Source organism: Balearica regulorum, chromosome 1, assembly GCF_011004875.1.
Source record: "Balearica regulorum gibbericeps isolate bBalReg1 chromosome 1, bBalReg1.pri, whole genome shotgun sequence".
Lineage (NCBI taxonomy): Eukaryota > Metazoa > Chordata > Aves > Gruiformes > Gruidae > Balearica > Balearica regulorum.
Window position 1 is genome coordinate 28369735 of NC_046184.1, and position 144179 is coordinate 28513913.

The 144179-nt window shown below is 38.3% G+C and overlaps 1 protein-coding gene across 2 annotated transcripts; it reads left to right on the plus strand.

Annotated features, from left to right (window-relative positions):
- Positions 1-15794: 15794 nt before the first annotated feature.
- TFEC (transcription factor EC) lies at positions 15795-87168 on the plus strand. Of its 2 annotated transcripts, none has more exons than XM_075743896.1 (8): positions 15795-15865; positions 46982-47233; positions 49392-49487; positions 67839-67953; positions 68821-68877; positions 72986-73061; positions 81169-81316; positions 82226-87168. In XM_075743896.1, exons 2-8 carry the CDS (start codon positions 47153-47155, stop codon positions 82604-82606), a joined length of 954 nt encoding a protein of 317 aa, XP_075600011.1. In that variant the 5' UTR covers positions 15795-15865; positions 46982-47152; the 3' UTR covers positions 82607-87168. The 2 variants fall into 2 exon arrangements, with proteins under 2 accessions (XP_075600011.1, XP_075600021.1); XM_075743906.1 differs by having other exon boundaries at positions 68824-68877.
- Positions 87169-144179: the final 57011 nt, after the last annotated feature.

Consider the following 144179-nt stretch of genomic DNA (forward strand, 5'->3'; position numbering starts at 1 on the left):
CTTGTTCAAAGGTCAAAGAAATTAAAAGATAAATGGCCATCGACTTGGTGGCTTTGGAAATAATTTTTACCCCCTGTTTAAAGAATATTTGGAAAACCAGTTAACAAAAAATATCTGCAAGTTTTATTTTCTCTATTATTCTGATTTTTTTTTTTTTTTTTCATTGGGAATTACAGACTCTTGCTTTAATCATGCCCATAGTGCATATTCACCATTATGTCCTTGGGACTACTACAATCCGTGATTTGAGATCAAACTGGGTAGACACCACAACACAGGAATTGTTCCAGCAGCGTAGTAGCAGCAACTATATTTCTCAGAATTGTATCTTGCTGAAATATCACATATACTGGAAAATAAAAAAGGTGCCTGAGAGGAAGAAAAATGATAAGAAGTGATGCTGGAAGTAAGAGTAAACAAGCAAAGAGATCAAAACGTAGAAAAGAAGCACAGAAGAAATGAAAAATTAGGCCAAGAGAAAAACATTGATACCAGCAGAACAAAAAGGACACAGCTGGAAATATTGTATCATCTCCACCATTCACTTTACATTAGATGTGATAAAATGTGATAATTGTTGCTTATTTTTTTATTGAAATCGCTGTCCTTCTCATGAACATTGCAGATAGTCTAAACAAGTCATTTAGTCAAAATGTAGCAAAATAACTAGCAATGATAGCAAAGCTGGTTCCAGAGTGAGATATTTCATCCTAAATGCTTGTTCTGTGCACTGTGATTTCAGACCAATGTACAGATAATCAAAGCTTTGTCTATTTATACACCATTTTTCCCACTATTATTTTAGGTTAATTTCCTGCAGAGTTTGTTAGATTGCAGGATCTTGCAAGGTTGGACCAAAACTGAGGTGCATTGCAGGCCTAGTAACTTTGTGAGGTGCGTTAATACCACTGTAGTCATAGACAATTTGTGATGCGGAACAGATCTCAATTGCTTTCTAAAGCAAATGGGAAGGTTTGGGTTTGGGGAGCTTTTTTGACAAAAGATTATGAAACTAAAACTGAATTGGAACCACATGATAAATATAAGCTTGCAACTTTCATTAGTGCTGTTACGAATCATGGACATATTTCTAAAGAAGAACAGACTCCACATTTTCTTCATAGCTAAACCATAAATAATTGACCTGTGTCCTGCCTTCTTAATATCGAAAGAGGCAGATTACAGTTACAGGCCAAAGGATGTGAATAATTAAAAATAAGTTGCATTAGATCTTGAGATAAGCTATCATATCTGACACATAGAGAATGAAAAAAATATTGAACATTGTTACAACAACCTCCAACTGATTTAGTGAGAATTTTATCTTGAAAAATGCCTTGGAAATTTTGCCTTGAAGAATTCAGTGGGACTGAATACAAATAAGCAATGTCATTCACTTTGTGCTACTGAAAATGTGGATTTTGTGGCTTAAGTGATAATAGTAATAGTTAAAAGACGTTTCATACAGAGTGGTTGAAGTATCATCCAGTTTATTCAAACTCCAAACTTAGTTCTTTCTCTAGATTTTTCCTTTAGCTAGTAAAAACGCCAACATTAGAATACAAACATTCAGTTCACACCTTTTGGGGGTTGGGGCTCATTGCCTCCAGCATCCTTCTCTATCTATTTATGTTAAGCAATTTTCTGGCCCCCACTGACATTTTGACAACATCACATCAATTTTGAAGGTTCATCCCCCATAGTCTCACTGTAAGGAAGGTGTCGCATTTTGCAGGTGAAAATTTAAGATGCAGTGACACAAATTCAGCTCCTCATAGTGTAAGGCTTAGCTTCCACTGATACCTAAATGGTCGCAGCTTTTCAGTCATGTAAATAACAGCTGTCTAATTAAAGTTAGTTGCCCAAGTGTCCCTCTGTGATGAATGGTAAAAGATAGGCACCTCCAGAGGAATTAAAAAAAAAAAAACAACAGAAAAACCCTGCCTTTATATAAAGTCTCTCAGAGGTATCTGAAAGTGATTCACTTTCTGGAGGTCCTTTCTCTTGCTATTGTCCAAAGGACAGACATTTTCTTAACTTAGACTAGAAAACTATCTCTTAGAGAGGAATGTCACTTGTGATGAATGCTTAAAATTATCCAGGGACCCATGTTCAGGTAGGAAATTGCACCAGCCTCTTTAAAGTCTTTGTGTAGCAGGTAACCACTGAGCCATTCTTCTTGCAACCCAGATGATCTTCCTCCAGAGACTCAGTCTACTTCTCTTACATCCAAGTGAAGCACGAAGTCTTTTCTCCCCTTCAAGTCAGTAATATGTACTTCATTCTTTCACAGCAGGATCAGCACCTATTACAACAAGTACTGCTCCACAATGGCTGTGGGATGCTAAAGCTCACATTTTAGGATAGTGATATGGACAACTTTATGACCTGCCTGACAGTATGCTTGTCTTACAGCCTTCTGCTCCTCTGATGCTGACCACTGGTAGAAGTAGGACAAGATGAACTGATAAATGATGTCTTCCAATATGTAACACAAAGTATTTCATGTGAGATGCTGTGTGTTAATTATCTGGAGTATTCACAAGGTAAAAAAGTTTTCTACAGTAGTTCTGCGATAAGACAAATGTAGCTTCTCTGCAGGCTGGCTAAGGATTGCCATCTGCACACTAAAAGACCCAGGACCAATTCCAAAGCCCACTGAAAACAATTTGACTTTATTGAGCTTTACTTTGAGTATACAAAAGCAGCATTTTTAGGGTTACAAGAAGAATCATTCTGTGTTCAAAAAGAAAAATAACTCTGAAAACATTTTGAAAGAATTCCAGCCAGTGATACTTCCAAGAGAGTTGGTCTGATCAGACATTCACCTGATTTGTATCTAAATCATTATTAAAAAAACATGCTATGGAAGGTATTATTTTTGATCATTGGTAATAAAAATTAAGACAAATCCAGCTCTTTAAAGCCTTGTGTCTGTGTGAATAAAATTGAACACACATAAAAGGAAAGAAACCCAAACAAATCTACAAAACTTTTCTGTACTCTTATTTGAAATATTTATACCAAGTCAGGCCTCCATGTGTACAGGCCTATTTAAAGCACACTTTCTACCAAAAAAAGTGCTGATGACATTTCAGAAGTGATTCCCTCACTGCTGTGCTACAGATAATGGACCACTCTTGTGATAACAGCAGTATTGCTTCTAAAATGTGATGATCCTCTGTAGATAGAATCCTCTTTCTCTGCATTATGCCCATTGATTCAAAAAACAATACTGAACCACTTCTCTGTGGAACATGGATTTATAAGAAATGAGGCTTAACTGGACTTTATTCTCAAAAATGGCAAAAGAATAAAAAGAGAATCTATTAGAAGGGGTAGGCTCTTGCCAATCATTTTTTTCTCCTTATAATTCAGTATTACCAAATATATAAATATACATATCACTCCCTCCACGCATACATCTGCTTAAAATATCTTCTATATGTATGTGTGAATGTGTGGAAGCGTATAAAAAAGTCAAAAGCTGTGAGGAGTGGCCCATTGTCACTCCATTGTGTAAGATGCCATAAATATGCATATAAGCAGTCAGTTAGGGCCCCAAATGTCTGCTGCCTAAAAGCCTCATCTCTGGCTGTTCCTAATGGATCAACAACAGTTTCTATTATGGAAATAAGGATTCCCTTACACATAGCACCTGGTAGTCAAACAAGTAACTTATGATTGCTCTTAAGGTGGTTGCGATACAGTATTTACTACATCAGCACTTTTATTTAAAAAGAGAAAACAAGTGGATAGAATTCACCCACTGGTTATTGTTGCAGAACATAGACATTCAAAATTAAACTCCTAGATCAGATGTGCCTAGATCAGATGCTTAGATGAGGCACATTAACCTGAGGTTCTCAAAAATGCCTACATGACTTAGAAATGCAGTCTCCATGACTTCAGTTAATTGATGAGTGCAAATTATGCAGCAAACAGGTGCATATATAATTTTCTTCATTCAACAGTAATATCTAAATCTCTGTGATGTGTCAACAACATTTATGCAGTTAATCAGAACTACACTACCAATTATTTTTTGTGACACATTTCTTTCACAGTTGGAAGATGAAAGTGGATTTTCTTTATGGCTTTATGAAGTTCCTCTAAATATAAGCATACTCTTAGTCTCTTCTGCAGTTTCCTCGCTGCCATTGTTGGTCGTACGCAGCCATTCGGTTCACTGGCTTTCTTTGCAGCTCTTAAGTTCTTCATGCATGTTAGTTCTTTCAGAAAGTATTTCTGAAATACTCACTGAAAAGGGAATTTTCCCAGGTGAAGTATTAAATGGTCATTATAATTTCAATTATTAGATGTTAGCAACTAGAACACACAGCACACTGACGGTACGTTTGAACAAATCCTAACACTTCAGAAAGTTAATAGTTAGAAAGATTTGAGCTTCCGTTCACCAGCTTGAAAATCCAGTTTAGTGTAGATTGATTCATAGATGATTTGCAAGCTTAGGGGATTTTTTGGGGGTTTTGCTTGTTTGTTTGTTTGTTTGGTGGTTTGTTTTTTTTTTCCCTCCAGTATATTTAATATCAGTGTCTTACTGTATCAGATTTGTGGGTTTGAATCAGATCTGTTCAGATTTATCCTTTTTTTCCCCCCTCTTTTTTCTCCTATACAAGCCCCTTGCCAAAAACTTTTGCTACCTTTTCTGACTGCTATTTGCTACATATTAAAACCACTGAAGTTACATTCTCAATCATATCTATACTTACCTTTCAGTTAATATTAAGATTAGATAGTTGTTTCACAAGAATTCTTCACATTATGAGAAAATGAAATGTTTTTTCAAAATAATAATATTTGCTTAAAGAGTATTATTACTTCTGTATTGTCTCATGTTTATATCATTGTAGGTATGTGGTCTTGTAGCTTGTAGCTTTTCTGGGATTCAAAGGATACCATGGTGACTTTGTAACTCTGAAATCAGTTGAGTTTTGTATTTTTGGTAACCCCTCCTAAAATTTCTATAAAATCAGATTCAATAAATATATTTGATTTTCATTTCTGTAAGAAAGTATACTATAGAACTCCAGTTTTTCCTGTGTTATGTCTCATAGGGATAAAGTCTGTGGTGCTTCTTCAGGTTGTGTTATATTGAATAAATAAGAAACTTTAGAACATGCTTCATAACGAAGCAGTGTTCCAGGAGGCTCAGTGTCAAAGTGGCATCCATCACTTTCCCAAGGTAGCAATATTTGATCATTTTTAGCATAGCTTCCTAAAGAAACGAGGCATTTTTTGATGGCAGTTGCCATCTGTTTGCTCATCGTCAACCTTTCTTTCCTTCCACGTCAATAGTTCTTGAACCTGCAGGCCAATTTCAACAGAAGTGCCTTGAGGTGTCATGGAAATCCACAGGTGGGTAGGGAAAAAAGCAAAATTTGTACCATAGGAAGGAAAACTCTTAATGACTCCGCAGCATCATGAGCAAGGGTGTGTGTGGGCTCTCGGGCTCACGTGGGACTCTGGCTGAGGAGCCCATGTGCTGCAAGCTCCCTTCCCAGGCAGCAAATGTCATTGACCCTTGGAAAGTGCAGTGTAGTGATCATGAGAAACAATCCAAAATAGGGTTACTGGGAGTCCTGGGAAAGAAAGCTTTAAGTGAAATATAACAAATCCAAAGAAAACAGCGCTGTATCAGTTTCACTATTCATGGACTAGCTCGTTAATATGCAACATTCAAATTATATTGTGTATATGTAACATTGTCATGAGATGACGGACGACCGCTGCATTATATTTATCATATTTCTTCAGCTCACACTCATTTTGAGGCTGATCGTCTGTGTCTATTTTTGTACTGCAGGCTGTTAAGGTAGTGTAACAAATCCATGCTTTTGACTAGTGTGTTGAATTCTGGACTGGGTTCTGTATTTAGTTGCTATGCTTACAATGTTCCACATGTGAAAAAAGACATCCTTTTCCTCTGAAAACTTGAGGTGCCTCATTTACTTCATCAGAGTCTTGTGCAGTGCCGAAAGTTAATGGAAAATAATAATAACAATAATAATAACAACAACAATAACAATAATAATATAATAATTATTATTATTGCCATTATTATTCAGGCAAAGTTCCTGAATAATAATGGCAATAATTTAAAAGCAGAATGTAGGCTTTTGCCACTGTTTGAATAAGATATACTGCTTATTAGCTCAGAGAGAGGATCTAAAAATAAGAAAATTGCCAGGAAAAAGCTCAATTTCTGAATTGCTTTACTGAAAGAAGAAAGATGCATTAATGTGACTAGTTTCAGAATCGTATAATATTCTTGCTGTATTTAGCAGACAGCTAACTTTGGACTGCAGAATTTTAAATGAATTTAAGAAGGTTGATATAATCCTTAATATATCTTATTGTATTACTGAGAAGATATTTAATTTGTTGCCACTTTGAAAAAAACAGGTGGTTTTAGCCTAATGATACTCAGTTCGTTCAAGGTTCAGATACTCAGGCTTAAGTCCACCAGTGCATAATTTACATACAGTTAAGAATCTAGTTGAGAATAACTTTGACTTTTTCTCTGAGCAATTTTGTTTGCGCTTTTCTTCAAGTTCAAAGCAATTGGTCTTGAAGGGAATCAACCCCTATTTCTGTTCTCTGCTGTACTCCATATCTAGTGCAAGTTCAGCTTATGCCGTGGCTCTTGGAGGCCCTTTATTAAAGTGTTCTGATTTATGAGTTAAATATTAAGCTGTAGGCTGTAATAAGCCTATTCACATATGAATTTCTGTTCTTCCTGATTACTCAGGGAGGAAATAATTTACATTTCATACTGCCTTATTTATAGAGAAAGGAGTCTTCCAAACTTAGCTACCACACATGAGATGGTACTTCTGAAAGACCTCTGCACTGGGCTGCTCCTGTGGAAGTTGTGAGGAATTGCTGTTGACCTCAGCAACGGAGCACTTTCAGGAGCCTCAGCCATGACTGAAAGAGTTCATAGTCAGAAATTATTGGATAATTCTGGTTTCTTCAACCAGATCAGTGCCCCAGTGTGCAAAGCATTATACAGACATAGCGAACCACTTCCTTAAGGGCCTTACAGCTAAAAAGGACTTTATAGACAGAAAGCACATCTTAAACTTCTAAAGTCTCAATGTCAAATCCAGCAATGCAGAAAAAAGTGGAGAGGGTAGCAGTAATCATTCAATGCAGATACTTAAGCTGGATGTTTGTTTAAGTGCTTTTGGCAGCATCTTACTTTTCTACATTAAAAAAGCAGTTGGAGCTATATCCAAAATAAAAAACTGTTCTCTGAAATAAAGAGCTGTTCTCGGCTCTGGGGCTCAGTTCAAAGCTGGGGGTTCTGGAAAGTCCTGAAATATTTATGCAACAATGAAATCTTCCTTAAAAACTAGGACTCTGTGCAAAGTATTTTTAATTGGATTCTTCAGTGTAGAAAAGCAATATTTAGAAATTTAGAAAACTGATTTATAGAAATTATCTGGTGCACAGAGTCTGGAAATTCTTCACTGTCTTGCCCCAGAGTGAGCTTTTTCACCCCTGCTTTAAATGCTGTGATGTGGTTCAGGAGAGTGGGATGTCAACCTGTGTAGTCAGATGTCCCCACAGCTCAGCGTTGTGTGATAACGCCTTAATTTAGCAGCAATGTAAGTAGTCACGCCAGCTGCATTTTTCAAGTGAGAGAGAAGAAACTAGTGGGAGAAAGCAGCCACATGTTGAGCTGTGGATAGTCTTCTGTGAGCACCTCTCTGGGGTTAGATGTCAGAGGACCAGAGCTCCTCTTAGCCTCCTCCACTCGGAGGTGTTCCTCAGCACAGCTGCTACTAACACAACATATGGTGACTCCCCGTCTTATGTGATATATTCAGCATTACCAAGAGATTCAGAAATTGGAGGCTAGATTTTCTAAAAAAATTTGAGCATTTGGGATAAATCTCTAGCTCTTTTAAGGAATAATTCCTTGGCAATATTTTAGACTTCTGAATTTTTAACTTTATAGTATCACAAGCCCAGCTCTGCACCATTGAATCAAGGTTCTCTTCTGCTTCAGAGTTAGATAACATTCTCCTATTTCTAGAAACTATCTTCATTTTTAGGTATTAAAACATTACTGTGCTTTGAAGAAAAATGACTTGATATCTTGTTTGCCTGAATTACATTTTAATGAGACAGAAACCTTATGTTTGGTCTATTTAATAAGGAAAAAGTCAAGTCATGGAGTGTGAATGATCCATATTTTATGCATGGACAAAACTATGTAAAAATAAATTACTTCACAGAACTCTTTTTTTTTTTTTTTTTTTTTTTTTTTTTTTAGTTTTGATGATAAAGTATCTTATGAAACCAAGTTTGAACTGGAACACTTAATAAGTATGCATTCATGGATGATGAGTTGTGCATTAGTCCAGCCAACAGGTCAGTCTAAGAAGTGAGGTTACAGACAGTGTTTTGTTTAGACTAAAACAGACATGTTTTGCACACCATTCACCTGGAGATGGAGCTTGAGTGGTTCTGAGTATATATGCAAAGTATAACTCGTTTCACAGAACTGTGATTAATAACTTTCTGTTTGGACTTTGTATAGGGAAAGAAGCACCACCTTAAGCTTATTTAGATTCTCGTGGCAGAAAAAATGAAATCTATAAACAAACTTTCTTTCTTTACTCTTCCTCAACTACTCTATGCTCCTGGGTGTTTTACAGATTCTTATATAAGACTCCTGTAATTATTGAGCTGTTCTTTTGACCTGGTTGCTTGAAGGATATTGGATTTCTGTTATCTGCAAGTGGAGATTAGCAGTCAGAACACCTGAAGTGCTAAAACATTGCTAATTTTTTTAAACAGATTTATTACAATTTTATTTTTTTCCCCTACCTTGGACTTCCATATTTCATATTTAACTCATTGTAACATCTGTTCAATGTAACATCCCATTCCCTGGGTTAAATTTTGCTAAGCACTTTTATGTCTGCAGTAAAATGTTATAAAGTAGCTGGTAGCTCTGAAAAACAATAATTATATAGTTGGATAATTCCTTAGGTACTCAATATTATGATTTAAAATAATAAGAGCATGTTCTCTGTGGCAGCAGGTTTCAGTTTGTTTCAGTGACCACTTTCTTAAAGGACATCTTGTTTGTGTACACTGAATCTCAGAGTACTCTCTGAGGACCCAGTTTTACCTCTTTTCTTTAGCTTCCAGCTTTTCAGGTAGAGCCATTGATTTCACAGTTCCCAGCCACACAACAGTGACGATGAGGACCTAAAATTACTGACATTGGCTGCAGTGGAACTACTTAAAAAGTAGGGTATATCTGATTGTGAATAGGCTTGGTCCTAATTGTGCCACTTCTGATTTGTGCCCCCAAACTGTTGTCCCAGATTCCTAATTTTCTAGGGTCATAGGAGCAGGAATGTGGGTATCTGTGGCAGCAGAATAATGAACATGGAATTGCTGGCCAAACCCAGGAAACAGACATCGTCTTTCCCATTTCGGGAGTCCTAAGTGTGCGTTTTCTGGAATTTGAAGCCCATGAACAGTTACTGAGTTTGTGAATGGGTGCCTCAGCTTTGACCTCTACAAAAGTTTGACAGAACAAAAAGGTTTTATTTCCCTTTTTTGTATTCTCTGAATTACAATTTATTCCTTTTTTGTTATGAAATTATGGATATGGAAGTATTCCTAGCGCTAATATCAACAAAGAAACATGACATATTCCTTTTGTTTACTACAAACTATTCCTAGAAATTGTCTCTTGAGATATAAAGCGACATCTACCTCTCAATTCAACAAAGATTCTTTCTGACAAAAATGAAGAGTTGGGAGGGTCGGGGAGAGGAAAAATTAGATACTCTAATTCTCATTTCTACATATGCAATAAAAGTACTAGACACTATGCTTGTAAATAGACAAGAATGTAAGGAGGAAAACAGGGTCACTAAGACCAGTGACCTCCACAAAGAACGAAGAAGACAATTGTAAAACTTTATCTATCCAGTTCATAAATCTTCTTCAGCCTCTGTTGTACAAGCCTGAGTGAAAACATTTTAGGCAAAGCTTTAAAAGAACCTGGAGGACTGTACAAAAATGCCAAGAATTGGATTAATTGGCATAATACAAGGTGGCTGGGCACAGTTGGGGAAAGTGTCAGTGTAGGGAGAATCCCCACCAAGTAAGACTGTCTGTGCAATTAGCTATCTGAACTCTAACCCTTCCAGAATAATTAATGAATAACAGAGGGGATCAAGACAAAGACACAAAGTGATTTGGTGGGTGCTAGCAAGTAATACATCAAAGAATGCTGGTAATTGGCCCTGTGGCTTTCATTCTTTGCCCTATTTCTTTCAATTCATTGACTCAAAATAATGGGTTCAGGTTCATTATCAACAGGTTTTAGCTGCAAGAGCACAACACTTCAACAAAGCTATGATTGTAGCGGTGCTGGTGGTTAAGTAAAAAGTTGTAGACTGTAGCACACTCCCTTGAAAGGGAAAGTAGCAGCATAGTCATAGGCTTTGTCTTACATGAAACAGTTGGTATTCACGAATTTGCTCTGAGTTTTCTAAGACTTGGTGTTCACTGAGGTTACAATGCTGGAATACAGTTGGTATGGGCAGGTATGTATAACTCGACTTCAAACCCTATTATAGCAGCAGCATCTATATTCTGTTCCTTCAGCTGTAAGAAATGAAATAGAATTCTTGACATCATGTGTCACATGTACATGACATTATTTGCATACTAATGGAGACAGTTTAGAGGCTTTTTTCCCCCGTTTTGGAGGCATTGCCGTAAAAGGGAAGTTAATTATTTTTAATCCATAGAAATATCTTTCCAATCTGCAAAATTTTACTAGAGGGTTTGAGATGGGTTTGGTTTGTTTTTTCAAAATCAGAAATGGAATCTCCACTGTTGTTTTGTTTCTAGTATAAATGCTGTCGTAAGATGTTGATTTAGCTGATTAAGATGTATTTAATTAATTAGAATAGCTTTTCATAAAGAATAGAAGAAGTAGCAGAATATTAGAGCAGTCATCTTCAATGAGTGAATGATGTGTATTTTTACTCTGCTATTTCACTTTGCCACCATTGTTCCTCCCTATTTATGGGCTGTAACATTTGTTTATTATTTTATTATGATCATATTAAATACAATTGGATTTATACTTAAAAACTATATGGTGCTATGTTTAAAATCTGCCCTTTTGGTTTAGTATTTGAGAAGCATTAGAAGCAATTTAAAATTTAGAAACATGCTTATGAGCATAAATGGATGTAAAATTATTTCTCTTTTAAGGTAAGAGATACTTTGAATTTGGGTTCATAGCAAATATGCAAAACACCATAAATCACCAAATTGTGCTCCATATTCTTATGGACAATGATCTAAAAACTTCCCATTACCTCTGACAAGTCTGTTGTGAGGTAGCTGCTGCTGTAACTATTGGCTGCCTAAGTGCTACAGGACAGATTCTGATCTCCATTACAAAACAAAATTTATGCAGAATTTCATTTCAAGAGGACTGTATTTTGTAATTGTGAAATCATAAATTAGAATCTTGAATAATAATAAAGTTAGATAAAAAGTTTCTGATACAAATTGTGTTGTTCCATTTTGATCTTAGTCACATTTCTGAGAATAACAATTATGTACAAAATATTCAAATAAAGGTATGATTTACCAGTGTATAAATACAGCTATAAATATGACGCCTGACCAGCAGCCTCCCCTTCTTTAAACTGTTTAAAATAATGTAGTGACCAATCTGTGTGTAGTAGTTCTTTGTTGTTATCTTCTATCATGCATTACAATATATACCTTGTCCATAACTTTGTTCGTGTATTGGACAAAAGTATTCCTGTTTGGAAAAGCTTTATTAGCATATATTGAATAGTTGGCTTTGATAAATTTTAGGTAATGCTTCTTAGAATTTTTTTAAATTTTTAAATATTTGTAGTAGGACACTGCTTAGCACTTGGGAACAATGCTACAAGACCAGTGTGACAAAGCTGTTAATCATAAAGTTTGCTTTCCACCCTCCCTGATTCCATCTGGTTTTAGTAGAAGTTGCTTGTGTAAATCTCAGCATGACTCAGATGATACATGAAACGCTTTGAGACAATTTCAGGATTGTTGTTCTCTTAAGTTTAAGTTCTACTTCTTCTGGAGGCTTTTCATAGCACCGCAGAAGTCTTTTCCATCTGTGCACATTGGGGCATGGATGCCACAAATGTATCATCATCTTTGCAATAATCAATGTTAAAGGTGGCAGACAAACACTTAGTAAACTGCTATTTATTTCAGTCTTGCCTCTGTTATATGTTGTTAAAATAAATATTTAAAAAATATTTATGTCGTGAAGAGCCATACTCTCAGTGCCTTCTGTCAGACATATAATTCAAGATCCTGAGTTGACAAAATACTGGTTGATCTTGTCCCAGAGGTTCTCATACTTTTTCAGAAAGTTGCTCCTCTTTTTGTATAATTTTACCTTCAAGTGCATAACAAGACTTTGGGAGTGAAGGAAAATCATTATTAAAAATACACACAGGCTTGATCAAAATAACTTTGATGGCTAGAATGATGAGAACAGTCGTTCTCTTCCTTTGACAGGTATTTTTTGGTCTGAGATTTGAGGGCACTGATATTGATTTAGAAAGCTCTCTGGCTCAATTTTAAATTAAATGTAAAACTTTTCCATTTTCTTACCTATCAGCCTCCGTAAAAGAGTAGCTGCTTCTTGCAGGGAAAAGCGCTATTCTCACTTTGGGTATCACAACACATTTATGATGTGGGGCTTATCTAAACAGCTCCCCTTTACGTGGCAAGCAAGCCTATCTTTATTTAGGGTAGGAGTTCTGATTGTAGCAGCTGGATACAAGTCTGGATCCAAGGCTGGGATGTGGGATCTGGACCCCCTTGAGGACATCCTTCCAGCAGGTACCCCCTGCTCTTCCTCTCTCTCCTGGAAGTGACAATGGCAGACGGCTATTCCCCGCTCCTCATCCATCCTCTCCTGCGAGCAGCTGCACCCCTGGCCCTGACACCCACTCCTTCTCCTTTCCAGAGAAACAGCAGCAACCTGAATGTGCCGGGGCAATTGCTGGGAGCCTTGTTATCCCACAGAAAGTTTCCCAGAAACGCACTGGGAGTTCATACTTTCTACTCTGATGATGAAAATGACTCCTATACACTGAAAATGGAGTAGGTTTGGTAGCAGAACTAACCATATATGGGGAAGGCAGAGGAAGAGGAGCTGAGGGACAGGCCCGTCTCTCGAACACATTCAGTTCCTGTCTTTTAGTGAGAACAGGAACAACTCCAGGCTTTTAAGGACGTTTAGCAGATGAAAATTAGAATATATCCCGTTGTGTTGCTTTCTAATCTGAAAGGAGAGGGGAGTCTTGGTTGCAGAAGGTCAGTTGCTGTTTCAAAGGCTGACCTCATTTGAAAAGAGGTCTCTCTGCCCGGTGTTCCCATAGGAAGGGACCCAGCGGCTGGATCCACGCTGGCTTGTGGTCAGGGAAATGCTGAGCTTCCGTTCAAGTCAGAGTTCCCTGAAAAAAAAGGCATTTCAGCATACCCTTAGGTGTCTTTGACTAAAAACTGGATGCTTTCTAAAGTAGGGTCTTCATTTGGCTGGTATTATGTGCTTGAATATCTCAAAGGCTGTAAACTTAGCAAAATCCAGACTCTTTTTAGACGTGATTTTTTAATCTTCATTTGCTGTTGTTTCATTTGGTGTGTTATCCACTGCGCAGTGTCTTACTGGGACTATTAGTAAAATATGGGCTAAATGGATCTGGGAGAAAAAATAATATTTTTTCAAATTTTTAGGCACCAGAAAAAAAGGGAAAAAAAAGAAAGGGAAAAGCATAGGATGTCAGTAATTAGACTCAGGGAATGCAATCTCTGTTTCTGAGTTTTATTCCCAAACTGTGTCATATGCCCAATTTATTAACAAGTCTCTCAAAGATGACAATATTTACAAGGAGAAAGCCTTTTGAGATTCTTAGGTGAACGGTTTATGTGCCAGGGAAATATTACAATAATTGCATTTTAATTTAATTATTTCTCTAACAGTGAAAAAAGGAAGTGTCCACAGCTTGGGGAAGGGAGGGAGCTGACCTCTGTTATCAATAATATTTGTACTTTCTCACAAAGTGCATTCCTTAAACAAAAGAATAAGGAATCACCTCTGCATCTCAGGGAAAAGGGTGTCAGGATGCTGGAGGGTGCAAGGATGCTGAAAAATCTCATGGAAATCAGTGAGGTGGAAACCAGAAACAGCAGGGAACACAGTAGGAGAAGTATTAGAGATTGTATCTGCTAATGTGTCATTGGCCAACCAAGAAGAAAGTGACTAGTCCATCTCTCCTCTCTCCCCTAAGGCCAGGCTTTCCATTTCTGTCCCCTTTGCCACCCTGATCTCCTCCAAGATGGTTTTTATATCACCTGCCAGAATTTTCTATGGTTGGAGATCCAAACAAGTTTTCTCATGAAAAAAATCCCAAACTTCTGTGAAGGTTGTCTTGTTTGTGGAGCTTTGAATCCGTCTCAGCTTCTCAAGCACCCCGTGGGGAGCTGGCTGTCCCTGCCTAGAGCAGAGCTCAGGTGAAGGCAGGCACAGGTCCCAGGATTTTTTTTTTTTTTTTTAAGTTTTGCAATGCTGTGAGAATAGCAATGGCATCTTCAGCAGCTTTAAGAGAAAGCAGCTCTATTTCAGTGTCTGAGTTGGACAGTGTCTGATTGTTGTATCTGTCTGACAGTTTTGTCCCTGTATAACTTTTTGCCTTACTGGACCTCTTTCTTCCTTGGTGAGATCAGAGACACCATTAACTTCTTTCAGTATTATTACTAAAAATTGTGAGCTGCTGTTTGAACCTCAACCCCCTTGCTTTTGATTTTGTGCAGTGCACCAAAAACTTGATTGTGAGACCTTTCAAAGCGTTTTGACACAGGAAAATACTGTGCTACTTGTAGCTTATCTATCGTTGCTTGTGTTTCCCAATTCTTGCTTCTCATGAAGGGTTAGATGAATCCTTTACTCTAACGTTACACAGAGAATAATACAGTGTGAGAGAAAATGGGTGTTTCCTGAATAGGACTTGGGGATGTAACTCCCACCTTTCAAAGTATTTGAATCTGAAGATTCAAATATGCCCATAGCAGTTACAGCAGTTATAAAAAACTGGGCTTAAAAGAGACAAAATCGCCTCTCTTAAGGCTTTAGAATATAGGCACTACTTTAAGGAAAAAAAAGAAAGCAAGCAAAGCTTAGGGGATTTAGCGTGATTTCAAGTTATTCATAATTTGGAGGAAATCCTTGCATTACACCAGCCCATCCTGATTACAGAACTTTTTAACCTCAGTCCAAGATAAACATGTCTTCAACACCACATACACCTGAATTGCCCTTTTAAATACCCAAAACCTTGATCCATATTTAGGGCTTTTTTTCTTGAGTCTCTCTGCTGTGATGAAAGAGTCATCTCATCTAGTATTAATTTTGTCTCGGTACATGGAATATTATTACGCTATAGCTTTTGAGGCAGGTTTTCTCATCTATTTCTGAAAATTTAAAAAATGTTAAAGTAATAGCTAAAATTTCCACCTCACTTCCAAAAAAACATGTTTTGTTTGTAAGAGGAAGGTGGTGTTACGCAAACTTTGCCGTAGGCAATTGTCTTTAACAGCCATCGAAAGTCAAAGATAGAACCAAATTTCTAGCAGTTCCTTAAGAGGCGAACCTTGTCCCCACCCTCCGTGGGAAGGGAAGCAGGACCTGTGAAACCCCCGGGTGCTTGCTTCCCTCTGCATTATGGACCTCCAGCCGGCCGGTCACGTCTGCCACCCGCCGTGTGGGTAAGGAGCTAGGGTGAGTGCGGGGACAGGCAAGTACCTGCCTCCAGGCATCGTTCTGCTTCTCGGTGGCAGGGACAACCAGCTGGCAGGGTCCAGCCTGGCTTCAGAGACCACGGGAGTGGGTGCAGGGCCTGGCAGTGGTGGTGGCAGCCCTGGGGAGAGCCCGAGCGCCCACCCCAGCCTGGCAGGCAGCATCCCGCTTCCCGGCGGGGCTGTGCGAGAGCAGCGACTGCACAACAGGGCTTAATTGTGTCTTCATTAATAATCGATTTTAATGCTTGTATTTTAACTGCCATTGAACTTGCAGTGTATTTTTGTGGCAGGAACTGGTTGGTTAAAAAGATATTTTCAATGCCATCTGGATTTGGACTGCATTACAATTAAACTATTGTACTTCTATAGCCATAGCATTGCACCATAACTAACCGGGTTTAAGTTAGGCCAATTACTTAATAAACTGCTTTCTGAGGAGATGAGAAGATTTCATTTCCCTGTTGTATAAAATTAAATTTGTTGTACTATATAAAACAGTACATGCTCTTTACTGCTCATTTACACAAAGCTTCTGTTGAATTCAGTGGAAGTTTTGCTGACAAATTCAGAGAAAGACTGTATTCAAATATTATTTACATCACCCTGCACTTTTCCATGATGCAGTTTACCCCTTTCCCTCATCCTTTCTATATTTAATTATGAAATAATTTTTAGAACTATGGGGACTTTAACAATCATGTATATACAGATGTTAAGTCCATGTATATGGATGTATAGACAGCTATATTCATTCATAATTAAACTCTCCACCATAAAAACTTGATTCTAAATATAGACAATTTGTCCCTAAGGGAAAGGAAAATAAAAACCACTGATCTAAGGAAAAAAACCCAATAACTCCCCTCTGTCCCCCAAACCTATAATTACTATTTGGTATCTAAGGAATTTAATTATACTTGGTCTTTTTGCCTACACGGTCATGGACAAATCTCTCAAATTTGGATGTCCAAAATGTAGATGAATTTTCAAAGCCTGAAAGTGATTTAAGAGCATGGTCTACAATAAGATCAGTGGGGACTGGCATTCTTGAGTCACTTTTGTGGTTCTCACAAGAATATCCTGAATGTCTAATTTCACATCAAAGTCAATATGCTCCCTGCAGTGCCGAGGGGAGCAATTGACTTTTGGAGAGCTATACACAAAGGTATTCTGGTGCTACTGTGGCAACTGACAGGACCGAGTACTAATTTAGATGCCTAATTTTAAATCAAGGTAAATTAAAAAAATCCAGATTTATTTATCCCAAGTGACATTATAAAGCTGCTCCTAGTTAGCTCATCTTATCTGTGTCATTCTAAAAGTTTGACATCTGGGCTAAGCCAGTTGTCATTGTGGAGAAGCAACATGTTACACAGAGCAATCAACTCACCTGCTTTAGACATAATCAGGACACAACTCCCTAATTTAATCCAAAACTTGTATTATGGAACTGACATGCATTTGTATGGAAGAAACATAGCAAAAAAAAAAAAAAAAAAAGTAACAAGGTTAGATTTTAAGTCGTTCTTTTCTCTTCATATTGACCCGCTGCATGCTCCCCAGCCTCAAGAATTCCCAACACCTTTGCTGAGTGGGAGAAGACAAATGTGACCGAGAGTCTTGGGGAATAACACCTGCTTACTAGAAATGCACTTATGTACTCTGCTCCAGGTTGTGTTGGATGAATGCGGGTGTGAGGGTGTACACAACTGTAAATGTAAATGTATTTAAGAAAACGAAGGTGAAATTTAAACGTTTCTAAACCTGGTCGGTGAAAGACAAGGTTGCCCTTGAAGCTGTGCTTTGCCTTGGTGTGTTGTGTTTTAATCTCTCACTAAGTTGCTTCATCTTTATAGAGCTGTATTGCCAGTGCACAGGACTGTAAATTTTCCCTGGCAGTTGTTTTCCCTGCACCAAAAGAGAAAGGGACCACCTCTGTGAGGATCCTTTTGCACAAAGGCATAGGAGGGTTGTGTTACCAGCGTGCTGCAAAGCCACCGTGAAGCGGTTAACTGGTGAGCAAGTGAGCAGAGGCCCTCGATTTGTTTCATGGTCATTCTGTTACTTTTGGAGACTTCTTGGGACTGTACCAGTATGTTGCCCATCTCGATGACAGGTATCTGGGCTGGGCAATGTGGTGGTCACATCTGCCTGTAACTGGCCTTGTTCTAATGGGACAGATTCTGCTGAGTCGTGAAAGCAGGGGAAGTAGCACAGGGCTGCAGGCTGTTGTCAGCATAAAGCTGGGAACTGAACAAACTCTTTCCTGCAAGTGATAATTATACCACGGTTCAGTAACGGAGCACTTGCAAAACCAGGCACAGCCAAGCACAAAATAACCTTGCTGATCAAGCAGCCATACCCATTGGGATCTATTAACTTTTCATCTTGGCAGAGACTATGTAGGTGTGTTCAAAACCTGTTGGTTTGATGTTTCTTTCAGGAAAAAATGAAGTGTAGGCTTAAGGAGAAGCTGTTTCTCAAGTCTCAGGCTACACATGTAGGAAATACTTGTCATTTTCCTCAGTTTCGCATGATGTTTGAAAGCCTCCCTTCTTCAGAGGCTGTTCAATCCAGCTGCCCCCCCCCGCCTTTACATAAGTGGAATCCCCCTCTTTACCTCCCTGCATGGCTGGATGTGCTGCAAAGGCTTTAGGGGACGAAGTGAGATATTGCGGCACAAAATAATTTTCCCCTTTTTGGGTGTTTAATGACTTGGGACTTTGAAATGAAGAGCACATTTGCCCAACTAAAGCAAATCTGACCAAATTCAGATAAAACTTTACTTAGGGTTGTATTAAGTGTCTAAACGGCTGCACAGACTGTTTGGAGAGACTTCATCTGTTGGATGGCTTAGCCTAAGTTACTAATGCCAGGCTGCCTTCATAACAGACTAGAGGAGAGAACTCAGGAGACCTCTGTGCAGTCCTCTGTTAGCTGTCTATGGCCAATCAAATAAATTACCTCCTGGAGATGTCTCTCCAGTAAGAGGATCATCTCAGGTAGAGATGTCTTACTTTGAAGTGTCTAAACTTGGGCAAGATGAATCCTGTCAGGTTAAAATGCCTGACAAGAAATAGGTCTTGCCTTGAAGAATTTATCATTTATCTAGGGAAGGCAGGCAAAAGGGCACCAGGACAACATAGAGAGGTGGCAGGAATTGGCCAAAGTGACCCAAACCCTCAGTCATTGATGGGAATTCACCCTTGCTGTCCTGAGACAAAGTTCTTCACCAGATCTCTTGGATCTACTTTAATCTTTTGTATATTATTAATTTTGCCATGCTCTTCCAACTTCCTTGTTAAGCCAGAGTCTTAAGCAACAGCTGAAACCCTGAGGGTGGGGAAGGGGAGAAGGAAGGATGAGAGGAGACTTCTCACACTTCACAGCCTAATCTGAAAAAGGAAGTGCTGAAAGTTTTGCAAGATAATCAGACTCAAAAAAAAAAAAAAAAAAAAAAAAAATCAGCCTGTTTTGCAGCCAGTTTCAGAGGCAGTTTCATGGATGCAGTGAGCCAAACACAGTTCCACTGCAAACCAGTTCAGCAACAGACTTTATGGCAGCTGTTCTCACTTATACTGATTTGAAAATGGCCAAATAAACAAGGAAAACTTGATTTTTTCTGCTTATTATATAAACTGATGATGACAGTGCTGTAAGTGAAATTCACAATCTATAGCACATAAGTTATGGGTTGGAAATGTGGAAATACCTTTCAGATCACTTTGCACTTTTTCTCCTCTTAATTTCCATTGGCTAAATGTAATCAATATGCCTGATAAGCATGAAATATTATTTTAGTTTTGGTTGGGTTGGGTTTTTTTTGCAGAAATGCATTTGCTTTAAGCTGCATTATAGATGGTATGTTAATGTAAATACAAGGGGTCAGTGGACTATATTGACAGTATTTGACATTAGATGTGTTCCACACCGGGGAAAAAAGGATGGAAAGCAGAAACAAATTGAAAATAGTTTCAAAACCAGGCAATTCACCACCCAACAGAAACATGGATGAGATGGCAGACTCAAAAGATGAGAATTAGGAATGATTTGTAGAACAAAATAAAAAGAAAGATGTTGATAAAATTTAAAACCATCAGCATCCCAGATGTTTACTTAATAAAATTTAACCTGTGAATCAAGTAAATTTTGCCTTCCTGTTCTAAAATGAGTTTTCTAATGAAAAACTTCAATATTGTTTTTCATCTTAACTTTCCTCAATCTTCACTCTCTGTGCTTGACATCTATTTAAAAAAAAAAGTCTAAAAATAGGACAGTGAAATGTAATGACTTTGAGCAATAATGGGATGACTCAGACTACTTTTTCTTAGAGTCCACTGTCAACTCAAACTAAGGGTGGCCTCTGTTCAGTTTTAATTGCTAATGTTAGGCTATCTTTCTTGCAGAACTTTGGTAAAGACAGCTCAAATTTTTGTTCTATAAATTATGATGCCATATAAACTTTAATTAAAGCGATCCAGATACTCAGCTACTATATCTCAGGATTTAATGAAATGAGTTATAGCAAGTCATGATCTCAGCCAATGTGACCAGCATACAAAGATAAGGATGATCATTTACCTTACTTATGTGAGATAACTCCAAAACCATATAATTGACAGCATCTGTTGCTCATTGGCATTAATATATTTAATGATGATAAAACAAAGCCTTTCCCACTGCAGTATAAGAAATTTTCAAGTTCTGTTTCCATAAATGTTGCAGGACCTTTGGGGTAACATAATTCCTGCTGCTGGTATCTGGGTGCTTGAGACACCACTCAAGGAGGGTGTCTTGAGGTGGGTGGTGATCGGTGTGAGGCTGGTACCCCAGGAAGAGGAGCTGTTTCCCAGCCTATTTAGGGAACCACAGGTGACCAGGTTTGACTCTGTCACCTGTGCCAAATGCCTCTGGGGTGTTTTCCTCTCCCTCTCAGAGTGGATGATGTTGGGGTTGCTGCTCAGAGTAGCCATGAGCTCTTCAGTGTTCGGAAAGAAAGTTACTCTTTCTTAAAAGAATCTCTGAGAAAAGACAGAACCTAAATACTGGCTGTCTCCCCTGAGGAGTAAATCATTCTGGAAGATGACTCCCACACATAAAGGCAGTATTTGTGTTACCTTAGTGCCTGCAGACGTTTGATCAGGTCTGCAGCTTCTTGTGCTTCATAGTGAAGTCCTTGAAAAAAGATGTCTGACCAATTAGAAACAACAACCGGAATTTTAGTTTATCTCTATAGTTACTAACACAATAGCAAGTTGAAATATTCCTATTTTTAACTAAACTGACTTTATCAAATTTATCTTTTTCTTTTATGTAGATGACTTTTGTTCATTCTGCAAAATGCTCAAAGGGTTAAATTAAAGATGAAATAGAACACAGTAACATGCAGGAGAGCATCCTCCTCCTTCAAATCATATTTAAATGATAAAAAGCCTTTCTACAGGGTTAGATCCAAACTGTAGATTTCCTGTTACATTTAATAATATAACCTCATACATGATGATAAAACTTAATTCTTGTAAATTCAATTTTTGGAATTACCATAATTATGTCAGAAAATAATTGAAATAATTTATTTCACTGTTTGAGTGTTGTTTAAAGTTGACTATTTTTATGCACAAACATTTTTCTATAATTTTTTTCACAGTACTTTAATTTTAAAGATCTTCTTTCATGTTAATTCTATTGACTTCATAATTTTTCTCCACATTGCCATTTCTGAATTTATGCCATTGCAATTAGACTTTATTTTAAATTTTTGCTGAGGAGAAATGATGTTACATTTGTATGTTAGGGAGCTGTGCCAAGGGTGTGTGACAATGAGGATAATCATGATTTCATATTTGGAAAATGTCAACAACTTTATTAAATTTAATTAAATAAGATAGCTTCAAAGGCATACATATTCAGCAGCTATTGAAAGTCTGGGAGTACCATAGTTTTTTTGCTCCATTTCGTTAAACAGGTGCAAGGAAAACTGTCAAGGAAACTAAAAATATATAAACATTGTTGTTATTTAAGATTTTTGAACATAACTTTATATGCCTGTGGAATTCGTCGCTACAGGTGTGCAGACTTTGTGCAAATGAGGAATATTATTAACGGAATGTTGTGGAACATTAAAGTAAAACATCTTCAGCGAGCTCTTGTTCAGAACTTCCTATTTCACCATCGCTAACTTTCAGCTCAGTGAATCCCGTCGTTATTTGGATTGTCTCTATGGCTGTTCTCATGATCATATATTTTCCTTTCCTTTTCCCGAATACCTGCAAATGGACACCATTTGAGACAAGTAGATAAGTTGGACTACTTTTTCTCATTGTTATGTTAGCTTAAGCTGCCTAAACCAAGCCTGATTTGTCCAAAAACTGTAGGAACTCAAGGTTAAGTAACCAAACCAAATTCTGACTGGAGATGCATATATGTATTTAATTCATGAGACAGGATTAAAATACAGATCCACAACAGTGCTTAGGGTATATTTAGGAATTGTTTTTTACCGGCTTCCACAAAAATTAATCATTTAAAAAGTAGTGATCCATCTGGGGCATGGAATAGAGTTCTCTCATTCTGGTGATAGAACATGACAAACACACTGCTCTTCAAATTACACTAATGCCTCTGGAAAATATAATTACAATTGGTGGAAGTGATATTTCAACTACTCCTACAAAGACCAGGATAATATAATGTGATAAGAACTAATAAATTGCCGAACTATTGCAGTCCTCATAAAAACTAACAGTGGGATTGAGAGCATGCACAAGAGCTCAACGAAGCTGGTTAGTCACTGTATGTGGTGTCCAAAGGAATTTTCACCAGTCTGCTTTGGTCTTCTCCTTGTGTGGTAAAAATCAACACCTGACTTTTCTTTCTCCTTTTTCACCTGATTCTCATTTCCTTAACATACTTGTATCTGCACAGAACATGAAGCTGCTACCTGCATCCAGGACAAAAGAGATTCAGAGACTGATCCTAACTTTGTTCTCCTATAATGGCCTTTGTTCTGACTTAAATGTCAATGTTATGTTTTGTTGTTTTTTTTTTTAAAGGTATGCATATTTTCAGGTTTAGCAGGATTAAACCAAAACAAAATTTAATGAATACTATTATGCAATTCATGTTATAGGTCACTTGAATCTGTGAGAGTTAGCATGCTAATTAATTTAATTTTGACTAAGAAATTCAAAGCACACTTACTCCCCAGGTGCATGAACAGATGTCTAGGATTGCAGAAGCATGTATTTAACGCCAACTTTGTGTGCCGTGTCTGCACATGGTCTTTAATGCCTGAGCTAAGATTGTCTTATGTCCAGACCTCCTCCTCTTGAGTTCGCATTTAGAAACCTAGATAGAAGTGTTCCTAAGAGTGGTCACTGTCTATGGTATTTGGTAGCCCATATAGTTTTCCATGGTGGTGATTTTCTCTACTTGTAAGAAGCACTTCATTTGCACTGAATGTCCTAAAGAAAAAGTGAAACCTAACTCTCAAAGGACATGACTTTGAATATTTTACTCCATCACCTGTGTGAAGTGCATTGATCTGCAACTTCAGAAGTGGATGAAAAGCTGGACATTACCCGGCAATATGTGCTTACAGCCCAGAAAGCCAATCGTATCCTGGGCTGTATCAAAAGAAGTGCGGCCAGCAGGTTGAGGGATGTGATTCTGCTCTGATCTGGTGAGACCCCACCTGGAGTCCTCAATACAGGAAAGACATGGACCTGTTGGAGTGGGTCCAGAGGAGGGCCACAAAAAGAATCAGAGGGATGGAACACCTCTCCTATGAAGACAGGCTGAGAGAGTTGAGGTTGTTCATCCTGGAGAAGAGAAGGCTCTGGGGACACCTTACTGTAGCCTTTAAATACCTTAAGGGGGCTTATAAGAAAGATGGCAACAGACTTTTTAGTAGAGCCTGTTGTGATAGGACAAGGGGTAATGGTTTTAAACTAAAAGAGGGTAGATTCAGATTAGATATAAGGAAGAAATTTTTTATGATGAGGGTGGTGAAACACTGGTACAGGTTGCCCAGAGAGGTGGTAGATGCCCCATCCCTGGAAACATTCAAAGTCAGGTTGGACAGGGCTCTGAGCAGCCTGATCTAGTTGAAGATGTCCCTGCTCATTGCAGGGTGGTTGGACTAGATGACCTTCAAGGGTCCTTTCCAACCCGAACCATTCTATGATTCTATGATTCTATGAAGTGATGTCAGGATTGTTATTTCCATGTGTCAGCCAGTGTTCTGCCCCACATATAACACATACTGAAGGCTAACAGTGTGTTTGCATCCTGTGAAACTCCACAATGGAGAAGAAAATCTCATTGTGGTCTGTTCAATTTGTTCATTAGGGTTGTTGAAGTATCCCTTGAAGTTTTTGTGTCTTCTTTTCACTGGGGAAGTGCTTGACCCACCTCAAAGTTTCAACTGCATGAGGAGTTAGTGGCTATTTGGATGCGGTCTATTTAAATATGCCTTATGCTCATTAAAGCTGTGTTTTGCAGTTTTCTTAGTTGTGGTGATAGACTGATTAGCAGGGCTGACTTCTGCTCTGAGAGACTTTTTGTTGTCTACAGAGTCCTTCTGATGGAAAAGTGGCGAGAGTGACCAGGGAACCAAGCTCATGACTTGAAGCACACAAAAAAGGCAGACTTTTGTCTCAATTTAAGGGAAAACTAATTTAGAAATATCAGTAATCATAATAGACCTCATTTTTTCATTTCAGGAGATAAAAAATACATCTTGAATGTAACAAAAAACTCAAGAGCATGGAGTTTTGACATAAACTGCAAGTCTTTTTTCTGCCTTAAAAGTCCTCTGTATGTTTGTTCAGCAATAGGAAGGCATATATGAGAAACAGAAATACATACATATGTATTTGAATATCATATATCATATATCATATATATACTGTCTGTAAGTTACCATTTAGGGCTATCATTTCAGTTACTCATTCTTTACTGAACAGAAAGATGGGAAGGAGATTTTCTCTTTTACGGTTGAGTAAAGGTCAACTGTATATTTCTGGTAAGTGTGTAAGATCCAACTAGAAAAGAAAAATTAAATTCATCTTCCAAATGCTCTAAATGTCTGTCTGTCTGCCTTTGCTCTGTGCTCAGGGACAGAGCTCTCATTCGAAAGGGAGGGTGGAGGGGGAAAGGAGTAGCAGATGTCTTCAAGTTAGGCACTTCCTGCTCAGCTGTATGATATCTATACCTCTTTATGTACCTGAATTCAGAATTCCCTCATCTAAAAATGAAAACCACCCTTTGCAGGGCCAGTGAGACTGCCAGGGACAGCCTTTTTCATAAGCAGCAGCTTATCTGCTCTGCTTTCTCTAGAAGAATAGGAGTCACAATTAAGTAGGAGTCACTGTCCCTTTGTATGTTTACCATAGCTCTTAGATGCATTTAGAAACCATATCCTTGTTGATATACTTGTTCATAGAACCATAGAATAGTTTAGGATGGAAAGGACTTTAAAGATCGTCTAGTTCCAACCCTCCTGCCATGGGCAGGGACAGCCTCCACTCAACCAGGTTGCCCAAAGCCCCATCCAACCTGGCCTTGAACACTTCCAGGGATGGGGCATTCACAACCTCTCTGGACAACCTGTTCCAGTGCCTCACAGTAAAGAATTTCTTCCTAATATCTAATCTATATCTACCCTCCTTTTGTTTAAGGCCATTACCCCTTGTCCTGTCATTACATGCCCTTGTAAACACTCCCTCTCCAGTTTTCTTGTAGGCCCCTTCAGGTACTGGAAGGCTGCTATAAGTTCTCCCTGCAGCCTTCTCTTCTCCAGGCTGAACAATCCATATTCTTTCAGCCTGTCTTCACAGGAGAGGTGCTCTAGCCCTCTGATCAACTTCATGGCCCTCCTCTGGACTTGCTCCAACACATCCATGTTCTTCTTATGTTAGGGACCCCAGAGCTGGATGCAGTACTCCAGGTGGGGTCTCATGAGAGCAGAGTAGAGGGGCAGGATCCCCTCCCTCGACCTGCTGGTCACGCTTCTTTTGATGCAGCCCAGAACACAGTTGACTTTCTGGGCTGCAAGTGCACATTGCTGGGTCATGTTGAGCTTTTCATCAATCAACACTCCCAAGTCCTTCTCCTCAGGGCTGCTCTCAATCCATTCTCCGCCCAGCCTATAGTTGTGCTTGGGATTGCCCTGACCCATGTGCAGGACCTTGCACTTGGCCTTGTTGAACTTCATGTGGTTTGCATGGGCCCACCTCTCCAGCCCATCAAGGTCCCTCTGGATGGCATCCCTTCCCTCCAGCATGTCAACTGCACCACACAGCTTGGTGTCATCAGCAACCTTGCTGATGGTGCATGCGGTCTTGTTTTCCATGTCACCAACAAAGATGTTGAACAATACCAGTCCCAATATTGACCCCTGAGGAACGTCACTCATCACTGGCCTCTTGGCCATCAAGCGGTTGACCACATCTCTTTGAGTGCAACCATCCAGCCAATTCCTTATCCACCGAGTGGTCCATCCATCAAATCCATGTCCCTCCAATTTAGAGACAAGGATGTCGTGCGGGACAGTGTCAAATGCTCTGCACAAGTCGAGGTAGAATGTTGCAAGAATGTAAAAGTCTGCACAACATTTTGGATCTAAACTAGCCCATACATGGACATTTTTTATTTTTTTTGGTCTTGATCTTATTAAGTTCTATTGTTTCAGAATTCCTAAATTGAAAGATGCAGGTCTACAAATGTTCTGTAGTTCTGAAAAATTGTCTGCAATAGTCCTATTGTGCAAATGCTGCATAAGGTTTCGTGGATTGTAGAGGTAAGCCTTGGTAATTGAATAAGTGGTGTTCCAGGTGGAGCCTGAGGTGGGATGCAAGTGTTTGCGGTGTCTGCCTGCCTTCTTCCTACCTCTGTCTCACTTTCATGAGCAATACAATTCACACACAATTATTTTTTTCTGTTAGAAAGGTTGAACAGTTGGTGCCAGCCTACATAATGGCTGGCTATTATAATGTCTTCTTTTTTATTAACAAAAGCACTCTGAATATTCATAAAAAGTTGACATTATTTCATTAGCTGTTGCAGATGTATGGGTAAGCCTACTGAAAAGGGTATCATGCTCTCTGCTGGGTATCTGCATGAATGTTTCTAAAACATGACTTCCCACAAGCACAGAGGACCATATACCAAGGCAATTAATAGGCACTGAATGTGTATTCCCAGTCTCTCGGTCCTGCTCTCTTTTTTGTTAGTTCAGAACTGTATTTATTATTACTTCTTTCATAAATCTGTGAGATCCTAATCAAGCTCTCCAATAGACAGAAATGTGTGTTTGTCAAATTTCTCAGCCCTTTTGACTTCCTCAGTTTTAACAAAGAGGCTTTTATATGTTGGATTTTTACCAGTATTACAGAAACTAGACCTTCAGAGTTTATTTCAAAATCAGAGTTACACTCCAGGAGCTCGAAAATTTCCAGACATGTTCAAAAAGCAGGAAATCTGCCACATTGTCAGGCTGGTGGTTATAACTATTAGATGACTGTGCCTCCTGAGCAACCTGTAACGTGGGGCAGAGCCTGAAAGTTTGTTCTGAGTTTGTGAAATGTATAGCATGAGGGGTTTCCGGTATATCACTGGCTCTTAGGAGCAACACGGCTATTCAGTCCGCGTGCAGTGCAGCTGCATGGATCCAGTGGGTTGCAGGTGCTGGGCTGCCAAGCTGGCAAGAGGTAGATATAGGTGGTGACAATGGACTGGAACCCCATTTCATTCCTTGCTCATGCTTTACCATTGCTTCTCTGTGCTGCTATAATGAAATTAATAAATAATAATAAGGTTTAATGGAAAGCTTTGGCGTGATAACATTTTGAAATTATATAAATGGGTGGAGAGCTTGGATAGCTTGTGATGAGAGAGTTAGGATGTGCAAAACCCATCTTGTGCTGGGCTCATGGAACAGCTATTAGAAAGAAAGATCCGTAAATCTCTACTGTACTGAGCATTAATCAGTCTGGGGACTGCATATAAGCAAATGTCCTGGTTTTCCCATGAGCTTCAGAGTTATGATTTCAAGAATAATAACTGCTTTCTGAATTTTGGCTTTCTGCTCCAAGATAGTCTTCTGCTCTCTGGCCATACAAATACACCCTGTTACATTCTATACTGAAAGAGAGAGTGCCCATATTCAAAAGCAAATTAAAATGACACAGTAAATATGAATTATCATATTTTTTTCCAAAATCTCTGCTTTACAATAAAACTCCAGCAGTTGAGGTTTGTGATTCTGTCCATTTTTTCCAAGTCCCTTATGCTAATTTTTATCCATTGCTTTTCACCTCCACATGGACTAGCAGCTGCCTGTGAACTCCCAGCCTGCAGATCCACACAACACGTTGTAAGAGCTGCAAATCAACAGAAAGCAGCTGCTTCACATCCCTACATCACCCTACACAGAGCAACACACCTACAGCCCATCACTGGGGGGGTGACACAGACATGCAAAGAGAGCATAGTGATGCTGAATATTTGCTCTATCTTTCTTGTCCTTCTTGACCAGAGTTCAATGGTTCCAGAAAATGTAACTACTGTGATAATGATCCAGCAGAAATAATTTGCAAGAGCTAGACCCAGAACACTTTTTTACATGTACTCTTCCCATGAACCAAATAGCCACATGTCTTATTATGGAAATTAATTGTTCCAATGCCTCTCTGTATGTTATCTTGCTGCTATCAGGGGCAGGCCTGCTTCTATATTCTCAGTATTGAGAGAATACTTTGGCTGAGACTAGGCTATTAAAAAATAAATAAATATATACATATAGACACACACACACGTATAACAGAACTAGGTTTTAATCCCAGCTCTGTCTGAGCTAACTTTATATGAACTCCCAGTTATTTTAGCTGTAAAACTGGTGAATGGTTATTATCCCCCAGCGTATGAAGCCTTTTTGCATATTAATGGCAGTGAGCAGTAGTGAGCTATTAGGAGCAGTTGGTGGACTTGCTGGGACCACAAGTTGAGCTGTCTGGGTCTTAGGTCAGCTGGGACTCTTAGCCGACTACTACTGCAGAGACTGGGAGAGGAGCCATGTCCTCCTGGGGTAGATTCATAATCTGTATTTTTCCCTATGGCAGGCTGCAAAAGCCATAAATTTAAACAGAATAGGCAACTGTGCTCCGCACAGGTGTTGGGGTCAAGGTGAGACTGTGTATAATTTGTTCAATTCTAGAGTTTTTCACATGGTGGTGGTTCTGCTACTTGTACAAACAAAGCCTTATAAATGCAAGTTTTAGGGAAACAAGGAATAACTTTTTCCTGATAAGTGAAGCCAACTCAGAGATTCTTGAAATACTTTTGGGAAGCAGGGTTGACAGAAACATATTTTGTGGACCTGCTCCATTATTTCATAATAGACTTGTTCTGAGCTACTAGAACTATGTACACTTCTTATTCATGAGGCCAAATCCCAGTACTCTGCTCCTCAACTCTCACACAGGTATAAAAGTGGAGAGAATTAAAAAGCCCAAAATATATATTTTTGTGTGTGTGTGTTGAAGTCAATAACTTTAAAAAATATAAAAGTGTAACTTGTCATCAGGTGTAAGTGGGCTTGGTGCCTTTGACTCCACTGCAGCTGCATTGATTGACACAACCTAAAGACCCAAGTCTACTTTTTTTTTTTTCATATTTCTCTCATAGTTTTGAAAGCAAAACCACTGTTCAAGTCTGTCTTTTAAAACAAAGAATGCATGTAAAATGTGTCTTTTATGTTCATCAGACATACTGTTGAATTTGATAGTCCTGTCATTTGTAAGCTACGTACATTGTTGCTTTAATGCATTCCCTCACTACTTTGATAAAAGCTTTAAGATGTTGCCACTAGTCCTTTGATGTTTCCTTCTGATGCTACAGTACCTCTCTTTTTTCTTCTCTTCTAAAAAATCTGTTTTGCATAAACAAGAGCAGGCAAGATATTTCTAGTTAAGGATAGAAACATCAAGTTCTATCAATAAAAGGACAAAATGAGAAGGTATATCCAGACTTTTATATACTGTCATCAGGCCCTTATAGATTAAAAAATAACCTGCATGGGTGTTTAGATTGCAAATGTGTTAGACCAAATATATTTCTCCAGTTAAAAAAAAAAAAAAAAAAAAGAGAAAGAAAACCAACTTAGGCTGCAGTGAAATTTTTTTGTGATGCAACAACTTATTTCTTAATAGGCTGTTATAGGAACTCTGGGAGAATAAATCTTATGCTGGTAAGATTTGCATGTCTAGTCTCATCCATAAACTATCAGTCTACTAACAAGGTTTAATTGGTTAGCATACAAAATACTGAATTTTTATATTTAGCTTCAAAGACATATATCTTAAAAATAAAATTGCTTAGTGTGTTTTTTTACTGAGAATAAGAAAGGGATTATTATTATTATTGTTATTATTATTGTTGTTAGTAGTAGTAGTAGTAGAAGAAGAAGAAGAAGAAGAAGAAGAAGAGATGTTTCAACTAAGGGTCCTAGTGAAGAGAAGTTGCCATTGTCCCAATAGGACTGAAATATTTTTTGCCCCAAAGATATTCCAAAATGAAATAGATATAATAATAATGATAAAGAAATATTATTATTCACATTTATCAAGGAAAATAGATAAAAATGTTTTGCTTCAGGTCATACAGGGAAAATGTAGTAAGGGCAGGGACTGAATACACAGAACTCCTGAGTGCCAATCCACTGCAATTTAAAATACTGGCAAGTGTTGTGGAAAGAATGATTTTCCTATGAATGGCATGACTGTTTTGCTGCATTCAGGAAGAAACCAGTGTAGTGGAGCCACAACATGGTCTGGTGATTAAAGAATGTTAACTGAAGCCAAGAAATGCCAGCTTGTCATCTTGCTTCTTCCAAGACATATATGTCCTTTGGCTAGTCAAAATTTTTACTGTTTTCAAGAGCAGAAGATGAGAGCTCATAATACATTACAGCTATGAACTGAAAATTGCGAGTCCTTTCAAAAGGTTTTTATGATCAATTGTCAGTAATGTAAATAGGCATAAAATATGATTTATTTGTGGCACAACCGAAGAGTGGTACACTTCTTAAGGACTTGTTTCACAGCTCACTACTGCAGGATGCCCTTGACAGTTACGTCTTAAAGCTTCAGTCCTACGAACAATTGTACATATGAGTATTCCCCTGAAATCAGTAAAAGCTCTTGGTAGGATAAAATGGAAAAAGTGTAGGCAGTTGTAGGATCAGGGCCTAGAAATGTATTAGCAAGGATAAAGCAATAAGCAGTGATTAAACAAAAACAAACAATCCCTCCACTCCCAAAAAGATGGAAGTAGGTAGAGATGAAGTAAGCTCCTAATTAGCTAACATGGAATTTGGGAATTGGAAATAAGTAAGTTAAATAAAAAACTCTTTGATTGTGGAATCAAAACCCATGCAACTTGTATTAGGTTGCGGGGCTACAGAGTTGACTTCTGTGAGAAGCTGCTAGAAGCTTCCCCCTTCTCCGACAGAGCCAATGCCAGCCGGCTCCAAGATGGACCCACTGCCGGCCAAGGCCAAGCCCATCAGCGATGGTGGTAGGGCCTCTGGGATAATGTATTTAAGAAGCGGGGGGAAAGGCACTAGAAGCAATTGCAGCCAGAGAGAGGAATGAGAGGATGTGAAAGGAACATCTCTGCAGACACCAAGGTCAGCGAAGAAAGAGGGGCAGGAGGTGCTCCAGGTGCCAGAGCAGAGACTCCCCTGAAAGCCCCTGGAGAAGACCATGGTGAGGCAGGCTGTCCCCCTGCAGCCCATGGAGGTTAATGATGGAGCAGATAGTCACCTGCAGCCCATAGTGGATGCCATGCTGAGTAGATGGATGCCCAAAGGAGGCTGTGGCCCCATGAGAAGCCTGCACTGGAGCAGGCTCCTGGCAGGAACTGTGAACCCATGGAGAGAGGAGCACACACCAGAGCAGGTTTCCTGGCAGGACTTGTGACCCCATGGGGGACCCACACTGGAGCAGTTAGTGAAGAACTGCAGCCCATGGGAAGGATTCATGTTGGAAAAGTTGGTGGAGGACTGTCTCCTGTGGGAGGGACCCCATGCTGGAGCAGGAGAAGAGTGTGAGGAGTCCTCCCCTGAGGAGGAAGAAGCAGCAGAGACAACGTGTGATGAACTGACCCCAACCCCCACTCCCCATCCCCCTGTCGTTGGGGGGGAGGAGGGAGAGAAATCAGGAGTGAAGTTGAGCCCAGGAAGAAGGGAGGTGTGGGAGGGGAAGGTGTTTTAAGATTTGGGTTTATTTCTTATTAGTCAACTCTGACTTGATTGGTAGTAAATTAAACTAATTTCCCCAAGTTGAGTCTGTTCTGCCCATGACGGTAACTGGTGAGTGATCTCTCCCTGTCCTTATCTCTACCCACGAGCCTTTCGTTATATTTTCTCTCCCCTGCCCAGCTGAGGAGGGCAGTGACAGAGCGGCTTTGGGGGGCACCTGGCCTCCAGCCAGGGTCAACCAACTACACAACAACAAAAAGTTCTAGAGAAACAGAATGGAAGGAACCAAATGATTCGTGGGAATTAATGTTTGTTAAACACATTTATTTCTTCATCCTACCTCATCAACTACTGCTTTTGCATCCACCTTCTGTCTTCCCTATGTTGTTAAAGCTATTGAGTTTGGACTTGGGAGGATGGAGACATGGCCTTCAACTTCAATTGCTAACTAGTAGAGAAGGTCACAAACCTGAAAGGTCCCTTTTTTTTCTAGTCTGCAATACTCTTTATACTCTATTTTAATACTGGTTGATTTTACTGTGCAATTGTAAAACAGGATCTGGAATTTATGCCATCGATCAGAGTGTGAATGATATCTATATATGAAGGCTTATGTGTAGACTTCTATTTCCTGCTGCTGTGCAGGCCACTTGCTGTAATCCTCTGTTTTCACCTTCTTACCAGCCTTTCTCTTTTTCTTACTCTCCACACATTTTCTTCAGAGACAGTCTCCAGATCTGAAGCCTACAGTAAAAAAGACTTAGAATTTTACTGTAGGGCAGTCACTGGTACCATGAATCATTTTAACTTGTCTTGCTTCTATGCAAAGACTTTTTTCTATGTATGGCACATCAAGAGAATCACAGAGAGTCTTATATCAGATCCCCCAGATGGTGGGCTTTAGAGGTAGCTTTAGGAAGCCAATAGCCATGCTCCTCTCTCTTGTAACACACACTTCTTATTATTGAAGTCTAAATGCTAGGACTACTGGACACCTGGTACACTGAAATTGAGACTGTATACTGGGATTGGGAGAAGAGATGTTTACTATGGAGTTTCTATGGCTTTTACTGAATCCTCAGGAAAAAACAAAATCCCCTAGTCTCTCACTTCTCAGTATTTGAAATATGTTTAATAACCAAATTAGCTGTCACCTAGGGGTGCTCTTCCATGAGACACCTTTGCCCTCCCATCCATGGCAGCTTTTGCACAGCGGACACACACATTACACACTTTGACATAAAATCCATTTCAAATAAGTTTCTGTGTACATCCTCTAAACTGTACTGCTGGTACTGCCTTCTTGTCTGTGAGGGAGGATAGACTGGGATTTGCTCTAATGAAGCAGTTAGAGCTTGAAATTATGTGCCTGCTTATTCACTGTCTGGGCCAAAGTTTATCAACTTGAAGAAAACCCTAGCAACAAAAAAACCCCCAACCAGGTCTACTTTTGATCCATAAGATGATCAAAAGCCTGGTGGGGATTAGCAGTGTTTCTTGTTTTGCTGGTAGTCTTCTGTATGATCCCCAGCCCACGCTGGCAAGGGGTTTTGTGGCTGATGTACTCCTGTGGTCTCTTCAGCTTCAGGTGTAACACCAGGTTTTTCTGCGTCCAAGCTTGTTTTTATGTTGTACATGTTCTATTTCTTTGTTTTGTTTAATGGTTAAACATTTCTTCTACATAACCACCCAGGACATTTTCTTGTGCCAAAGTGGGGACTCTAATCCTTTATGTTTATTATGGCAGCACTGCTTTGTGCTACTTACTGCCAGGGCCAGTTTTAGACTTGGCACCTAAGTAAACTATCCCCTAGAAAACTGGAATATGGTCTAAACTTCTTCTTCTTATTATTATGTTCCAACATTCTCTTGTTCTTTTTGTTTTGTCTACTTCTCAACTTGTGTAATTTCCTTATCTTGGTTTTCCTTTCTTCTTTTAAAGTTGTTTAGTTTTCATTATGATAACAGATTAATCTTTGGGTTTTTTTCAAAGTTTTATTCTCCCTATTTTCTTGGTGAAGGGCTTTATTTTTGCTTTCAAGTATTTTGTCTAGGAATACAGGGATACTCAAAATACCTTCTAAGTAGAAACTGAAATTAATGTTCTTTCCATTGCTCAGTCTTCTGACAGCTTTTATCAAGCCCTATTTTTTTCTACTTACATTATCAGCCCAATCTAACCAGTTGGTCTAACTTTTCTGATTTTTCTTAGTCATCCTCTTTCGTAATCATATTAAACGCAGTTCTCATTTTACACCCGTTCATCCTGAGTCAGCATTTCCTGCTCTTCCCACTACCTTTGAGAGACATTGCTCAAAGTTTTCTAGCAAATAGGAGGATAATGCCATCTGCATATCTCAGGTGACTTGAGTATTCTCTGCTGATACTGCTATGCTTAGCTTCTCATTCAAGGTTTATGGAGAACTTTTGTGCAGGAGAAAAGGGTTTTGGTGATATAATTGAAAAGGACCTTGTCACTTCCCTTGTCAAATATATATTTCAACTGCACTATAAATGTTTTTGAAGAGAGAAAAACTACAATAACGTAAAGTGTACCTTTGGAAGTGAAAACAAAACTTTAGTAGTCGACATGAAAATCTTACTTCAGGAATTGAAAATGCAGGTAACATTCAGGTAGGCTGGAGACTCGTGGATTAATGTGACAAGCTAAATTCTTCTGCTGGAGATCCAGCTGTGGGGAGGGACAGCAGGACTTCTGCACTTCAAGTAGCAGGATTTTGTAATCTTTAGGGAAGGAAAGCCTTGCCCATTATAGAGACCATCCCGACTGTCACAGTGAGCTGCGCACTCATGCAGCTGTGGTCAATGAAGGAAGGACAAGGCAAACATACAGCTCAGAGACCAGAACAGCTACGGTCTGAGGCCACGTTTACCTATGCTGTCCTTTCTGTCAATATTCTGTAAGAAATCCTTCCCCACTCTGGTAAGCGTTTATGCATCCGTTAATTCAGTGGGATGGTCCTGAGGGCCACCAACATAAGGATAAAATCTGGACTTGACTGAGAAAAATAAGGGTGTTACCAAACCGTAACCGTCTTACATGCATGCTCTGCATACAGCTAAGGAAAAGGGGATGAGCCCAAGTAAATCTCAGGGAATTATGTTGTTAAACTACTGTGAAACTGTGATGAATAAACTGGGACTGTGAACTGGGTTGAGAATAACCGTAGTGTTTGATGTTAAAGATAATTAGCTCATTCTATAGTATAATAATAATATGATGTAATATAATATAATCAATATAAGACTGTAATAGAAGAGTTCTGCCTCTGTTTAGGCATTGTGGCTTTTTGAATGGCAACAATGATGAAAGACTGACAAAACGATTGAAGGAAACTGCTGACATGGCCATACTATTATGCTATAGATTTCTTTCAGCATCCTTTCTTCAGTTAATAATGCATTTAAGACACAGATAGGAAGTTTCTTTTAAAAGTGCTGTATCATTTCTTCTTCTTTAACTGAAATTCCAGCCAGAGTTAAAGAAATACCCTTACGAACCACTTCTCCTTTCTCTCTCTCAAACCAACTGGATATACACAAACAGCGACATACATTATTCATGGCCAGATTTGTACTACTCTTTTCTTGTTTGCCCTGCTGTGTTTGGGTATCTGGGCTCTGGGGCGATGCTGTTTTGTAGAGGTGATAAAGCTGATAGGAATCCAGCCACTGCCGGTAGGCAACTATGCTGGCAAACCAATGTTTCTGCACTTTAACTGTGTGATGAAAATCAGGCTAAGCTGTGCTTGCTTTATTTTGCATTTGTGACAGAATCACAGTTTTATCTGCCACATTCTTAAGGCAAACCAAAGAGACTACCGTTTCCCTTCTTTCCATAACATGGCCTACTGATTATGCTGATAAGTGTTAATTAATTCATTTGATAATGAAATAAATTTGTTAATACCAGCAAACTCACTTACTAAATCTTAGTGTTTGACATGTTTTCCTGCTGAAAGTTCTGTGCCAATATACTGAAGAGTCTTTAAAATACTATTGTCATTATTAAATATTCTTACTTTCAAGTAAAAAAAAAATAATTTGAGGGGCTGAAAGATTTCACACAGATACAGAGGTAAGCCAATCATTTTTCTAGGCAATTCTAACTTAACTTATTTTTAACTTGTACATTCCTTTCCACATTAGGACCATTGCATTTGAAAGACTTGTTCTGTACCATACAGCTTATAATTAATGCTCTTAATAATGACTTAACCAGTAGTAATCTTTAATTCCATATTCACATAGAACTCTCATTTAAACTAAGTGGGAGTTTCTCTTGATTAATCCCAGTAAAATCAATCATCTTTTGTTAATTAACATGGTTTTATTTAGTCGATATTGGCTGAAAACTGTTGAGTAGTTTGAGCTTACCCTAATATCACTCCTCAGCTCCTATTCTGTAGTGTCTACTAAGTGCACAAATATTTGTTGTACCTGAATTGAAATGTAAATGCTGCAAAATACAATTTTATCACTGAAGGACATGCACTTGTTTCTTCTAGGCTTCCTTTTCATTCTATTTATGGTGTTTTTACAGCAGTTTTTGTTCTAAAGGTTTTTAAAGGCTGATTTCAGAATTTAAGCAATTATGAAAGGAACCAAATTTTGATCTGTACATTAGAAATGGTATTAATATCTTAACTTTTTTTTTTTTTTTTTTTTTTTTTTTTTTTGCTAATTGACTTACTGCTGAATGGAACATGTTGTGAACTAAGATTAGTTTAAATACATGTGAAAAGGCAAGACTGTTTGCTCAATTCAGTACTGAAAGTACCAATTATGTTATTTTTGTGAGATTTCCAGTCAACTGCAGAGCACAGCAAAACATAAGTGTTTGGAGCCTTGCACTCTCTAAGTATTCTCTGAATGAATTCTCCACTTCCCTTCTCTTTATTCATTGGTGTTAGGCTGAAAAGCATCTTTTCAGACTCAACCATGTAAAACTACAGTTCTGAAAAGACTCCTCAAAATAAATTATACAGCTTTAAGTAAAACTTTATATTCATTATAATTTCTGGTAATATTAGGGTTTTTTTCACTAACAGCTAGGCTCTTTATTTAACTCTTATTTGTAAGAATAACAAACATAAATCCTATGGAATTATTAAAATATTTCAAGGACCACATAATTACTACACCCTAAATCCACTGTTACTACTCTCAGAACATAAGTGGAAGTGTATTGCTGAAAGAATATACTGATTTGTAGCCTGTGTTCAAGTACTGACAGTAATGTTCACTAACCCCATGAACAGCATGCCAACAGCAACTTGGAGCATGAACATGCTCAGACTCATTACCACTTACAGCCACAAAACATATTTGAACACAAAATGGACCGGGTGGATTTAAAAAAAGCTCTTAACAACCGATACGAAATATTTTTTTGTTACTTTTCCTCTCATATAGCTATCCTTGATGTGCCATTCCTGGTTTTGATGGAAACGTCACCTACTGCTGTCAGCTAACCCAATCTGCTCCCCTTGTATGAAAGAACACTTTGTGGCCAGATACTAAGCTGGCTCAAAATGATGTTACTGCCTTGATTTCACAAAAAAATCGTGTTGTGAAGCTGAACCTAAGATGCCTACTTTGAAAGCTTCCCCCCTTGCCCTCTTTATCATTCTGAGACTGAGGAAAGGAATAGAAAGCACATTTCTTAGGCTGAAGCTGGTTTTGTCTGTGTCTTTACAGAAGCTATAACCCTTCACAGACTTAAAATAACTTGTCCAACAGATTAGCCTCCCTGATGTGACTACCCCACCAAACCACCTTATGCCACCGGCTTTGTTTCCTCCGTTCTTGCAGTGCATGGGCTGGGGACTGCATACCTCGGTACAGTTTGTTTTCAAAATGAGGGAGGACTGAATCGCACAAAAAGGGGTTAGTAATAAGCAGTGCTGTCATCTGGTGGTGAAGTTGTTACCACTTTTAACAAACTGATTGTGCTTTTCAACCAATGAGTTTCACATTTTTGAGGAAGTTGATGTAGTTCCCTTTCCATACAGTTTCCCTTGGCGTACAGTCATGAATCTTTCACATTAGAAATAGGCAAAACCAGTGGTTTTATCCAAAATCACTAAACCTTTTGAACTTAAAAATCAGATGATTTTTAAGTAAAACCCACATGATTGTACTTTCCATATGAAAACCTGATTTTCCTTGAATACGTGTCATATACCCTCTTCTCCATCTAATAACATTTCTTAGCTGACCTAATTTGAATGACTTCTGGAGATAGAGACAAGTAGATAAGGTATCAGGACCAAGGTCTTTAAACATAGATAGCCGTACAAAACGTTTCTTTCCACTCTTCAAATGCAAGAGTCACATTCGCTGTCCTCTAATAACACCAGCAATAAAGAGGAACTGGAACAGTAAAGATTTATTATATTCACAGATCTCATGAATCAATGAGATCATGGACAGGGTCACTGTGCAGAGTGAAAGTAAGGATATTAGCCAAGGTTTCAGAATTTGATTGTGGTCCATCATTATGCTTGTGTGGTCTATTAACTGTAGCGGTTGGTTTTATTCACAGTTTAGATTTTTCAGCTTAAATTCTAATTTAAATCAAAGGGATATTTTTGTGAAAATGCTTCCTGTAGTTTGCTTTGCTTAACTTTATGGACTGTTTTTATAGTGCAATGTTAAAAACTTGAGTCTTTTCTGCCAGCGAAGACCACAAAGTCATCGAGTCTCATTGTTATTTGAAAACATGACAAGCTGGCCTTAAGACCTTAGGGATCCTTTCTTCAGAAGTCAAGCTGGTGATGGATAAGGAGCCATCAGAGCCGTGTGTATCTTAACTGCAGGAGTTCAATTAAGAAGCCAAGAGTGTCTCAGGTGTACCGGCGCAAATGGAAGTGCTTGCTTTGATAATGTCTCTGTAGCTGCTCAGTGCAGGTAGTTGGCTTTCCCCAACTCATTTCTGATTGCACAAGGAGGTTAGCACAGAGGAATACCTGAAAGGACTGAACCCCATCAATGCTCGGTGAGTGCTAGAGAATGCCACAATGGGAAATGCTATCAAAATCCCAGTGTCTGCATGGGGATTTGACAGGAAATGGCTAGCTGTAAGATTTAGCCTCTAACAACCACAGCCCAGAGAGCCCTGCTCCCTTTCTCTCCCTGAGAGGAACGTTGTTCTACTGCCTATGCTGAGCAGAGAAAGTTTCCTTACCCAGCATTGGCTTCTGCAAAGTCTATTCTGCAGTGCCTTTGCTCCCACATTCCTCTTGCTTTTCACAATGGTTGGCAGTGTGATGGAGAATTTCCGATTGGCCCCATTCTACCCCACATTTATAATTATCAGCTATTTTTAGACATTGAAATACCAAAATACAGAAGCAGTAGTCATTGTTGAAGACACGGCCTTTGTCAAAAAGAACTTTAAAATGTTTCTTCTTCAGTCTCTTCACCCTTGAAAGAACATGCACAAGTTCCTGATGAATATGATGTCAAAGGTTAAATAAGATGAAAAATAGTGCACTAGAGTCACATGAGAATTTTTTCTTAACTTGAAAGCTACTGTGAGGCATCAACTAAACACAGCTGTGAGTTGCCAGACTGGATGTCTTTTGCTTTGTGTTCTCTCTTCATGCATATTAATGGAGAAGGTCTCATCTATTCAGATCAAAGTTCCAATAAGAAAAATATTCACATTTAAAAATTAACTGCTTTGTTTAGCTTAAGTAATTAATTGACATAATCACACACATTTTTATAAACTAAACATTAAAGTGAACAGCTACATTATTTGGTGATAGTTTTTAAGATAGAACAGAAGTGTATAATTGCTAAATTAAATTGAAATTTCATTTTATTATGAAACAGTTTCACAAATATAATTTTCTCAAAAAGTTGAATAGAAAGAGCCGGACAAACAAACAACTGATGTTCATTTGTAATAGAAGTTAAAAAGGGTTATTTCATCTCTAAAGGTTTTTTTTTTTCCTAACCCTTGAAATCTGTTTGAAAGTCCTCAGAAATAAAGCTAAAATAATCTGTGTTGTGACTGTGTTTCTTATCTTAAAATGGAATTTGACTTTTTGGGTACTTACAGAACATTTTAATAATTAAAAAAGTTCATAATTAGATGCTTATTTTCTGGTACAGTGGCTGAAAGGAACATGAAGTCCCATAACTCAAACAGTTTCAGAGAGGTGTTGTGTTCAGGACTAATGATAAATGATGTGATCCCATCAGGGTGAAAAATTTTACTTCAAAAGCTATTAAAAACACTGGAAGACATTAACGTCCAGCATAAATGACACAATGTAATGAAGTCTACTGAGTTCTGTCCAGTATACTATGACCATATTTAAGCATATTATTTTGTAACAGAGATTTAAACATTTATTAAATTCAGAGTGAATATTCATCAATGAAAAAATTGCTCTTATAATAGCCAGTTCTCAGATCCAAAAATCCATAAAATTTAAACACAGAAAGGGTTATTAGACCACCCATTCTAATTCCTCTAAAATCACAGGCTTTTGTATTTCATTCAGTTATTATCCTAGTACTCAGTTTTGAGTCCAAGAATGTGTTTGATAAAAGTATATCTCTTGGATTTGGCTAATGCATCGCTTCCAGAAAGTCATTGACCCTTAGTTTCAGGACAACAGCAGTTAGAGCATTTCCTTTTGATTATTTCACTGTTTATTCACATAATTTCCGATATGAACTTGCCTAACATCAGCTTGTGGCCAGTGGCTCTTGCCATGCTTTCTGGGCTAACTGAAAGACCCTGTTGCATTCAGCATCTCCCACAAATTTCACAAATTTCAATTTGACAGCAGGAACATAGCTGAGTTTCTTTAAACTTTCATTGAAACACCCTTTTCTTGGTCTTCAATTACTTCCATATTTCTTTTCTGCACACTTTCCATCTTTTCAACAATATTTTTAAAATGTTTAGGATAGAAATATTTTTAGGATTCCTCTCCTGAGCATAAATAAAAGCAGAGTAAAGCCAGGCTCCTATTCACTACTTCCTTTATGCCACCTTCCCTTCTTTGCTCTAGCATCACCTGGACACTCCTGCTGAGTTGCTGGAGTTACAACCCCAAATTTGTTACAAATTGTTACAACCCCAAATTCTGTACAGACTCATTGCTTCCAGTGTTTTCTCCATTCAGTTTTCTCCATTGTTGCATCCTTCATTTCTTCCTCCAGCATATGTAGATCTGTATTTGGCTGAGTGGGAACATATTTTCTTTCAGTGGAACCACTACTTTAAAAAATATTTATTCCTTTTAGTCAGTTTTATTTTTCATTAGTCCCAAATCACTGATGGAAATGTTGAGTAGTACAAGACTGAAGAGCCCCTCATTCTGATGCCAAGCCTTTGCTGATTACTTTCTTATGCATGTTCGTTAGCCAATTCTTAATCCAGTTAAAACATGCTTTATTGATATTGTGTAGTGCTATATTTTTAATTAGAATATTGAATGATACTAAGTCAAAAGGCACACAAAAGTTGAAGTGTATTATACCTACATCGTTACCTTTGGCAACCTAACTTGAAATCTCATCAAAGAACAGAAGTAGATGTGTTTGACAAGGCTTATTTTGCACAGAACTATGTTGACTAGCATTAATTATATTCTTATCTTTTAATAATTTATTAATTGAATCTCTTTTCAGTTTTCCTATTATTCCTCCCAGGACTGATGTTAGGCTAAGCAGTCTGGGAGTAGAGGTATCACCTGCTTGCCCTTAGTAGAATACCAATACAAGATGTAGCACTGCTACTTACTGGAATATAATTGACATTGTTCATGCCTCCTCTAGGTTCCTTAAATATGCCCTCTTTCTTACTTTTGGCATGCTAGGTATTCTTCTACTAATGGAACAAAAATCTCATCAGCAAATGTGGAAGTAAAATAGTTTATGCAAATAAACTACTGAAGGCCTAGCTATGCCATTGTGCAATGTATTAGAAATGAAAGTAAAATTAGTGTGAATGTGAGAAAAGATGTTACACAAATCTACCGCAGTTTTACAACATGATGATGTGTGCTTAAATTAGAAAGAGCAATTGAAGAAGTTTGAATATGCATCTGTAATTCTGAAAGGCTATCACATTCTTGTTCTCGGAACTGGCTTGTCAGTGAGATATAAAATAGAAATAGGTACAGTCAGTTACATGTGCGTTGGGATTTTTATGGATTACAAAATCCATCTCAAAATGTTCATTCTATTCTAGCTTTGTTCTGGTGGAATTATAATATTTGAGTTTGGGCTGGCTGCTTTTGGGTCTCTGCATGCTTGATGTTTCTGGTTCTGAATAGGCTTTAATTTCATCATGATTAGGAAAGCCAGATAATAGACAAAAGCACTACCTGAGAGGGACCGGATAATCTATCTACTGTTGAACTTTATGCTGTCCTTCACTCCTCAAATAATCTGAAATAATTAACATTTAAAGTACATGGCCACAGCTGCTGCAAGAGAATGCCTGAGAGGAGAACCAGCACTTCATCTGTACAAATTCATCACCTTGTTATACCTTGCACACACAATAGTCAAAAGAGCCTGTATAAATTCAGGACCACTCGGTAGGAAGGGTCAGGTCACTGACTATATCCAGAGCTAGAGCAGATGTGACAGTAGGACAACTCTAAGTCCTGGGCTGCATCTGAGGATTGTCCGAGTCAGGATCTGGGTCGTCAGGTGGTCACTGGGTGCCTATTTCTGTTAGGGTGTCCCAGAAATCAGGTGTGTCAATGAGCAAGCTCATCCATTTCACAAAAAAAAAATAGGAAGGCAGAGAGACATTTAATAGAAAATGGTCTGCTGAGAGCTAGAAGATATGCTTTATCAGATCACACTGCTTAATTCGTGTCAGAGATGAGAACCTAGATTCCACAGAACTGCCAGCTTCTTTTATGCTCTACCCTGAAAACCATCTCAGGGTCTTCCTTTAAAGCTGTTCTGCTTTAAACAAATGATTAAATCTTCATTGATCCAGAGAGAAAAAAGAAGGTACCCCTATATTCAGACTGTTGTGGCAATAAAGGGTATGTCAGCAGCATCATTACAAGTCCTTGCTCCAAAGAAGCTTTAATGGTTTTATATATGGGAGGATTCCTAGAATGGAGAGATTCAGATACCCTCACTTTAAAATTTCACATAGTCTCTGATAAAATGTTCTCACAGTTTATAGGAACTCTTAAAAGATGAGGAATTAGAAAATTAGTCTCCCAAGACTGCTGGAGGATACCACACTGGGATTATTGGGCAAAATAAGGATGCTTCTACTCTGAAAAATCTTGAGTTTTTTCAATTTTCTGTGGAAGGACCTTATTTAGTGGATCTAAGATATGCACATGGTCAAGGTCTCTAAGCAGCTAAGTGCATGCTGCTCTGTGCTGTTTTACTTCTGGGATTACTTATGTGTAGGAGTAATCTTCCAGTTATTTTGCTTTTTGTGTTTATTTCACTGAACCCCTAACCTGATACCATTATTTTTCTCAGACTTAATAATGATTATCCAGAGTTTCAATATTGAGACTACCAATGCAAATTTCCCTGGCTATTTCTAGATATCTTTTGTTTTCTCAGATGTTCAGGGTCTTGCTCAGTCAAGTTTTGAAAATCTCCAAGGATGGAGATTTCACAACCTCTCTGGGCAACCTGTGCCAGTGCTTAGCCACTCTTTTTACATCATTAAAAAGAATCTCAAAATCAAGTTAATGTTTAATGTTTGTAACTAATTACAGCAATAGTTATTTAAAAGAGTTTATTGAATCTAAAATGTTCAGAAAACCTAAACTGAGCTTAATAATACTGATATAAGATAATAAAAGTCATTCAGCATCCCAGTGGAGAATAAACTGATCATGGTTGGTATTTGACACTTGACTACCAGGTTTCATAAAATTATTAAGTTTTGAGTTTCTGTTCTTATTTCACACATTACATGGGCAGTTTTAACTGTCATTTCTAATTTTTGAGTGCTTGATTTTGCAATATTAGTATACTTTTGGCGTAGTGTGACTTTTTTTCCCCGTTTATTATACACTAAGAGTATGATTATAAAAATAAGAGGCCAAACTCTGCTTTGTCTTTGCCCAGTGGCTTGACTTTCAACAGTGCTTTACTTCTTGTTATTAGCATTGACTTCTAAGACTTATTTAGATACATAAAGATGATCAGGGATTGCAACTTCAGGTACTTTTTGAAAATCAGGACATAGATCCCTGTTTAACCCCAACCGTTCTGCTTTGTAATGATTGCAACTGGCACAGTAAAGGGGATGGAGATGTTTGCAAAACCATAGCAACAGATCCCATTTGAGAACCTTTAAATTCTTTTTCCTGTTTGTGGAAGTTCAGGACAGTACTGACAGGATATAAGCCCTGAGAGAATATCATACAAAATAAACACTCCCAATAAACTTGATTTTTGACTTAGTCAGCAGTTAGCTGATTGTCTTACACAGATCCTCCCCCCACCCCGGTGGGATGGCGCTGTGGTGGTTCATGAGGAAATCAGGCTGCACAGAGGTTTCAGTCTGCCACTAGCAATCTGGGGTCCAGAGAAAGCAAAAAGCAAGCCATTGACTTTTTAGCAATCTTCTTGTGGCAGAACTCACTTCCTTATTAAAATTCCTTAATAAAACCAAACTTTAAAACAAGGTAGTATAGACTTCAGACATTGCAAACTTCTTATGTTTCCTATTTAATTTATTTGATATTCTGGATTTCATGCTTCAGGTAGGCCTTTAGAATTTCTAAGGCGACAACAATTTATTGCTTATTATGGAGGAATAATCAGCTTAATTTAAGAGAAAAAGGTAGCTGGACTGAAATGCAGTAGATGCATTTGTAGCCTATGCATTGAGCCCACTGCCATTTGTGCCGTGCGAAGAAGCTGTGCTCTCAAAGCTGTTGATTGCAGCGCTCTGTGATGCTGGAAAGATCTTCATCAGTTTAGGCAGTGCAAGGGTCTGGGTAGCGGTCACTTTGCGTGGATTCATTCAGTGACCCTAGAGTCCGGCACAAGCACGAAGTGTCCATGAGTGCTTCTGAAACAGCAGCAGCAAAAAAGGGTGCACAGAAAACCCCTGCTCTGGCCATACAACGGGACATATTTTCTTTCCCTCAGCACAGTGCATTTCATCCAAGATCAATACTCTTGTTAAACTGGCATGCAGTAGATTTCGTGTTTGGATTCTAATTTAAGAAACAGCTTGAGTGTCTTACATTCAATATGATCTTAAGTCTTACTGAAGCTGCAGGAGTGAACAGATGCATAATAATCTGAATAATTTGGAATGGTTTTACATGTACCCTTACACATGATAAATCACAGCTTAAATTAAGAGTACATTATACACTCTCTAAAACTAACACAAAGATCTCAGTTAAGACAAGAAATATCATGATTTAAGTACACAGACTTAAATACACATGTTATTTTTAAAACCTTACATGGTATGCATGCCTTCCTAACATAAAACAGGGGAAAAATCTAAACAGTGTATTTAAGATTTTATATCAATATTTTAATGGAATATTATTTAATAGCTTCAAGGCTTACATCAAAATAATTAATATTATATTCATTACTACATGGCTTAATCTTTTTTTATGACTAGAAAATTAGTTTAAAGAAACATAATTAAAATAATTCTAGACATGCCACCATATTATGATTAAAAATAAAGTAGGTACTGCAATATTGTACAAAAATATAGCTAATTTAAATGCAAACCCCTTTTATGGGCTATTTATCTCTTCTTATGTATGTTAGGGGAATTAAAAAGAAGTTTGTTTAAATGACTGATTTTTTTTTTTTTTTTTGAGAAAAAAGGGCTACAAAGCAAGTCTTGCTATTATTTAACAAATATTAATCATGCTTACTCAGAGGCCGCTTGAGAAAAATTTATTACAAGAAATTTGTGACCAGTCATGCCATAGGAAGAGAAGAAAGCCACAGGGCTGAAATGACAGTAAGGTTTGTGTATGCAGTGCTCCTCTGGTAGTTAAATTGCAGGAATGTGACATTGATCTGAAATGGGAGCTGTTTGAAGCAGCAGCTGTCAATCTCTGTAATCAAAGGATGGCCCAAAGTCTTACTCAATTAGGCATTTTGGCATGACCACTCCGCTTATAAAGTCCTACCAACTCAAAAAGTGATCTGTCTTCAAGGAGCGCTTCAAGAAGACAGTGCAGTTTGAGTCCAGTCATCCAGGACTGTCTCTTGGACTCTTTATTTTGTTGTTTGGGGTTTTTTTGCAAAAGTGCAGCAATGCCTCATTTAACCGACCGTACTTATTACAAGGTGAGCCAAATGTGGAGTTAGGTATGCGTGAGTGTCTGCTGCTGTTCATATTACTTGAAGTTGGTGAGATTATGTTTTTCTTGATACATTTATTTACACTTTCAAGTACAAAAGAGTAAATAGACTGTGATATTAATTTTAGAGTACGTATATGCTTGTAGATTTGATGGTAATGATCAGTGATTTCAACAGACATCATTCTTAAATGAGAAGAGAAAAATGTGTGGCATATTTCTGGTCTTTTCTCAGGATCATGTTTATCTTTTCTAATTCTATTTTTCATTGATAATTGTTCAGAAGGTTTATTCAGCTGGGTTAGGGGAAAATAGTCCACAAATAAGAAAAGTGTAAGAGTGCAAAAATGAAAAAAAAAAAGATTTAACATTAATTATAATCCAATCCCAGTGTTATTAAAGCTGAATCTATTGTTTTGAAGGTTTTTTAAGTGAACATATGGGCAAATACTGGTACCAGTAACTTGAAACTTTAGTAATTATTTCCATTCCTTCCCAGGTACAAACACACTTGGAAAATCAGTCTAGATACCACATACAGCAAAGCCAGAGGCACCAGGTGAAGCAGTACCTGACCCTCGATACCAAGCTGTCCAGCCAGACGCTCTCCCTGTCCCACTCCCACACAATCCAGCCGGTGGGAGTGGCCTCCATTTTGCGAAACGGACACATGCCTCCTGTCAGCGACATTGGCACACCAGAAAGCCCCGTTACCAAGCTGCTGGCCCTTGGAGGCGAACACGAAAATGCGGTAGGGCAGGGCTGGTGAAAGGGAATGGGGAAATGTGCTTTGCATACTTCTACAAACGAGTTACATGACCCAACTTGCATCGGTAGCGGGCAAGAGATGACGTTCTTTACTTTCATGGGACCTTCGGTTGCAGCACTTGCTCCCTGAATCCTTTTGCATTACGTGGGTGATTCCCTTGAATGCCTGTGAATAGCTTATTGCATGATCAGGCTTCTAAATTACTGTCAGTTAAAATGTACTGTTGCATCTTTTTATCTATGCATCATATATTGCTGTACATTTTTGAATATGTACTTTGCAATGCAAAACTTTTTTTTTTCCAGATGAGAGTTATTTCTGTCTAAAAGTATTATCTTAGCTGCATAACAAAGTTAAATACCGATTACCTTAAAGATGTAACTGAAAGAATCGCTCATTCATTTTTCAGTTAGCTGATATATTTATATATGAGTTATCTTGGGCAAATTGGCATAGATATGCTAACTTTAGTGCCTCCATCGATTTTAATAGAGGTACAGGTATTATACAATGTCAGATTCTCAGCCAGTGTGAGATGTAGATCATTATGGCCTTTAATACTTCAATAGATTTCGAAAGAGACTGCTTATTAGGTAAAAGGAGAATTCCTACAGAAATGAGAAATGGAGATGCTCTATCGTGTCTTGGGCTTTAACAGAACAGAAGAATCTTACAAACACATTGTGACCCATTTGAGCATTTGGATGTTATGCAGCTAAGTGTGAGGGAACTGAAAAAAATAAACCTGACACTTCTTAGAGAGCTTATCTGGGGCTCCTCCATTCCTTCTGCATCGACAACTGACATTTTATGTCAGGTTTACGGATTACTGGAGCCGCTAGACTGCAAAGATTATTTTAGATGGCCTTTGTGGTCACCTCTGTGCTGGCAAGTGCAGCGTACTGGAACCGTTCTCAGGCACTTTGGGTACCTGACCAGAAACAAATCGGTGCTCACCCTTGTACCACTCTCTGTCCTGGAGAGCACCATAGCTGCTTGTAAACCACAGTGCTGAACTGTGCCTGGGGATGGCCGGGAGAGTGATAGCGGGCACTGGCCAAATCCTCGCAGGCATCATTCCCATGATTTGAATAATTCCATCCCAGAGCCTCAGGGAGATGACTGGCAACGTGTAATTTCCTGGTGTGGGCATGCCCTGTGGATCGGTGTAATTACATTATATTAGTAAATAATATAGAGCCAACACACAGGTTGGTGCAGTGAACTGTAGTCATTCATACTGTCTAAGTGCTGGCATTTCCTGGCATCCTTTTGGCCCTGACAGCACTTTCCTAGATAAGTCTGGGCATAACTCCTGGGAAGCACCTCTGGTTTTTAGAAAGGGAGAGGAGTACACGTATGAGCTGTGCTGGGCCATGTGGCCTAAAAGTCTGTGCTGAAAGGTCCCTGGCCTGTGCGATACTTTTGTTGCATAGGTCCCTCTACATTTCCTTCGCCTACAGCCCTTCAGACAGCTCCCGAGAGCTGTTTGAAAAGCCTCAGAGCATGAGTCAACTGCTCCTGCACTTGTGCAGATCTAGATACGTTTATACGTCTGCAAAATATTCACTGTTTCATCCCAAGTAATTAATTAGCTATTCCATCTGCTTCAGTAGTTTTTGATTCACATCAGAACAAAAGTGGGACCAGAAGGCTGTCTGGAGAAGTAGGCAGTGTACTGCCAAACCCAAAGCAAACCTCTGCCTCCTGAATCTCGAGAGCAGTGTATAACACCAAATCTTGCATGACTCATGCTCTTGCAGAACCACAGGTTCCTTTCAGCCTTCCTGCACCAATGCAACAATACACTGTGGATATGAGACATTTGATGAAGGTGACAGATCAGTTACAGTCCTGTCATCTGATCTCGGTGTTGCAATAAGGGGTTAAAAAAGGGGAATGGGCTGGTGTTTGGGAGGAAAGAAGTAACTTGCTAAACCACAAAAACTGTTTTGACAAGAAGTAAAAAATATTAATATTGTGTAAAAGTGCTTGAATTATTTGAAGTTTAAGATGTGAACTTCTGAAATTCAGTTTTATTGATGTAATAAATGCTCAAGATAATTTCCTCTGTATTTTCAGAATAACAGTTTTTCTATTATTATTTGTAATGATTGGTCTTCAAATATTATTTTATCAGATGGAAGAGGTGATTGAAGACATAATCAATATGGAATCAAGTTTTAATGATGAAGGGATAGGTTGTTCTGAAGCTCCTCTACTAATGCAAAGAACTGTAAGTATTTTGTGGAAGTTTATCTTACTGTTTATAATAGAGAATTTCATTGAGTGATTCAAGCACACCTCACATTTCAGAAGCCAAAGCAGTACTATCAGTGGACTGTTCTCCTTTCTCTTCAGTTGCTTGTCTTTTTGTCAAGAAATATTACAGGAAAGGGTTCCAGTATGGTGGAACACAGATGTTTTAAGTGGTCTGAATAGCTTCTGCAGTTCTAGCCCAGCACCAGCTCCGGTGCATAACCCATTGGAGGTAATTTCCATGAAGGACTATGGATTTGAGGAGTCTCTAGACCCCAGAAGGCCTTTTAAAACCTTGCTTAAAGATCCTTCTACTTCATCTAAAAAAAGTAAAAGCTTCCCCATGGGACTTTTTCTAAAGTACAGTAGTTTCTCCAGTGTCTTCTACTGAAACAAGAGTGGGCTCTATTTCTTGACTTCCATATATGTTACACACTTGAAGAGGAAGGGTGGACCTTTTCTGGACACAACAACGCATACAGTATTATTTGTGAAAATAACATCTATCGATAACTGTAATGCAACACACTTTATAGAAGGGATGGTCTTTGTTTTCTCAACTCTGATTTATCCAGGAAATCTTTTTCCACAGATTTTGTCCTCAGGGCCTTAAAATGGGTACTGATAAAGAGAGACTTCACTCTGGTGAAGGCAGAAGGATTTTCACAGGCTTTGACAGTCTACAAAGTTCATTTCAGAATACAGAGTTAGGTGCTTGCTCTTAATCACCCGCTGGAGGAACATCTTTTTCTGACTACAGAACATCACTGGCTACAAAAATACATTTGGAGATAAGATCTCTACGCCTCTGTGTTGCCCACTTCACAGTCCAGTATTAATGGCAATTAATAGTTCAATGAATATGTGGCATTTGCATACCAGGTACAGAACTAATACAGTCAGTCTGATTTATACATATCTCCGTACAGAACATAGCAAAGAAATGCTCCCTGGGGAGTGAATTAATATTTTGGCTCAAATTAACATGAGGCAGGGGAGGATCCTTTCACGTGTGGTACCGTGGGATGGTGATGAGAGGCATGAATTCTGGCTTTTGGATTAGACTCACACTCCCTCAACACCTTTTAAAACTGGATGATGTTAATCTATGCTAATTCCAGACTCATTAGCCTTTATCTTCAGCCATGAAGGACATATCTCTCTAAAATGTATCAAATACACTATTCTTGACAAGCAAGGAAATATGCAGTGAATTTTAGGCCTAGCTGGTATCTTACTTGCAAAGATTTGAGATTCCTGCAATGCCTGTGGGCCAGGTAATGCTATTTAGATTTTTGTTTGTGCTGGAAATCACCAGGCTGCTAGATAAGCCAGGGAATAGCAGGTATTTCCAAATCTCTCTGTGCAGTATTATGGCAAAATGAAGCCTGCCTTCAATAGGGCATGTGAACTGCGCCAGTCTGGAAGCAGTGTCTTTGCCTCTTCTGTCTTCTCTTTTGGCATGTAGTCCAAAAATATATGCAAGAAATGGGCAGATGGAGGTGGTTTCAGGCATTTAGCTGGTGACTCAGGGTTTTATGGCATCTTTCAGGCAACATCCTAAACCTTCCTGCAAAATTTTGGTCATAAGGTGTGCAATAAAGAAGAGAGGTGGTAGAAAATAACTTCTTTAGATCCAATTTTTCATCATCATGTTAAAAGTAATGACATTTTGTTTATCTGAGTTAAAAATGTATATTTTGCAACAGTGTTGGACTAGGTGACATGATCAGGAATGAGAGAACATCTAATTCCCCTGAGAACAGGAACTGGGGTTGTGCTGTACTTAAGCAGAGATTCATAGTACTTCTTATGTACTTCTGCACAAGGTGCCTGGCTATGGTGGCTACCATCAACACGGAGTAAGTGAGATCACAAGTGAGACTGAGTTGGCCATGTGCCTGGCTGATTTGGTGTTTGCTCCCTCCTTACACTTCTGCAATGTAATGCTTATATATTTTTAGGGTTGCATCCTAGATTTTTCCCTTCTTGGCATTGTCTTGCATTTGTGCAAACTGTGCAAAGTAATCTTTCTAAAATTCTGCAAAAATATGAGTCTCCTGGTTTTATGAATATGGTATAAGGCTTGGGGGTGTTTCAGCAAAATCTTTTCTTGAACAAGCCAAATTCAAGAAGCCATTTTCTTTTCTCATTTTTCTCAATAGATAGTGGCTGAGATTAGAGACTTTGCAGTGCTACCTCTTGTGTGTTGCAGTGAATTAATGTTTGCTTTAGTTAGATGCACCCATGTACCATTTTAATGGCACATTAAATGAGGACATTGAATTCTATGAGACCACTCATGTGAATAATTGCTCAGAGGCTCATTGTCTGACCCTGAATTAATGAATTACAGTCATGTATTAGTAGAATCAGAGAAGTGAAAACAAGAACAACCCTCCATCTCTCATTAAAATTATTAAAGCTTCTGAAGAGTGGATTGTCTGACTTTTATTGTGTTTGGCCCCAAATTCATAATTTTATAAAACTCTGGTTTCAGGTGGCAACTTAAGAATTGCTCAAAGTAGGGAATTCTCTGGCTGTGTTTCTATTGCTCTTAACAGTACCATAATGGTAGAAACTTAGTTTTTATAATTATTTTTTAGAAGTTGAGTTAAAATGTAAGACTAGGTCCTCCCTATATGCAACGGGTTTTGATTCTTCTGAAAGTATTTGTAAACTCAGTTATATCTTTGTCCAGAAAACATAGCTGAAATCAAATAATAACTATTCTGATAAACTATCACTTGATGAAAAATGTTTGTTCACCAAGGAGAAGGTAGGATTTAATTAGAAAAACTTGAAGATGATACCACTTTAAAGTCAGTTTTCCTTGTCATAATATAGTCTTATGAAACTCTTTATTAACAGATTGCAACATGTTTATCTATATTGTAAGAAATCCACTTCTTCTCTGAGTATCATACTAGAAGTGACAGGTTTCCTCCTGATCTTATAGGAATAATTTAAAAAATGAAACAAAGAGTATTTGAGTGAATATGAGATAAACAATGTTATGTATGTCAGATGTAGTGACAGACATTCGAAAATTAAACATTTTTCATTTTTGTCAGACTTTCATTCTTATTCAAAATCCTCACAGTCTATTCAATGTTCTGTAGAGAATTTAAAGTTTATTAACTTCCAAACGCTCAAAACATAGGAAATGTAGATGTGTAGGTCTGTTAATGTGAAGCATATAAGACACCATCATCAAAATTTTAGGGCAAGTTCTAAAAAGCTGTGGTCTACATTCCTTTTAATATCTGAAAAAGGGAAGTTTAAGAAACACGCTGTATCAAGGGAGATGTGGAGGGTATTAGTCACAGTGAAGAGAGCCAGGAAAGAGCAAAGTTAAAAAATAGGATATCTGTGCTTGTCAGGGTTGGATTTGACAGTGTGTGACCTAGTGAACTTCTACTTGTTACTAAATATTGTTTTATTTTGCTATTATATGTATACAGCCCTGAGACTCACCAGAAAACCCAATAATTTAGCAAGCACAACAGTGATTTCCATGAAAACATTTGGCATTTTACCAGTACTTTCATTCAGAAAGAACTGCTGTAGCCAGATAATCACTGTACAGCTACAGGGATAATGTCCTCTACTTGACATGCAGTCCACTAAAACTTACATCAAAAGCATTAGAAGATTGACTGGTTTGGAATGAGAATAAAATGACAGGATATTAATGTTCTGCAAGGGCACAGGCTTTTCTTGCACTGTGATGGGTGGGACAGGCTGGAAAATAATTTAATTTTGTGAATAATTCCAAGGATTCTAAGTTGTCTTTAGTTCTGGTGCAGAAGAAAACAAGAGCTTTCAGAAGTATTCTTAAAGAAGCCCAGGAAGAGAGGCTCTGTAGCAATTAGATGATTGGTGGTGAGAGCTAAGGAGTAGTGCAGGGTAGTGCTTGGGGCAGAGAACTACCATAATGGACTTCAAAAAGTCCCCCGCAGTGGCCTAACTGGTGTTCTGTAGAATCAGGTGGGCTCACTCTTGCTGGAGCAGTAGGTATTGAATGATTAAACAAAATAGAGCAGTTCCTTTCGGATTGCTTGGGAGAAAATGGAAAGCTTCTCCATGGAAAACCTTTTCACTGATTTTTTTTTTACCATATCCAGTAGTAAATAGAGCCAAGAAAAAACATTTCTATGTTGATTTATTCATAATATTTAAGAAATGTTTTCTTTAATTATTCCCCTGAATGATATTGCCAGCAGGAATGTTTCCTGAAAGCAATGGCTTCTAACCAACAGAAAGGACAAATTTTATTATTATATATATGGATTAAATGCACCATAAGCATGATCTGAAGAATTATTCTCACTCAGGGAATAGAATAATTTTGGTAGTCCTAGACAAAGCTGGAACAAATAGCTGTTAAAACAAGTTATTTAAATAAAAAAAAAATCTGCAAAATATTTTCCAAAATTGTTCTTTCCTTTAAAGGAAAGAAATACTTAAAGATTTGAAACAGCATTAATTCATTCAATGGCTCCAGCTCTAACTGCATACTGAAATCATTATGGTGTCATTGGTGCTCTGAAGTTCACATCACCTCAGAAATTTAGAGCTGTCATAAACAATGAATCTGTTGTTGGAAACTTTGTCTGTCTGGGAATCTAACCTAATTTCATCAGTCCTTCTTTGAATCTGACTTGATGCATGTAGTATTTATATGCTGGGAAAAGAAGAATTAAAAAAAAAAAGAAGTTATTGTTGGTTTTGCCATTTTAATGAAATGATGCTGCACCCCAGTTGAAACTTGGTTTAATTATTAGATAATCAGATCATAATTACATAACATTAAAACATTACATTGGATAATAATTTATTATTATTTGTTATGATTAGAAGCAACAGCTAAGGGGCAGCAGATCCCACAGATCCCATTGCTAGTCGTCTCTCTGCTGGGTGGTGTAGGAAGAAACAGAACAGCACAGATCTGTCTTGTCTGGTAGTTCTGGTTTTGAATAAGGGTAGAAAGAAAGAATGAACTACCTGTCGTGGTTTGTTCATTTGCTGGGCCATCTCCATACAACTCTGAATCCAAGACAGCCGCTCTTTTCCTCTGCACGCTAAGGAGCTCCACGTTGCCCAGCACTGCAACAAGGGAAGGTGTGGATAGATTCTTCTTGGCTTTCACATCTGCTTTGCTCCCTCTCCAAGGACTCAAGTGGCTCTTTGTAAGATAAAGGGGCCTCTTAGTGAAATCATTAAAAGGCCTCTGTAACTGGCTGGGTGTAAAGACTGGGAGAGAGAGGAATCACTAGCAGGGAAGGGAAGGAAAAGCAGCTGGGTGTGCAGAAAGGTGGGGGTGTGCTACCTGTTAGATGTCAGGGCTGAGCCGATGGGCCAGCCGGCTGTGGGGAACGGCAGCAGCACGGGGAGTGCTGTGCAAAGGCATTGCCTTGCAATGGGTCACCTCTTGAAGGTTCCTGCGGGGCTTTGCTTCACTTGCATGACTTCATTTCATACATTCACAGCGTGCTATTTCACTAAGATTGGGAGCTACAGTCTACTTCCAGTCCACTTGGGAGTCAATTCCATTGGGATTGCTCCACTTCTGTCACTCTTGCAGGAAAACAGCTTATGGGGAAAATCCTCAGTTGCCCTGTGGCTCACTGGTCTTTGGTCAGCTCCTTTGGCATTTGAAAAAATCTTGTGTTGTACAGGCATGGACTAGAGGTTAAACCAGGACAGGACAGGATAGATGTTTTCCTTCTTTAATTTTTATGATTCTGTTAACTACAGCTGGTATAAAGTTCTGATTAAATCTGTTAACTCTGTATTTGATTTTATGGAGACAGTATTTATTGATAAAAGCACAGTGCAGTCTGTCTGCGAAATCTCACTGCTATTACAAGGTCTCTGAGGTCACACTTTCTCATCATGACATTAATAATTTGTATTTGTATTAGTTATTTGTCAAAAACTGATGGTTACCATCTGGATGGATTATGAAAACTGCTGTTTGTCCCATTCCCAGAAATCATACAGAAAAAAGAAATTCAAGTATATATCCTCCAAAGCATTTTATTCAATAATTGCTGTGATTATTCAATCATGAAGTAAGACCAGGTTTCCATTAGAGGTGCATATAGTATTGCTGATCTAGGCAGCCCCCTGCTGCATAATCGTGAGTATTTTTTATTTAGTGAATACCAATGTCATTTGGCAACCTTTGTAAGTTTATAAAATCTGCTAAAGTTCAAAACCATTTTAGAGAAAGGGCCAGAGTAAACATTAACAACCTCATTTGCTTAGGTTGGGTAACTTGAAAAGGCTGCATAACATCAATGAAAATGCTTTGTCAATCACATTCTACACTAGATTAGTCTTAAAGTCCAAGGAAGAATCAAAGTTCACCTCAGTATATAAACTTCTGTCTAGCACTCCCTGGTATAGTTTCCAAGTTTAACGAAAAAGAAAAATGAAGGAGAAAGAACAGTCGGTAGCTATTGAGGAAATAATAGACTCCTCAAAAATGAAACTGGTGAGCAAATATTTTTTTTGTCTTTCTTCGATAGTATGAAGGTGCTAGATAGGAAATTGTGTCTTTCAGTTGCAGAGAACTAACAATGAAATGCACAAACGGAGAACTCCTCAGGCCTGTTTTCTGCAGCTGGAGGTGTCTTTTGCTACCACTGCCACTGCTGTTTTGAATGTCATACAGATGCCAGATGAAGGTTTGTTTTCAGTATGTCACACAATATAGTAGTTTGAGGCTGAAATGGGTAGTGTACAGCTCTCTTGCATGCTCTTAAGTCCTCCAAATAGATTGGGTATGAGTGTTTGCAGTTTACCTCATGCTGTAGAAAAGGTCTTCATAGCATAGAGCATACAATACTTTGGGTCAGGAGAAGAACTGTGGTCCACTTTTACATAGCTGCAGCACTCAAAAGCTGTGCAAAATGCCCAAGTAGCTCAGCTCCATCTCTAACGCTAACAGCACAACGTCTAATAACCCTTCTCTGTTTTGGTGTTAGACCTCTCCAGCTGAAAGGAGCCAGAAGACTCAAACTTCATGCAGCTGGAGTAAATTTTTTCATTAACTATGAAATGAAGGAAAAATTCCTTTTTTCCTATTTGGTTTTCTCTTTTGGAAAGGTAAACATAAATAGAAGTATTATTCTAAAATACACAGTTGTTTGTATGTAAGTACCTCTTACAAACACAGTCTTCATCTCAGAGCTTAACACACATTGAACTGAGGTAAGAGAAAAGGATAGATAAAACAAGTTTTTAATTGTCCTAATATGCACTCCTCAGTAATTTTAAGCTCCTGTGCAGCAGGATATGCAAGCAAATTCCTGCTGTTTGGGGCCACCAGGCATATTCTGTCTTATCCCAAAGTCTTGATGTGCAGCCTCTGCTGCATGTCTCGTGTTGTCTGTGTACAGCAATGCAAGACCTGAAATCTTTAGTAGACGACAGATGATAGAGAAGCTCCTTGGAGTCTGTAATATATAGGTTATGATCAGTTCTGGGGCTAAACTTTATAAATTTGTGTCAATGGCATTTACATAGGTTGAATAAAAGACTTGTGAGCTCAGAGGCAATAACAGTTGCCGCTTATTTTGTTAACCAGGCACTGTCAAGCTTCTTATTGTGAGATAAAGCTAACTTGTGGAAAACAAAGATTTCTTGAAGCCCATTTTGAGAAATAAACTCCTGAAAGATACAGTTGCTTTTCTTAGCACCTCCTTCTTCATCACCCAAGGCCTTCTATGACCTTTACAATTTGTGTACAGTAGTTTATGAAGTAATTAACTATGCATTTATATTTGCACTATAAATAAACACTTGTGAATATATTTGAAATCAATCACTATAGAAAGGAATTCCAACCAAAACGAAACTCTGCATGGTACATTTTAATCCATCTGAACACACTAGGACACAGAAATCAGTAAATACCTTGCTGTAATGTATTCAGATACTTAGGTGATATGTGAAATGTAAGAGAATATAATATAAAGCATATAATATATACATAAAATATGCAATATAAATACTGGTACTAGAGATGTTAGCATCTATATTTAAGAGAAAATGCCCCATATTCTAATCCTGCAAAAAAAATTCTGGTTTTCTCTTGTCCCTCAACCTCAATTTTTCACTTTTCTTATGTTTTTGTGCTGACATTTGTTCATTGTTTTTAGAGGAAGAATTTGAATGATTTGGTATTTACATGGCAAAAGAAGAAGTTGGATAGAACCAGGAATTAGTGCATTAGCTGGTGTTAGTAGTGCAATAAACTCAGTAAAGCAGCTAACAGAGTGGTCATCTAAGTATCGTCTTTGAGTTTCAAACCCTGGAGGTTAGTGGGGCAGTACTCCTGTGATCTTTGATTTCCAGCTGCAAGTTGGATGATGACAGTATCACAACATCACTTCACTTTTGGTCTGTGTCTGTTATGTTAGTTTTGTAACCAGAAAAGCCAAGAACAGCTAAAAACATATAATTAAGAGATGGTAAGTGAAAGAACAGAACTCTCCTGCAGAAGGCTAATTCTCCAGAAAATTCCTTTGCTTGGTCATATTTGATCAGACATTTATCTAGACAATGGACTTCTATGTATATGATCAGGGCAGGAATGTACTGTAACTGGGAATATGAACAGAGTTCATTTTTCTCTGATGAATAATGAACCAGCTTGATGATCATTATTTGAAGATAAAAAATGAACTAGTTTTCATGCATAATATATAAAATGTAATATAATATATCTGAACATTAAGTCCCTGGTTGAGGAGTGCATAATTATGAACCATGTTATAGATAAATATAGAAGGAGATACAATTTGTTCAAAGGAAAACAAGTCTGAAAAAGGAAGCATTTCCTTTTCTGCTGTTCTCTTTAGATAATAAAAAAGAGGAACTGGAACATTTGGGTATTAATTATTACTAAAGACCATCTATTTTCAAATATAAGTATTTTGTATTGCAATTACAAAAGGACTTAAAACTTTTAGCTGTAAATGGGATCTTCTTGTTCTCAACTCTAAAACCGGTATACTACAAATTTTGACAGCTGACAGTGTAAACACATCCTTACAAAGAAAAAGGATATCACAGCTTATGTTGCTCAACTTTCTTCAAGCAACTGCAAAAGCAAGCCAGAGGTTGCACCCCAGTCTTCTGAGTACAGGACTTGTATTGACCCACAAGATTATTCATCCTGTCTGCAACACCTTTGAATTAGATGAAAAGTCACAATTTACTAAAACACACATTGAAGATACAAGAATTACCCCAGTTTTACCATTCTCAAAAACTAGAAACACTCAATATACCAGATATTACTGTTTAGAAAATGAATATGCAATGACTGGGTTATTATACTCTTACTGATCAACTCACTATTTGGCCAAATTGAATGCACATTTTGAAGTTCATCTGTGAACTTCAAAGACTGAAAAATAGTTTTGTTTGCCTGTCATGAATAAACAGGAAAGGAATGACAAGGAATTAAGTATGTTTTTTATGTTTTGTACCACAGTAACACAAATACTGAACAAACTTTCATTTGATTTGTAAAATGAACTGTTGACAAAGTTCCAAATTTAGATTTCTACATTTGGGATGCATGTATGGGAAAATAGTATAAAAACTTTGCAAAATCCCTGCTTTGATTTTTTTAATTAAAATGAATAAGCAAGAACCACATTGAAATGGATGGATGCTAATTTTTTTTTTTTTTTTTTTTTTTTTGCTAAGAAGGAAAAGTAGCCTTATTTCACAAAACTGTTCTTTGAAGTGATGCTATCAATTAGGTTCATGAGAACATAATTTAAGTGGGATATATTTGGGGGGGGGGGGAATAAAGTATTGTACCAATATTTCACATGTGAATGCTTTATCCTAGATGTAGCCTGAGCAAGTACTAATTTTTACCAAGCACCAAAAGAAATTTTCCCTTGCAGATACAGTACTCAACCTTTCAGTTTAGGCAGCTGCGTAGTTTCTTCTTCTGACAAGTAAAGCAGCGTGTGTTATGCTTCCCTGTTACTTGAGTTTGCCAAGTCTGTAGGTGCAGTACACGCAATCTGACCATGTGTAATCAGGCCGATGATCCTCAGAAGCGTCTGTACTGGACATCAGCTGCTCTGGATTTATGCCATACTTGTGTTACTGCAGGAAATATAGGCATGTAGACACACCTGGTGAATTGCATGTCTGCTGTTATTAACCCTGGAAAAGAGGGTAGCAAAAGAAGTTTCTGCTAGCAGGACTATTCCTGCAGCTTATTTCCCACTTGTCCTCTTTTTCATGGGCTCTTCTGACCTGGGAAGAATGAAAACCTCTGGTAGAGGCAATCTGGTCCCAAACTCTGTATTTTCTGGAGGCATCTTGACCTTTCTGATCATACATTTGGGCTTGTGAATGTGACTGTAAGGAAGTAAGACCCTAGGAGAAATGGTAGCTGGAAATAAGCCTCCACTAACAGGAAAGCCCATCCTGCTGCCTGTTCCCAGGTCCCTCAAGGGAAATCAGGCTAGCTGATGAACTGTTTTGACCTGTCAGGACAGTCCAGATGCCTTTGTTGAAAAGCTCTTGCTATCCTAGGGTTTAGCCATTTTAGGTAACTAGAACATGTAACGTATCTTCTCTTTAAAAATGTACATATCCTCCATCGCTTCCATGATTAGTGACAGCCTTTTGGGTGTATGGAGAGCTCTTTGCTACTGGAATTAGTCTTTCTAGCTAGTCCTGCAAATCCAGAGTTTGTAGACTGTAGCTGCCTTTTATGAATGCGTATTACTAAAAAGCAATACAGGTTGTATAGAAAGTAACTGAACAGAATTCTTTTCAGGTTAAGGGGCAAGCTAAAGAGACGATAGAGATTTTGTTAAAAGAGAAGATATTAATGAAGTACTCCAAGAATCCATCCTAAACCTCAGTTTATTTAATATTTTCATTAGTGACCTTGGTACAAAAAATACCTTTATGCTGATGAAATTTACTGAGGTAGCAAAAGTAGAAAGTATTGCCAATACAAAGGAGGATGAGGATATCATAGAGGAAGAATTATATGACTGTGATGACAGAATAGTATAAATGAAAGGAATGTAATAGTACTGAGTGCAAGGTCATTCATTTAAATACTAATAACAGGAATGTCTGCAGTAAGCTGAGAGCTCATTAACTGGAGATGACAGAGAAAGATCTGGTTACATTAGTTGCTCAGTGGATGACTATAAGCAATCAAAATGATGGGATGGCAAAAAGGAGATAAATACGATCTTAGGATCCATCACGAGAGAGATTTCCAAGAGACACAAGAAAATATCCACTACAGAATTCACTGGGTACAAAACTTTTAGAATGCTGTAGACAAATAAAGGTGTCCACCCTTCAGAAAAACTGATGCAAAGCAGAAAAGGTAGAGAGAAGCCTGTTAGGACGCATCATAGTATGGTATGCTAAAGAAGCATGGCCTGTTCAACTTAGCGGAGCAAAAGGCTTAAGGAAGCGATGGTCATTCACAATAATCACATGGGAATGCTAAACAGTGAACTATATAAGTTAAAGGAAAACAAAACCAAAATAAAATTTGTCTAGGAATGGAAATAAAAAGAAAGCTTTTTAACAATAATTTGTGACCTTTCAACTTTTGGAACATACTCCAAATAAAAATATTGGAGGTGTGAAACCTAACTGATTTTAGACACAGTATTATTGGTTTATGAAATGGCTTATGTGATGATATGTTAAATGAACCCAATATACAGGAAATGCTTTCTAGTCCAGACTGGGCATTACCACATTCAGCAGAATTTTTAAATTAACAAAAATCTAGCTGACTTTGGAAGAGGGTAGGGCTGTTATTTTCTAGCTGTGCAACGCTGGCAGTGATAGGGCCACGATCCTTACAGACTTGAATGTTACTGTAAGACAAACACATTATGCAAAGGCTAGCCAACATGGAAAAATACTTAAACAGTATATGATCATGTAAGTGAACACTATCGTGACATAGAGCTGTCTAGGGACTATAGGTGAACAGGCACAGACAACCCGTATCCATATATTTTATTACCATATTAAGAATCCTTCTCTTTCATTCCTGGAAGATATGGAAATGCTATTTGGTTTGAGTCTTCGTTGAAATTACGTGGTATTTACCAACACCTGCCATGCTGTGGGATTTCCACATTATTTCCCTTAATGAGGCAATGTTTTTCCTAGCTTAGTATTGTTTTCCTTTAAGATAAAGCATAACTTATTAGAGACTGCAAATTGTGATCATTGCTAGACATCCATGCAGGTAACAAACCCTCAATATTTGCCACGCAATCCTGCCTGCATAGCAGTTCAGACCCAAGTATGGAATACAACCACCCCTCTGGACGAGGCCTTTACAGCACTTGCCTTGGGCACTGCCAGCAAGCACAAGGTCCCAGGCTCAAGCCAGGCACTCGCTCAGGTACTTCAGGCAAAGTTTGCTTTTATAATTGGTCTAAGCTTCAAAGTTGAGCATCTTTCAGGCCTGAGCCCTGTGAATGGAAATTCTCATGTTCCAGTCTTTGCACACAGGCATTGAAGATCCCACGACACTTTATACAAAAGCAAGGACGTTAACCCCAGCGTCCTTGCCAAACGCTAACTTTGTTAATTACAGTCTGCTTTCTTTAATTCTTCTTGCAGTTTTAATTAGATATGGTATTATTCTCTTCCTCTACCACATTGTCACTGGTTATTCCCACTTAACCATTTGCTCTGTTAAAGGTTATTAAACTTTTGTCCAAAGCTGGCTGCATTTTAGAGGCAGGAAAAATGGCTAATTATATACTGCTATTTTTACTATGTGTGGGCTCACTCCTTAGAAGCCACTTGCATCTAAATTCTCAGACACACATACATAAATATGTGCATCATGAATGGAAAGGGTGGAAATTATGTGACTTACCAGGACTTCTCAGAACACCACAGGTGTGAACCAATATAGCTCATGACACCTGCAGGATAAATACATTATTTCCTGGGAGTTACAAATTTTCATACCCAAATGTCTGTGTTTCCACATCTCTAAATGGAAAAGAAGAACATACTTTTGATGCAGTGTAATCAGCTGGAGTTTTAAAGTGCTTTGGGATTCATCAGGTTTGACAGTGCTATATAATTGTAAGATCATCATTGTACACATATCATATAATTATGCCATTGCAAATGATTTGTACTTTTAGCAAGATTGCACTGGATTTTTGTGAGATTATGTCAATGTATATATTTATCTTGTAATGTAGAACTGGAAACTATTTGGAGCCTCAGTACTGAAAAAACTTCCCCGCTTACATGGCATTGTAAGAAATAAATTACATTATGGTGTATGGAGTTTTAAGTGCATATCCAAAGAACTAGATGTATTTTGGCACATAATTTTTGTAATATATTGTGATATATATTTTAGTTTTGTAATTTAAAAATCAATTATTTCCGAGATGTTTGTGTTTCTAAAAGTGCTTCCTGCATGTTGACAGACAAAAAAAGTATCTTTCCTCGTGTTGTATCAAAATTGGCCAATTTTTATTTTAAGATTGTTCTCAATGTTCAGTAACATTAGCAAGGAAATTCCTTGGGGTTTTCCATGCTTTATAGCAATGCAGGGCAAATTCAGGTAGGGAGTTTGAACAAAATAGTTTGATACATTTTTTTTACTTTGTATTTTTAAAACTCCCTAATAATCAGAAATGTGAATATTTGTCAAGAAAGATCTAGTCTGGCTTGTTTTGATTTTCTTATGTGATTTTTAAATTAAGAGTTTATTTGGAAATTTTCACATTAGGAGCACAGTGAGGTTTCATGAAGGAAGGTGCATGTGGAAAGCCTGTAACAGTCACCCCAGGCTTCCTTTGGAGTCAATAAGAAGAAACAGAGGTGATTCAGTTCACTCTAAGTGTCCAAGACAGGCCAGATTAATCACCTCCTATTTCTTCTCCTGATCCTGAATCCTGACATTGAGAGTTATTCCTCACACACTAATTCATGGCAGATTTTCCCATGTGTCACCATTTCTGTAGGAACATAGAGACTGTCAAAGGTAGTCTAATTTACTGGTGCTTTATACCCACTTTGCCCTGCTGAGAGTGTGAAAATGCTGTTGTGGCTAACTGAGAATGAAGACAGTGTGAAAGGCAGATCAGCAGTGGCTCTATCCACAGAGACGCCACTTACCCATTGTAGTGGCCATTACAACCTACTTGAGATTTCTACTCACAGGAAGAAAGAGGCAGTTGATAGTGAGATTGACACAACTGCTTTTGTACTGACCAGAATCACCCAGAAAAATGCTGAAGGAAGACCACAAACTTAAGTCTGGAAGAGATGTAGGTATGAAGAAAAGGACCGTTTTTTGTGTGTGTCCTTTTTATGGCCAGATGAGTAAACTGTTTATTCTGTTATCCAATCCTTCAGTGCACTGACTGAGACGATGACAGACTTAAGGAGGGTCGAACCTACCACTCTATTCCCCAAGAGTAACCTAACTATGAATTATTAAAAATGGTCATATTTGTCACACCTGTGAATGTTTCAATCAGAAAGACAGATTCTGAAGCCCAGAAATTAGTGCTTTCAGATAGGTAAATGAGTGAGAATTTTGTAGGCTCTCTGTGACAGTGCTGTTGAATAGGGTTATTCTCTGATGTCCAAGTTCTGGAGAATAATTTAGGACAGTTAACATTAAATCAAAGTTTCTCTTTAATGGCATGGCAGAACACTGGTTTTGACACTCCTTGTGATTAACACATATGTGAATCATTCTAATTAGTAAGGTTATAAGATTGTAGCCATCAGTAGATGAATGACTTGGGTTTGGCTCTCATTTTCATCATCTCCACATGGAGTTATGACTCTGCTTTGCTAATGACTGATAAAAATTGCCAAATGATGAGGGGAAAAATGCTGGAGATCATCTGTGTGAAACAAAGATGATATGGGACATTTGGGAAAATATTTCATGCCTTTCACTGCTTGATGGAAGCGTTAGATGGAAGCAGCCAGACATAAACCGTAGACAGATACACGCTTGCAGCCCCAGCTGTGTGGGATGACACTGCCCCAGCAGTTCTGCTGATGGAAGGAGGCATATGAACTCTTATCACTCCAGACAATGGTGGCTGAGTTAAATGGAAGTACCTTCATCAATTGTGTAATCAAATTCAACTGAAATGCCTATCTTTGGCTTTAAGTTGAGTTTATTCAGCCTCTTTTGAACACTCACATACTTCTGAACTTTCAGGTGTGTTGGCATTATTTTTTAACTACCAGCTGAGTTGGCCCCTCATGACCTTTTCTCTTGGATTTGGGACTTATCATTTGAATTCACACCTTTGTGAATAGACTATAGAAATTTAACTGCATTTCAAGGATAAAGACGAATTACTGCTTGAAACTTAGAAGTAATCATTGATGTATCTCATGTGTTTGTGTCAAACTGTGGCTTAAAATTCTGTTTTTTTCATGTATGGTATTGTTAATCCTACAAATTAAAAATATTACCACCAATTTCATGCAAGTTATTGAAGTCATGTACATAGCTGTGTGAAATATGTATCATGTAAAATACAATAGATATACATTTCTCATTTGTTATTTATTAGATTATATTATTTTGAGTGGTTACTATTTATAGAATCATAGAATGGTTTGGGTTGGAAGGGACCTTAAAGATCATCTAGTTCCAACCCCCCTGCCATGGGCAGGGACACCCTCCACTAGACCACATTGCCCAAAGCCCCATCCAACCTGGTCTTAAACGCTTCCAGGGATGGGGCATCCACAACTTCTCTGGGCAACCTGTTCCAGTGCCTCACCACTCTAACAGTAAAGAATTTCTTTCTAACATCTAATCTAAATCGACCCTCCTTCAGCTTAAACCCATTACCCCTTGTCCTGTCACTACACTCCCTGATAAACAGTCCCTCACCATCTTTCCTGCAGGCCCCTTCAGGTACTGGTAAGCCACAATTAGATCTCCCTGGAGCCTTCTCTTCTCCAGGCTGAACAATCCCAACTCTCTCAGCCTGTCCTCATAGGAGAGGTGCTCCATCCCTCTGATCAGCTTCGTGGCCCTCCTCTGGGCTCTCTCCAACAGCTCCATGTCTCTGCTGTACTGGGGCCCCCAGAGCTGGATGCAGTACTCCAGGTGGGGCCTCACAAGACATGCTCCTAGCATTTCACAAAAACAGTAGCCTCAACCACATAACAGCCTTATCTGTTATAGTCCACTGGAATAAGCATATGAGTCACATCATTGTCTCTCAACTTTTTATATCAGCACTAAATATGAAAATTCTATTTTCATATAATTTCAATAAGCCCAATTCATTTACATGAATGTAGGAAGTCATTAAATATGTGTCTAGAGCTAATATGAGATCACTCTTGTAATATAGTTATACAATCACTGGAACAAAGAAAATGCAAAGTTAAAGCTGCAATGAATTCTGTAATACTTGTCAGTTTACCACTCAGGAATGAAACAAAGGTGCTTAATGTGCGAATGCGCTTAGCATTCAAATCCTGCATATTAAACATAGCTTGTTCTTGAGTAATACTCAACTGAATTCCAAACATTCTTTAAAAATTTATTTTCATTGAGAGATCAAATATGTAAGCAGATTTTCAAAACTGACTTGGAGTTGTAATTTCTAATGGTATTTAAGAATTCTCAGTTCTCCTAAGTAATAAACTTCTACAAACTACTTTAAAAATGAGCATGTTGTTTACGTGTATTCAAAAAGAATCAGGATTGATTCATTTCATTGTGGACTACACAACTAGGAGAATTTGACACAAACTAGATTCTCAGCTAATTTAGTTCAGTTATTAGCTAATTTAGTAAAATTATTATTTAAAAAATAAAACTTATTTACGATCTCAGATTTAATATAAAAATATAGCAAACATTGCCATGGAACAATTTCACACTGAGAAAGTCATTGGGAAAGTGTCTCCATTCAGAATAAATTGTGGTGAAGCTCACAGTCTCTATCAGAAAAGAAATGATCAGAGTTTTAAAAAAGCTGGTTCCCAGCAAACCTATGGCTGGTGTCTTGGTAACCTGCCTGAAAAATTTCAGGATGTTTCAGGATCCATGGGTGCAGATCTCTAAAAACGTGTTTTCTTGTCTATGAAAAGCAATTTTCTTAAATAGCTCCTAATTTTCTTTCATGATTTTCTGTCTCAAGGTAATAGTTTTACTCACAATTTTCCTCACTTTTTTCATCTACTTTTTCCTCATTTTTGTTTCTTGCTCAGGTGGACCCAAACTCAATGTCTGAGTCTTGTACGTTGGCCCTGGGAAAAAAAAAAAAAAAGAAAAGTCTGCAAAAATTTTGTATGCGTGATAAAATGGAAATTAAAAAAAAAGTCAATAAGAAAGCAAATCTTTTTTGTGAACCTGGACTTGGACTCTTTTTATACAGTTGTTTTCACATGAACATAGAGAAATATATAAGATAATGATCAATGCTGAAAGATTGGTTATATGGTCATAGAAACTGAACAAAGCCTGAACTGTTCTTTACTAAACTTGTACATATTTTACAGTTATTTCAGATAATGTAAAATTATTCAAGTAAAAGTAATATTTGGGTAATACTTCAGCTTTACTTCTCTTTAAGTGCATTCTATGGGTTTATGTAAAGAATGTTATATTAAATTTTGGAAGGTAATAAGGATAATGGTATACATGATCATATATGTTATGCATGTGAAAACCATTAGGTTATCTGGTCTATCCTGACAACAGCACCACTTTCTGTCCTTAAAGCATATTCTTTGTTGTTCTGTCCACTTTAATTTTAACTATTGTATCTAACTGGGTCACTGAACCTTTATACTGCTAAACCAGGCACAGTATGAAGTACCAATTCAGAGTATAGTGATGTGGTTAAAAAATCACTGGGGAGTAGATCAAAACCAGCAAGGTTATTTTTACTTTCAACCTAATTCATGTTTGAAGTGCAGTTGTGGTAATCCTGTTATTGGAAAACACTGTATAGAAGTAATTAAAAAAATGGCATGAGGGGCCACATCCTGCCATCACTCTGCACCTGAAACCCACACAAATGGCACTTAGAAAGCTGCTGGTGGAACAGTGGCAGACTGTGACCCTTCACTTTCAATTTTACTTAATACTACATAACGGCACACTTTCCCTTCGGACACATACACACAGCTCCTTCTAAAGAACACTAGACTCATATTCAAAGAAGTTTGCTCTTTGAATTATGTTTTTTTAATCTTTTAAGTCTTTAAATTATTTTAATTTTTTTTTCCTTATTCTTCTTTCCTCCCCCTCCCCATCAAGCTATCTAGCAGCATTTTGGATATATATAACAGTGACCAGGGAATGGCACCAGCTAATATGGGTCTTACAAATGCTTCTTGCCCAGCTAATCTACCAGTAAAAAGGGAACTCACAGGTAAAAGAACTCTGAGATTTTAGTATTTTATAATTTCAGAAGTGATGGTGTTTCTCTTAAAAGTTGAATAAATCTTGCTTATAAAATAGATGTCTATAATTAAATTCCTGGGAATTTTGAAGTTTGTAGTTTCATTTAAGGAAAAGAGCAAAGACCAAGGAGAAATGTTTTTATTCTGTTCTCCTCTTTAACAAGTCAGAAACCATGTTTGCCCCCTGCTTTTTTATGAACATGCTTCTAATAAGCCTAATTATTTTAGGAAACATAGTGGATTCTTCCACATGTTGGCTCCTGATCAGCTGTATAAATAAATTATCAGCCATTAAATTTGTTCCAGGGTAGAACAAATGGTTCTTTTAAAACCCTACAATAAGGCTATTCAAGGTAAATCTAGATTAGTGGATTAACAACTTTAAAAGTTACATTCAATTAATCCAGAGAATGCTAACAACCATGTACAGTTTATTAGTGTCACTCAGAGGAAACAGTGAGTTTGTTCAATATCTTACAAATCTGATTAACTCTTGCATTATGGGATACACAAATCCATATTCACATTAGTGTATTGTAAGTTTTATCCTGATGTAAAATACAGCAAATTGGAGAAAAATAACCCTCCATAGCATTTCTATGTTCTTAAATAAAAAATGTGCAATAAAAAAATCTTAAGCAACCTGCCAGACTTGATCAAAAATTTAGTACTGGTAGAATATAGATTTGCTTATGATCTTGTTTAATAATAAAAAGAGTAATGAAGTAAAAAGACTAGAAGGCTGCTCTTTGTGACAAGAGGCCATTTTGAAAAGGTGAAAGAAGTACTGGAATTGCAACTTAAGAACTGTTTTAATAAATGTTACTTTCTGTCAGAAGCAGATACACGAGCAATGGCAAAGGAGAGACAAAAAAAGGATAACCACAATCTCAGTAAGTATATGTTCATCTTCCATCTCATTATATGGAATGCATGGGGAATGCAGAAATAATATACATTAGCTACCACATCTCTTCTCTTCTAGATCAGCATCTTACCAGGGTAATCAAATTGAACTCAGTCTGCAAACACAGCCAACCACACAGCTTTCTTCCCTGAAATTAATTTCTGTCTTTGACTTTTGTCTTTCAAAATACTTAGCATATTGTAATGAATTTTTTTCCGGATCATCTCCTACTACTACGTTTTTATTCTGTAGTTGTACATCTATCCTGCACACTTGATGTTGTCTCTAAGAATTACAGTGCAAAACAGACAAGAAAGGAGGCAGATGATGGAAAAAACAACAATGAAAATCTAGAGTCTTGACACCTTACTTACTGAAGCACCCATATCTCTATGGGTGATGGGAAAGAAAAAAAAATAATTATCGAGGATATCAGACAACTTCTAAATGCTAGTTAAGCACCTAAAATTGTGGGAATTGTATGTCACGAAAGGAGATCAGTTCAGGACTGGGTGAGACTCACGGTGCTCTGACTCTGTTCTGATACACAAGCCCCCTAACTCCTGTGGGCTGGGATACACTTCTGGTTCCTTTGTGGAGAACAGTGCAGCCATGTACAGCTGTTAGGCATTTCAGTTCCAGAGGAACAGTCTTCTGTAGTTTAGGCTTAGAACATAGTGAAATGCATAGTTCAGTGTCTAAATAGTAAACTTACAAAAATAAACAACATTTTGGTTTATCCAGAATAGAAAAAAAAATAAAAAATTAATTGCTGAAAAGAAGTTTGTTATAAAATTAGGCAATTTTTCTCTCTAAAGAGTAATTTGAAACAAAAACCCTGAAGGATTCTTTTTGGAAAATGCTGAATGAAGCAATTACATTTTCCAGTTCTGCTCTCCACTTTTTCCAGCAGAAATAGTCTGGAAGTTGGTCTCAATGATCCTTATGAGTGCCTTGCAACTTGAGATAGTCTATGAGATTCTGTGAATTTAAACTAAATTGGTACTTAGTTAATAGCCACTATATGGGGAGTTTTTGCTGGACTAGGAAAGGCAGTGGGCAGGAGTTGCCTGGAACTGCAAGGGGAAAGCCAGGCACACACATACGTTAGGGATGCCAGGTCTTACTATTGCCTCCATTGTTTACTTTGACTCTGCGATCATCTTTCCTGAACACAGAGGACATGTCTGAGAACTACCCCTCACCACTGGCAACTGAGTGCAGGCTGCATGCCAGGATGATGACATGCATACATGCAACATCTCTTCTGGTGTGGCTCCAGGTGTATGTATACTTCAGAGCTCAAAGTCTCTCTGGAGACAGCTCTACTATCTGATGGCTTGGACATATTAATGCATTACATATAAAGGCATTTTTAATGTGATTTTTCTCTTTTATGAGTACCATTTTTTTTAGACATGGTCTGAAAAAGCAGTTTTTGAAACCTGATCAGAATTTTACAAACATTCATGTTTCAGGTTGAATTAAAGTCCACATTTTTCAGAAATATTTTTGTCCCTCCTCATACTAAAGAGGAACTAGAAAAATGTTCCTTTTGAAAGGTTGGATACTCAATGAAACCATGAAAGGGGATTTAGATCTAAGAAATGGAACGTCTTCATGTAACAGTAAGAGTTTAAACAATTAGTAAGTGTATTTTGGTTTTGATTTTTGTTTTTGTTTTTGTTTTTTTTCAAAGAAAGAATTAAGAATGTTTGTTTACTATCTGGTCATCCTGTCCATGTAATTTGAAAATTAATTTTCTCATTTAGCTTTGGTATAATTTAGTACTTGAAATATCATTGATAACCCAGGATACCACTGGAACAGCAACAGATATAAATCAGGGAAGATCTACAGAAACATTTTTCCAAGCTTCAAAAATTTTCCTCTAATTCACTAGCATAATCATTTGGAGTTTATTTTTGGGAAAAAACTACAAAAATAGAATGAAAAAGAATATTGTAAGTGTCCACTTGTAAAGAAATTATTTTTTTTTGCTTTGTTTTATAGGCAATGTTTAGCTGACTACTTTTTGATGAGTCTCTTGCAGAGCTTTTCCACACTGTAAATATGAATTACACAACTAATATGCCATATGACTGTATAGTTAATACACATTCTTTAACTCTTTTTAGCCTCCCATTATTTTGCCAACATCACTGAAATTAATCTTTTAAATTGCTCAGTTGTTATGTGCTTCCACACACCGTGTTCTCCTACAAGATCCAGCATGTTGATGGCAATGGGATCCAAGGGGCCACTTAACAGTACGCTCAGGAGGATTATAACCCTGTCTCCTAAATATGTGCATCACAACTACAGAAACTGAGGTGCTTTAATCTGTTGAGTGAAATTCCTGTTTCTAGAGACAGTAAGACAAGATAATGCATCTCACCAAGGCAGAGCACTGTAAATAATAACACCTAGGGAGTTCCCTGAGCTGGAATCAGCTGGGGAGGGAATAACTGACTGTCACACAAACCTAAAAGAGCCTCACACAGACAGGAAGAAAAAACACCTTTGTGTACTGGAAGAAGTAAAGAACCAAAAGTGATCTATGTGGTGGGGCTGAGGCTGAAAACGATATGCTGGCATGACTCTGAGAAGGTTGAAGTCAGCCTAGAAGACCCACCAGGCCTCACTTGGCTGCACATTTCTAATTTAGTTCTACTGGGTTTTTTGTACTTATATTCAAAATTAAGACATCAAACTTGAAGTGCACATCTCCATACATGGAGGAGGAGAGCATGTATCCACTCTACCCATATTTTAGGCTGGCCTACAGGGTCAGGTCTGATCTGACAGAGTACGGTGGCATTACCATATTGAGCCCAAGGTAAGCTCTTTCAAGAAGCAAGTCGTAAGAAAACAGCTCAGTGCAATTGAAGTGATGGACCAAAGTGAATCCTGTCTGTCCAGTGAGGTTTGGATTGAGTCAAAGTACAACGTGGAGGGAGTGGACAAAAGTGCAAGTTCACACCACTAGAACATCACTGCTGGTCTCTGACAGCTAGCAGTAACACAACGGGACTACGTTCTCACTCAATACATGTTCTATGTCGCAATTATATACAAGAAATCCCCCAAAGCAATAAGATATTTTTTGGGCCTATCCACTAGAAAATGTGAGGTTTCTGCATGTAAAAGTAGCTGGAAAAAAATCTGATGAGGAGGCAGAGCAGAATTCTCTCTAAATCAGTGAAAAGGGAGGCAGAAAGGTGACAAACCCTTTGTGCAGAGAAGGGCCCCACACTCCACTCTGGATGCCAGTCCAATGCTGATAAAGTGGACTGGGAGCAGAGAGACGGGGAACTAATTTTAAGAGGCTTATCTTCTCTTTTTGCTTTCTAACTAAACTGCAGGTAAACCAAGATACCATACTTAGTTTGTCTTAGGAGAAGCATAAATTTAAATACAGATTTTTTGTTGCTGTTGTTTTTTAAATGATGTTTTTCTTCATTTTCTGTGTGTTTTAAAAGTTATTGTAAACATGCTTGTGCTGTCCGTCATTGCAGGAAACAGATGTGCTGGGGACAAAGTGTTTCTGGTACACAGTTGTTCTCAGTTTCAGTTCAGCGATATGGTTGCAGTTATGTCCTCTCTGTGGTTTGCAATGCTGGTAAGAGTAGATAAGGGATAAAGAAGCTGTTAACTGTGATCTGTAGCAGGAATTCTGCCAAAATATGAAATGCTGGATGAGTTGTCTTGTGTCCCTGTTGAAGTCATCAGGAAGACTCCACTAAGCTGAAAACTGTTGTATGGGAGCTGAGTGGAGAAAGGATACATAAACATCAGGGAAAAAAAAGTACTGTTAGCCCATGTTTAGAGAATGTGTGACTATTTCATTCTCTGGGAGTCTAGTTTTAAATCAGCAGAAAACTACAGGTAGGTTAAGATACAGAGATGGTACTGATCATGGAGTTTGTCCTGAGAGTAAGTCAGAGACAGATAAGAGATCATGTCGGGACTTCTATTTGAGGAAGAAATTTTTTGTACATTGACTGACTTGTTTTTAACTAATTAAAATGCTTTATGTTGAATTTCCCCAAGAATATTTCACTGTAAAAATAGTAACTGTTTCTTTTTAACAGTTGAGAGAAGAAGAAGGTATAATATTAATTACCGAATCAAGGAGCTTGGCACACTCATCCCCAAGTCTAATGATCCGTGAGTTCAACAGTCTTTCCTATAATAATGTTTATAGTTTAAATACAGGGGAAAAAAAGACAGTTGCAGAAACCGGCTATAGGATTGAGTAATGGGATACAAAATCTGCCATGCTGGGTCACTGGCTCAGATCAGGCTGTTAAAGTAACAAACCTTTGACAGATTTTTGGTGCCTGTTGGCAAAATTTATGTGAAAGGATAATAAAATGAAAACAATTCCAGGGTGTTTAAGAGAGATTGCCACATCAGGGGAAAAATACCCCCAAAACACAAACAAAATATAAAAAAAAAAAGGAAAAAGAAGATAAGCCAAAGAACAGAAAGTCCAGCGCTCTGTCCCTGGGAGCAATTGCATGGTGCCTCTGGAGAAGGAAGGAGTGATGCTTTCAGCCCTTGCCATGGGCCCTCTAGTGGGATAAAACAAAATGCATGTTGTCACTCTGCCCTTTGCCTAAAAAAAAAACCAACCAGCTTAAGAGTCTGTACACTGAGCATTTTTCAAAAGTCCTCCACTCAATGCAGAGAAAACAACAGCCCTAAAATGCAAGGATAAAAATAATAATTACTATAATTGCTATAATAATAGCATTTTATACTAATGCATATACTTACAGTAACACAAAATGCATATTGCTTAAACTATACCTGCATTCCCTTAAAGCTTATATTTGTCATCAATATGAAAAAAGCCACCTCGGTAGGAAAGCCTATTGCAGGATTAGCAATAACAACTCAGTGTGATATTTAATGCTGAACTTTAGCCTTAGATTTCTCATATCACTCAGGGAAGCCTTAAGACCATACACTAGCATGATTGTGACTTGCATAAAATTGATTATACAGATTTTGTCTTTATCATTTGCATGTCAATACAGACCTGCATGATACTTCAAGTGAAAACATCTATTGATATTTCAGCCTTTTTTCTTTTTTTTTTCCTTAGGACTAAGAAACTTTTGATTATAGTAAGGATTTCTATAACAATATAAAGCTGTGTGAGACTTACATAAATACAAGGTTGGCATAACAAGCCATTTGGAGTGAAATCACCAGAGAGAAAGTTAACACACCCCATCCATTTTAGAGAATTCAAAAACTCAGCTCCTTTCGACAGCATCCACCCAAGATTAGATAAATGGGCGTGTTCTTGTTATTAATATAACATTAGGTATTATAGCTGAGTTAAAATAAGAAGTGCTCTAAGTACCTAAGTAAAGTTTTGGCCACACGTGATCCATTGCAAACACAGACTGGAAGAAGCCTTTTAATTTTGCTGGTGCATCTTTCAGTATTCAAAACCATTTGGGCAAATAATTGAAAGATTTCTCAGAAAAACAGTGGATGGCACTGTTGGTTTGCAGCTATAAAGCAATAATGGAAGCAAGTTATACTGCAATTAGAAATGGGCATGGAGTACAAATTCCAGCTGCGATTTTTGATTGCCTACAGGGGTGTTTCAGTTACATGTTTTGGTCTGGATTCAGGTTTAGTTTATAAACTTATTCAAAACATTAATACCTAGAGCAATCACTTAAGCTCGTCTTAAAAATGAATGACCTGGAGCTGTAATTTTGCTCCAGCAAATGAAGATGGATTTTACCCACAGATTTTGGTGGTGTTGCTTGATGAAAAAGTTGCAGGTATAGATCCTGAAGACATTGCCTTTTCTTGTTTTAGTCTGCAAACCCATGACTGAGTTCAACAGTGTGACAGCCCCAAAGTGGCTTATGTTTACAAAAGCATGAGTTGAACTTAAATGTCTCAAGTTCTGAGGACTGCTGTCTTCAAAAGGCTGGCAATCAGTACTCCTTTTGAAAATAGGCCTATTTAAAAGCTTTCAAGTTGGTGTTACAAAAAAGAGGCATCAGAAGTTGCAGGATGCTTTTGAAAAAACTAAGTTATAACATAACTTTGCTATAGCTCAGTGCCAGGTTAAATTAATCCAAAGAAGTGTAAACACTTTTTTTTTTTTTTTTTAATATTTGTAGGTGGAAATACATTAATTTGGCCATGTTGTTTTGTTTGCTGAGCGAATCAAAATTATTATTTCTTTCTGGTATGGTCCTGTGCTGCCAAATCACAACTTAGTGTCCTTACCCTCTCTTTCAGTTCTTGCTTTTTCCTTCCTAACACCTTACTGCGCCCCCAATCTGCCCTCTTATTCTTTGAAAGAAAGAGATGTATCATCTCTTACAATACTTTATCTGTAACATTTTATCACATGTAGCATTTTCACCTCGTATATTGATTTTAGAAGATTCTTCTTATAGTGGGAACTTAGCTGTAAAAGGAGAAACCTTAGTGATGCTTGGACTAATGACAGTGAAGCAAATCAGCCTTTGCATTGAAGAGCAAATAGTGCTATAACTAAGCCATTGTGGTTAGCATGCCTGTCCCAGATGGCTTGCTTCAAGAAGATTACATTCAGACTCAGGAACAGAAAAGGACATTTTTGATGCTATTTGGAAACCTTTTATGATTTATATTTCTTAGAAGTGGTGTGTGGGGGTTTTATTTCACTTTTGTTTTGTTAGTTATGTAGTGAACTTGTTTGGCTCCTGCAGAGCTTCCGCAGGGACTTTCTTTTGACTGGCTTAAACCCCTATTCTTTTCACTTTTTTTTTTTTTTTAATTTAATGATGAAAAGTGTGGATTACATTGCTTAAATGAATGGGTGTTTTAAGTTCACTTCATCAGCATTAGAAAATAAAGATAAGTTACAAAGAACTTTGACTCTTTTGTTTAGTTTTCAATGCTTAGATATCCAAGTGGTAGATAATTCAGAAATGTAAAACAGTTATACAGAATAATTCAGAAATAGAATTTAAAAAGGCCCAAAATACCCAGTCATATTTTGCTGAAAAACTCATAACCGGCTCCTTTAAATATATCTACCTTTCCATTCATGGCTCCTTTGTGTTCAGCCTTTCAGAACCTAGTTTTAGGTGGTTAACAGGACTTTGCATTGTGATAGAGTATGGAGATGCTTACGCAAGAACTGTTTTATGGTAGTCGGACAAGAATTGCCAGAAATACTAAGAAGAAAAATCTTTTCTTTAAGAATTCTAGTAATTTTACAGAACTGGGATGTTAAGAGAACCACTGAGGATTTGGACAGAAGTAGTGGGTTGCTCTCACTCTCTCTGTTCTCTGCATCTGCCTGTGCCTGACCTCCTGTCTGTCTGTGGACAGACCCACTAACAGCCAGCTCGGCCACATTTCTTGTAAAGGAAAAGCTTGTGTACACTCATGCTATTATAAAATGGAAACTTGCTGCCCCTTTCAGGAGAATACACTTTGTAATTGTGCAGGTCATCAAAACAAGTACAAAGTCCTTCAAAGGATTTCTTTGAGCAAGCATAGTTTAAAGCTAATTTCTCAGAAATAGGGAAAGAAATGGTCTGCAAACATAGTTTCAACTTCACAAATGTATTTGTTATTAGTAACTGCTCTGTGGCTGGCAAACTCTGTGACTGCCACCCTCTCTCAAACTGTTTTCGTTTATTAGTTTTAATCTTAGATGATCAGATGCTCTCATCCTTCTTACAGGAGTTCAACTTGTGTAAACTAGTGAAGGTCCTTTGACTTTAACAAAGTTACCTTAATGGAAATGAGCTGAAGATCAGTCTCATGACTATGGTTCTTTTCTCCTAAATGAGAAACTCTCCTAGGTGAGACTTACGTGTTTGGGTCTGGGCATTTGAGATTTGTAGAGAGATTCAGCTGGTAAAGTTAGGAGGAGCTAGGGTTCAGACACCAATAAAACACAATGTATTTTTTTACTTATTTGCTACTTTTCCATGTAAATTATGTTAAGTGTGGTAGACCTCTGTTAATTAATCTAGATAACACATGTGTAGCTTGCTAAAAATTTCAAATTATTGTACCACATGCACACACAAAGACACAATTCTCCTTTGCAGACGTCATTGTTGATGATCAGACCTACATAACTTCTTACTGCTCTCAGCTGACTTCTTTTACGTGTAGCATTTCCTATGTGTTTCAGTCTTTACAGGATGGAGCCTTACGTGCATACAATAAAAATTAAGAATAAGGAAAAAAAAAAATAAAAGAAAGGAATTAATAGACAGTGGAAGAGTAAAAGGAAAAAAAGAGCTCCTGCTATCTCCAAAGACTAGTTGATCTATATCTATTTTGTGGGTTCAAAACAGTTATGAATGCAACTGTTTTGTCTGTTTTTTATAAAGCAGTTTCCATTAAAATTACTAACAACTGGCAGTGGCTGCTCAGTTTTTAAAGGTTCTCAAATGGGTTTGTAGGCCTTGTCATTTCAAATTTTATCTCTATTATATACTGGGTAAACACAATATATAAATCTCTAAAAAGCAAACCCCACAATTTCCTAGTGCCGCTTTTATCATTTTTCAGATAACTTTATTTGCACCCAATTTAGAATTCAGCATTTTCAGAGAAATAACAAAAAAACCCAAAAACTGTTCAGAGAATTTCTGAATTCTTCTTACGCACTTGCTGTGCTTGGATTTAATCCATCTTCAAATGCTAAGGTGTTTTTTTCTTCCCATCATAGATGAATCTGCCTGCCTGCCTGCCTGCCTGCCTGCTAAGCAGAGCTAGATGCATTGCAGACTATTGCTATGTAGGCACTGCTATTCCCACCGTTTGCCTCCATCATCACTAGTAATATTGCTACTCTTCCAACCCTGCACATCTGCATAGAGCCTCTGTTTCTCCATAGCACTGTCCTGTAACTTCTGTATGATGCTCTGGGCTAAAATGAATGGAGAGTGTCTGCGATGCAGAACCAGCACAGACATCTTCAGTATTTTCTTTTGCTTCTGGTATGAAACGTACCAGAAAAACATATTGACTTCTAAGATCACCAGCTGATCTGTTGCTGTGTTGCCTTCAGACATTGGAAGATCTAATTTCAATATTCCTCATTTAATAAGACACCGAACAGTACATGTATATATCAGTCAAGTTGTAGAGGATATGTGGGATACACACACACACACACACACACACACACACAAACACACAAACACACAAACACATACACATAAAATAACAGTCTCTTAAATGATAACAGTAACCACAGCATTTTCATCCTAGATCTCCATGATGAGAGATCTCCTAGATCTCCAGGATGAGTTTTGCCTCTCAAATTTGTAAATATTACCACAAGAGATATCTATCCATATGTATCTCATGCAGAAGCTGACCAGATCCATCTCTCTGGTGGTTTGAATCCAGGAATTAGCCCTCCAGTGAAGATTTATTTCAACCTATGAGAAAAAACATTATTACCATATACACAAAAATTCAAACTATCAAGACAATATCACAAAGGTTGTCAATTATGTGTAACACGAATGAATTTCATGACAAAAGGATTTCAAATACAGTCATGAATGTATGGCTTATTCATACATCAATCAGAAAAAATAACCAAAAAGATTTTTGGCTGAATTTGATTTTAAATTCATAACATTTTATAACTGACATGAAATTGTTTGTGAAATCACTATGAATTTTTTGCCAAATATGTGATATAGGCATATTTTTCTTCTGCTGTTACATGTCTTAATGATTTTCATTTTGCCAGCCATGGATTAATTTCTGATTTCATAGTGCTACATTTTTTTGTTCAGACCATCAGTCCAAAACTGGCTTAGTTTTGTCTTAATTACATGCCAGGAAGAGCTGACCCTCCTTGCCTAGGCAGTTCGTGTTTCTCCAGAGTTTATGCTATAGGTTTTCTTATTACTGTAGCGCTTTTCAAAGTTGCCACGAAAATGTCCTAAATCAGTCCTTTTCACCTGAAATTAAACAAAATCCTACCATAATTCAGAGCTATATATAGCACATATAGCTCGTATCTGGGATGGCAGTGGAGATTTCCCGTTTGAAATGTTGTTGTCCTCCTAACTTTAGCTGCTCCTATTCATTCAGGAGTGTTCTGGTGTAGACGGACAGGGACCTCTCTGGCTTTCAAAGTCTGCTATGATTCAGGTGTAAATAGGGACCTCTCAGTATTTTACCTAACTTTCCAAAGAGGTCTGAAGAAAACAAGATTGCAATGTGGTGATGGAAGTCACAGATTTGTCCAGACAATAAGTGTACTAAAAACTTCCTTAACCTTTACAGTTTGAACATAGGTATCCCATAGTTGAGGAGAAAGTCCTCTCCTAGAAGGGAGTCCATGGGGTGCTGGCAGGAAAATGTTCTGTCCTCCCACCTGGGCAAGGACTACAGGGAGAGGAAGGAGGAGGCAGAAGAGCTTCCAAGAGATGATTCAGCTGTCATGAGAGAAATAATAGGTTCTGCTCTTGGCTCCCTCCCACTCCCACCTCTGCTTTAGTTTTTTTTTTTGACCAGGGATGGCATAAATGAGAATACATACCCACTTCAGTGAGCAGTCTCTGATGCTTTGGCTTTGTAGACAGCAGGGTCTGAGACAATAATTATTTTCTCTCTGACCTCCTCACCTTCTAATCCTGAAAGCTGTGCATTCCTGGTCCACATCACTGAGACAAGGAGAGGTCCTAGCGTGCTGGAGCCCCGCAGTTTGTTTACTGCCTGGAGAGGACAGAGATGTGAATTCAAGCCCTTTCTGATCAAAAGGGTGGTTCTCCCAAATCTCTGGCAAATGATCTAAATTCCAGGATATGGTTAAACACTATGATGCTTTATCAAAAATAATTTTGCATATTTTTCTGAGCATCTTTAAAGTTATCAACTCCATAAGGTTTTATCCCTAGTACAATGCATCAGGAAAGGCCAGGTGGTCTGGGTCCCCAAATCCTGATCTGCCTGGCTTTTGTCCTATACATTCAGTAGAAAGACAACTGCTTTGATGGAAGTCTTTAGGAGTGCTTAGTTGTCTGCTAAGGGTGTAAGGATCGTTAGGCCCTTACTCTGAGAGGCTGAATGTAGAGCATAGACACTTCTGCCATAAATCCACTCCAGATCACAGTTTTACTGTTTTACTCACCATAGATGAGCATGTGAGTAGGAGCAAGTCTCATTAACTAAAGCAACCAAGGAATAATGGAAAGCAATGATTGACTGGAGTATAATTTATATTTTTTTGACTCTATAAATGCCAGCATATAAGTATATGTACTTGGAATAAGTACTAACAAAAAATGCACTAGGGTGGTTACTTGTCACTCCCAACCTCAGATTCTTACTGGTTTAAATAGCTTTTTTTTTCTTCAGGTTGACTAGAACCTCTGCTAATCTTCTGCTCGGTCTAAGCCTACAGTGAAGTGGATAATTTGGCTAAATCCTTCTGTCTGTATATTTAATGCAGTGGGCCCATCCTGTATCATAAAATACTGAACTTTATTAGAAATAAAACATTTTCAACAAATTCCATTCTGTTCCAAGGCCTCCAAGACCTGACATAAAGCAATAGATGGACAGCTGGAAGTTAAACCATGATTTCCTGAATGATGGACAGATTTGATCTTATTTTCTTGCAAGGCTTTTATTTTGAGTTGGAGTCTGCATGTAGCTGTGGATTTTAACTTGGTTTATATTGTTTCAAGATTTTTGAATGGGATTTTTGTCATTCCATAGCCATTATGGTTACCAAAGTGCGATTTGTCTGGTCTATCATCAATGAGGAGTGGCATTCACACAGACCATTTTTTTCTCAACAAGCATAAAAGCAACCTCATTAGTAAGTCAGGTAAAAGGAGTAGTATATTCAAAATGATCTTTAAAAATTTAGGCTTAAGTCCTCAGTAATGTATATTTCCTAGTTCATTAATGCAGAAATACTGAACATAGATTTTAATCTTAGAGTTAATAATAAAAGCAATTTTCACTAAAAATATAAAAACTGTAATGGTAGAATCATGATATTGCATTTAGCTCTCCCACAAAAAGTCACTTTATTACTTTCTTTTGACACTTATTTTCATTCTGGGATTAATTTTACTATATAAGGGCTTCTTAACTATTCTATTAAAATTTCCATTCAGAAGCAATAATATCTAAGAGTGAATAATAGTCATGTAAATCATTATTTCATATTAATGTAAAAGATTTTGTAAGTTCTTATGAATTCTGCTGACATGCACAATTGTGAAAAGGTTATCTCTACATTCTGCAGTGATATGCGCTGGAACAAAGGAACTATTTTAAAAGCATCAGTGGAGTACATCAAGTGGCTACAAAAAGAACAACAGAGAGCCAGAGAATTAGAACACAGGCAGAAGAAATTAGAGCATGCTAACAGAAGACTTCTACTCCGAATTCAGGTTTGTATAAGAGCGTCGCCATGAACTACAAAGCTTTCTCAGTACTTATCCCTCATCAAATTTTATTAATCTATATAATTTTTCCCCAAATGGCATTTATTAAAAATGAATTGGCTTTCCCTATTTATTGCTGTATGTATTGGGGAGAGGATATTTTTTTAGATTTCTAGGAAATTCCTTTGATAATTAGACCTTACATAAAGGAATACATGGAAAGTTAATGAAGTATTTGTACAGTTTCCTTATGTATGTATTACAGCCAGAGAAAGACAAAAAAGGAAGCAAAAAAGCATATCCCTGCAGCCAAACGTCAATACTGGACACAAAATTCCCTTCAGTGTTTTCATCTTCCCTTGGTAACCATTTCACATGTTGCAATTCCTTGGGTATAATGATGTGCCATGTTATATCTGCTTGTGCCATGAAGCAGCAGACTATGGCCCTGCGTGGCTTGAAATGCAATATTTTAATATAGACACATAGAAAGATGAGACAGGCAGGCAGACATAAAATCATCTTATGTATGGTGATTTGCACATTTATCTGTAGATCATAAGCATCATCAAGTAAAGTATTTTCTGTTTCTCTGGATAGCAGCAGATAACAAACTAGAAAGTTGCAGCATTTTTCTGTCACCTTTATTGAGTTCAGTACACAAGGGTTTTAGAGAGGCTGTCCTACCTCTTATGTTCCCGTAGGACAGTTGCTTAACAACAACAGGGGAAATAAAAACACTCGAGTGGCAAATTTTCATAGATTAACAATTTCATATTTTAAAATGTAGTCTCACAACTGGACAAAAGGTAATATTAATTTGTATATATGATCCATATATTTATTGCAATAGTTCTGAATGCACTGTTTTGTCTTTTAAAGTCATTATCTAATTGTTTTTGTTTGAAATGTTAGGAACTAGAGATCCAGGCACGTGCACACGGCCTTCCAGTCATGTCTTCACTCAGTGCTGTCGATTTAGCTGCACAGGTCATCAAGCAACAGTCCTATCCAGAGGAGAACTCTGTAGACTACTCTCAACAAATGCCTCTGGCACATGGACCAAATCCTGATGTTTGCGATGGATCTACAGCCTTTTCTGATCCACTTTCACACTTCACGGATTTGTCCTTCAGCGCAGCTTTAAAAGAAGAGCAACGGCTAGAGGAAATTTTACTGGATGACACGGTGTCACCATTTGGAACAGACCCACTCTTGTCCTCCACGTCCCCTGCTGCGTCGAAAGAAAGCAGCAGGAGAAGCAGCTTTAGCACAGATGATGGAGATGATTTATAAAAGCAGAAAGGGCCTTGTACTTCTCTAAACCAGTTGCTAAAAGACTGAGTTGAATGTAAGCATGGTGTTTGTGCTTATTTTAAATATAAATAAGGAGACTTACTGTGAAGATAAGTTACTACGTGACAAGGGTTTAAATCAGCCCTTATTTCACAGGAAAATGAGATGGACACGAACTCATATCACTTTGCCCCAAATTCACACCCTCTGCTCACAGCTGACATTTGCACAAATCTTTGTTCACTGGGAATGTTTTTAATATTGTTCCATGACTTTTTTACAGCGCTATCAAAATGGTTACTGCAAAAGGAATACCCGTGCTACAAAAGTGTATTCAAATCCTCACTTCAATCTGCATTCACTATTCTCTGCTATAAACAGGAGTTTTATTCATTTTTTAATTTCTCTTTTTTATATAACTAAAAATTCTACAAAACATGAAGCAACAGGGAACTATTTAAGCTGGGAACCATAGAGATGTTACACATTTTTAAATCTGAAAGAACAGATGGTAATGCTTTCGCACAAGTGAAGTGAGCATGAAATTTAAACTGCGTAGGCTTCTCTTTAAAAGGAGAAAATCCATTAAGCTTTTCATGGAATTCCATTTTTAAAAATTTCATTTGTAGAAAAGGAACAGACTTTTAATATATGTTTTAATGATACAAAAGAAAAATGGAAACTAACATAATGACAGAGACTCAGAGGAACTCAGACAGAAAAAGAAATGGCATTTCAACAGAAAGACTTCATGAGGTACAAGACTCAACACAGATCTTCCGTGTTACAATTAGCACAATTAAAAACAAGCACTATTGGTAACAGTGCTATGTCAGCTGCTTATTCCAAGAATTTTCAAACTGTGTCCTTTTTTTGTGTGGAAGAGATCAGAGCTCAGAGACACAACAGAGTGCTTCTGGACAACTTTCAGTGTCCTTTGGCAGCACAATAAGGTTTTTCCAAAGGGACTCTATTCATACTCATACCTTTGATCCTTTTGGAAATGGAGGGAAATGACAAGATTCCCATTGCATACACTTGAAACAAAGATAATTTAATTTCGAATTTGGCTTTGGATTCACAACAGAAAGGCTGAAAAGGAAGACTTTTCAAACCAAAGGGGATATTCAGAAGTGTTGATGTGATGCACTGCTCCTGATAACTAGCTTGCTAGGAGGGGGCATTCAGAAAATGTGGTCTGATGACTCAGTAAAGGCTTGGCGGTTTGAGGGCAGGTAGAAGGCATATCATTTCTATACATAGTGAAATTCTGGAGAGTGATGTATGTTTCTGGAGGACATTAAGTGCAATCATTCTAATTGTAATATTAATATATTGGAAAATAAGCTGGCACAGGTTCTTTGTAGCTCTTCCTCAACCAGAGCCAAAAGATCACATTAGGGAGTTCTCTAATTATTCAAAATAATATGTTTCAAAAGTGTATATTAATTTTGCTGTCACTGAGCCTGCCTCACACCCCAGAAGTGTCACAGGATTGGAAATAGGAAGAAGAAATTAAAATGGATTGTTGTTTGAGTTAATGTTTTAGACATATTTAAACATGTTATCCAAGAACAAAGCAATTGTTTCTTCCTGTTGCCTCTTCTGTTATTGGTACCTGGGTCCTCCTCACAGTCCTTGTGAGGTTTGTGTTCCTCCAGGGCCGTACCCTATTCCTCACCAACCCAGATAGTGTCACAATAGTTTCTTAATTGGAAAGTTAGCAGTGGGATAATAAATTACATCCAGATGGCTACAAAAGATGATGGAGTATCAAATTTTAGAAAAATATGTATGTTTTTAGGTGACTCAAGGTTTTCTATGAGCCTATGCAAACTACTTGGATGTAAGCTGAACAGAGCAGAACCGATGTTCTTTTTGTATATGCGTGGGGTCCCAGACAACCCGTGACCCTCAGAAGAGACTAAGATATGCTTCCATTGCACGGTTAAAAATAATAGCAACAACAAATAGTCTTCTGGTCATTTTCTTTTTTATTTTTTAGCATGGAAGAAAGGAATGGAAAGACAAATGAGTATTAACCAAAGGTAATTGAACATAGAACTGATCAGTATTTTAACTGAAGTGCTTCTATAAATTAAGCTCATTAGAAGAGGAACCACTTTGTTGTAGTTTTACCAAAGACTAGCTAATATTGACATTTGAATACAAAGTATGATGAATTAAAAGTAACATTTATGCCCACATTATGTCTAGTGTAGGATGCGTATTGTCCATTTCAGCTGATGAAAGAAGGGGATACTTGGGTGATATCAAATGCCATTTGTCCTTGTACTGCAGTTTCTACTACATTAGTTTTAAATACACCAGTGTGGATTGCTCATAATGGAGAAAAAGAAATTAAATATGAATGTATTACATGATTTTCCCATTGAACTTTTGCATGGGAGTTAGACCATACTTCTGAACTATATTGACTTTAAATATCCTGAATTTCATCACTTCTATAAGCACTGTTCTAAAAAAACATTATAGTGCATCCATTAAATTTTTTAAAGTTGATTTTCCTTCTTCTGACAATTGCTTCAGTCCGAAGCATCGGATTTTTTTTCTCTTCCTGCATGAGAAACTTAACAGAAGATAAGATAGTGAATGCTTCTTTTGCAATATACCGTATTGCATCTATCATTAAACATATTCAAGCTCTCTTCATTCACACAAAAATCCCCAACCCCCTTGCCCAAAACACTAAATGTATCCATACCTGTAAGTGTGTATTACAGCAATGCTGTTTCACTACCATTACGTTTTTTTCTAGTAGGAAATCATCGTAATTAGTATTTTAGCTAATAACTATAACCTGTGTTACAGCATCACTCTTGAAATTAAGTGGTGATGCAGGGTGAGAGAAACAGTAATCTAATCTAGGACATTCTGGGGATGAAGAGGTGGTACTGAAAGCACTTAGGAGATGGGTGTGCTGGTAACCATATCCCAGAGGTTCTGGAGTAAGCAGTCCCTCTCCCACGCCGGGTTTGGCCAGGCTGCTGTGAAGCTGAGAGGACTGTTAGAGCAGAGCAGAGCATGGTCCTACCAGCTGGCACAGAGGAAAGGGAGTTCGTGACCACAGGGACAAATCCAGACGTCCTTCCTCAGGCAGAATTTCTTTGCTGTCCATGTGAGTTTTATTGGACTAAAACGTGGTGCAAGCGAAATACACTTCTTAGCTATTTCCTACAGAGATATGTTTAATGGAATCTCATTAAAGAGATGCATAATATGTCTGTGGCTCTGGGCCTAGAAACGAATTTAAAGACTTACAGAGCTTAACCTCAAGCAGGGCAGGGGGTGAGGGGAACTGGCTATTTTTGTCAAGATGTATTTATTAAACGAGGAGTTCTTGCTTGTTTTCAGTAGCAGCTGTTCAAAGCTGGTGGACATATTCCTGCAGACTACACAAAACAGTGGACATTATTTTGTGATAATTACACAAAAGGAAAGGGAGTTGAAATATTAACATCCTGTTTAATTCATGAAATGGATATGGATACTATACTAAGAACAGAAACCTAAATTATTTCGTTGCGCATAGCGTGGATAGTGTGAAAAGCTATAGTAAGTGCAAACAGTTTTAACAAACAGGAACACAGTTGCTTTATATAGTAAAATAACTAATTCAGTCATTTAATCTTAATAAGAACATTGTTATTGTAATACCTTTTGACTTTAATAGGGCTGTATATATGAATGGAGGATGTAAAATTATTGTAATTTAAAATTATGTTAAGTCTCTTAGATAAGTAAAGGCATTTACATTACTATTATGAGACTGTAGAATATTTTTATAATAATTGCTATTTTTCATTGTTAACCGTATAGTATCTTGTTTTCTAAGTCAATGTATGCAGACAGAATGTACTTTATTACGCACTGTACATGCAATCTTTTTAAAATTACATTTTATACATGCTGATATTTTATGTTTATTATATGAATACAATTAAAGGACTGAAATTAAAACATCTCATTATATGTCCCTTGTGAAACTTCACTATCCAGTCCCTCAAAGAATGCCATCACAAGACAATATAATAACATCCGCTAAGAACATCTGAGATAGATAGATACCTAACAGACAAAACACTTCACAACTGCTAAACATTTAGTCCATTATGATACATCATGATCCAGTAGCCTCCCATTAATAAAAATAATTGATACATTCTTTAATATGGTCTCCTGCCATCTGCTTATTCCTGCTGCTAAAGCTTTGATTTATGGAAAGTGTTTTCAGAATGTTGCAAAATTGCTAGCAGGCATGATGATATCGGTTAAATCACTAAGAAGCTCTACAAAAACCTTTTAATGTACTAGATGTTCCCCAGACAATCTAGGATAAACAGAATATTGTATTTTAAGATGTAAAACATTTTTTTAAAGCTGATAATTAGGTAGCATTTGGCACTAAAAGATACTCTTACTTAATGAATTAAGTAAGGATTCGGATTGCATTATGAATTCCTAATTTCAAAAGTGCTGCTTTCTTTAGAATATATTTGGTGCTTTCTGTGCATGAAATGATGCAAAAGTTGTTGAGTAGTGATATATATTTCAGCTATAGTTTTGTAATAGTTCATTGTTTCATGTAAAATAGTGCTCAATGTTTGTGTACATCAGATAAACATTCTATTTGTAATAAAGATGTTCTCCGGGCTCTTTATTTCATCAAATTATTAAGACACCCCTATCAGTATTGAAACAGAATATTATTATAAATATTATTTAAAGTTCAGTGATTAGACATGGAAAGAAGCTTTGCTTTTTTACATATTTATTATGCGCTTAGGATTTGATCATAAAAGGTACTCAGCTGCTTTGTGAGGGACTTGAGCCCTCAGTTCACTTTGAAGAAAAGCAATGCTCAGCCTGTTGCAGACTCAGACACTTAACGATTAAATAAACAGCATCAGAAAATAAAATCAAAAGTTATTTGACAGATGAGAAAAGCACTGTGTGATATACTGCTTGATTAAAAGTAGTGATGCTTGCAATTGACAGACAAACAGGTTTAATGGCAGCATCATTTGTACTGACAACCAGTGGGAGATTAGAGGAAAACGTATGAAGTTGTGATAACAATCAGACCAAAAGTCTAATTATAAAGGAGGCTGCAGCAGTGAAGTATGCTAAGGCTTATTGGTTAAATCACTGGTACCCATCAAGTTAAATATATATCAGTTTCATTAATTGGCAACCACAAGACAAGTGTTCTATATTCAGGGTGGTGATGATTTTGATATAATCCACCACATTGTGGTTAAGTATATGATTCATGTAATAAGAAAAAGGTGCCTCCAGGCTATTGTTCCTAGCATGGATTAAAATTTACATATTGCTTCTCCTTATGTCAAAACATCTGGTGCCTGCAAATGCTAACATTTCGTTAAAAAGTTTCACAAGATAGGAAAAGTGGATTGGAAACATTGCATGTGAATCATTCATGCATTATAATGGAATAAGAGGCTGAGTTATGAACAGGCAGATTGAACAATAGGATAGTCAAAGAGATTCATATGCCTATGAGTTTGATAGACAACACTTTGTATAAGAAGGGGAAATGCCCCAAATCATAAGAAATAACCATTATTTTTTTTCAGATGTCATTGAGGTATATCATCTCAGTTACTTTCCAAATTGCATTTTTCCCCCAAATAGGATCCCTCTACCTATGTACTTAGTGCTAAGATTGTGGCTAATCCATTCATTTCATTCATCCACTTTAGTACGCTGGCATCCCTACCTGCCATGTAGTTTCCTCAGAAAATGTCATGACTCTTATTTTCTCTCTCCTATTTTACATCAGTATATCAGGGTAGATCTCAAAAGATTTGGATGGCCAGATTTGGATGATAGTCTAATCATATTACTGCCTTGGAAAACTTAGCAATACTTGCATCAGCACCTAGACCCTAGACTTACAATCTTTTTCCCTTTGGTTTCTAGGTGGGACTTAAGATGCTAATTTTCTCTTATTGATTTTTTTTTTTTTTTTTTTGGTGTGCTAGGTTATCCAGAAAGCTACATCACAGATTGCTGTGATTAGCAGATGCATTAATGTTGGAAACTTCCCTTTGTGAAAGGAGGCAATAAACAGTGTTTTCTGTGAAGTTCCTTGATTCAAGTGATACTACATCTATTAATTTTCTGAAACCAAAATATAAAGCTTCCTAGATGGGCATTGTGTTTGCAAAAGAGGAACCATTCAAAAAGTAATGGGTCCCTCAAAATGCTTTCACATTTTAAAAAATATCTCCTTGGATTAGAAATTTACTTTCTCTTTTAAACCTCTGGAGCTCAAGCACGTAATATTTATGTGCCCTAAGTCACTCCCCGACGATACCTGAGGGGCATCCCAGGTCCACGTGTCTGTGCAATGCAGACAGCAGTGATAGCAATTGCTCTTTTCTGCAACTAGCCCCGCCACCAACAGAGTCAAATGAACAAAGCCTCTGGGGGTGAGCCCCGTCCTCCCATCTCTCCAGGGAGGGACACCTCTCCCTGATCCCACTTTCCACCTGGATTTCTTCCTCAGAGCTGGCACAGATCTCCTAATCACCCTGCCTCAAATCCAGAGTGTGGTCACCTTGCAACCCTGCTAACACCTAACAGGTTCAAAATCCCTAAGTACAAAACTGGGCTTACACCATCTGGTTGCCCATGATGGCAAACAAGGATTTGGCAATGCGCTCGAGCTCCTCTGCAGACCTCCCAGGCTTCCTCCCACCCACCCTGATGGGGGGGTTGAACAAGAGGGTAGCCAAAGCCCAGCGCAGGCCAAGAGTTCTCCCTGCTACAAACCCTGTGAGAACATTAATTTTGTGACTGGTGGTTAACAGGAGCTTGGGGGGTTTTTTTAAGCATTTTATATAAACACGCATTCGTACATTGTATTTTCTTGTAATGGACTTGCCTTCGATTACCAAGTAATTCCAAATTACTTAAGTTTAATATACAGAATTTGGAAAAATCTGTTAGCTAAATATTTTACGTACTCTCTCAGGAGTAGGTTGAGTTTAAGGAAATGTGTCTTTTTAAAAGATAAGATGATAACATTAAAAATTCCTAATAGAATGTCTTTTTATCAATTAGTTGATCTGTGGCATGGGCCCATTTCTCATCGTTATGGCACCTCACCAAGAAAGGTACCTCACCAAGAAAACATCCTACATTGCTACAGAGCCATTTGGAAAGTAAAGTGAACACTAAAAGTCATTGCAGAAATACCATTCCATCCATCATTTCCACTGGAAAACAGTTTCTACTGCAGGACAGCTAATATACACAGCCAGCTTGCTGTAAAAACAAACTGATACAAAGCAATTTAGTCTTACTGCAAAACAAAGTAAGCATGGTCAACTGTAAGCATGGACCAGAGAACCGACTACTGCAATAAACACTCAAGGGACATTGTCTGCACTTGGGAATTTACGCTCTAAATTACATTACATTTTATTTGCTCTTTTGCAGTGGGTAGAGCATCCTTTGGGCAAGTGAAAGAAAAGCCTGAGAGAACTGAGGTTAAAGAGCAAGGAAAACGAAAGAAGGTACTTTCTTGATCCCAAAATATCACAAATGGGATCTGGTGCACCTGAAGGAAGATCTCAGCTCAAGGGAAAATATCAGCCTGAAAAGGAGGCAGGGGAGTACCGGGCTGGGTTCTGGCAGAGCCTGTCCCTTCCCGCAGGAAAAGAAAGGAGCTTGTTTCAGGGTATTTGCAACTTCCCGTGCGGTAAGTACCTCTCCTCACCCACCTCTCTCACATCATTCTCTCCCTTTTCAAACTGTGCCAAGTTCTGGAGGATAAAGCACAAATATTCTTCCCTTCCTTCCTTAGTGCTCTTCCTCCTCCAGAGGCTGGTGCACCTGTGAGGAGCATCAGCTCCTCCTGCTTGTCAGAGACCAGCTGCAGCCTCAGTGGACCTGGCAGATCAGTCACTGCTTTAACAGGTTGGTAGTTGTCAAACAGTGCCAATGCACTACTGGTGACGAGTAATTATTTAAAAGGCAAGAAATGGCTTTCTACATATCTTGAGCCTCAGTATTACCAAGCGTGGGAATAAAATAAACTTACCCTTTAAACTTTGCCTTTTCAGAGGAACTAACAGTTTTGATATTCAGTGTACTGAAATCCAGTAATAAGTAGATGTTTGGTTCCCTTAGACCTCTGGAATCCCAGACTGGATGGTTGTTGGCTCCAGGCACTTTCAGTGTTACCAGGAGGTGCATATGGCTTGCTCTTGATAACCTTGCTGGTGGGAGCAGACTTTACATCAAGGGCGTGTTGGCTTTATGGGGGACTTTCTTCTAAATAAAGGGGTTTATGCTTGAGATTACAAAATTATCTTTTTGATAGGCCCATTAAAATATGCTTATTACTGCAGCTATCAGCCTCATGTCCTATTTTGCCAGTGTAGCAAGGCAGAGAAATAAGTACATTTCACATGAAAATATTTGCAAAAATGTGCCTATTTGGTCTTTCCCCTTCAAAGCCCATTTTCTGAAGCAGATGTCTGGAGTCTCAATACAGGCCACGCATTACTTTGTTTTGGGGAACTACATTCTTAAGCGAACTGAGAGCAAGTGATTTGGAACCATTCACAGACTGTTTCTGTGAGACTACAGCTTTCTCATTATTATTCTTTCTGTCATTGTATAACTGTATTTTTAAAGTGCTTGTGCTAGACCATGGTACCATCCAGAGAATTTAAGAGCACAGAGAGAGTGATCTGATTGACAGCTATTGCCCAAATCAGATTTATATATGTATGCTGAAATATGGAGACAGATTCTATGTACCAAAATAATTAAGATCCTCAGTGTCCTCCTCAAATTCAGTTCTGGTACGTGGAGCAAAGATGTTACTCGGAGAGTGGCATGAGGAACTGATCTTGTAGAAAGCATTGCAGTGATATCACACTTTCCCAGGCTTAGGGACTTGGGTTTCTTTCCTCCTTTATGAGGTAACTTCATAAACATCACTTTTCTACTCCATTATTGGAGCACATCTGCTAGCAAGAGGCTCTGGAAATCCTGTTCCTATTTAGCACAAGGTCCTATGGTATCTTTCTGGTCTATTAAATATAGGGATACTTAGGTCTGTATTATAAATAATAATACATGTATGTGGTGCATGATTCTAATGATGTAATTCAGTTTCAGGTTTTTACTGCCATTCATAAACTGCTTCAGCAGACTTCTTGTAATTTATGATATCAATAGAACCCCTTAAATTACATCCTAGATTCTGCCATGTATTGCCCTATGAAAGAAAATGGCTTTGTATCCAATATCACTGTAAGAGGAGTGCTAAAGGGAGAATGAACCAAAAGTCAAGTGCCCTTTATTGACAGCGAATATTGCCTTCACAGTATGCAATATGTGAGGACTGAACACTTGAAAACAACTGCTGTAATCCTCAGCTTAATTGTTTGCTTTGAAACTATGTGGACTCTCCTCGCACTGGTTTGAAATAAGCTTGTCAGGATCACAAGAAAGGTGAGGCCATCTTTCACTGTGCTGTACTTTTGGGGCCCACAGCTTCTAACTCTGAGAAAATCGTGGCCAAAAGTGCTGCTGCAAAATTTTGGCATCGTGCAGTCTGACTCAGGAGCTTCTTCCTCTCGCCAGGGGCTGGCTGCCGTGCCAGACCTGCTGGGGGAGAGCATTGCTCCCTGGCTGAACAGATCGGTCCTGAAGCCCACGTTGCCCAGGGTAGTGACGGCATTTGTCCAGGAGCCAAATACTCTTGGCTGTAGCATGAATCTGCACCGTCAGTTTTGAATATTTCCAGTCGTGACCCAGGTAAAAGTTGTCTCTTCTGCCTTCGTTAGACAAGGGGATAAATCCCAATGCACCCATTAGGAGGTGGATCACAGCATGGTAGACTATTGCCTCCGCAGCTTTTTTTTTCCCTTTATTCGTCCTCCTCCTATAAAACCCTCTAAGGAGGTCAAGAACTGCAGGTGGTGAGGGGGTGGAAAGGGGACTCTTCAAAACTAAACAGAGAGAACCGGCCAATTTAGCACTGAGTTATTTTAATTCAGGTGCTTTCTTCCTCTGCAATGTGTAAACCTTCCTTGAGCAGAGGAGTTCTGGTGGCAGTGGCTGGAGGGGATCCATCACTGCCTTGGCTCCATCAAAGCCCTTCTGGGGACAGAGAGGCAGCGTGGAGGCTCTGAACCTCGCTGCGGGACAGCTCATGTAGTTTCCCATCACACGAATGCTTTTATTCCTGCCTAAGGAGTGATCTACTACTGCTAAAAATCAACAGAAAATAAAATTGTGTGGAAGCTGTACTTGTGGAACCAGCCAAACTTCTTCTGATTTCACAAAAGAAATTCAATTGTTTGCTGTGTTGCAGCAATAAAAGTCGTTTATATTAGACATTAAAGCTGGATTTAGAAGAAACACTATGGCCAGTACACTGGCCAAAATATTTGAAATGTTAATAGGATTTTTAGTAGTTTATTTTTAATACTTGCAAACACCTCTGATTTTTCAAAGTATTTAAATGGACTTTGATTTTTTACCTCTGAGGGAAGATGGCTTTAGAGCTGTTCTCTTGAAAAAGGTGCAAAAAACAACGTTAGCTGGTTTTATATATGTGGGGAAACTTGTAATTTTCAAAGCAGTTCAGCTGATATTAGGGGAGCGTAATCAAATTTATTCTGTCATTACAATAGAGGACATCTGAAGAAAAGACTTGTTCCAAACATCCTACAAGTTCAAAAATACTTGGTCTTGGACTTAACTGAGTATTAAATCTACTGATACCTGAAGAGCAGGAAATGCAGTGGAGACAAACAAGACACAGGATGTGAAAATTTCTTGGCTTTTTAGATAGTCCCCTGATCTTGTTGTGGCTGTATCTAAGTATTTATATAGGACAACATACCAACTCATGGTAATGTTATCTAGATTACTTTTTATCACATTTACTGGTTTTGGGTTGGTTTTTTTTCTTTTCTGTTTTTTTGGGTTTTTTTTTTCTTTTTGGGTGCAATTTCATTCTAGTGGCACTGTGTAATTTCCATCAACAAAAGAAATTAAATGTATACAGTAGAAAATGGATCCTGTTTTAAAATGCTCAGACCTGTCAGATGTCCATTAATCTATATATATTCTATGTAGGAAGTAGAAAGCAATATGAGTTTTCACATCCTTTGTATTTAATATTTACCTGTGGGCATGTATAAAATAATTCTAATAAATCCACAGCTACTTACAATTTACAGAACAGGACTAATGCTGGTAGTTGATCCTAAACTGACACAAACCAGATACTCTCTTAATGTTACTCCAAGGAATTTTAAACTGACTCTGTTAAAGCCAAGGTTATTTGCCTTGGGGATGCCTAATGGAAGGGTTATTATAACACTGTCCACAAATAGGTGTCTTGAGAGAGCCAGGGCCATAATACTTCATTGACAGCTAATAGATTGTGCTATTGCTGTATCATAGTGATCTTTGAGGCCAAAGGTCACACCTCTTCCTTAATATTTAAATAAAGATACTTGACTAGAGCAGAAAACAGCTTATTGCCAGTGATGGCTGCTGCTCAATTTACAAGAACCTTTACAAAGTCATGCTAATTCCCGGCCTCCTTAGAATGCACGATAACCCTTCATAAATCCATCTTTTCCAGATGTCCTTGGAAATGACAGTTATAAAACTACAAATGATTTGTAATGCAAAATGGGACTGACAGACTTGGAGATTAGTTCTCAACGTACTAAAATGTCTAAAGACTATAGCTAACAAAAGACTTAAAATGCATCAATAAGTATCTGCCAAAACAGCTCGTGAGTATCTTAAACATGTTCAGTAATGGCCAGAAAATAAGAAATACTCATGATTGTAATATGACAAGTGGCCATTTTCCCTCTAAGGGTCTCAGAGCAGAACTTTGTTTCTGTGGGTTGATCTGGAAGGCAGATTTTGAATTGCTCATGCTTCGAATACAGGATTTTATTTGCCTGTATCCTCCTCTTCATGGAAAGGACTGTTTATGAACCAAATAGAATTGTTTATGAGATCAAATTCTACTTAAACTTATGCTCATCACAGTTCAAATGGATTATAAAGTGTATTTAAATCTAGAAACTGCTACAGAAAATACATTTAGTTAAAATAAAAACTACTCTTTTCACATTTAGGGAAAATATCCTCTTCAAGATTTTGAAAGTATCTATGATAAAGGTTTTTAAGTTTCACTGAAAATATACACTATAATTCCTATTTACAAATTATTTTGTTTCCTGCTACTCCAGAGGATGCTTTATAATTCAGAAAAAAATATGAATTATAAAATATACCTGCATAAGCAATCTATGAATTCTTCAATATTTCCAAAAGTCTATAGAAATCAAAAGAAATAACAGATGTTGACAGGGTTCCCTAGAAATACAGTCTTCTAGCTAAGGCAAAAAATACTTTCCATTACTAAAAAAAGTTAAGAGGGACACCCCCCAACCCACCCACCCCCCCCCCCAGCATATCTGCACCCTCACACCCAGAAATCCCTTCAGGGACTGCCTGGCAGGTAAAGCATTAGGGTGATGGCCACGGCTCATAGAACCAGCAGGACCTGCTGTGGGAGAGCATCCTGAGTTACAACTGCTTGTATTCACCACCCATCTCCTCTTTGATTTTCTCTCCTATTTTCAATTTATTTGCTCTTACTTTTGTTCTCAGATCTTTTGTCTAAAAGACAAACCTGGGAAATGTTATTTTGGGCACTTGGAAGCATTCATTGAGTTAATGAAGTATTTGATGGAATAAATGATAAATGTTATCCATCGTGCTAAGGAAATATGTTATTTTGAAATGGTCATTTTGTTCATCTTTTCCTACTTTTAAAGCTACCTGGGAAAATGATAATATATATTAGAACCAATCACATAGCTTAATTGGCCACAAATGTGTTCCTAGCTTTTGTTCATTTGGGAATTATTTCACAGTCCTGCTTTCTGCAGAAGTATATTTAATTCCATAGTTTTATATGGATTATCAAAACATCTTTCAGCCAATTGTTCACACACATTTTACCTCACCTGTACAACATTTCTTTCATGGCAATCATTGTTTGGTAAGATACAATGATGTTGTTCCTGCTCTCAGATTGAATTAGTGAAAGTTATTAATCAGTCACTCTCTGGTTTATGAACAAAAAGCTATTCATGTAGATATTAAGGAATGGCATTAATAAAGAAACTCATTTGAAAAAAATAGCTCTTCAGACTTTGATCTAATGTTTGTGAATATCTTATTTTCCTCCCAACTCTATTTTGTTTATTTTCATTAAAAACTCTATTTTTGTATTCTGGAGCTCAGACACCAGGTCTGTGATAAGTCAACAAAGTCAGGGAATGAAGCCATGGTGCTCACTGCACCCCTGTGCAGTAATAAGTTTGCCACATCTTTTCCTTTGATGGGATATGTTGACCCAAACTGGGAAGTCTTTATCAGCTGTCACTATTTGTTCATTCTCACTGAGTGTCCTTTCTCCTCTTTCTCTGGGACCTTTCAGCTTACTCCCCCCCTGTCATTTATTGCAAACCACGACTAGCAACTGAAGCAAATTCCTCTCTGCAACCCCAGATTCACTCATGACGGGGTGCCCTGCAGCTGTCGGTCTCTCCCCCTCCAGTGGCCTGGCGCAGCTCCGGCTTGGCACCCAGCACAAGGCTTCCCAACAAGGTGGGCAGGGCCTCTAGCTCAAACTCACTGTAACAAGGTGAGGGGGTGTTAAGCATCTCAGGGCAGGGAAACGGGTATCAAGTGACCAACACCGAAGGAACCCGCCAGAAAAAAGGGCAGAACTTCCACGTTTTCTGTGTGCCTGCGTGATGCACTTTATTTCATTCTTCTTGCAGCCATTAATTTTTCCTTGGCATGAAGCATTAATGTCATCTAGATGAAAATTCAGAAAAAAAATTAATCACCAAGCCTTCCTCAGCAAAAGAGTGGCTCAGGCAACCACCCAAGAGTAAGAGACCTGGCTTTGAAATACTTGTTTTGCCTTGTTTAATTTCAAGCTCAGCACTTTTTCCATCCATATCGCTGTTGAGCACTTTAAATAAGGCATCAATCTCTTCCCTCTCTGGTTTGGTTTTGTTTTTTTAATAGGACATGAAACTGTTCCAATCAGCAGCGATTATTTAAAAAACTCAACTGTAAATAATAGTCTAGTGGTAGGAGCAGTCTAGCTTCTTTGACAACGAAAGACCTCAGATCAGGCTCCTCTTTCAGATGAAGTGGCATTAGGGTTCAGACATCCCGTAAGAACCCCCAGAGCACTGCTCTTTGAATTACTGTGTACAGTCTTCTTGTCTGAGTGTACCTGGTGCAGCTTAGATGTGCACTAAAGATATACGCCAAATCGGCACGGGTGGGTTAAGTGGAGGAGGGAGAATACATGGAGGTTGCTAGATGGGTTTTGAGAAGATCTGATGCTCTGAGTGACTAAGGTTGTCCAGGACAGTTTTGTGTATGTTCATGAAAAGAAACTCTGTGTGTACTCACAAATTTGTTTGCAAAGTGGGATGCAACCGTGACTCAGTTGTTGGTTGTCACCCTTTGGGTTTCACGGTGGGGCTCTCCGATGGTGGACTCCAGTGCAAGGAGAAACAGGTTCACTACAGTCAAGTGTTGAAGAGGCTGTAGTGAAGGTGGACAGCAATAACCTCAGAAATAGATCAGCTACAGGTATCTTGCAAGCAAATGTCTCACTTCTATGGTGCAAGCATGTGAGGCATGTACAGACTTGGGAGACAGGTGAGCAGAGGTTTGTGAATGCCGCAAAATGTTGCCCAGATGTTTAAAGAGAAATTTAGGTACCCAGTAACACTAACATAAATTCAACAATTACTAAGATATTGTTTCACATTTATGCTGGAATATTTGTGTCTGGTGGTTTAAAATAGTGATAAGAAGGATAAAAATGTTTCCTAAGTGCTTTCCCTGATAATTCAAGTGATGATGATGTATGTGGTTAACCCAATTCCCAACAAAAATTATACTCCTAAACATATGCCTGTCCTGTTAGGCATATAGGAACAGAGTTTGTTTGCCTGTACAGACATCTACGAAAAGTATACTCAAAGCATAGGGAAAAAATTTCTCTGGCATTTTAAGTTTACAAAGTCCTATCTGTTTTTATTGTCAGAAAATGAAAAATAAAAAGTGAGAAAAAAAATCACAGTGAGAGGATCCTGTAGTTTGAGATCCCTTGACTCCAGAAAACAATCTCTGAACTTGCCAGATATATTCAGGAGATTAAAAAGAAAGGGAGAGAGTATTGGATGGCTACATATGAAATGGATTTACTCTGCCAACCTGTCCTAAACCAATAATTCAATTTCAATAAGCAAACTGAAACCATGTGTCTCTCTTTATAGGAATGATTGGTAAATTACATTTGGTTAACCATTTTCTTCCTACTCATTCCAAATACGGTACACTTCAATTTTTTTACCTTTTTGCAAGACTAGCAATGAATCTTTTCATATTTAAAAGATCAGCACATATTTTATGCACAAAGATCGCAGTGCCAAATGCATTTCTGCAGCAGACCACCTCCAGCAATAGTCTAAATAATGTTTAGAGAGGAGTCCACCTACAGGGGAAAAGTAGCCCAGACACCTATCTGATCAGAGATGATGAGGCAAAGATGATGAAGTTATTCACTAAAGTAGACCCCGTAGTTCTTCTGCCATCAGCAATATATTCAAGGAACCGATTGATAAGGCTTGTTTTCATGCAATAAACGTCTGAAGGATGAAGAAGGAAAAATGAGGATGCATCATGTAAGAGTAAATGTGATTGGAGCACAAAAGCAGGTGGCTGAGAGGAGATAGTACAGCATATAACCTGTACTGTTAACTTGTCTTTTGTCTTCCAAAAAGAAAAAGAAAACAAAAAGTAAAAAAAAAAAAAGTAAAAATAAAAAAGCAAATTCAGAAAGAAACAATCAAGATATTTCTCTCTTTTTTAATAATGTCATTGCTTACTTAAACTACTATGTACTTATTCCTTTCTCTAGTGATGTCCTATTGTCACCTAGAAAACAAAGCTATATGAACAAATTTTATGCTATTAGAGTCTCTCGAAAAAGATAAATGCTCTCACTGCAAATTCCAGGGTGCCGTTTGTCCGATCCATGGGCTTGCTGAAATACTCACACACAAGTAACAAACAGGTTTCCTCGGCAAATTGCGGAGAACTGTTGGTAAAATTCCTGAAAGAACTGTGAATAACCTGTGTGATGAATGGGGTTGAGAAATCTCATCATCTTCATATATCTGAGGAGAGCTTAATTAATTCAAATGAAGAAATTAAAGGTGTATGAAGGGGATTAAGGCAAAAGCTGAAAATAAAAATAGATCTGCAAAATATTAGATCTCTCCTAGCCTCAAAAGAGATCAATTAAATCTTTACAAGAGAAAAGGCACTGAAAAGGTCTCCTGTGGGGCCAGCAAAAGTCTGAAGTGTAATATTTTGGAAATGCCATAATTTAAGGAGAATACAATGTGTTATTTTTATATGCTGCAGAACCCCACAACTCCACCTCCCTCTCCTGTTAAAAATGCTACCCAACTAGCTTAATACTTGCAACTCTTTGACACGGTGTCCTGGATTTTAACACTTTCTGCCTATTTTATTTTCCATGTCTGCGGCAGTTCCAGAAGTCAGTCACCTCAGTGCTATTATTCTCTATAAATCAGAGAGGAGTGATTGATTCCTTTATAAAATTATGTGTACCACACATGAGACTGGCTGGTAAACACTGCGATAGTAAACAGGCCTTCTATTTATACATATATTTTTGAGGACCCTGCACAAAGAGTTTAAATTTCTGATGAACTGCTTGCTCCATCTCTAATTAGCATTAACACTAAAAACACTACTCACTATTCATATTTGCTCATCTCCTTATCTTAGATTAACCACTGTTTAATATGTGGTTAAAATTATTCTGCACATCATCAACTGATCTATGTGAAACAGCACAGAGAACAAAAGAAGCTTAATCTTCCATGAAGCTTCAGTCAAGTGAAACTGTACATAATCCAGAGACAGTTTCTTTTTGATAACCTGCACTTAATACACACTGCATGTCTCCCCTCTCTCTGCCCCTGCATATTTTGAATCTGCTTATTAAAATAAATAATAGCCATGATTTTTTTTTTTTTTTTTTTTTGCTAGATTTCACACACTTTGGGCCTAATTGTGCAAACTCTTTGCATTGGGCATGATGGTTGAGCTGTCCCATAGACACGACTCTGTGCTAACAGCCATAATACCAACGGGACCACTTGCAGTAATGTTACATCCAGGAAGAAAGAAGACTTTGCCACATGAGGCTTTGAATAGTGATTGTGGCTGCAAATGACTTGAGACAAATAGTTATCGTTTGGGCTGCTAAGCAGCTGTATGATCAAATAGAAATAGAAAAAAAAAAAAAGAAAAGAAAAATAAACAAGATTCTTCTCATAAACAAAGCTAATAATAAAGAGGACAATAATGTACCAAATTATTAAGGTGTGACACCAGAGGGTAGGCTCTTGTTAGTAAGGACATAAATTGCGTCACCGAATCCTATGTTTTTCCAAATTACTCGCCTAAGTCTAAGAGGGCTCAACAAACAGGCGCATTAAAACAGACCCAAATTTCAGTATCTTGAAATATTTTATATTCAAAAAGAAAAGTCACCTGAGAGTTAAAGCAACATTTTAATTTTTAATATCGCGTCCCCCAGCACACTGCCGCATGACGCGGTAAATTAAAGCCCGAAACCGAGCGAAAGGCGGGTTTTTTTGCCCATTTAGCCGAATCGTCCCCTGACAGGAAGAAAACGCCGGCGGGCGGCCCCTGCTCCGCAGCCCGGGGCGGGGGGGAGCGCGGGGCGCGGCGGGACGCGGCGGGAGCGGGGCGGGGAGCGGGGCGGGGAGCGGGGCGCGGCGGCGGGTGGTGCGGGGCGGTGCGGAGCGGAGCGGTGCGGGGCGGTGCGGTGCGGTGCGGTGCGGAGCGGGGCGGTGCGGGGCGGTGCGGAGCGGAGCGGTGCGGGGACAATAAGGCCCTTCCCGGGCAGGGCGCGGTGCTCCCGCCACTAGAGGTCTCTCTCGTTACAGCTTTCCCGCTCCTGCGCTCGTTAATTATTTTACTCAAAGGAACAATTCTGCCTTTTAGATTGGAATGCCTCACTTTAAGTGGTGTGCTAGAGAAAGATATAATGCCTCCTTAGCTTGTTCTCCTGCTGATGAGTAGATGTTGGGTTGACTGAATGAATCATCCTGGATATTTTAATACACAATGGATATACTTTAGCAAAGAAGTTTGAGCTTTCACCTTGGCTTCCGAAAGGTTGAAAATTTGGCCTGATAAAACAATATGCTATGGTAAAAAGTGCCTTACTGTTGAGAGACAGACAGCATGATACTTCAAACTCTCCTGAGGACACCTAGGATCGGGTATATACTTAGATCCCATAATTGCAGACGTGAACTCTTTTACATTCATTTCTATTTCTTTTTGGGAAAAAAAAAAAACAAAAGAAGCATATTTTCCCATATGAGTTGACAGTAGAGTTCTCGTGTATAACTAATTCCACTTTGTCATGCACTTTTATATTAATAAAATGGGATCTTAACTGTGGTAGTAATTTTTTTGATTGTAACCTTATTATGAAAAAAAACGCCATCAAACTTCTTTGTTTACCATGTTCTTACTGTTTTAAATTCTTGTAAGATGTTGCTTCCTTTATACTTTTATACCTTTATATACAGATGAAATACAACATCATCTGACTGACTTACATAAAGTTACATTCTTCTGATTAATTAAAGCAAAGAACATGAAGAAAACCGAATGAAATGCAAACAGAATCCCGTCCCCGCCACCAAGACAAACCATGTTTGAAGAAAGTACAGTAAAGCACATTGATATCAGCTAGAAGGTGATATAAATATCCATGGCATAGGAAAAAAAATTCCAATTTCCAAGGACAGTGGAAGAAGACAGATGGAGAGCATCTTCTTAGCACAAGCAGTTGCACGTAGGAGGTAAAGAGGAACATACTGCAGCAAATCAATGCCAGTATCGTGCTGAAGGAAGTAGAATGAGGGAGGAGATTCCCCTGTTAAAGAGAGAGGTAGGCGCTGTGCAACAGTGGGGGGAAACAAAGGGGTTTGCATTAGTAGCAGTAGGGTGATACAACCCGGCCAAAATTAGGAGATGAAAAAAAAAGCCAGAAAGTTATGGGAAAAGATAGTCTAGCAAAAATTACTGTGAACTGAGCAAGAAGGCACTGTAAGGGGATATTATGGGGCCATAATCGCACCGTTCAGGCTGTGCTGAAAGAATTCAGGCTGAAGCCTATTTCCTTCTAACAAACTGTAAAGTGGAGTTACAATGCGAATACATGCTCTCCACAATATCTTATTGTGATTGTTAAAATGATAGTGTAGGTCCAGATTCTGATTTCACTTACACCACTTTCACTGTAATGCAGCTGGAAATCTCAGTGGAGTTACTGCTTATTTACAGTCCTGTGAGATCACACTCAGTATCTTGAAAAGCAAAGACATTCTCAGTATTCCTTTTATGATTCCAAATTACTCATTCTGTATCAAAAAAATCTTTCTCCTGAAGATTTTAAAGGGCCTGATTTTCCATTTCCATCTCCCTGACTGTTCCCAACTTCCCAGAGTGGGTGTCGAATGCTACCTTCCCAATTTTGCCTGTTGGCACTCAGTTTGCCTAAGCACATAAAGCTATGCAGGTGCTAGGTAGTAGAAAATCGTGCAGTCATAATTCACAGTATAATTATGTTGTTTAAATGTTTAATAGACCAAACTTTGGCCCATGATACTCCTGCTACATGGCTTACACAGAGCCAGACTACTCTAAGGTAGGCTGATACACATTGTGAGACTGTTGTCCTACTTTAATGAAGCTGCTGGCACCTGGTGAGACACGATGGTTTTACCTCTGCAGAGGGGAATAGCAATTGCACAACATGAGTGTTAAATTCTGTTGTTCAGGTGAAGAAAGAAATAGGGTTTTGAAGTCAGAGAGGACAACGCTGAGGGTAAACCCAGTAGCCTGTAGGAGAGCAAGATCACTAAACTCAGAGCTTTCCTGCAAGCAGCGAGCATCTTGTTGACTCAGTGTGGAGAGAGGAAAGTCCCTCCTTCCCTGGCTAGTGTCAATCCTGGGAGGCTGAGAAGGCTACACGGTCCTCGGAGCCCACTGGCTGCAAATGTCTTTCCATTATATAGGAGGAAGTTGGAGCTAAGAAACCTTCTTCATCCTCTCCTGAATGAGGAGACCATTTTTGTTTCAAAATCCTGGTAGACGCTCAATGCAGTTAATTTCTCCATCCTTTACAGTAGCTCCACATGGATCACTGTAGCCTGAGGGCTGTCATTACTGCTAGGGCTTACAGAAGGGGAAAGAAAGACCAGATTCATTATCCATTTGTACTGAAGGGAGAGGGAATGAATCCAGAGAGACAGAGTGGTCATACGCAGAACCCAGTTTTCCCGTTCCGCAGGGAAGCCACTGGGCTGTGCTGCCTTTGGCGTGCGTCAGGGGTAAGAAAAGCATTAAGTACAAGTGTGTGACCAATAAGCTGTGTAGCTCCTACCCGTCTCCTGGGGCAGAGCCGCCCCAGTACTGTTTTGGAGTAGGGACTGCAAAGTGACGGCTAAGGCTGAGACACCTTGCCTCGCCTGTGTGAGGAAACATCCCAGCCTAGTAAGTGATGGGGAAGGGCTGCCACATCCTCGGCCAGAGCTGGATACAGCTGTAATGGTGATACAGAGAGAGCAGCATTTTCTTCAGCTCATGACCCAGAGTATGTGCCCCTTAGTTTCTCCCGTAAATCCATTGCTGCTAACTGCTGCATTAAATAGACCCATGACCCCAATATTTTTAGTTCATCTTTTCCTGGACTCTGGCTTGGCTATTACTATAAATTAGGAAAATGAGAAAGGATTGTATTATCTCCGGAAGTGTCCTTGTTCTGCAGACCCCTCACCTGGTGTCAGTAGTAGCTACAGCTTTCAATTAGCCTACTCCTGTGATTTGCAGGGGGGTTTTTTTGGTTGGGTTTTTTTCTTTACATTCACATAGGACAAAAAATACATGGCCAGTGTGGGAGGTTTATAGGTGTTGTTCTTTAGCAGCAGTGCTAGCCAAATTGTTATCCTATGTTACTTCTTTGGGAAGATGTTTTTCTGCATGTTAGACCCCACAATGGCTTTGGTGAAGATTTCTGGGGAAGGTCACAATTGTCTGAAAATCCAGGGGCCAAGGATGGCTTCTGAGGAGGCCACCACACATCACAAGAAGGTCATTTTACCCAGAGTAGGTGGAAGGACCCCACCCAAGATGCAGCAGAGAATATGTGTGCTCTGGAGACAGGTTTTTATCTTGTAAAATAAAAGAGAAGAGACAAGTTTGCAAATTAAAAAGCTCAAAAATAATGATATTGGGTAGGGAAAAACATCCTTATATTTTGATGCAGAGAAATGAATTCCAGAGGCTTCAGTTTGTGTGTCATGCTCTTTGGTGCACCTTGGTGCTTTCTGATCCAAACTGGTGGCCTATTCACTGCTGTATGGACTGGTAGAGTTGATAGAGTCTTGCCACTGGTTTGGCAGGATCAGGTCAGGTATCCATCAGTGATTTTCTTGTTGAAATATGGGTCAAGCTTTACAAATGCCACCCTAGAGAAGGGAAAAGCCTATGCGTGTAGTAATTCCTTCGCCTGGGAAAGACTAGGTGTAATACTTCATGTGTAACCACCAAAGGTCCAGGATCCAATACCCATGGAGAGCTTGAGAGAGAGACAGACAGATGCAGAGAGAGAGAGAGAGAGTCTATTTTCATCACATTTGCTGAAAGTATCACAAATTTTCTCACTAAGGTAGGTTTTTTCATTGCTATTGCCATTGCCATTCATTGTTAATGGAAGCTACCCATTCTGCCTATGCAAACCGGAATATTGCCTCCTGGTCACATAGTTACAGATTTTGCAGCAGATTATGAAGCTTTTGAACTTTGTCTGTAACAGTACTTCATCAGGACATACCATCAGTCAATTTATGTATAGGTCTGCATAAGTACTAAGAGAATAATGTCATAGCTGAGATCCACTGTGAGTCTAAGGAAACAAAATTCTCACGATAATATTAATTCTGACTTAAAGGAAATATTTGGAGATGGCTTCTTTCCCTGTACGAATTGTACTAAGGAGACTCCTTAGCCATCACATTTGCATTGTTTTCATGTTTGGGATATTACCAGTCTGTTGGGTTGGCATTACATTTCTGTTTATGAGGAAAGAGAATCAGACAAAAACAACCTCTGAATTACCATAGAAACATCTCCAGCTTGATTTCAACCCCAAAAAGTATAAAGAATACCAGCATACTTATTTAAAGTGTGGATATGTCTGCACATTTGTTGGGACTGAGCTTTCAAAAAACTCTTTGTCAGTAGCCATCTGATACATAAATGGCTTTGTTTACAGCAAAATGCTGGCATAAATAAATAGCAATATTGAACCAGAACAATTGCCTTTAGCAGCCAGTGCTGTAAATCATACACAAGCTGTCATCATGAGTTGAAACACGTCTACATATTTAGTACCATGTTTAGCTTGCTTAATCAGAACAATATGTAAACCGTTAGTGCACAGGAGAGCTTGCCAAGCCAAAAATTATTTACAAGTTGCATTTTGTGTTTCTGGAAATTTTCAACAAGGGAGGAGAGGAGAGGAGAGGAGAGGAGAGGAGAGGAGAGGAGAGGAGAGGAGAGGAGAGGAGAGGAGAGGAGAGGAGAGGAGAGGAGAGGAGAGGAGAGGAGAGGAGAGGAGAGGAGAGGAGAGGAGAGAGGAGGAAGAAGGGAAGTGAAGAGACGGGTAGCGAAGGGAAGGGAAGGGAAGGGACAGGAAGGGAAAGGAAGGGAAGGGAAGGGAAGGGAAGGGAAGGGAAGGGAAGGGAAGGGAAGGGAAGGGAAGGGAAGGGAAGGGAAGGGAAGGGAAGGGAAGGGAAGGGAAGGGAAGGGAAGGGAAGGAAAGGAAAGGAAAGGAAAGGAAAGGAAAGGAAAGGAAAGGAAAGGAAAGGAAAGGAAAGGAAAGGAAAGGAAAGGAAAGGAAAGGAAAGGAAAGGAAAGGAAAGGAAAGGAAAGGAAAGGAAAGGAAAGGAAAGGAAAGGAAAGGAAAGGAAAGGAAAGGAAAGGAAAGGGAAAGGACTCTGTTGTCAAATAAGGAAAAACACATTGATTTTAGTAATCAAGCAAACAGAATATTTTCCTTGACGATACAATAGTGTGGGCCAGATCCCCATTTGATATAAATCAGAACAGTCAATGAAGCTGTACAGATTTATACCAGCTATAATTCTGCCTGTTAAATTTTTACTTTCTGTTAAATTCAGAGGAATATAAACAAATAATTTAAAGCCACATGTATTTTTCAGCTTGATTCCATTTGTCAGACTATGGTACCTTAATAGTAAGTATTCTGACCTTAACAGTCCTTTCAGTCTGTAGGTGGCTACAGCATTTAAAGAATATGTTATGCTGGAGCAGATTCTCAGCTGGGTAGACTGGATGGTTGATTTGTATTGCTGTTACTTTAGTTTATATTTCCAAGGCTCTGTTTACAAGAAACAGTAAAGTTCCTTTAGTTAACTGAGTAATAAGGAAACAAGGGCTGCCCAAATTTTCATGAAGGTTTGTTCCTCTCTGCACAGCCCTCAGATGTCACCTTAAACATTGTTCCTGACAAGGCATTAGGAGTATATGGGTTTACCTGGATGCTCCTTGCATTGGTGTTGATGACAACACTTTACAGGGAAATTCCTCCAGTGAGACAAGATTGTGTCTTTAGCGCTGCTGGGGGACAGTGACAAGGAATAAGGGTGCTACTATCAGCAATGCCTGAGACAAAGGGTGTCTACAGTAGTTTTTGACGGCCCTTCAGAGTCTATGTTAAAGCCCTTATTTTCTATCTGTACCACCAGAAGAACATGTCCCTTGGTGCAGGCAGGGGCTGTTCTCCTGAGAGGTGCAGTAAGGCTGCAGCCGGGCTGTAGAGCAGCTCTGCCACTGGAAAAGTCACACAGGAAAAATGGGCAAGAGATGTCTGCAGTGCCTTCTCTGACCGTGCACCAGCTGCTGAACCGGGAGAGCCAAGACCATCAAATCCAGGAGTGACAGGGTGAGTGACACGCACTAGTTCAGCCAGTGGAGGAGCAGCATGTATTCTGCCGCAGAACCACCTAGGTCAACCGGGTGAAAGCAGCCTTTGGGCTTCAGATCGGTTTGCCTGGTGTTGGATCCTGGAGAGAAGTATGAGGAAGGGAGATGAAACTTTCCCACTGTCATCAGCTGGCACAAGGATCAGACATTCATCACTATACAAAATAATACGATCAAGTACACAATTTCCACTGTTATGTGACCTGAAGAAAATTTCAATAACCACGCTCATTTTCATAGGACAAATCTTCATCTATTTTTACGGACTATAAAGAGCTCAGAATTGTAGCACTGATTCTTGCCTTGAGTATTTGCTGTTTACAAATCAGATTTTCTTTTGTTTCTGAGCATGCTATTCCAGCAGAGAATCCTTTGTAAATGCCTAATTGCTTTGTAGGCCACACACTATTTGATTCTGGTGGTCTATGAAGAACAATAAAAGTAGACTTACAATAGCCTTCTTTAAATCATGCTTGGCACTTGACCATGAACATGCGTGTATTCTGAGATTTCCATTTATTAAAAATCCAGCACTTTTTATTGAGCAAATTAATCGTTCAAAATCACAATGAAATACCATTATTACAGCTGATCTTACCTAGAAAAATATGGCACTAAACCTAACGAGAATGAACTGTTCTCCATTTTACATACGCTGCCGACATCCATATGTGGCATTACAAAAACTGTCTTTGGCCTTTTTAGAAAAATCTTAATGTGTATTTAAATGAAAACAGAAGTGGGCTACAATCCTCTGAAGTACTTTATTCAATTAACTCTTTTTTTTCTTTCCTCAGTAGAAAGATTTGAATTATTTTATATTGTTTTGCTCCCTGAAAGTCTCTAGTGTGATTACTGTGATGATGCCATTTGTGCCACTCCGGGTACATTATGTCGTATTTTTCATTTACAATTCCTTGATTCAGATTTTTATGATGAAACCATTAGGAGTCCAGTCCTGTAAAAAAAAGGCTTAGACCCAGGTCCTGAAAACATACATATACGCATGCTTAACTTGACTGCTGAGAGTAGTCCTGGTAGCGAAGTTAAGGGTAAACTTACCTCTGTAAACACAATACTGTGACTTTCTCTGTTTCAGTAGCCCTGCTAGCTGCAATGGGACAACCCAGCGCATAAAATTAAGGTTGGGCATATTGTGTAGGCCCAAGGCTGAGGTTTTCTCTGGGATGAAACTATAGGATCTTAGTTTAAATGCAGCTGATCTTAACCAAAAAAATGGAAGCAAATTGTTTCAGCTGTTATTATGTCACATAAATGGATACATAGGAATGGTGTGATATTAGGTGACTTTTTAGCTTATGAAACTTACAAAAATATTTTTAAATTAAATTTTGCAGGTCGTTAGTCTTCAAAAGGCAGACAAGTGTTGAGGGCTATTTTGAAAATGCCAGATAACTAATATTTTTTCTAACTGGTCATTCATACACACATACACCCACAACCTAATTTTAAAAATAATAAATTTCATAACTGCTCACAGATTGTTCTCTATGTGCAGCAGCCAAATAGACATGAAATGCTGAAACAGATTTAATGGAGCAGTTGTAGTCTATTGGGGTTAAAAATCTCCTGTCTACAAGAATTTAAATATGCATTTAAATAATAGGCTATAATAATTCAAAGAACTGTGCTGTATAGAAGGAATAGAATAGTTGAGAATAGAAAGTCAGCCAAGTTATCATAAAGATATCTGGAGACCCCTGTAGCATGGGGGTTCGTAGGGTAAGGAGTGATGCGACAGACAGCAGTGGCCCTTCCTTACCCAGGCTGTCCACTTGGCTTGTAGAGACCTGATTCAGCGGCCAGATTTTGAGCCTCTCACTCACATTCCTCTGTGGTTATTCATTCACACAATGAGTCCTATTAAAACCAAAGGGACTCCCTGGGAGAATAGCATTTCTTGCCTGTGGGCAATGGGTTCTTGATTAGAGTCCAAGAAAGTGAGATGTAGCAACATTGCGCTGCCCAGCTGTGGTAAAGTGTTTTGTTAAATTGGCACATAGTTTTGGCAAATGAGACATGCTGAAAGGCATCCGCCCCAGCACACCACTTCCAAATTAGCACATGCTTTATCTTCTCTGTTTACCGAACAAATGTAGCAAACAGTGGGTCATAATCCTTGCCAGCATTTTGGGATGCGGGTTTTGTATGTTAACAGTCCCATTTGATCATATTTGCTCCTTCGTGGTATATTATGTTATTTAATGACAGCTGTGAGCTTCTATGTATTATTTTCTATACTCACGCATTCAAGTCCTCCGCTTGCTAATGAACACTCACACAAACATCTCCTTGATTACAAAGGCACTAGTCACAACAGGAAAGTTATTCATGAGTTTAAACTCATGAAGAACTGTGCCTGTAGGATTAGTGCCTTAATTTCACTTCCTTTTTTTGTTGTTTGTTTAATATTTAAAATTGCTCTAAGTAGTTTTTGTCGTTATGATTAAATACAGGTGAAGAGAAACATTTTTGGATACTTATCTTCCTTTCATCTTTATTAAAGTTTTTCTTTTATTGAACTGGAAAAATATTAAACTTTTCACCTTAGACAGCAGGTTGAAGTATGACAGTGTAATCCAGATGGGAAACACAGGAAGACTTGGATAAAAGAAAATGAACTGCAAAGGGGCTGAAGCTGACGAAGCTGACAATGCTGTAATACTACCTTCGACTCAGTCTCGAGCTGTTTGTTTTTGCAATGAACACAAGTTTCCATTATAACATTTGCCTGTATGAAAAACTATGGCAAGACTTTGGTTTCCATGGTGACATTTCTCTTTTTCATACATATTTATCATTAAAAAGCAGGAAGCCCACCCTTTTCTATCTAAGAATGTTACTTTTAGCACTTAATAATTGAAGCCAAAGCTGATTTATTTTTTATGTCACAGTGTCTTACACACATTCCTCTGTCAGTGAAAACTCCCACAGTATTACAGTCATTTCTCGTAAGTAGTTTATTCCATACATTACTTCAGGAAAACATTTCCAGGTTTTAAAACTGGAGAACGGCCTGCCTTTCCTCCCCCCGGTTTCAGCTGGCACCACAGGGTATCAGAGCTAAGCTTTCAGACTGTTTCAGAGCTCACACCACTCTACACACAAAGCTTTCGGCTTCATTAGTATGACATGCAAGAGACGCAATATTTCTGGTTCTTGCCAGTGACCAGAGAATACGTGGAAGAGTAAAATGTTTTATGAAATTAACCTTTTTGGAAACAGAAATGCTCTGTCTTTACCTGGCTGGCAATCTTATGCATTTGCACAGCAGCATTGCTCTTTTTTCCTCCTCCACAACAGAGCTGAAACTAATAAATAAGCTAGAATGGCTGTGTCAGTTTTCCTATTCTTCAAATCCATACTTCAGCTGGCAATTTGCTAACATTTATCCAGCGAAAAAAAGTCAGAAACTCAATCCAAAACAATTTTTCCATTCTCAGGTTCCCAAGCTGATGCCTTTTATTAGCAGAGCTTTTTATGGTAGAGGAAAGATACCCTGGTGAAATGTGTTGTCTAATTAGTTTTGAATCTAAAAGCACCGAGGATATGTGACATAAATAAATATATAAATGCTACTTGAACCTAAACAACTCTTACAGAAATTGAGGTAACATCAGAATGATACATTCAGAACTGTAGTAAGCGGCAATAAGCAAGGTCTGTACGCTCTATATACTATCTGCAGTGGGGCAGTCACCTTAGGTGCCTTTGTGTGTCCTTAGTAACCTGCATGTTTCAAAGTATTTCCCAGCATAACTGAAAAAAGCATCCTGTAAATCCATTACAAACTAGTGCGTAAATCCAAGCTGGGATGTTTGGCCAAACTGGTGATATAGACTGTGACTTGGGGGACAGATAGCATGCAGTTATGGTGATGAGTATGGTATAAAAATGCAGGTATTTTTACTTAATGGCTGGGAGGCATGACTCAAGTCAATGCATATTGTATGTACAATGCAACTGGAGATGAGTATCAGAAAAATGAGGCTTAAGAAACCCTTAGGAAGAGTTGTTACATGTGAAAAATCATGGATACTTCTGTCACTGTTTTCCTTCTGGCTTAAACCCAGACTCCCCTGCCTGGCCAGCAGAACTGAGCTGAGCGGTGACTTGGCACCACCAGCGTAAGAGCTGCAGTGCTGTGCACAGCGAGGGCTCCTCGCCATCATGGGAAGGGGCACGGTAAGCGCAGCAGGTTCCCCAGCCAAGGGCCCATTTCACCACCTCACGTCAACTCCTTCAGACCTCTGGGGATGGGAGATACATGTGGATGAGGAGAAAGCAGCAATGCAATGCTGGCATGTCTGCGCTGCACAGATGGAACCGTGCTGCCTGCACGGAAGTGAAGGGAGAAGAGACACCTTTGTTTTTCTCCTCGACCACCTCCTTCCAGGTGTAGGGTGCTGAGGGGAGCTGCATCTCCCCTGATGGTGTTGCTCTTCTGAGAGACGGTGTTTTCCACTTGTTTGAGGATCCAGATATTCTCATTTAAGAAAAATTTTTGTTTGTGTTTTTTTCTTTTTTTTTTTTTTTTGAGGGGGTGGTGTGGGAGCAAAATTTCTATACTGTTATGCATTTAGGAGTAAAGAAATAAAAACTATTAGAAAAATAGATTAATCATTAGATTTGCATTACAGTAAACAGACAGCTAGATAGCTGAATAGATGCACATACACATATATATACACTTCCCACATACATTAGTGGCAATGTATTGGTGAGCAACAAAGCAGTAAGAAATATCAATAAACTTATGAATATAGGGCAGGCCAAACACAGAATTTTATATATATGTATGTATGTATGTATGTATATATAAAACCTGTAGATTTTGTACGTATGCTTATATGTGAAGTTAGAAGTTGAGGTTTTTGAAAGCAGTATCTAGGTTAAATTTTATAAAACATTTTTGAACTATTCATTTTTCTTAGTTTAACTCTCTCCATCCTTTGTTTTCATATAACCCAATAAAGACATTTTTTTTTCTTTCTAGTAACTTGGGTGCTTACACCACATGCAGCTGATTCAGCCTAGGCCTTGGTCTTTTCTTCTGGATTTATTTATCTTCCATTGTAGAGCAGAGGTGGTCTTTCATATATGCACTAATAATGTTTACATTTCTAAAATGGAACACAGGCTTTCTCTTGAGGTAAAAGATCACAAGGTCAAGGAAACTCAGAGATTAGATCTTCTGCCTAAACAGACTGCAATGCAGTAAAACTTTGGAGATCTTGATCGGTAATGCTAATACCCTGCTTCGGAGCCAGAGGCCAAGGCCTTTTGTGAACCAGCATTTTTGTTAAAATTGCCTTCTAAAATTTCTTTTAATTACCCAGTCACACCAGCGAAAGCCCAACCAACCTAACTAGCAATTGGGAGCATTAGCATATTTCAGCTTAGTGCTATAGCCTCAGCATGATCCAGCCCCGGTGCAGAGGGCCCCCAAGCCACCAGCTGCACCCTCACACCTCCTGCCCACTGCTAATGGAAGTGCATTGGTGGCAAGGAAATAGCAAGAAATGTTAATAAACTCACTAGTAGTATAGGCAGGTCAAACAAGTGATGGTGATTTTTAGTAGAACAAATGCACCTATCAACAGCTTCGAAATGAAGAAAGGGAAAGTCAACATCTTGGAGACTGGGCTGTTTGGGTAGCACTGTCCCTAAACAATTAAGTCTGACATGCTGCAGAAAATCTCTAGAGATAGGCTAACTCATGAGTTTTGAATTAATTGGTGGTTACATTTAATTCATTCAGATACGGTGAGACTAAATTAGTAAAAATACTTGGGATGATGTTCAAGCAGATTCTCCTAGGAAGACTTGTTCAAGCAGATTTTCCTAGGAAGACTTTTTGTCCTGGATAAACATTGAGCATCATCTCCATGATGTGCATGTCCTTTCCACAAGCAGTCCAGGTATACCTCTTGTTTTCCTCTCAGCCCCCATAGTGTGTTTTGCGATGGAAACTTGTAGGCCTTGCTCAGCCCAGTTTAGATTTTGTGCCTGTGCCTAAGTCAAGAAGTTGAGTTTGCCTTTCTCTGTTGGACTGTTGGATCTATAATAGTTTATAAGAGAGACAAAGTGAATGGGAGAGGTAGCATCTGCTATTAGAGAACCTAAGATAGTTGAAATATAGAGAGGATCTAGAATAATTTCTGCTATTTTTGCTTGTTTTCCTTCAAAAAACAAACCCTATGGAAATAAAATACAAAATTCAGCAGAAAAAGATTTGCCTAAACTATCAACTATTTGAGTGAAGTATTTTGACATTTTTGATCTGAAATACTGTTTCTAGTTTGTCAGCCAGAGACAAATGTTTGTTTGGGGCAATATCAATCTGCTTCATATTTTGAGTCCCTCATGGGAACGGTAGTTCTCAGACTCTTACACCCTCCCTGTTCTGCTGGTCATGCCTCACAGTCAGACCACTACTCTCATGGTCAGCAGTGGCCGCTCCCTGGTAATGAATTGCTACAATGCTCAAGGGAGACAATACGTAAATTCCCCTACTTGCAAAAAGCCCCTGTTGCTGGGCTTCGTGTAGGAATTTTTGTTGCAGTGCTGGGAAAGGAAAACAGTTCCTTTCCTGTGGTTAAGTCTGCAAAACTACTTGCCCGTTCCCCTGCAACTTCCCTCTCCCCCTTTGCAGAAAAATCCTTCTTTGTTTTGCAAGGTACTGTGTGTTTTGTGTGGTCCCTTTATATCCCTGAAAACCCCTAAAAGCACCTTTCTTTTGTACTGAAACGCGTGTAAGGGATACCATGTGTGGATGTTCCAGCTGTATAACTCTATGGAGATCACAGAGGTGTCATCCAAACTTGCAGCCATTTATTGGCTAAACAGGAGAAAGTGGCTTCTGTAAATGGTGAATGAAATGGGGGGCTGCTAACCTTCCTGGAAACAAGTCCGTGGGTACAGAATGTGTGTAGCCCACCGGAGATGAGAAAGATGCCTGAGCAGAATCAGAGGCTTTTATTTAGTTGCAGCCATGATGAAAATGAAGCCAAAAGCAGTCACTGCAAACCCAGACAATTTCAGGCTAGAGTTCTGATTCCAGCCAGTTTCTAAAAATAACATGAAAGCTGTGGTGAAAACTGATAAAAGCTTGGAAATACCAAGCTACAGCTGGTCACCGGGCTTGATTCACTGCTATATTAAAGCCCCTTTAAACATCTCTGGCAGGGCAAAGAGTCTTTAAAGTGAGTGTGAATTATATGGTTAAATGCTTGCAGCTGATTTATCACAACTTGTGTTGCTGTGTAGGGTTATGGAAATATATGTTGTCTAGTCTTATTTTCCTGAGCTGTGCAGGTCTAAGGATCCCACGTGTTTGCAGGATAGCTGCAGCTGGAATACACAGAATGCTGCGTGGTGCGGGAGGATCAAGCTCAAAACAAAAGCTCACCCTCAGTATAGGAGGTTGTAATATACCAAATTATATCAACCTTTAAATTAAATTATTTGTACCAAGTAGAAATTTTAAATGTTAGAAACAAATTTAGACCACATTCTACACAGGTTTCTGTATCTGGCTACAATAGTTGTACATACATAAGTAAAATTCAAGAACATATATCGTACTGTTCAGAGAGCTCTTTTTTAAAAATGGTAAAAGCCTAAAGTTCACTATGTAAATACCATCTAATTAAATGATTTCACCTTAGTTTTGACACCATTATGCAAAATGTCCAGACAATGTTTTTCTCTGAGTTCCACCTAATCCAGCTGAATCTGTTTTAAATAGCTATAATTGGTGATTTTCTAGATCAAGGGTCTTACTCAGATCAATGACAGTAGGTTGTGTATATTGATTACTAACCATGCCTATGAAAATATCATTTGTTACCTCGGGAATGATAGTGGAATGAACAAGCTAACTCCAAATTGGAAGGGGATCAATGTGTTGCATGTAGATAAAAAGAAGCATGTTACCTGAGAGAGCATCAATTTTTCATGGACTGTGGACAAAACACGAAAGAAAAAGGAATTCACTAGGTCAGACACTTAATTACTGAGGTCCTGTATTATTTTCTTCTAGTGAAAGAGTGAAGCAAGTTCATTTTTCAGTCACAGAGAAGGAGGAAAATCTCTAAACCATGCTGAAATATATGGGGCATATCCATTAAAAGTGAAGATACATGCTGTGGTATTACAATCATACTTAATGGTTTAGAAACAGAGACTAGTGTATCATCCTGTAATAAGTACTCCTGGGCAGACATGCTAAGCCATCCAGGGGTGAACAGCTTATGCACACAGACATCCCAAAAGTGTTTGGGCCTCCAGGAGAGGCTCACTTCTCCCCTTTTCCTCAGACATATGAAATTAGGAGTAAGGTATATCATATTCAAAAAGTACACCAAATTCAAAAAGTATATCTTATTGTATTCACAAACATGCTTCCTTACAAGCACATATTTCAGAATATTTCTTCCCTTACTCCGGGCTTGACACCAAGATGGATTGGCAGATCATGGCAGATCAGCTTTTTTGCTGTAAAATGTGCAATAGAAGAAAGATTCAGTCCACAGCTCAGCAGCACATACTGCAGTTTCAGGGAGGATGGGATGTTCTACAAGGCAAAGGGACGTAAAGGACAAAGCACACATTGTGCAGAGCTGCTCTGCTGAAGTGCAGAGCAACCCAGAGGCAGAGGCAATGGGTTTGCCAAGCAGAGGAGCTGCAGATGTCCTGGAGCCACGATGGAGGATCCCCTATCTCTGCTGACAGGTCCATGCTGCCAGCTGGCTCAGGGCGGTCACTGGGAAAGCCTGCTGCTTGCTCTGTAGAGAAGGGGAGAGGAGGGAGGAGAGACCTCCTTTACCTGGGGAATGATCTGATGGAAACATCCCAAAGGCAAATTCTGTAGTGTTTTGGGACTGTGGCCTTTTGACTGTCCTCGTCCTTTCTGGTATGCAGATGGCAAACACCCATGGGTTAGGCTATGCTACTAGGCTCAGGAGAAGGTAGTTCTTCCTTCTTTGATGGCACTAATGTGGGTACTAGTCTACAGGGACTTAACTCATCCCCAAAAATCACAGTTCCCTGATGCACTCCAGACCTACCTAGTGGGATCTGTAGGAAGCTACTCAAGTCTCAAATAACACAATTTTTATGTGGTGCTTTAATGTTGAGGAAAAATAATGCAGGTATTGTAATCAGCGAAGAGTGGTGAACTGAGAGAGTCTAAATTCTTAGCCTGTTTTTCATTACTTTTCTGTCTGATCTCCACCCTATGAAATTTCCATAGCATTTCTTTCACATTGCGCTGTTGTGAAATGTATGGAATATACTGGCAAAAAATCTGTTTTCTGATTTTAGCATGAATATTTTTTTTCCCTTCCAAATAGAAAAGAGGAAGGGAAGAAGGGAAGGGAAGGGAAGGGAAGGGAAGGGAAGGGAAGGGAAGGGAAGGGAAGGGAAGGGAAGGGAAGGGAAGGGAAGGGAAGGGAAGGGAAGGGAAGGGAAGGGAAGGGAAGGGAAGGGAAGGGAAGGGAAGGGAAGGGAAGGGAAGGGAAGGGAAAAGAAAAGCTTTCTAGAGTGAAATTAGAAATATTGACTGTTGTCTGAGCCAAAGATACAAGATAAAAAAGAAAATCTGTTATTAATTCCACATTTTTATTTGCTCCTATGATTTTGGGACCCCACTTGTGGTATTTTAATTCATTTGGGATTTTGGCAATAATCAGTGAAATTATAGGTGTTATTAAAATCAGGAGAAATTGCATAGTTTTCAGTCATATTAGCTTGAAGGATTGCCACTCTATGAGCTGACATAATCCTAAACAGCCTGTACCTCTTCTCAGATTTGCTTTTGACAGTGACAGAGTAAATACAGAAAACAAATGAATACAGGTTTTCTACTTTATTAGGGAAGAATACCATGTAGCCACAGAGTTTGTAGATTTTTCACTACCACTTCAAATAAACAAACTTCCACAGAGTTACTCCCCTAAAATATTTTTGGATGGACGAAACAAGTCAACTACAATCATCCACCGATAGGAAAGCATGAGAAGTTGAAAACACAAGTACTACTGTGGCTCAGAGAATTTATAGCTTAAAGTACACAAGTTACCTCCAATGTTAATCCTTTATTTGTTTTTAAAATTGAATGAGGTCATAAAAGAAACTCACAAAGAAGAATTTGGCATCTGGGTGTACTGAAGGAGCGAGATCCTCATCAGAAAAGAAAGAAGTGTTGATATTAGTCAGCTAAACTGGATTCATGTTGTTTTCTGCTTCTGCTGCTGTTGTGTTTCTTTTGCTTCCAAACATTAGACAACGGCTAGCTCTCTGCTTTGTTTCAAGCAGGATGATTAAATGTAGATACTGGCTAGCCTGCAAAAAAGAAAGATTGTCTCAGAGAATTAGCACCCTTATTATATGGTTCAGATTTTACATCAAAATTAACAAATAAGACTGTCACGCTATTGTCTATGAACCATAGGGCAATTTTTACATGTATAAACACTGATTAGCATTTCACTTCAATTTGTTAATTTAATTAGGTATTTTCAGAAATTTTAAATATTGTTGCAGTAGAACTCCCGTATTTAAAGCTTTTATATGAAGGTCACATGGGCAAATCTTGTTTTGCCAGGTGGACTGTCTACAGTGTACAGAGTCTTGATAAAAAACAGCTGCAATTGCTTGATACTGGTTAAGACTCAAAAATCAGACTGTGCAAACAAATATATCTTGGCCCTAGATACTTGCCACATCTGCCAACAATTAGTTATATATCAGGACTAGAAAAGGGCACAGAATAAACAAGATCTGATTTCAGAATAAGCAAATAAACAAGGAGCTCTGCATCATTATTCTTCAAGTGGATGTGGAATTACCTAAGTTGTAGGCTTAGGTTCAGAGCTGTCAATCCTTGAGGTTTAGCTAAAAGTATTAGGTAACAAAAGATCTGATTGACAAATACTTTGCAGATGCTCTGGGAGCACGTTATCCCACCTGCTTGCCTGCTCGAGCTGCCACCCAAACTCTGAGCCAGGGTGCTTCTGGGGGACAGATGCGAGGGGCGAACTGGCGGTGGGAGCAGAAAGAGCCATTTCTAAAGAGCTTCTTATCACGACTGTTAGGGTTTCTACAAACAGTGGAAACAGCGTCGTTATGCCACTGGTGTCTTGAGATATCCATCTGTTCAGAATTAGGCGAGAATCGCAGACAAATGAACACCAACATTTTGGACTGAAAGGTAGTTTTTAAACCGAAGTGTTTTATGAGGATTGAAGGACGGAGGGAAGCTGAGACTCAGTGAAAATACTGAGGTTTCCTGGCTTGCAAAGTTAAGTTGCTGCGTAAAGAAACCATGAATCCTGACTCTCATCTTGCAGGCAAACTGTTCCAAGTTTTGAAGATTTTCCAAAATGCTTTGACCTGTTTCTGGAAAGCATGAAAATAAAACAATGTTGAGTTTCTGTAACAAAGAAGCATTTAATGACAATAAAATTGACAAATAATAGGCCACGTTTACTTCACTATCTAGACAAAGCAAGTCTTTCTGGTATCGTGTTTCACTTGAAAGATTGTATTCAATTAAAATCAAAGCAGGAAAGGAATTTTATTACCTGCATGTAATGTGGGATATGATATAATGACCTTCATTCAAACTTCCAGTCATTAAAACTCTCTAACTGGTGACCGGGGAGGACTTCAAATTCAGGTCCAACAGCTGCAAAATATGAATAAAAGCTATAGCTTAATTGAATCAGTGATTTTAAATCTTAATACACAAATGGCATGAGAAAATCAGGTGTGTGGAAAAATAAGTTTTTACTCTAATGTATTACATTTTATTTTGAATAATTCTTCAGCTGAGGTGTTCTGGGTAAAAGATAGTAAGGCACTGCACACTGACAGGTCTCTCTGATACCCCCATTCTATTCTCTCTAATGAACTCTGTGATGGTTGGCAACAGCAGTAACCTGCCAACAACAAAAAGCAAGCTACTGCTCCCTTGCACGATGCAATTTCTATAGTGGACCAGGTCCAGAGCTCAATTACGCCAGAGCAAATCAAGAGTAAATATCCTTCTGAGGCCTGATCTGAATGGCGTATGAGAAAAGGCATTTTTGTGTCTACAGAATGGGAATTAATGAGCATGGTTTTTTCATTACTAGATTGATAATGGTCATATAATCACACGTTCAAGGACCCTGATCGCATATTCCACTGAAATCACCTTCAAGATTTCCACTGATTCTGGCCAGCTTTCAGTCAGGCTTGCAGACAGCAAACAGGTGGAGGTGAGTAGGGTATAAGTTGTTTTTCCTAAGCTTTGGGGAAATCAATTTTATTCAGAGTATCTCTGAATTAGGACACAGGCCTTAAAGGGGCCTCAAAAATAATTTCCTGTCCTTTTGTACAATGTCAGAGTCAAGGCAGAAGCTCATAATGACCCATTTAGATTTTATGGGATAACCAGGCTTAAGGGTTGCAATCATTATGTTTTCTCATGGATCAGAAAGAAGAACATGTCCTGGTCAATAGTACCGCAGTCATGTCCAAAAGGAAAACTAAGAGCTTTCCTCAGAAACACAAGTTTCAGAGAGGAGGATACGATACCTCTCCTCCACACCTCAGGTTGCTGTGTTCAAAGTTGGGAGCTCACGAGGAGATGAAACAGAGTAAAACCTGAATTCTAATCTTATCTCACATTGCCTTAAAAACTCACGTATATACAATGGAATATTTTGTCTGAGTTAATTAAAAAACACTCTTTTCATCTTATTAACTATATTTAACCAACCCAGTTGAAAGTTGCTTAAAAAATCACAAATTGGAAAGGAGCTCATTAAAAAGTGAATTAGCATTTCACTGATTTGAGTTTAATGATTGCATTTATACAGTGCAGAAAAATTACCACTTTATTAGAAGTCATTTGTATACTTAACTGCTGTATGAATTCACCTTTGATGTAGTGGAATAGTATTTATATCAACTGTTAAGTATTATAAAGTAATTAGTCTTGCTCTGTTCGGCTTCTAAACAGTGAGTTATTAGATGCACGTGGTATGATATGAGTTGTATGATTTGTGGCCCCAAAATCTTCATGAATCTATTGGGATATGTCTCTGTAGTGGCTTATCTTTATTCCAGGAAAATGATTACTTTAGGAAAAGTCTTACAAACCTAATGTTGATCTGACAGGTCTCTAAAGCCTAGTTTTTCTCTCTAACCAGTCAAAGAATCTGGAAACTGCATGAAGCTTGGCATGGTGTTTCTTCTGGGAAAGACATTGTGCCTGAGGGACAGTGTGCTCAGAAGCTGTCGTGACACCTGAATGTCCCAGGGAAGTTCCCTGACTTTCGGGTCCTAAAATAAAACTACAGTAGGAAAAGGAAGAGTATATACGTATATTGCATACATCTAGACGATATGTGATCAGCTTTGCGTTTTGGTCCTTCCTGGTACTTGCAAATGCAGAGACATATTTTTAAACCACATTTCAGAGTCATCAACTCTTCTCTTCTTCAGGAATCGAAGTGGTGCTAGAGCAAAGTGCTCCAGAGTGATATAAATGTGCCTTTTATTGTGGACCCAGAATTCTCCCTTGAGTCCTACCATCTTTCATCTCAAGGCCACAACATCTTTCTGTACATTCAAGTGAAGAAGGATGGAAGGAAAGAAGGAAGATGGGAATGGAAAGGAAGGATGAAAAGAGGAATGGACAGTGAAAGAGGAAGGGAAGGAAAGAAAAAGAAAACATTTCACAATACTTTTGCTCTTTGTCTGAACTACTGGGAAAAGATTGAATAGATTCAGTAGATTCTCTTCTGGGACTATCTGTTTAAAAATCCATATTATTATGAACAACACAAGCAAATACCAATTGCTAGCACAGAGTTGTTGTATACTTTTCCCTTTAAAGAGTATTTCAGTAGCTTAAAGGGATATTCCCCTTCATGTCTATGGTCAGGGACTTTGAAAGGTGCTTGGCAGTGATTCTTAGTCTTAGATGAAGTTCATGCAGAGGAGCACACTTCCAAAATAACGTTCCAATAGCATGTTTTAGTCTTAATTTACAATGAATTGAGACACTAGAAGCTGATCTCCATGCCCACTCACTTTTTGTTTCCCTTAAAATGTCATCTAAACATTGCCAGATTTGATTTGCCCCATATGGAATTTTACTGTGTGCCTGCCTTATAAAGAAATGGGAATGGGAATGATAACTCATTCCCACAAGCCATGCAAAAATTTGAAATTTTTAAAAGTTTTCAGTCCTCAGCAACACTTAGCCAGTTTCAGAAAGACAATTTAAAGGGGAAATCCCCAAACTGTTACTTCTCACCTGAGACAACATTTTCTTTCCAAGACCTATATTTTTAAAAGCAGGTAGATGCAAGATTAGCTGCAATACCATACTCTGCTATCATATTCAGCATTTTGGCAAAGTTTCCTGTTGTTTTAAATGGTATTTTTTTTCCCGTTCCTGCAAGAAGTCAAAACACCAGGGATATTATCTAACTAGACAAGTGTCCCTCCAAGATTCTGTAAAACTTCTATCAGTCTGTCTGGGCACTTATGGCTTATATGTCTCTGAGCATCCCTTTTAACTATTTTAAAAGAGGCAAAGATCCCCAATTTCTGTTATCCTTTTTTTTTTTTTCTGTCTTGAAGCTCCTGATACTCAGCTTTAGCTGAGTTACTGTATGTCCCATTCTATGGCAGGTTCAAACACGAGGTTGAACATGAGGTTCAAATTTCTGATAATAATGGATGGGATGCCTGTATATATATATATGTATATATAATACTGTAAAATCTCAATAGCCATCAGTGGTGAGTGTTCTGAAGATGAAGATTAACTAAGTCAAAGGCATATTCCTTCAGTAGGGAGATATGCTACAGAAGTAGCAAATACATGTGTCTTTCTATTAGTTTCTCTCTTGGTAAAGACACAAAAAGAAAAAAATCTCTGTGTAAATAATGAAAAACTTTCTCCCCCACCCCAACTTTCTTCACTGTCCAAACCATTTTTTTCCTATTTAAATATGGAAAAGCAAAGCTCTGAATACATTATAAAAGAAGGTGTTGAAAGAAGATTAATAAAATGTGTGTCATCTTTTGCATTCATGGCTTCTATTACAAAGGAACCTGGAAAGACTGTAGTGCACACCTCTGTCATCTTTTCCCTAGACATAAAATAGTAAGGAAGGCATAGATTAGAACTGAACAAGCTTCAATTCTTGTCACTTGCATACAAATGTATGTGGATGACATAGCACTGCTTGGAGTAAATCTGTTACAGAGATAACTCTCCTGTCTCATGCTGATTTCAGTTCTACTTGTTACTGGTTTAGTGATAATAGATGTGTGTTAAATGGAAATAAGTCAAGGTCATGGTTTTGGAGCATCAGCGAAATTCATCAGCCTAAGTCCATCTTCCAATATCTTCTCTGACTTGTACTAAAACTTTTCTTTTTCAGATGACTTCTGTGAAGAATTCTTATAGTGTTCCAGCAGTATACTCCTGTATGTTATTCAGAGCGCCTTAATAGGGAAATTATAGTACCTGTCAAACTGATGTTCAAACACTACTGTGCTTCTGTGGGATAGTTTTCATTTGCTTTGTTATTTTTTGTTTCCAAAGGGAAAGTCATATTTGTATCAAGTTGAGCTAAAGAAAGACATTTATTATCACAGTATGTTAAGTAAAACAGCGAAAGTATATAAAGACTGGTTATTGGCTGAAAATTTTGCAATCAATGTACAGTCTCAGAATGAAACATCCTTTTTTTTCTCATTTCAATTCTTTGTAAAGCCATTTGTAATAACCTTGTTTTCTGAAAAGCATATGCTGACAATTACTAGTGTGATAATGTACTATTAATGTAACTAAGCTCAAAACCAGTCACACGTTTAGCTCTTTCTTCAGTTTTGGGCTGCTTTTTTTAGGACATGGATGGGAGATGACTGCTGTGTCTGTGCACCAGCTCTCTGCAGTTGCCCTCTTGTCTTTGGAAGTCTCATAGCTCTTTCAATTTGGCTGGGCTGGAGGTAAATATCTTTACTGGTTGGTGATTGGGCAGTGAAATGACTGTGTTTCATCAAGATGTGTTGAAGAAGTGGTAATGGTGGATATTCCAAGTTCATTGTTTAAGTCAAATACTCCTGGTTCTGAATTTGCTTTGCTTGTTCTGGACCTGTAACCTCGTATATGCCAGATTTGGGACTCAGGAGGTTTCATTCTGCTCTTCATTCTCCTTGGCATAAGTATGGAGTCGTTCGACCAACCTGGAGCTATTTAATATACAGGCTATTTAATTCTGTTTAATTCTTTTATTTTTCTAAAAGATATTAACAGGACTTCACATTTGGAAATTATACAAAATTAAGAGGTGTTGCAAGTAACTGTGAGGGCAGAAAAATAATATGGGTGCTGTGGAGGTTGGTAATATGCAGCGAAAATAAGTTCACATAGGTGAGAATCAACGCAGAAAAATGCAAAATAACATATTATGAGGCGAAGATAATATGAAACAGAGATATTCATCATGAGAATAGTACTTGGAAAGTTGCTGGGTCACAAGGACCTGCTGTGAGATAGTACAGCAAACTGATTGAACTTACAACGTGGCACAACGGACAAAAAATCCAAAACGTAGTTGTTGCAATGAAACTGGTTTTGATAGAAGAAAATCCTTATTTGCCCTTTTGCATCTGCAGAATATCTTGAGGCAAAGTCACTGTCTGTTGTTAAGTATTTTATTCTATCCTAATTAAAACCTCAGATTTTCCACAAAAGAGGAACTTTTTAGTACTCTACATAAGGAAAGAAATAAAACACTTAGCATTGTTCTTCCTGCCAGCATGTGCAGCTACTGCTCTTCTGAGACTTTTTAACTGCTTTATAAGCTTATGCAATAAAGTTCTTATCAAGGATTGCTTGAAGATAAAAGTGCTAGTTTATAATTTTCTAAAGTCCAGTCTGAATCAGCATAAAGCAGATTGTTTTAACCTTATTATCTTGGTGTTCTGAATGTAAGGTGCAATATACGGTGGCCCAGAATGACCCCTATCTAGTCTCTGTATAGTATCCAAAAAATCTTAGAGATGAACTTATAGTATGGATTTGTTAAATTTATTTATTTATTTATTTATTTTTATTTTTAATCCCAACAGGGGCAATGATCTTGCCAACTGATTTAGTTTTGCCAGGTCTGATCCGATTTACAGCTCCAATCAGATGAGATATTTTCCTGACAGAAGAAAAAGTGAATACTTCCCTTCAATATGATTCATTTGGGCCTGCGATGGAGAAGTAGAAATCGGGTCAGCAATAAAAAATGTCAAGCTGTTTCAAATACAGGACTCTATGAAAGTAATGATCAAAATGAGGTCACTGAATTATCTGATTCTGAAAACAATTTTATTTGTCTGCATGCACTGGAGCTTGAGGGTCCTAGATATTGAGATGACAGCAGGAATGAATATGCCTGGAGACCATGAGAAGCACTTGAACTTGTAGCTTCTGTGATCTTTGATTTTGGAATATTCTCCTTGAAAGTGATACTTCAAGGATTGGCATCAGAACTTCTAAACGAAATGATTGATTGTTTCTTTGACAAAATTCTGTTTATTTCTCCTCCCAAAGGCATTACTTCTGAAAGTTTCTTTATAGGTCCTGTCAAGAATGCAGTTATTTGTGAGGCATCCGTGGGTGCTGTGTACTCCAGTTTGAACACTCTCTGAGCAATGCTTTTTCTAGAGTCTTAAATAGTCTGAAAAGTGCTGTGAAAAAAATTTGAATTAAAGACTCAAAAAACATATTTGCAGTCTTTTAATTCTTCATCAGTGCAAGTGAAAATGTCTGTCACAGCTGTCATGACTCATGTACTCCATTATTTTTAAAATGGCGTGTGACTTCTGACACTGGCACTTCTGTGCTGCTATGAGTGGGTAGATGGAAGAGAAATTTAACCACCTTTACTGAGTTTTAACTGTTAACTTTTGATGAGCCACTTTCCTCCTGCATGCAGGGACAACTGAGAAATCTCACTGAGTGGTTTTAAGTTTTCCATAGTCCCATGACATGGTGAAACACAGCTGCTCCCATCAGAGCAGTTCCTTCCTCAGAGGAGAGCAGTGGAAGAGGCTGGGGCAAGTCTTCCCCATACCATAACCCCAGGTTTTCTACTCACTACTAAAAAGGCAGAGACGCACACGTTATGTACGGAGCCGCTGTGTATCTTCTCTGAGTATGTCACCTTTTAAAATACAAAAGTGCTTTCTGTACCTGAAGGAAAATACCTTGAGAAAGCACACAAGCTCAATGAACCAGGTCTTCCTGACTGTTCACATTTTGGATTCTGCTGGTGTTCCTCAGCACAGTTGCGAATGATGCACATTACCAAATCAGACCTTCAGAAAGTGAGTGGAAGGGACTAGTGATGCATGAATGAGCCAGTGGCATAAACTTTTGTAGTTTTGTAGATTTTGTGTTGTAGATTAATGGATACACAGGAATTTGTTACCCTTTGGTAACTTGTCCATATGTCTAGGAACTTCACCTTTCATTTGAACTATTTGAATTTAAAGGAACTCCTCTGAGCTCCATATTCTTATCTAAAACTAAGAGCAGAACTGGGGTCCCAATGCCTATTAAATGTAGAATGTATTTGTTTTTGTTTTCTTTCCTCATGGGGACCGTAATGAGGTATTACTTGTCCCTCAGATGGGTCAGTGCAAAGACAGGTGATTATTTCCCTGGACCAATAAATTACCTCATTTAGGGTCCTATTTGAAGCCAATTAAAAGGTCAATTCTGAGTTTGATTTTTTTTTTTTTTAATTAGCATAACTTTAATGACTCTAGTGGAGTGGTTCCTAATTTAAATGAGAAAGGAATGAAGCCAAGTTAGTTCTGTTAGAGCAAGCAGATTTGAATCACCTGGCCTTGTTACCCTATTTCTCTATTCTGAGGCTCTTGCCTTCCCTTACTTCTCAACTGTTTGGCTTCACTCTAAGTCCTTCGTCCAACAGTCACAGCTCTGAGAAGAAAGATCAATCCTGACTTGCTGGCCAGGGTCCCTCAACTTTCATGGAATTGATTTGCGTTATTACATACCAGAACAGAAAAATAGGTAAATTGGATGTGTTATTAAGTGAGCAAAGCATGAAGTTTAAAATATTATTGCTAGGCTACTTGCAGGTCACCTCCAAAGACAGGAACAAGCACTTTAAGAAGGAGCACATGAAGTACAGTGATTATCTTACTGAATATAAAGCCTTTTACTACAACACATTCTTCCTTTTTATTTAATTTTCAGTGTGTTAAACAGCCTTAATTCCAGTGGAGGTGACCTACTGCTGGCAAAATGGTGAAACTACTGCATTTGGACATGAAAATTCAGGTTTTAGATTAGAAGGAAGAACCACTTCCATCAATACTAAAAAAAAAATTAGTCATTATAGATGTTGGTATCTTCATAAAATCACATCTGATACTTTTGTGATGGAAGACATTCGACACCCATCTTCTTAGAATTCTGTTTAAAATTTCTGTATTAAATTATGTAATAATGTGAACGTTTTCAGATTAGCGTAAATTGTCCATGTGTGAATATTTGTATACTGATAAGCAACAACCTAATTCTTCAATGAAAGAAAGTCCAAACGTAGTCATGATGGGAAAGCAGTGATGATAAGAAAAACTGATGGAAACTCCTTTCCATTATTCCTTCCATTCTTGCAAACCTGATCCTAGGTGCAAATATAAAACTATTATCAATGTCAGTCCCAAATCAAGTATCTGAAACGGTTGATGATACCTATGTTTTGGCACCTGAATTGAATTCCTAGCCAAAACAATCAGTGAAGCCTATTAGATGCTCTACCCGTCCTGCAACCTGTGTTTGGGGAGCTGAATCCATTGACTGCAATAGCAGACATCTACCAAGCTCACATAAGATCATCTTTCTGTGAAGACTATAATTTCAGTATCTTCATCCAGAAGATGAATCCCACTCTGGGGTTAAAATTCCATTAACTAAACAGAGAGTGTCTTGCATCATTATAAGTAATGTGGTGTTCAGCAGTTTCTCATAAGCAACTGCTGTTCTAGTGATCTAGAGAACAGCTCTAGTGTGACTATCAGCTTGTGTATGTGTCTTATTTTGTATGCTGATTAGCTTCATATTATGCTGTGTAAAATCTGTCACATTGTATTAAGGGGACATGCTAAAAGTAGTATACATCTGCAGTCTTTCTGATCATACAAGTACGCTGCAGGAATCAATGGTATCCCCGTCAAGATTCCTAAAATTTTTAACCTATGATCTGTGGATCTGATCTACGTTCTTGTTTGCCAAGTAGAAGAGTCTAAAAATTCAGCTGGCTGGAAATTCATGCCCCATTCAAGTAAGAATCCTGAAAGGATCCTTCCTCCTCTAAATATACTTAGTAAGTGGTGCCATGAAAAAGGAAGAATCCATTCTTTCACTTCTTTCATTAAAAATAAAAGAATTCCCTGAAGTGGCCTTAAGATTGTATGCCACTTCAACCCTCATATGGAGTCCATAGACAGAACTATAGGCCACCTACAACCTCTAATCAAAGAAAACCTGTACTTGAAATAACAAAACAGAAAGGGGTAAACTATACCTACCTACAGGTATAGTTACAGCAATTCATCCCCAAATTATATCGTTGGGTTTGGCACAACATCCTTAAGGGGGGTTTTCCAGAGATTTCAAAGGATATTAAATTAGAAAACTTCCTGAAGGTTTTCTACTGTTTGCATGGGTTCTCCATATAGAATTCTATGAAACATAAAAAAGAATAAAAAAAAGAAAGAAAAATATGATTACAGAAAATTAAACCCCTTATTATTTCTAATAAGCAGACATTTCAGAGGAAGAATTCATTTGGAGAAAAGAATCAAATTAGTTTAAAATTTACTAGGGTCTGTAAAATTAGTTTGCATTCTATTCTACACAGAGTGGAAAATATAGTAAATGTGTATTCATTCTCATTAGTATTGTTTGCCACTGAGGGTCATTTTTAGACAAAAATATATTATCAAAAAAACCCCCAACCACATGTCAGTTTCTGACAAATAGACATCCTTCTCCAATCATTAAATGTGAACGTGCAGATGATAGTATGAAATAATAATAGACATCTACTTTTTTTATGTTTTCATGATATTTTGTACAACCAGCATATGATATATGGACTACTATTGCTACAAATAATCCTCACAAAGTTGTTCAGGTGCTGCTTCTTAATGTATACTTATTTATTATATTCACTATTTGATAAAACATAGATCTAGATATTGAAGATAAAATATCAAGCTTTCATTTAATAAAATTTCATATTTCATATGATATGGGAATATTAAAAAATACAGTAAAAAAATATAATCATGTGTCTACCAAGTAGAGTTAGCCAAGAGAATATAACGAGTTATCACAAAGTAAGTTTTTAAAAAAAATCCTATCACTTTCATGTTATCCTATTATTTCATTTGTCATCCTGTTATTTCCTCTGTTTTCTGTTTATGTCCCAATTTTTAAGCACTAGAAGAATTAAAATTTTGTTTTTCCCCAATGAACTATAGCCATCCTTTATACTACGTATTTTGAACTCTTAAATATTCTGTATTTTGATTGGATTGCCAGTCCACCTTTGTCTGAAAGGTTATTGAGGCTGTCAACAAGAAAAGGACTAGAATTACCAGCCAATCAAATTACAGAATACTTAAAAGGTCAAAGTAGTACAGCACACTAACATAATTCACAGAATATATGAGGCATTAAAATCCTAATACCTCATTCTCGTAACAAAGGTTGTAATGAGAGCAAGAAATGGCACAACATGAATTCATTCACGTGACAGCGATTATAACAAGAACCTGAAATGCAATAAACTTAACCCATTCTTGCTGTTAAGCTAAGACTGTAACTTAGGTTCGTTTCAAGCTCCCTTGAAAATTACTTGGAAGCTAAACATTAAATAAGATATTGGGTAGTGAGTTTTGTTTATAGATCACCTCACATTAATTGTTAATCACAATTTTGAATAGTATATTATGTACAAAAAAACCCCAATCCAACCTAGAAATTATCACTGGGTGATCTTTTAAATTTTGTTTGTTTGTTCGTTCAGCAAGGAAGTTCTTTATATCACAAGTGATGAAATGTTATATATATTTCTATTTTGCTAGTAATAAACTGAAGTTGTGTTGTCTAACCAGCTAGCCTATACAATAGCAACACAGAAATGCCACTCACAAACGTAGACATGGCAGATTTTTTGTAGAGTAAAATTCATGTGTTGCAAGGTTTCACAGGAATGAGACTTGCTTTTATAGGAGTCTTTAGTATCTGTGTCATTGCAGTTATTAGAACATGTAAAATCTTAACAAGTCTTTTTTTCCTGATAGAACATTCAGCTTTAGATCACAAATCTTGTCAAGGCAAAGAAGGCTGGCAATGACAAGCAGCCCAACCCTTAACTTTCCAGCATTTTGGGGAGGGGAGCATTACAGTAAAAAACATTTTTATTTAAAATTTCTTTTCCTCAGTGAAATGTGTAGCATAATCCTTTAAGTACTACTATCTACGGAGAGGAAATAAAACCAGATTTAACCTACAGACCTTTGGTTAAGTTCTTCCTAAACTAAATATAAAAATGTTACCTCATCTTACTTGGATTAAAAGGGGAGAGGGGGAACTCCCCCCCATCGCCACACATTCCCTTATTGAGAATCTCTTCTATATAAAAAGGAGAGTCTGCATATAAAAGACAATCCAGAGACATCTTTGAAGGTTCTCTTTCAAAGCATCTCTACTTCTCTGAGTGTCTGGGGATTTCTGTTATTAATTGAAGTTAATTTTCTAGGATATCAGTTTGCCATGCACGTGGGAAAGATTGATAGCCTCTTCGATTCTCAAGAGTGTTGAAAATGACACTGTTCCATCACCGGGTGTCTTCACTTTTATCATCACAAATCAAATTATAAACATCGGGGCAACCTTGCTGGAATCTGGCTTCGGGAGATTTCCATAAGATTAATTAGGCGGCCAAAGCAAAGATGGTAAAATCTAAGGGGGGGAGGAGGCCGGGGGAAGGGGGGGAGAGAGGCACCATTCATTCCTTGTAGAATGGGAAGTCAATTCAACAATGGGTAATTAGCGTGGGCCATGGATTCTCAAAGGCACTGAGGACACTGGACTCTTTCTCTCACTCTGATGTTTAGTGCGGTATTGTGGACCCCTCATTTAATTAGTGCACTTTGATACCCACAGGAGCTTGAAGCTCCAGGGCATGCTAAACACAGACTGACACCAGCAAGCTTCTGCCTCCTTCCAGTCTAATTAGAGACACAATGAGCTGCAAAGACAATGTTTTACTCCAAGATTTCTTCTGCAGATACCTCTGGCAGGAAACAATCGTTTATTTTGTGTCTATATTGGTATTCAGATTAAATTGTTAGCATGCAAAAGATGAGCTAAGGGCACATATCTATTAAAAATGCTTAGCAGAGTTCAGAAATGATGGAAGCAATTTGTGGGGAAAAAAAATGTATTTTTCCCTTTGGAATTTTTTTTTTTTTTTTGTTCTCTTATCTAATTAGAAGTAAATGGTTTGAGTAAGAAAACCAAAATAGGCTGGACTCCAAAGCATCTCTTATGAAACGATTTTTCCCCCCTTTGCACTAATAATTTCTACCTCTCAGTCAAGAGAATTTTTAACTTAACTGTTTGCAAAAATGGAAAGGAAAAAAAGAAAGAAATAAGCCAACAAGTACTTCTGTTCCAATTGTCTGTTGAAATGAACACCCACTTACCTGAACAGGTCATTGTGCAGAGAAATTGTTACTCAGATTTACAGCTCTTTAAAGAAGCAACTGCAAAAAGTTTGTGGCAGTGATTGTGTGTGCATGTGTGTGTACGTATGGTGTGTGGTTATATATATATTTATAAAGTTACTTTTGATGGACAGTTCTATGCTGATTGGAAGAATATAAATATCCCAAGGGAAACTGCGTATTGAAAATTAATCTCAGCATACACAAAACACTTGTATGTGCTGCTTAACAATAGGTTGGAGAACCACTACTCCTAAAAATTCAACATCTTCTTTATTTATAGTATCATTATTTTCCTCTTTCTCAGGTAATTAAAGAGAAACAGACTAACATGTATCAGTATGTCGACTCTTAAGACTAGAATGGTACTCTGCTGGTTACATTATGGTGATCTGGACAGATCTACAATATAATAAGAAGTGGTTATAAGGGGAGAGGGAATGGATGTAAAAAAATAGGAAAATAAAACCTAAACAAAAAATTTCTTTTGAAATTTTAGGGCAAGATCTATGAATCTACCCAAATCTGGGCAGGTTGGCTGAGGAGCAGCCAGAGGAGTCATCTTAGCCTGTTTCCTGACGTCAGGTGTAAGACCCTTGCTGCTGCTCTTGCCTGTGCTTACTTTGGTGACCCCTTGGAAGCTGCTCCTGCTGCCTGGGGATCACAGGAGAGTTACAGAGGTCCTGCTACCCTCCTGTATTCCTCCTCAAAATCTATTCCAATGAAGAGAGTCTTTACCAGCCCCAGAAGCTGTAACCCTTTAGATATCAGCATGTCATAAATTCTAGCGGGAGCAAAAAGCAGGTTCCAGCCCTGACCTAAAAATTCCTGGCCAAATTTGGACAGATTTCTGGTTAGAATGACCAAGGGGCTGAACAGAGACTTTGCCTCAGTTGGAATTCCCATCCCAAACTCTATACTCTATGTCTATACTAGTAAGGTAAATGTAAGGAACACATTTACTATTAAACAGGTATATTTTTAGAAGTCTGAACCACCAATATATTTGATTAGTAAAACTTATAAAGCTTTCTACTTTTTACAGATATTTAACCGAAATACATCAATCAAGTTTGTGGTGACCCAATACTGGCTGCTGAGGCAAATCAGAAACCATACATCGAAGTGGAATACAGAGAAATATTGCGGGAAAAGAGTGAAGTACACCTGGTTTTATGGTAGTAACTGCTATAGTAGGTCCAGGTCATAGGCTTAAGTTGTGGCCTGCCATCACCCGTTGCATTGACTGTTAGCAGAGTCTCATGTACACTTTTTTGCCTTTGCCACCTAGCACTTTCTCAGAATCTTCAGACAAAATCTGGCGAAGAGCACAGGTCAGGGACCTGCCTAGTATGAACAAGTTTACAACATGTCTAGCTTCTTATTTGTGGCACAGTCTTCCAACACAATCCCAACAGTCTTTGGACTCCACATGTTCTCATCCCACACTTTAAGGTGTGCAAACAAATCATCAGTTTTGGGCTAAAACCCCACCAGTCAGGCAGGCTGCAAAGGAGCCCTCACATTATTTCATGAACTTTGAACAGAGGAAAACACTCCCCAAATAATCATTGTGTCTTATGGCTATGGCATTTGGTGACCCCAGAGGAGATCGAGTGGAAGTAGCATCAGGGGGCACCATTTGACCCAAGGACCTGAGGCTGGTCCCTACTTCATGCTGTTTTCTCTTTCTGACAGAGCAACAGAGAGGACAGGACATGAGCTGTCCATTACAAGGGTTGCAAAAAATTATTCCAGTTCCTAGTGAGTATTGCTGTCTCTGTCAGTTGACATACTTTTTCTCATATGGAAACAGTCAAATAGGATTGCTGTTGGACAGAGTTTAAGTGTGCGTTGTTACTTCTCATTTAACAGTTTTGCAACAGGTCCGTGTTATGCTCAGAACCACCTGGCTGGCTTACCACTGAGGGACTGAGTTCCTAAAGGATGTCACCAAAGACACTCTTCCTTTGAGATATCATGTCAATGTCCTTCTTTACTTGCAATCAACTCTGGTACTCCTGGCCCTGGAGAACTTGCAGCAGACAAGGCTGAGGAGCTCTGGCACTGGGGGTGTGACTGATGAGCTTTGAGGGTCTTCTCTGAGGATGCTAAACTGTGTTACTTCCAGTTGTCCAGTAGATCAGGTTTTCACTGAAGACCAGAGAAGGTGGTGTCACAGAAGGACTCTGAAATGGGTAGTAAAGGGCAAATTAATTTCCCTTTCCACTGTGCCCAGCATGAGGTGGGGCCTACAGCCAATGGCAGTAAATCCTTCTGTCCTTCAGAGCTCATATTTCAGACCCCCAGCTACGGACATAGGGCTATTAGGCAACATCTAGATTTGCTGGTTTGTTTTGTTTTGGGTTGTTTTTTTTTTTTTTTTTTTTTAAATGAGATTAAATTTTACCACTTTTCTTCCATCTTTGGACAGAGAAAGAAAATAGCAGTGACTATATGCAGGGGATGTCTTCTAGTAATGATCCTTTACTGTAGCTAGACTTACTTTAAAAGCATGATCTGTTCTCCCCAAGGCTACTTATTCCCTATCTGAAACATTAAAGTAACTGCTGAATAATTAGCCATTGATACCTTGGAAATTAATGTTTAAAATGCGGAGGAAAAAAATAGTACATTTTCTTCGAGAAAAAAAAAAAATCAAGCTTTAAGTTGAAAGGAACTGCATAATCCTTTCAAATGTCCCCCACTTCCCAAGAAAACAAAACAGAGGATATTATTACTATTTACCATATATGCCAAGCTTTTTGCTATTTTTGGTGTATTTCTGAAAGCTATGAGGCAATTAATTAGGCAAGGACTAGGATTTCAATGTATTATTGTCCATATGCTGTTTTTTGAGATGATAACATTTGCCTGATCTATAAAAGCTACAACAGGTGGGGGGGACTAGAAGAGAATGGAGCAACTGAGAAATAATTAGGTTTTAAATATTTAATATTGTTGAGAAATAATTAGGGTTTCAAAAATGGACATAGGTAGCAGCCAACAATGAAACCCAAGAAGCTTTCTCAGGTGCACACGGTCTTTTTTAGCCATTCTTTCCTGTGTAATTAAAGCTGTCATTCTGAATACACCTGTCTGAAAGTAAATCAAGGGAATCTTGTCTTCCTGAGTATGCACAGCTTCAGAGCCGTTGCTGTTCCTTATTGGTTTGCACAGTCACAGGAAAATTAAAACTATATATATAGTCAGAATATGTAAAATCACCTAAAATATCTGGTACTGCTTCTTGGGAAAACAGTAAATTATGGTGTGGGAACTGGAATGAGTAGCTGTGGTTGGAAGCTGGAACTTCATAAATTGGCTTTCTCACTAGAGAAAATCTTCATGTTACTACATCCTGTGTCTATTACTTAAAGCCAGTTTTGAAAACTCCAGCTCCTAAGCAGATGGATATCCCAGGGGCAGGGTGCTGAGTATTCCAACAACTTGCTCTTGCCAGCAGTAGCTGCAGTTTTGGGAGGGAAAAGACCTTCTGATTGCTTTGTACTGCCATGACTCTTTGTCTTTGGTTTCCTTGACATATAGTTGTCCATTATGACTAACTAGGCTAGGATCAGTAACTGGTTCATTTTCAAGACTGATAAAAGACGACCATGGGCCAAAATCCAGGACCCATTAATTAGATGAACTTGCTATTAAAAATGTTGTAAACCATCTCTGAAAAAAGACTGACTGACCTGTGCTATGGGGCTGCTGCATTATTTGAAGTAATAGTAAATTAATATTCAAAGAGCAGTGTCAGCCAGAAGAACCAAAGAAATAAGAGGAAAAAGCTCTCATGCTCTTCTTGCTTGTTCCTTATTGTCTCCCTTATTTCCATTTGACTATTTTCTCTGCCACCCATCTATCTGCTCCTTTTGTTTAGAAATTCATCTCATTCCCTCTTGAATTCAATGATGCTTCTTGCTTCAGGGGCCCTTTATAGTAATTTATTCCATACATTTCTAATCCTTCTGTGTAAAATAGTTTTGCCTTAGCATTTCTTTTCTTGTTCCCAACTTTCTAATTTTTAGATCATGTCTTCTAGCTTCTGTGGTCTTGCAAGTGTAAAGAGCTTGCTTGGATCAATTTTATCAGTCCTCTTCATAATTTTTAAAACTTCAATTGGGTTACATGAAGTCTCTTCTTTTCCACTGAGAATATGCTCAACTTTCTCAGGCTTTCCTCATAACTTAAATCGTTGATATCTGGTATCATTTGTATAATTGCTCTACACTGCTCCCCTGAAGAGCAATTAAACCTTTACAAAGACATAGTGGCCAGCACTGTATAAATTACTCAAAGTAAGGGTCTGAAAAGTAAAAATTATTCTTAAATAAGAATAATTCTGATTCTCTTGATTTAGATGGAAATTCCTCTAGCATCACTATCAAATTCTGATTCAATTTGCTATATTTTTAATTTCAGCTACATAATGGAATGAAAAATGATTAAAATTATTTCCTATGTATAATAGGTAAAATGAAGGAGGAGAAACAGTTTGCTGCTATAAAGATGATATAGCAAGGAAAAGGAAGAGACAAATTAGAGAACAAAAATGGTATGACCAAATTGAACATGACGCTAAGGGCTCATATGCCCTTCCCAGCCTTTCTAGGGGTCACAGACTCCCAAATGTAGTTGCAAGGGTGGGGAAAAAAACAACAAAAAAAAGCATCCAAACTACAAAACCACAGAAAGAGTACACTTCCAGAGCTTCGCACTGTCTGTACCCATCCTGGTTGTCCAGTGCATTTCACCTTAGGTATAGAGACAAATATGTGTGCTCAAACCCGGCTTTAGTCACTGCACTGACTCAAACTCCTTTCTCTGAGTAAGCAAGAGCAATACCTTTTCCAATAAGCACGTTTTTTTTCTCTCTTTATCTGTGAGGCTTAGACTTGCTCACAGCCATCCTTATTTTACTGTGCTGAGTATGTCACCTGTGACAGAGGCTGAATCTTTTAGACAGCACAGTGGCACACTTACATGTTTCTTATTTGTTGAATATAAATATAAGAATCTCGCTTTAACTAACCACACACGTTACAACACTGTTCCAAAGTAGGAGGTACATTTTAAAATGTCCACTCACACTTTTTTTCCTAAGTTAAAATTGTTTAAAGCTTTTTAAAACACCCCTGCTAATCACCATTTTCTAAAATATAAAATAAAATACCTATTTTTCAAAGCCCTTCATTGACCCACATTTCTTTAGAACACTGAAGAAGCCAGATGACCTTAGAGGACTGCAGTCAAATATTTTATACATTCATAAGCCCTTTATTGTTTTCATATTTATCAGAGATAAAGAAAACTGATCTTTAAATGTCCTCCTCAGATGCCTGGAAAATGTTTCAGTACAAATAGTAAGCCCTTGACCAGCTAACGGTGTAGTACTGTGTGTATTGCTGGCTCATTGAGATACTGTTTTAGATAATGGCCTGAACAAGCAATAGCATTGACATTGATGTCTTGTGCCACTCCCAAATAAAGGATGCTTTTTTATTAGCTTCAGGCTTGTGTTCTAGCAGACCAGATTTTATGCTACAGCAAATCAGCTTATCTCTAGGAATGCGGAAAGGTATTTGTCATATAAAACTATTGAGGATCTTTGCCACTAAATAAACCATATCTTGTCTAGATATATCTGTACAGAAACTACTCAAGTCAGAGGGACGAGTGCTCTGCCCTGTAGTAGGAACTGAGCCAGGATCTGTAGGCTCCTTTAGACAGTCGTAGAATCATAGAATCATAGAATGGTTTGGGTTGGAAGGGACCTCAAAGATCATCTAGTTCCAACCCCCCTGCTGCGGGCAGGGACACCCTCCACTAGACCACATTGCCCAAAGCCCCATCCAACCTGGTCTTAAACACTTCCAGGGAGGGGGCATCCACAACCTCTCTGGGCAACCTGTTCCAGTGCCCCACCACTCTAACAGTAAAGAATTTCTTTCTAACATCTAATCTAAATCGACCCTCCTTCAGCTTAAACCCATTACCCCTTGTCCTGTCACGACACTCTCTGATAAACAGTCCCTCACCATCTTTCCTGTAGGCCCCTTCAGGTACTGGTAAGCTGCAATTAGATCTCCCTGGAGAGAGGAGAGAGAGAGGCTCCCTGGAGCCTTCTTTTCTCCAGGCTGAACAACCCCAACTCTCTCAGCCTGTCCTCACAGGAGAGGTGCTCCAGCCCTCCCATCAGCTTCGTGGCCTCCTCTGGACTCTCTCCAACAGCTCCATGTCTCTCTCTTGTACTGGGGCCCCCATAGCTGGATGCAGTACTCCAGGTGGGGTCTCACAAGAGCGGAGTAGAGGGGCAGGATCACCTCCCTCGACCTGCTGGTCACACCTCTTTTGATGCAGCCCAGGACACGGTTGGCTTTCTGGGCTGCAAGCGCGCACTGCCGGCTCATGTTGAGCTTCTCATCAATCAATACTCCCAAGTCCTTCTCCTCGGGGCTGCTTTCAATCCATTCCTCGCCCAGCCTGTAGTTGTACTTGGGATTGCACCAACCCATGTGCAGGACCTTGCACTTGGCCTTGTTGAACTTCATGCGGTTTGCACGGGCCCACCTCTCCAGCCTGTCAAGGTCACTCTGGATGGCATTCACAGTCCTGTGAAGGAAGCTTGTGGTGATCTTCCCAGAGAGATAAAAGGCTATGTAATGGAAGAATTCCCCACAGAACAGTCAAAAACTTTGCAAAACAATTCCCTGTGTAGTCCTCAACATTTCACAAATTGTTTCACGTAAAAATAGGAGAGATTCACTAAAACAAAGCTGTTTTCAGGAACCTGAGATCTTTACATTAGGATGATGTCACTATTTCACTATCAACCACACTCTTTAACAGTTACTGCTTTCCGATACGCAGTCCCATCTTATATTTTCCTGTAATAAGTAATCTAGTTTCATAATCAGCTGCAAATTATCTGCAACCTACAGGTTGCACACACCCATCCTAGCTACATCGACAAAATTTCTCATTCCCCCCAAAATCATGATTAGTTTGCCATCCTACACTTGCCATTATAAATGTCTCAGAGTTATCATGCAAACCAAGAATCCTTCCTCTTTTATGCCACTGAAGCCTACCGACAGAGATGATGAGATGATACTCTCTTACAGCATATTCTACATAAACACATCTGTTCTGTCACAGTTAACTGTAATTATACTCCTGGCAGAAAAGTCAGGATGAGAAAAAGTGCACATAAAAAAGTGTGATTTTCAATGTGTGGCCGTTTGCTGGGCTGTTCTTCCACACTCCCATCACTGTTGTCCACTCACCATTGTGCAATTTGATGTGCTCTGGCAGCCAAGGTTTACCACAAGCTCTTCAGAGTCCTGTTCAAGCTGCCCATTTCCTTTTGCTTGTCATTCATTTTAACTCTGTCTCTTTACATATCTCTTATCTCTTTTTCCTCTTCCTCTTCTTCCTCTCTATAGGCTATTCTCAGCTTGCTCCCATTGACCTCCTTGTTGCTTCTCATTTTCTGCATTTAAAACTAACCATGCTTCATTGATAAATCTCTTACACTCATTTATCCTCTTGAGGACCTCTGCTTCTCTTCCCAGCTCCTCCACATACAACTTAAGATTCTTAATTGTTAAACATCCATCACATATACAGTCCTCTCTAAGTCCCTCATTGTTCACAGCTGAATGAAACCACATCTCCAGCGACTGATGGCAGTACTATGCTCTCTTCAGAACGCCCTGTTTTTCATGCAAAAGCAGACACAAAGATAAACTGATGGACACTTCCTGCTAGCATGATACAATGATTTTATATAAAATTATGTAAATAAAAGAAGGCCATATGAGTCTGGTGGTGATAATGAGTGTGGAGAGAGTGACACAATACACAGAAAGGAAGATACACTGTCCATTTGCAAGTGAAATTATTTGTTGGTTGCACAGCCCAGTTTAAGAATGCCCAGGTTAGCACTCAGATATAAAAAGAGCCTTTCCATAAAACTCCGTATTGATTGAAGCAATGAAGGTTTTCAATTCCAAGCACCTACATAAGCAACTCAAACCCAACTACACTTGTTATGAAATCCTGTTGAGAGGAAACTGCTGGAAATTGTGACCAAGTTCAACAGGAGAAAATTCAATTATAAGATTTGTGAATATTTTCCATTATTTAATGTATCTGAATTTCGGAATGTCCAAAGTTGGACAGGTATTTTTTGTTTTCCTAGAGTCCTGTGCTGACACAGATCATCACTACTAGAAATAGCTTTTGTTATAAATGACAATGCTGAGATACATTGATGAGTTTTACCCATTAGAAGCCTTTCTCCTTACTTTCCTGGAAGACCACATGGTATCATAGCAGTGTGTGAAGATGTGTTGTTAAGATATGTGTGCTAGTAGGAATTACTGAGTTCTGTTCATGCTGACCTGGAATACAGAATCGGCTCTTCTCTTACTGTTTCCAAAGGTGTTGTTCTAATATTCCCTGTTGGCTGGAACACAGGAACTTTAATGTAGTTGGATCTACTCTGACCTAGGAAAATCTCCATCTGGCTAGTTATCAAAACTTTATTGCCCTTTCACTGTAGCTGACAGGGTCAGCCTAGGAGGGAATACCTGTTCTGTGAAATTTTCCTCCCCTTCCCAAACCTAAAATTTTTCTTTTTTTATTGTCCTTAATCTAATCTTTTTCTCCTATAACTGTTTTAGGTTTTGACACAAAAAAAGAGACCCGACAGTACTTAAAATAATTTTATGTGTCATATATATATATATTACCACTAATTTGTGTATGGTATCTTAATATTTTCCTATTCCATGCTTTTCTTTAGTTGGTTCTATCATATTTTTATCAAGAATCTAAAGACTTATTCATACCAAGTACTGGAAGTTCTTCTTTGAGATTGGTATTGAGTTGCATTTGCTAATGACCCAGAGTTAATATTGCTTATTAATACTGCATATTGGAATTATGCCAAGAGGCCTCAGTAAGGATGAACCCAGTTGTGTTGTACAACTGATGGCAACTGGTAACCCCTGCTCACCAAAGAAGGGCTTAATAGAGGAGAAAAGAGAAGAAACAGGGCTTCCAGAATATAAAAAGCAAAGTTTCGCCATGTAAAAAGATGGTAAAAGGGATAGACAAGAAGTTGTCTCAGTATTCACCTTCTCCTCTAGATTATGCACAGCTGTGTCGAACAATACTGGTTCTAGTTCTGATCTCTGAAGCACCACTAATGAACAGCCTCATTCCACTGAGAACTCAACATTTATTCCTACTCTTGCCTTCCCATTTTGGAAGTATTTTTTTAATCCATGACAGTACTGGATTTCTAACCCTGTGGTTATCAAGTTTCTTAACTGACTCTTATGAGGTACTTTATCCAAAGGCTTTTGAGAATCAAATGTCAATTTGTTTTACTTGTTCAAATTTTAAGAGAGTGTTAAGAATTTGCAATGTTTTTATTACAATTTAGATGGTTTCATTATGTTGCAGGCAAACTGAACTGCCTTATAGAGATTTTTTTAAAAAATTGAAATTATATAATTGCTATTAATTATTGATATTTATTGTGGCATATTACACCGAGGGAATGCCCTTTATCCTTTCAGCACGTTTCTCATTCTCTGATATTTGCCTAGGACTAAACAATGAAACATTGTTAAAACTAACTGAAATGGTGGTGGTAAGAGATATGAAAACTCAGCCAATGACAGTGTCAACCTCTTGGTCTGCCAACACCTAGGAAATACATGCAATATACTGATAGAAGAGACTAATATGGCAGATATTACTGGGCTGTCTGCAGCCTTTGAAATACAGACTATCTTGTGTATGCTGCTAAGACACGTCATCTTATTCAAAGAAAGAAAGTTTATATTACTAAAGTCACTCTGGAACGATTAAGTTGTTGACATGAAGAACAGAAGGACAAACTCTTGTGGAAAACAATATGCTTTCACTACTATTCATTTTTAGAGTAATTTCTTCCCTATGCAAACTGTCCAACAAATGTGCCCTGGAGTATTTAAACAAAAAAATTGGTCATGAGGGCTGTTTTTATTGTTATTCTTTTGAATTAATATGCTGTGCTTGTTGATCTGTTGTCAGAGGATGAAAAGCATCTCAGATTCATACAGTCAAGAAAAATTTTAGAATGTTTAAGTTCAAGTAATTAAGGTTCCTGGAAGAGAGAAATAGATATGTTACCCTTTCAAGCTGAGAGGCATATATACACAGTAGTCATGCATTCTTTTTCCTGTGAATTAGGATTCCTGACACTCCTGGTAGCTAGATAGATGGATTGGCTTGACTTTTTAACTTTTGATGATTCTTTCTCTTTCTTCCTTCCTTCATTTCTTTCCCTCCCTTTCTTCTCACTCCTTTGTTCTTTCACTCTTTCACTCTTTCTTCCTCACTTTCCTCCTTCTCTTTTCTCTCCTTTTTTTTCTGGTTCTTTCTTTCTTTTGCTTTCTTTCTTCTTTTCCTTCTTTCCTCGTCCACAGAGATTATGAGGTTTAATGTCGTTCTTCTTATATTCCAAATTCAAAACATTACCCCCCCCCCCCCCGAACTATTTCAAAGAAAGCTTGGGGAAAGGCCTTTTTCACTGTACTTTAACACCTAGAATTTACAACGAAATCTCCTCCACCTTCCCCCCCCCAACAATTTTTCCCCTTTCAGACCATTCCACTGTTCTTGGGGGAGATACTTTACAAGATCCTTGTTAAATATTAAAAATACTTTATTTCTTCAGTTTACACTCACTTTTTCATTTGCTGAGCTTTACTGCTGGCATGAAAGACCAGAGTTAACTGTGTGGTAAGATGCCATTTATGTTAAGATATAACATAACCTTGAATACTGTGTTCAGTTTTGGGCCCCTCACTACAAAAAGACTTTGAGGTGCTGGAGCATGTCGAAAGAAGAGCAATGGAACTGGTGAAGGGTCTAGAGCACAAGTCTTATGAGGAGTGGCTGAGGGAACTGGAATTGTTTAGTCTGGAGAAAAGGAGTCTCAGGGGAGACCTTATCGCTCTCTACAACTACCTGAAAGGAGGTTGTAGCCAGGTGGGTGTTGGTCTCTTTTCACAAATAACAATTGATAGGATGAGAGGAAATGGTCTCATGTCACGCCAGGGTGAGGTTTAGATTGAATATTAGGAAAAATTTCTTCACAGGAAGGGTTATCAAGCATTGGAACAGGCTGCCCAGGGAAGTGGTGGAGTAACCATACCTGGAAGTATTTACAAATGTGTAGATGTGTCACACAGGGACATGGTTAAGTGATGGACTTGGCAGTGTTAGGTTTATGGTTGGACTCAATGATCTTAAAGGTCTTTTCCAACCTACATGATTCTATGATGTTATGATTTTTGAGAGGCCACATTTTTAAAGGTATTTAAGTGTCTAAATATTTCAGTAAAGCATACAAGAATTCCCAAAATTATAAAAACAGCACTTAAACTTCTCATTATTTAGATGGCTTTGAAAATTATGCCCAATGCTTTTAATTAAAGTATCAGAACCATCATAGACTTTTGAACATCCACTTGGGTTACTCCTTTCCCCTAACTCTTCTTCTTGATCAGGTTAGCACTGTGCAATAACTATCTACTATGCAATTGCTTATGCTTCCATGAGGTCTATCTCTGTAGCACAGTATGGGTTTTTAAGTATATAAGAATAAATACTTTTTAATAAGGCAGCTTGTCAGTTCTGATTCTAATTTGACTATGCGAGAAGTCTTCCCTCTTTAATTACAATACCTGCATATTTGAGTTTTCAGAAAATTTGTATTATTATATTAAACTTAATGGGTGACAAGAACTGAACTTACATTTGAGAAATATTTTCTTATTTACATAATATGCTATTTATACTACAATAATGCTGAGTCTTTTTTGCTTGGTCATTGTGCATATGTGTCACATATCTATGTTCTAGTAAGGTTATGCTCTAAAAAGACAAAACCGGACAGAGTGTAAGAGGTGAAAGAATGATCATCCCCATTTCACTAAAAATAGGGTCCTTGAACACATTCAACAGTTTTCCAAGGTCAAGTAGAGTAGGCACAGATCTCAGGTCTCTACTGTCAGTAATGCTTAATATTTTGGTAGTCTTTCCCTCATTACTCCCTGGATTTTGTCAGAGGGTGAAACAAATCAGCTGCTGAAAAAGCAGAGTCCATACCCACCATGGCTCTGCACCATAGGGCCCTACATAACGCTGTGCCCTAAACACAGTGCAACACCAAGAATCATTAGCAAATTTAGCCCTCTGTGTCTGAACAACTTTGGTGTTGGACCTGTTTGAGGTCTGGCTGATTAATATGCTTCTTTGGCGTAACAAATAACTTTTCCAAGATAAAATGGGAAATCATTTTAGGCTGGCTTATGCTCAGAGCCTCTTGATCAGGCACCAAAACTCCTTTTTTTGCCTTTGCTTGATACATATATACTCACTTCACATACATAAAGCACTGAGACGCCCATTGATATCAGTGAGAGCTGCATACCTCAGCATATGGCTTAGGAGAAGGGACAAAGCATGATGTTTATCCATGCTTGGCTCTTTTGATTTGAAAAAATCTTACAGTGCTTGAATTGGTCAAATTGCTCCAGAATCGGGGACCATTGGACTCCAACATGGAGTGCGAAGTACTCTCCAGAGTTGCAGGGATAGTGGCTTTAGAAAGACCGAAACAGAGATTCTGCACCTAACACAAACCCACAAAGCCTCAGTGAAACACTCTTATGGAGAAAGTAGAGGGCTGTAAATAAGCCAGTTGCAAGCTAGGGATTGTGACTTTATTATTGTGCTCAGGAGCTTAATAAAAATTTAGTTACTTTTATTAATACATAGTGTGATCCAGAATTAAAGCACTGCCACCCAGTACAGGTTTCATCCAGGAGATTCTGGGGCCTGCTGTCTTGGGTAATGCTCTGAAATTTTGAAATTGTCTCTGTGAATCTGCATCCCATTTACAAAAATGACTGAAGGCACATAGGCATTTAGCACACACAGATTTTTAAGGAAAAGAGGATTGCTCTGAATAAAACAGAAGAGAAAACCTTACAGCAACTTGGGGAACAATCACCTGTCATCTTAGAACAGGGCATATAATAGACAATCTGCTTCAAGCCCTCTATCACTTCCCCCAAATTTAAATTCAAAGGGAAAATATAACAATGTTATTCCTTTTTACTGCATAAAGACTTCTTTCTATTCATAATAAAAATAGGAAAAGATGGTTATTACATGTATTACTTTGGCAATTTTAATCTACACTTTCCATTTTTTCTTCCGTATCTAGAGGGCTATTGTATGTCCAGTGGTTTCAACGTATATACCACTTAACATATAATGCAAGAAACATACATCGTGCCAAAATCATTTAGTTTTTATTACAACTTTTTCCTTCCAATTTTCT

Coding starts and splice junctions, on each gene's coding strand:
- TFEC (XM_075743896.1), top strand. CDS start 47,153: ATGCCTCCTGTCAGCGACATTGGCACACCAGAAAGCCCCGTTACCAAG. Junction 67,954..68,820: donor AGTAAAAAGGGAACTCACAG/GTAAAAGAACTC, acceptor ACTTTCTGTCAG/AAGCAGATACACGAGCAATG. Junction 68,878..72,985: donor AAAGGATAACCACAATCTCA/GTAAGTATATGT, acceptor TCTTTTTAACAG/TTGAGAGAAGAAGAAGGTAT.